Source organism: Platalea leucorodia, assembly GCF_965183815.1.
Source record: "Platalea leucorodia genome assembly, chromosome: 22".
Lineage (NCBI taxonomy): Eukaryota > Metazoa > Chordata > Aves > Pelecaniformes > Threskiornithidae > Platalea > Platalea leucorodia.
The window spans coordinates 2,821,493-2,957,687 of NC_138844.1; the positions used below are offsets into that span (position 1 = coordinate 2,821,493).

Genomic DNA, 136,195 nt, shown 5'->3' on the forward strand with positions numbered 1-136,195 from the left:
CAGGGCAGGGTGGGCGATGGGGATGCCAGGCTGCTGTGGCACCCCAGGCCATGCTGGAGGGGAGATGGGGAGGAGACCTGGCCCTGCTGTGCCTGGGCTCAGTTACCACGAATGCGCGGCTGTAGGGCACGGTCCATGATAGAGATAGAGCTAATCCTTTTTAAAAACCTTTCCCGCAGACTGAAAGCAGTGCAAAGTCCCCGCAGTGGTGGCACATCAGCCCTCCTGCACCCATGGTGGGCTCCTGGCTTTGCAGGCTCTGCCGTGCACTGGGAAGACCACAGGGTCGATGCCCAGCAAACGCCAGCGGGTCATTTGGGGTACAGGTTTAGCACCCAGAAAGACCCATTTGCAGCTGAAAATACATGCAAAACCTAGTGCTTTTCAAAGCTTTATGGCAACTGTGAGCATCTCCAGCCCTGGTCCAATCTGCTGCTGCCGTCTGCCTCACATCCGTGCCGAAACAGCATCTTCCTCACTAATGATGAAGAGAGATGTTTATTCACCTGTGGTCTCTTTGTGGCTGCAGGCAGGCATTTATTTGACAGCCACCATGCTCCTCTGGAGGTTTCCTGGCTGATGACGCAGGATGTTGCTGGCCCAGGGGGTTGTTTAACGGAACATCTTCCATCTCACCTCAAATCAAGTCTGTGGCTCTATTTCCCTCTCGATGCCTTTTTGTGAGACCAGACAGGATCTCTGGAGATCCTGCAGTCTGGAAAGGGGCCAACAGGAGGGTTTTATTTAAGGAAGGACATGTGGCTACAGAGAGAAATTACAACCCAGGAAGCGTGAGAAGGTCTGCCGAGATCGGGTGGCTCGCGTCTCGGGAACACGGTGCAGCCAGGAGAAGCCAGGAGGTTTGGGGAAAGGGCATTTGAGGCCTTTCTTGGTCCTGAAGCCAGTGTTTGCCAAGGCAGGAGCTCAGCCCACGGAGGATGAAGGATGCTCATGGGGGTGAACGGGGCCAGGCTGTGGCATGGTGGTAGCAGCTCCAACCTGGAGGGGACATGGCACCCCAGCACCTCTAGGAGAGCCTGTGATGCACCCACCTTGTGCTCTTCCTCGCCTTCCTCCTCCATCTCCTCTCCATGGCCGTGCCCAGAGCCTGGCTCCTTCACCAGGCAGAGAACAAGCAGATATTTCTCCCCCAGGGAATATTTCCAGGCATTACAGACATTGGCAGGGTTTCCACCCTCTAGCAAGCCTGGTACCAAGTTATCTGGGTTTGTAGAGCAAACCAAACCTCTGAAAAGCAATGCTGGATTTCAGAACAAGATTTTATTGGCAAAAACCTCACTAGTGCCAGGCAAACAAGTCCCCAGTAAAGATGGGTGAGGCCCCACTGCTTGCAAACCATCCTGTGCCTCTGGTGCAAAGCCCCTGGGAGAGCTGCAGAGCCTCTCCGAGCTGGCATGGCAAGGGTGATGGACCGTCTTCCCCGGCTCCGAGAGCAGCTGAAGCAACAGGCACAGGAGAAAGGCGAAACATTTTGGAAATCAGAGGAGGATCTGAGTCATGAGACCATTGGGGGTCTCATGTAGAGAGCTGTGGGTTTTTGTCTGTCTCTGTATTTGCTTCTCCCACTCCCTGAATGGCTCCTGGGGGCTGTGTCTAGGCATCTTCCCATAAGGGAAAAAATTTTGTAAACCAAGGAAGGAGGGGAAAATAACCAGCAGTAAATCCCTTCAGCATTGGGGCTGCTTCAGTTTTCATTCCAGTGCAAAACGAAAAATGCCAGATGTCCTTTGTGAAATGATATTTGTGTTTCCTACCCAATCCTGGGGCAGAAAAAATGGAGAAGCTCTCTTCCCTCTGCGTAAAACACTGATCAAACTGTGATGAGAGCTTTGGGCAGGCGAGGCACCATCACAGGGATCCATGAAAGCTGCCAGCACCTGAGCAGGCAGAGCCTTTCCCAATGGCTGTTCACACCACCCTCTGAGGATGCCAGACCCAGAACCTACAAAATCCTTTTTATTGTGTTTCTGGGACCGTAGCTGTGGAGCTGCACCACCACCACCACCCTCGAGGAGGTATTTTCCCCCGAACGCCGTCCTTGTCATGCTGTGAAGTCTTGGGTCACCAGGTTGAAGACGTTGCTCTCCATGGACAACTGCCACTTGCCCCAGTTCCTCTTGATCTCAGCCTGGACCTGAACCGACACCACGGACCGGTGCTGGCACCCAGGGGCACCCGCCAGCACCCGCTGGAGGGGCAGGAGCTGCACCCGGGGCTCAACAAGGGATCTGGGGTGCAAGAGGGTGGGGACCCCCATGCATGTCTGCATGCCCACATGTGAACACATGCACGGCTGTGCGCATGCAGTGCTCATCGGGGTGCATCCTTGGGGGTGTCTGCATGACCACGTGTGTGGCTGTGGTGCCCAGGGGATTGGTTTTGGGGGGGACACTCACCTCCCCATTCAGGAAACAGTACAGCAGAGCCACCAGGAACCCCTGGAAAGGACAGAAAGAGCAAATTTCACTTCATGTGACGCCTGCATGTAGCATCCTTCCACACCTCTTATCCCATCCCACAGGTGGTAGGTGCATGGAATCAGTACAAGTTCACAAGACCACAACCCCTGTGCTTTGTCCCTGGCATTTGAGGGATGTCTGGGACTATCCCAAAAGACTGCACATCCCAGAGTCTCCTGGTGTGATCTTGGGATGGGACAGGATGGGTACATGGGGATTTTGCCTACCCGTCTCCCCCAGTCTGTACCTGGTAGGAGCCAAGGACCAGCTCGAAGTACAGCCGGGCGTCCACACCGATGTGCTCAGGGAAGAGCGCGAACACCACGTAGTGCACCCCGAAGAGAGGGATGAGGAGCAGCGTGGACTTCGTCAGCCTCCTGCTGAGAGTGGTGGCATGAGCGGGGGCCTGGCTGCAGGCGATGGTCCTGCTGCCCTGAGAGACAATCCCTTCCCAAGAGCTTGGTCTTAACCCAAAATAGGTTTTCCATGAAAGACAGGTCTTGGAGGCTCCAAGGACGGTCCTCCTCTGTGCTCTGCCAGGGAAGGGTCCTTGCTGCCCTGGTGCCCCCCAGAAACTGGGGTGAGAGGAGCTCCCCCTTGCTCGAGCTAGCCCTTACATGTACTGCTGCTTGTAGTTTTTGCTGATGTCCGGGGACCGGATCTTCTGCGCTAACATCCTGGTGACATTGAGGAAGATGAGGAAGTTCACCTGCCACAAGAAACTGTGTCTCAGGCTCTGCACAGCCCCCCGGTTGGGTCCCCCTGTCCATATGGGACCCCCAGCTCTGGGGCTGGGATGCTCAGGGGACATACTCACAAATATGGCCAGCAGGATGGGAGCCTTGATCACCCACCAGTAGAGGCTGGTGTAGTCATCCCAGCACCTATGGGAGAGGAGAAATGGCTCTGCCACCTACTTGCACCCTTTTAGACCAGGTCTCACCCTGCCACCCCCAGACCCCTGCCCCATTTGCACAGCACCCCTTGCAACGGAGCCCTGGCGCAGCATGGGCCCCACCAGAAAATAGAAATAGCTTTAAAATAAAGTGCTGCCCCACTTTGCCCCTCCTGAGCCTCCCATGCAAGAGGTTCATCCCCCATGACTTGCAGGGGGGACGTGTGGCCGAGCTGGCCTGGAGGAAGAAGAGGGGTGGCTGCTCTTACCCATGGTCGTCGTACTGCAGCCTGGTGACCACCCAGATGCAGACTGTCAGCATGGGGACACCTGCAAGGACAGGACCCAGGCAGGGATACAGAGTCACCCCAGGGCTCTGGGGAGCCCCTGTACCTCCCCTCCATCCCGTGTCCCCAAAAACACATGTCTAGGTCAGGTCTGGGGCCCTGGAGGTGGCAGGAAGGTGACAGCCTTTCCCACTTCTCCAGGTTTTAAAAGGAGATGGTGCTCACTGATGGTAATGTGTCTGTGTGTCACCTCCTGGCCACCCTCCTGCCCTGCTCTGTGCTCTTACATCTAACCTGGGCAGCCGGGACGGGTGTTTCCAGCCCCATATGGATGTGGGAAGAAGGAAGGACCTGTCTCTGTCCCATTCTGACCATGTTCAGGATGGGTCAGTAGCAGATGCTGCTGCAAAGGCCCTTTGGTTGATGTTAGCAAGCATTTTCCCCTTTGAGTGATTTTGCACACATGCCACGAGGGCAAGGATCAGGCCATGCTGCCCGACCAGCTCCAGGGGCTGGCAGCAGCTGGTGGGTGCCTCACCGAGCACGAGGCCATGCAGAGAGATGCTGGGTGGGGGGACATGCTGAGAGCAGCCACGGGGAGCATCGTGCCTGTGGCCCTCTGGCCAAGTGTGTCTCAGAGCAGGCAATCCTTGAATCCTACCCCTGGTCTGTGTCAATGGGACCTTGCTGGAGGGGTTCATGTGCTGGGGGACCCCGCACTCACCCCAGCCGACGAGGATGTACCACCAGATGTACCTCTTGTCAGAGGTGAAGGTGAGCAGCAGCAGGGTCTGCAGGTACATGCCCTCCACCAGCAGCCAGTAGAAGTTGGCCAGGACTGAGTACTGGAAGAAGGCAATGGCTGCTTTGCAGTTCACCTGCGAGGATGAGGAGGGGGAAGGATCAGGAGAGCTGCCTGGCATCAGACCCTGTCCTGGGCACACAGGGGGTGGTCAGCCCTCCTGCCCATCCACTCAAGGAGACCTGTGATGGCCTTTCAGTGCAGCCCCAGGGACGCTGCGCCGGTCCCGCACGTCACCTGCAGCATTTTCTGCTCTGCCTGCGCAGCATGGGCAGATGACCGCAGGCTGTTATTGTAGGACCTTTAGAAACCTGTGTCTGTGGTGTCCACCGTGTTGTATCTGGGCTGCACACAGTGGTTTCTGTTTCTATTGACAACCCCAAGTCTGCATATCCAGCAGCGCAACGTCTGTTTGCATGTGCATGGTGCTGCTGGGGTTGTGCAGAGCTCTCAGACTCTGAGACCAGGAGAGCTTTGAGGGCAGAACATGTTCTCTGCAGACAGGCCCCATGCAGAGATGCTGTCATGAACCTCCTGAAGTCCACCCAAGCCAGCCTTTCCTCCCAGGTTCACAGCCTCTTTCTCTCTCCTCTTTGCTGTGCTAAATCCACTGCAAATCCACCTAGACCTCTCCAGATCAGCACATGGTGTCCTCTCCTGCACCATGCCTGGGTTGGGACTCGGCACCTTACCGTTGACATCGTGCAGTGGTCGACGGACTCATCCGAGAAGAGAACGGCATCCTTGATGAACACAGCAGCCCCGCGCAGTATGAAGGAGGTGAAGAAGTGGATGTGGATAGAGTTCCTGGTGCAATGCAGCTTCCTACGGGAGGAAGAGAGGTGCTGTGCCCAGGGAGTAGCAGAAAGATCAGACAGGCAGAGAAGCTTCTCTTTTGGGAGCCACTTCCCTGGCTGGACCCAAGCCCAGGGGACCATGTGTTGGTGGTGGTCAAGCACAAAGCCCTGGAGAAGGTTTTGCTGCTCTGAAACCATGAAGGACAGGGTTGTGCTATGCTCAAGGCTGCTGCCCAGGGACAAAGTTTGCTGGGGAAGATCCTCCAGCTGCCTCCGGAGAGCGTAATTCTGCAGCACAGTGAGGTCTGCAAAAACAAAGCTTGAAAGGGCAGCCTGAGGGTTTAAAGTCTGTGTCAGCAGGAAAGGACAGTGCTGCAGTTCATCTCATGCCTCCCTGGTTATCCGTGTTGGCAGGGATGGAGCCTGGCTGCTCTGGGAGGGGAGAGACTGAGAGCAGCCATCCCCTGCTGATGGTTTACCCAGCTTTCCTCCAGCTGCAGCCCACGGAGCAGCCAGCGCTGAGCCCTACCTGAAGCAGGAGAAGATGCCGATGGCCAAGAACAGGGCTGCCAGGGACGTGGAGTAGCCGCAGGTGTAAAGCACCTTCATGGTGACAAAATAGCCTTTCTGTAAGGGAAAGCGCCAGCAGAGTGAGGCAGCATGGGCTGGGAGGTGCTGGTCTGCGATGGGCAGGGAGGTGGCAGGGTGATGCCCCAGCCCCTGCCCAGGCCGTGCCCAGCCAAGCTCAGATCCCTCCAAAGAGCCCAGCAACAAGGATGAGGCCACCGATATCCCCGAGAGCATCTTCATGTTTCATCGCCCAACGGCATGGGTCAATGCAGGGTAGGGTGATGCTAGGGAGGGTGCCCATGGCCCCCGGGGGACCCACTTGCCTTGGCCTCGGTGTCGTTATTGCTGCCAATGGCCTCCAGCTCGCAGGCGTTGTAGTAGGGAGGGCTGGGGAAGCTCCATCCCGACTCGGTGCAATTCCTCCAGATCAGCGCTGCAGCGACAAGAAGGGACCTCACAAGAGCCACGGGCATCGCCTCTGCATCAGCACCCCCAAAACGTCCAGCCTGGGGATGGCACCCTGCTCTCCAGGACGGAACCTAAATCCCAGCACCAGCACCCCGGCTGTGACAGCAGCGTTACCCGAGTGGCCCGGCTGCCCCATCCCTCCCATCCAGACCACATCTCTGCCCTCCGGTGCTGTGCCTGCAGGTGCCAGGGCATCTTAGGGCAGGATATGAAAGCAAGCATGAATCCCCATGGTGGGAGGGAATTAAGGCAAAAAATGGGCTTTTTCATCCTGTGAGGGCTTCATCAAGCCTCTCCTGAGCTTTTTCTGCCCTAAAGCAAGCATTTACCAAACCTCCATCTCCTTTTCAATTATGCCCAGCTGAGGAAGCGCTCGGATGCTGCGGGGGCCGGTCGGGTGCTCTCCTTCACACTCCGCTGCCTCCAAGATGGATGGAGGCAGCATCTCCCCTGGCAGCAGTGCCCGCCCCGGGAGAGTGCCTGGCCTTGAAATAATCGTGATCTTACACTGTGTTTTTCATCTGCATGGCTTGGAGTGGTACTGAGCAGGTCAGGAGCATGAGGCGGATGTGTGGATGGGAAAAGGAGGGCACCAAGCAGCTAGGGGACTGTCCTGGTGTCACCCAGTTGGAGGATGAGGTCCCCAAGTGCTCTACCTACAGAGGATGCTTGGTACTAGGTGATGAAAGGGTCTGGGGACTTCCCTGGTGTGGCAGCACCCTGCATCTCTGCTTTTGCCCGTCCCCTGCTTGGATTGCAATATATGCCAAGCTTTTGGATGGGGAAGGAGCTGTGGGACCAGAGGGGAAGGGCTGGGGTGGCAGACGGATCCCAGGCAGGCAGGGGTGGGTGCAGCTCAGCCCTCGGTCCCTGGGGATAAGCGGTCCGGGCCGGATTCAGAGCACTGCACCTTTGGACTTCTTGAAGACGTGGAGGATGTCGGGACAAGCGACGGCTCGGGACTGGCCGACGGGTACGGCTGACCAGCAACTCACTCCATCCCACTCGGTCAGGCAGCCTGGGGAGGGACGGGATGGTTAGTGCTGCTGGGAAGGGATGTGCCGGGGACACACACAGTCCCTGGTCCCCCGGCACAGCCTGCAGCAGGCACGGCTGCATGGATGTAATGGGAGAGCGGCCAGCCGTCACCCGATCTACAGGGCCATGCCGTACCCCCTCAGGAATTAGGAGCATCCCGGCTTCAGTTCTGGGAACGACCTCCCCCAGCGCTGAGCTCTCCTTTTAGCCCTGCGGCGAGATGGGACCTGGTATTTCCTGGGGCTACATCAGACCCAGAGCTCCTGTGGGGAGACCCTGGGGGATGAGGGTGCAGGAAAGGCTGGGACTTTCCTGGTGGCATCTAAAATAATGCAGGTTTATGCTGGATTTCTGCACCCAGCAGCCGTGGTGGCTCAGCTTGGGACAGCTCTCCAGCCGAAAGGAGGACAGGAGAAAGCACCGCAAGACTTGCTGGAAAGCAATTAGCTTAAACATGTTTTGCTTCTCTCTCTAGCACTAAGTTCATCTTTAAATGACTGTCCAATTGCCTTGGAAACAAGCACGGCCGGGCAGACGTGAGCCCTTGAAGAATTAGTGCTGCAGCACACCAGGATGAGACACAGACATCACACTTCCAGGACAGCTCTCCTCCTTGCACATGTACGTTATTAACCTTGTAGATATACATTATTAAACTGGAGCCACATCTATTCCCAGCCAGGGAATGTGGACTCAGCCAAGTCTAATTAGTTTTCTCTGATTTCGGTCTGTAGGTATCTGGCCAGGCTTGGAGGGATTTGCAGGGCTGTCATTACAACGCCAAGGTACGTCTTAATTTTTGCTCTGGAGGACAGCTGAACTGAGCACAGCTATTGGGACTGGTGCTGAGAGCGGTTGCTTCATTTCTTGGGGTCTGAGCAAAATATCTGGATGTGTCCGTATGGCAGAGCCATCCTGCTGTATAAATGCATCTCTTACTGTATGGACAAGGTCTTCCAGCACGGTGAGTGCTGTGGGACCACCCGGCTGGGAGCCAGAGGAGCAGCCCGTGGCACAGGGATTGAGCTGGGATTCACGCAGCTCTGCAGTGCAATCCCAGGGAATAAAGTCATCCCTCCATTCGGATGGGGAGAAAAGGTTTAAGTCCCCCTTCCCACTCTGTTTCCCTCTCCTGGGTTGCTGCAGCATCTAAAAACCCCACATTTCTTAGAGCTGTGCAAAACTGGAACAACTCTCCCATGGAGAAGAGGTGATGGAGGCAACTTCTGGGGGGACAGGGCAAAAAAACATGAGCAAAGGAACTGGCACCGCGTGTCATTGCCCACCTTGCAGGCAGGAGCTATGCCTTCAGTGTCCCCGCACTGTCAGTCCCCAGGGGCCACCATGTCCTCTCACTGTCCCCTGTCCCTGGGCTCCCAGACGGTGTAGCCCAGCAGCCCAAGGTGTTTGGTTTGGATTGACCCAAAGCAACCTGCTTTATTCCAATTTTCCCAGTGGAGGGCTGAAACAACCCCGAGATCAACATTATCCTTGTGACGTTCTCCTTGACATGGCCAAAAAGAGCATTTTTTTCCATCAAAATGCAGTTGGATAGGGAGTTAGTGCTCAGCATTTCTACTGGTTAATTATACGCAGACCTGTCAGGGCTGCCTCCCTATTTCTTTCTGCTCTAACTGTATCTGGAGACCTCCAAAAGAGATCATTTGAACCTCACCAGCAGGTTATTTCTTCCCAGCTATTTCAGAGCAGTAAATGCTCTGAGCACCGGAGCAGACTTTGAAGTGACAGCACTGCAAACACGATCCCTAACCAGTTTTCAGGCCCCACGGTGGGTTCCCCAGCAGGATGCTGGGGTTCCCCAGCAGGATGCCGAGGCCTGAGGTCCCTGTCCTGTTCCTTCACGCTGTATTGCCACCACGTCCAGGGCATCTGAGCCTTGCCCCCATCGTCACTTCATGCCACGCTCTCTGCAGGACCCTCCCTGTGCTGGCACAAGCAAGCAAGGGGGAAGGGATAAATTCAGTTCAGGTGGGCAGCGGAGGCGGCAGTCAAGCAGGAAACTTGGGATTAAATACTGATTTTAATTATGCATTCATGCTTCTTGGTTCTTTTCCTACAGGGAGATTCCTTCCCCCTGGCTGGCACGATCTGGGCTGCAAGATGGACCTTTTCCAATCAACTTGGCGTTTCTCTGCTAAGCTGGATGATAAGTTACATCTCTGCACAGTTACTTAAACAATTATGCACCTCAACATGCATTTATTGAGATGCTTCATTTTTACATTTGTGTTAGATGAAACCCCTTGAATGACGCATTTCTTATTCACTAGGTGATAATTTTTACCCAGAATTTGAGCCAAGCTGCTTTTGCATGGAAATTGAAATGCAATTTTAAAAAAAATGTACAAAAGCAGCACTTTGAAACTGTTTTTCAATTAGTTAATTGGTTCAAGTCCCGGATATGTAAAAATTAAGTTGCTCAAAACATGTTTAGCATTAAAACTAACTGAATTAGGAAGGCAAGAAGGCATGAAGTGGTGACACACACCGTGTGACACTCGTGCTGATGGCCAGGGCTCTGCATCGCCCCTGCCTGCAGCCCTGCCTGGCCCCGGAGCATCGGTGCAGGGAGGACGGGAGCGGGGCAGGAGGCTCTGCTTGGGGCATGGACCACGTCGTCATTGCCCTATGCCATAAACCAGGGGGGACTCAGCCCCTGCGGTTGTGTGCATCCCTCATCCCGTACCCGCTGGCTGCACTCTCAGCCCCCCTCTCTCCCTGCAGCAGCATTTTTTGGGGATGCTCCTTAGGCTTTGCTTTGGCACTGCTCTCCATTTTCTTGGAAATACCTGCTTTTCTGCATCCATGTACGCTCTGCAACCCCCCTACCATGGATCATCCTCCAAAGACCCCCTCAGCCATCTCCCCCGAGGGAGATGAGCCCCGTGCACTGCAGGTGGCTTGCACTCACCGTGCTGCCCACGGGGTCCGGGAGGGGCTGGCGTTTGGCTTTCACTCCTGATAATCTCCAGACATTCAGCTTCTTGCTTTTGGAAATAGAGGACGACGGAGCAGTCGGGATGTGTCGCTCGCACCTTAGGAGGGGGAAAAGGGCAGACAGTAGGATGCCAGGCATTAAAAGACCTGAGCAGGCAGGGTACCAGCCAATATTCACTATTTCTGCTGCAGCCAGCTCCAGGAGAGCCTATCTATGTAACTGTGCTTTTGGACCCTGACATTTCCTTAGCTTTCTACTGTTTGCCTCGTAAACACCATAAAGAACCACCACAATTATTTCTAATTTCCTCCGAAAGCTTGCGATGCTTAAGGGCACTGCTCTGCCAAGACGCAAGTGCCATGCAGAGGAGCTGAGCTTAAAGACGGAGGGGCCAACCCCATCAGCAGGGCAGAGGCGAGCACGTTCAAAGCCTAAGCAAGGAAACCATGTAATTAGAGATTTTAAAAAAAACACCTACTCGGGCATGTCTAATCCTTCCCTTGCCAGCTGGGTTTTGCTCACGTGGGTTTTCTCACGTTCAGGCTGGTGTATTTTAATCGGAGGCATCGGCAACGACTGTTGGAGTTCACCCTTCTCCTGTTCCCTGGCTTTCTGGGGAGATGCTGCAAAACGGGCACGCCGACCTCCTTAAAGCTTTTGGGTTTACTGGCAGAAGTGTTGAGACACCGAGGAGCACACCCTGACCCCTCAGCTCCCCAAAATGCAAGGGATGTGGTGGCTCAGTGCCCTGGGGGAGAATCTGCCTGGGAGACCCCACTTCTGTCGTTCGCCCCCTTGGCTTTCAGATGGAGAGCCAGGAGATTGCGACTGAACTGAGAACAGCCCATAAATTTTCCCTACCCATTCCCAAGCATCCGTGCCCTTGGGGCTGCAGCATCCAGATACGTGACATGTCTGGGGCAGGGTTTTCAGCCCAAGACATGGGATTGGGTTGCTGATGGTTTTAGGTGTGCGGACAGAGATATAAAAGCTGGAGAAATAGAGGGATAAGGGTGGGCAAGTGGACCCAAGGACTGGAGGGAAGTGTGGGGTGTTAAAGCATCGCTTGGCTGAGTCCTGTCCTTCCCTGCCTTGTCCTGGCCACCATGCAGCCACTCCTCTGCGGTCCCTTCACCTTCCCCAGGAGATTTGGTTTCCTTTTCCCACAGAACACAAGATTTACAAGGAAATTTCCAGCCTGCAAAATGCATTTTGGTGATAGGTGCTGGGCATAGCACCGAGAAAGCACACTACTTCATAGTAGTGATGACAGACCTGGACCAGGCAGAGGTGCCGCAGCCCTTTTAGCTGCAAAGCTGCTGGTTTTTATTATTTATGGTAATGCAGCCTGGCTGCTGGAGCACTGGAGCAGGTAATGTGCAGTGCTCCCTTTAGAGCCTGCTTCAGGGCAGGCAACTCCTTGCTGTGCCTCAGTTTCCCCATGTGGGAAGGGGCCTGATGCCATTGCTCTCCTTAGAAAGCCCTCAAAGCCTCCAGTGCTCCCCTGGCCATGCTTGCTTTCCCTGCTCTTTCCCCTTTCCCTCTTCCTTCCTTCCTTTTTCTTCCTTTCTTTTTCTTTCTTTCTCTTTCTTTCTTTCTTTCTTTCTTTCTTTCTTTCTTTCTTTCTTTCTTTCTTTCTTTCTTTCTTTTCTTTCTTTCTTTCTTTCTTTCTTTCTTTCTTTCTTTCTTTCTTTCTTTCTTTCTTTCTTTCTTTCTTTCTTTCTTTCTTTCTTTCTTTCTTTCTTTCTTTCTTTCTTTCTTTCTTTCTTTCTTTTTTCTCTCTTTCTTTCTTTCTTTCTTTCTTTCTTTCTTTCTTTCTTTCTTTCTTTCTTTCTTTCTTTCTTTCTTTCTTTCTTTCTTTCTTTCTTTCTTTCTTTTTCTTTCCTTCTTTCCTTCTTTTTCTTTCTTTCCCCTTTCCTTTCCACTTTCCCTTCCCTTCCCTTCCCTTCCCTTCCCTTCCCTTCCCTTCCCTTCCCTTCCCTTCCCTTCCCTTCCGTTCATTTTCATTTTCTTTTTTTCCCTTCCTTTTTCCTTTCCTTTTTTCCCTTCCTTTTTCTCCCTTCCCTTTCTTTTCATTTTCTTTTCCTTTCCATTATTCAAAGCCTCCATGTTAGCTAAAGAACTTGTGGAGCGAAGAAGTACTGGGAGAAATCCCAAAGACTTTGCAGCGAAATGCCAACCCAAAACCCTCTCCACCTCCCGATGTTTGCTGCTGAAGCAATTTGACAAGTTCAGGGTGGGTTTGCCGGTGCGGCTGCCAGACTCACCACGCACTGGTCCGGCAGCACCACCACTCCGTGTCCCCCCCATTTCAGTGGGGGCTCGGTGCCAGCCATCCCCATGGGTCTGCCCGGGGGTGGGGAGCATCCCATGCATGGTCCTTGCCCCCTGCACCCTCCAGCCATCCCAACCTTCGCGTCCGCGGGTGCTCCCCCAGGCCCTTGGGGCTCCTTTGAGGCGCGTAGGACAATGTGAGCAAAGCCCCCACCAGGACCCACGTGAGGATGGAGGGGACCGTCCCCAAGGCAGGGCAGAGCGGGGTCACCCTCCCTGGGGATCTCCTGGAGCTGAACCCCGTGGGAGCATTGCCGGCTGCCCTGGCTGTCCCAGCCCCGGGGAGCGCAGTGGGGTCCCAGCATCACCCACCTCCCTCCCTGCCCGTCCCTGCACTGCATGTCAGCAAATTCTCTCCCAGAAGCTGTGTTGAAAGCACCTGAGTGGGTGCAGCGGTGCCGGCAGCTTGCAGGGCCGCGGCTTGGCATCACCCCTGGGTCGGGCACCACGAGGGACGGGCACAGGGACGGGGATGTGCTGGGGGAGACCTGACCCCTGACCAGGACAGCAAGCATGCTGCTCCCCTGGGCTGTCCGGACCACAAAGTGGCTGTGGAACCCGCGGTCACTGCCCACCCTCTCCCCGCCACAGTCCCGTCCTCCCCGGGGACACTTACCCAAAGCATCGGGAGTGCGAGCAGCAGGACCAGCAGCATGCAGGTGCCGGGTGACTGCCATGGGCCCCCCATAGCTGGAACTAACCCTGTGCTGCCTGTCCACGGCTGTCCTGGCTCAGTCCCCGAGGGGCTGAGGACAGCCCAGCTCCTCCTGCATGGCCCTGTGGGTGGGGGGCTGCATCAGGACCCCAGCTCCAAGGGGTGACCCAGCACCCTCCTTCCCCTAACCCCGCATCGTTACTCCTTCCCAGCCCTGTCCTGCTCCTGGCTCCCTCTGGGACCCTTTCCTGCAGTGGGTGCTCAGTCCCACTCAGGTGGCCCTGACCCACTCCCCGTGCCCACCCGGCTCTGGCTGTCTCCCCACTGCCTCGCTGTCCCTGCCCAGTGCCGATGGGCTCTGTCTCTCTTCGAGACTGAATGTTAAAGCTCCTGGATCTGGTAATATGGCAGGCTCCACCCTCCGCTCCCCCTCCCCACACAGAGGGCTGGATGCGAGGAGCAGCACGGGGGGGACACCCCAGTCTGGCACTGCCCAGCCTGGCCACCACCGGGCTCCCGGCACCCCCTTACCTCCTCCCGGCAGGGGCCTGGGATCCCCCAGCTGGGCCCAGGGGGATGCGCAGGAGGGGGCACGGAGCCCTCTTGCCTGCTCCTTTGATGCTGCTGAGCTGGAAAATTGCTGGCTAAAGGCTGTGGGAAGTGGGGGTGCCGCCAGGATGGGATGCAGGGGGCATGTCGAGGGTCACCACGCTCTCCGGCTGGCTGCACATGGGATCTGGGACTAGAGGAAGGTAGAGAGCTCAAAGGAGATGTCGTGATTCTTGGATTGTGCGCACACAAGTGTCCAAACACATGCCCTGGCATGTGTGTGCATGCCTGGACACATGCATGCACATGGGGTGGGGGCAGTGATGCTCCTTCAAGCCCTGCCTGCACAGGAGGCTCTGCTGGGCCCTGCACGGCAGGCAGCGCTGCCCATCCCCATCCCCAGCTGCGCCCTGCCTGCTCACCTCCTGCCTCTCCTGCCTGGGACACCCCAGACCCCCTTTCCAAAACACACCCTCTGCCCAGAAAGGCCCAGGATGGGCACTGGGTGTCTGGCAGAGAGTACACAGCTCTGCAAAATAACCTTAACTCTGCCCCAAGAAAGGTTTTTGGTCTCAGCTGAGCTCGTCGTTTTGGTGGTTTGGTGCTACCAGGACACCGGGTGCTGTAAGCTCGGTCCCAAACCAGAGCAGAGCAGAGTGGGTGCTGGTGGACCCCGGGAGCAGGAGCAACCCATGATGGACACACACCTCCCTGAGCACAAAACACCCAGCACAGCATCCCTCATGCCTGGGGACAGGGCTGCCCTCAGGGCCAGCTACGGCCCCCCAGACCCTCACCTGGCATCTTCTCCTTATATATATATATATATATATATATATATATAATTCTCCATGCTAGAAAGCCCTAGCCCCTTTAACAAGGGGAATTTTGACCCAAACTTCACCATTTTAATGCTTTTAGTAATGAAGCAGAGAGGGCAGGAGGGGTGAAGGAAGGAGGAGGAAACCCAGGAGTGCAGGGAAGGCAGCCGTGGTAATCTCTTGGGATTAAAGATCCAGCCTTGCACCCCTGGACCACCCAAAATCCTCCTCACCGAAACAACTCAGGTGTGGGCGATGGTGAAAGGAGGGACCGAAAACGGCCCCAAAGCCCCTTGCTGAAGGGTGGAGGGCTGGGGGGGCTGCACTGCACTTTGTACTGGGGTGGGAGGAGGGTGAACCATTTATGTTGCTAATTTTAGTAATCCTACGTCATTACCATTTCTTAACGAGGCAGCAGATCACATTAGCTGCTCCTTCTATAACTTCTCATAATGAGATACGAAGCCAATGAACGAACTGCTGCTGTTGCTCTGCCATTCAAAGACCTCAATAAGAATTGCTATGTAAATTAAATACCCCTAAAAAAATGCAAATGAAAGAACTAAGTCCTTAATATTTAAAAGCACTTGTTTGACATTATTAGGCGTGACCGACGCTGCTTTCAGAGGCGCAGACCGGCAAAGGCTGAGCCCGCGGTTATGTTGACACAAAAGGCTGCCGAGATCCGGCCAGACTCATTACCATCTAATAGTTTCCACTGAAATGCAAACACCCAATCTTAATCATTTAATTTTCCAACAGCATATAAACATGCAGTGGGAGGGTGCCTTATCAGACATTGCTAAAACCAAACAAAACAATACCCGATGCAAATAACCCTGTGCCGAGCCGGCTGCATCGCCCCACGGGCAGCGCAGGCAGCTCCGGCTGCTGGCGGCTGAGGTGGGGGGCAGAGGAACCCGGTGATGGGGGACACGGTCCGGTTTGGGGGTGGCAGTGGCCCTGAGCCACCCAACGTGACCCTGCAAGGCCGGTTTATTTGGTGCCATCTGGTGGCAAATTGACTGGAGGGTCCCGTCCCCAACTGGGAGCAGCCCAGTTTCGGTGGCTGGGGTCTGGTCCCTGCAGTGGGAAAGGCCAGATAAGGTTTGCAAAGCATCGCTGGAGGATGCGCATTGCTCTTCCCTTCCCCAGCAAGCACCCCACATGACGGGGGGTGCGATGGGGAGCAGTGGGGACCCCTCAGGAGAAGCCCAACCACCTCCACCTTCCTGAGCTGGTCCTGTCCTTCCTCCACCGAGGATGAGCTGGGACAGACGATGGTGGCTTGACCTCCTGCCTGGCGCTGGGTGATCTGCCCAGCCCTGCCGGCGTTAGGGCCATTGCTCTCTTTTGCAGCAGCAAGTGGAAAACAAATGAGGTCAAACTCACTGCATTGCAAATCCTGGCCAGCCTGGGACTCTCCAGCCCGCTCTGGGCTCCCTGCCTGGACCAGCATATGGGCATGCAATGGTGACAGTGATGGGGACAGTGGTGGCTGACTGGAGGGGACAGGACGGAAGGATTTGCCTCAGGCACATCGCTTTGGTGAGGCAGCACAGGCACGCACGGCCGTGGGCGGCGGGGAACAGTGACTGTGGGGCTCCGTGCGCATACCGAAGCCCTGGGGAAGCTCCCTGGAGGTTGCCCTCCAGCCACGGGCGCTCCCATTAATCCAATGCCAGCACTGGGATTGCTGCTGGTGCGTGTCGGTAACTACAAATGACTCAGCCGTTTCCAAAGCAAATGAAGTCACTCGCAGTAATCTTTTTGCAGGCAGCAAACGCTCATTTACCAAGAGCTGGAAATTACTGATTGTGTTAACTCCATCCCAGCAAAGAAGTGGGGTGTCCCCAGCCCTCGCCAACAACCTCTTGCTTAATTTTAGGCTCTGTGGAAGGAAATGGTCTGTGAAGGGTGATTCAGAGTAAGAGGAGACCACGGTGGCTGAATGACGACTTGGGGAAGACGGGGCTCAAAGCACCAGCAGCCTGAGACCTCCTGGAAGAGGAAAGTGGTATTTTTTTGTAATTAGCTTTCAAAATGAGGTCCTTTCATCCACTGACCTCCTGGACCCACAGAGCACCCCCAAGAGGCACGTGCCCGAGTGGCTGTGTGTGACAGCGTGATGGGGACAGTGGCTGCCGAGCTGCCACTCCATATCCTGGGTTTGCCTTCATGTGCTATGACAAACTGGTTTTTGGACTGGTTTTTATATTCCTTAGGAGCCAGCAGTGATTATGGGGGGATGTATTGCCTCAGTCGTGCTTACTTCATCTTCCACGGGTCTTAGGCAAGGTTGCTGCCTCCTGCCTGTGTTTCCACATTTTGGGTATCTCTCCGGCTCCAGATTGTCTCCGGGGAAGAGGGATGGCACAAGGGATGAGCCATCACCTCGTTGCCCTCCCCCAGTTATTGGAGGGCAGCTCAGTGAGTCATCGCTGCTGGGCCATACCAGAGCACAGCTCATCCGGGCTTGATGCATCACTGTCCCGGTGTTCCCGGTCTGACGGCTGGCCACCACGCCCCGGGTGTCCCTGCTCTGCTGCTCGGCTAATTTGCCAAAGCTTGTTGATGCTAAGCTTTTGTTGCTTGCATTGCAAGCAGAGACCCGTGCAGAGAGAGCGTTGCATGCCTCCGAGGGGCTGGATCACGTTGTTCCTGCTCCAGATGCCTGGTGCAGCAGCACCCTCTGCTCCCAGCTTGTGCTGTGGTGTCTGCTTGCACCTACGTGGTACAGATGTTGGGTTCATGTCCAAGGTGGTGGCAGAGGCTGCCTGTCCCTCCTGGTCCCCAGGGGACTGACCCTGTTTCAGGACCACTGCCTTGGTGCTGACCATGGCCCAAAGCAAAGCTTCTGGTGGAGCCTGCCTAAACAGAGGATGGGGCTAAGTTCCTGGCCTTGGGTTTGATTTAGGGTGAAGATGTAGGTGAGGGTTTCCAGAACAAGAAATCGCAGACTTACAGTAAGAGATGGACTCAAGAGCTTCCAAAGTGAGGGCTGCTAGTAAAATTATCTGCTGAGCATCCTCAGGGTGTCTCTTGGCACACATCTCGGGCTAGAGGTCGGGGTTTGGCAAGGTGGCTCTTACTGGGGACAGCGGGGTCCATCCCCACCAGAACTTCAGAATCCTCTGATCCCTCCTGAGCCCTGGTTTTCTATGATGCACATGTGGATGGCTTATGTGCCATCACCAAGCATGCCAAGATGGAGAGCATAAACTGGTCCTGGGCTGTCACCAGTGTAGGTGAGTCAGCTGATGGGGGTCCTCACCCCCCTCCTTGGTGAGAAGAGGTGGTATCTCCAGCCGGAGGGTCATTTCGCCCTGTGAAAGGTGTCTCTGGGCAGTGTCCTGCAGACAGCACAGCCACGGCTGTCTTTGTCCCCATCCCACATGCCTTGATGCTTGCATTTCCCTGTGCCCAGACCGTGCTTTCCTGGCCAGCGCTTATGATGCCGCTCAGCATCCATCCATCACCTGGCAGTCGATCCCCCCGCTCACCCACACGGCCATGAGTGGTCCTGCCCAAGGGTGCCTGGGAAGGGACTGTCCCTGCTCTGATATCTCCAGCCCTAATTCAATGACGCTGTGATTTAAAGAAGATTGAGAGCCGGGCTGGCATGCACGGGTGGGTACACAGTGTCCGTGTCTCCTGCTCCCTCTCCCCCACTGATGCTCAAACCTTCTCCCTGTGTCACAGACGTGCTGGGGCACTTAAAAAGGGACGTGCCACAGTGACAGGCTGCAGCCAAGCACAGCCCTGCCCATAGCTGAGCCCCCAGCCTGTGCCCTGTCCTGCAACGCTGCATGAGATGCATCGGGGCTGTGGGTTGCACTGGAGGGCAGCTAATAACAGCCCCAAAGGGGCTCAGGCTGCCATGGGGGGGTCTGAGGACGTTCAGAGCAGGTCCCCTGTCTCCCCTTATTGTCCCACCTCTAGCAGAAGGTTTCCTTATGCTGCTCAGCCCTTCGCCCTGGTGCTTGAATCCTTCTTATGGACAAGAACAATATTAGCACCAGTGAGATGGATACCCGGGCTCTGTTCAGAGCAAGCCAGGCTCTGCCAGAAGCAGGGGGTAATCAGCACAGTAATTAAGTGTGCAAATAATGGGAATTTGGGAGTTATAACAAAAGGCAGAGAAATAATCTGGAGGGGCTCGGAGAAATTAGGAACACAGAGCAAAATCTAATCAAGCAGAAAATAGCCCGACCGGAGCCAACGGCTGAAGGCTAAGGCAGCCAGCCTCGGAGAGCTCCTCCCCTGGCATCTGGGGGTGTCTCCAGTGCCATTTTGGGGCAGAACAAGAGTTTTGGAGAGATCTGTTCCCGCTTGGTGAACAGGGCTGGCTGCAGGCTGGGTTCCTGGGAAAAGTTCCCAGATCTGCGCTATCGGTGCATGGCAGATTTTGGATGTCATATCGATGGAAATAATCACCCAGAAGAGCAGTCTGGGGAAATGCAGCTGATGGAGGTGGAGGAAAGATACCTGAGGCCAGCGGGAAGTTGGGCTGGTTTGGGGGAGAAAGTGGTTTTTCATTGCAATGGGTTTGCTGGGGCTTAAATATTTTGCGCAGACGTACCATTCCCAGCCACGGTGTTTCCCTGGGATGAGCTTGGGCAAACAGAACTCTCTGGCCAGGGGGAGATAAATGGAAAACATGAGCTGGTTTTGGTCTGCTGGACACAAATCCCCTCGCGAGCATCCTGGGAGGGACTCGTGGCAGTGGAGAGCAGCGGGCTGGAGCCAGGCTCTGGTGCAATCGATTCGTGCTCGTGCTAAGCCTTGCCTGGCTTTCCATGGGGGATGCGGTGGCTGGTCATTGCATCCCTGGGGAAGTGGTCATGAGGCTGGGAGCCAGACCCAGGGGACTTGGTGCTGTGCCACGGGCACCCTGGGGACCAGACCTCAGGTGGCACCAGCAGGGCTGAGCGACATCCCCAGCCACTGTGCCTTGGTCATGTGTGGGTGGATGTTGTCTCTGAGGACCTGCAAGGGGACATCCCATGGGGTGGAAGGACCTTCTTCCTCCACCAACGGAGACTCCAAACCTGTGGTGCACAGGCAGGGAAGCCTCAGTCTGACGGCAGGCACCGCAAAGCCTTGTAGATGCGATCCCAGCCTGACATCCAAAGCTATCCCAGACTCTCACCCAGACCTGTCTCCCAATGCTCCCTGCAAAGGCACCTTGCCAGGTTTGCTCTGACGTCCCGGAGCCCTCCCCCAGGTGCAGGTGCCATGGCTCAGGACCTTTCAACAAGGCCCAATCAAAGAGGCGGCGTGGCGAGGAGCGAGTCGCTCTGATGGGAAAGCACATCCCACCAGCTCCCACCCCATCCTTATTTTCCCATTTCTCTGCCTTCCACCCCGGGGAGGCAACATGGCAGCGGGCTCAAAGCCAACGCAAGGCAACGGCCCTTGAACTGGAAAGAAAAGGCTGTTAAAGACGGGATCGCCTCTGGCTTTGGATGTTCCAGAGCCCAAGATTGCCAAAGCTCAGGGGAAGGTAGCAGGGAGCAGTCATCGCAGGTTTTCCCTCTTATCCTCCAGCTGAGCGACCTTTGCTCTGTCCTGGGGTGGCTGTGTTTGGGGTCTGTATCCCCAGATACCTCCCAGCTCAGAAATACAACCCTGGAGACTGGAAACTGAGGCACCAAGAACACAAGCCACAGGGCAGGAGCAGACCCATCTCCCACTGACTGCGATGGATGGGACCTGTGGAGACCACAGGGTCCCGGGACCTGCGATTTTAGGAACGCTCCCAAAGCCAAAGCTGTGAGATGCCAGTGGGGCTGAGCAGCCCCAGCACTGGGTCCAGGTCTCCCCTGCCACTGGGACCAGTAGCAGGGCTTGGAAAAACCTGCAGCCCCCTGCTTCCAGGACGCTTCTCTGCAGGGAAGGTTGTCCTGCAGGCTCAGAAATGCCATTGGGGGGCACAAGCCATCCCTGCCCCACAGCCTTTTGCAGTGGGGGGGTTATCCTGGGGCTACACTGCGGGGAAAACCAGCCCAGGGACGCTCCTCTGTCGGCCAAGCCTCCGGGGAGGGTTTGTTTAGCCCCAGCAGCTATAGCAACGAGTCCTGCTGCCTGCAGCAGCTCTGCTCATCCCATCGTCCGTGTGCCTGCCACAGCCATGGAGGTGGGGACAGCGGGGGACCCCCATGGGGTTTGGGGGGACACCCCAGCAGGGACATATGTCATCCCGCATGGGGTAAGCCCTGGAGAGCAGCTCTGTCTCTGGATTTATGGGATAATCAGGCTCATGAGGGTAGGGTGGGGAAAACGGGATGGGGTGGGAGAAGAGAGGGGATGGGGGTTGGGGTTTTGGGTGGGCACTGGGGCCTGGGACAGCAAAGCTGCTCTTTGCAAAATGCCTCCCTGCTCTCTGCAGACCCTGGGGCCCTGGGGAAGGCCACTTCTGCATGGGGACGCGTCCCCAGGGGTTGGGACTTGCCAGGCATGCAATTCATCCAGGCTTGCATGGCTGCACCCCTGGAAAGAGGGGGGTCAGTGCGAGCCACCCCTTCCTCTGAGGCTCTCATCCCTGCTCCCCGCGGGGCCAGCGTTGCTCTCCTCCCTGCCACCAGCTCCTCTCCCCTCTCCGCCCCACTGCTGCACTAACAGGGCACTAAATTAAAGCAAGAGTGGGAGATCCCTGGGGTTTTCCTTCCCCTCCTGCCTTTCAGCTCCGACCTGGGAGATCTGGTGGGGCCATGCCGGTGCCCCAGCAGCCAGTGATGATCCTCCAGCAGCTTCCCAGGACCGTGGCTGCCCTGGACGCCCCTGCCAGACCCCCGCATGTCCGGGGAGGTGCGTGACAGTAGATGTTGTAGAGGTCAGCGTTAAAACCAGCTTAACTTCATCTTCTTTTTTTTTTTCCAGCCTTTTCAGTATGAGATCCAGGTAGGGGGGCTGCACCCCCTCTCTGCAGCCTCCCAGGGATGGCCACACCATGCTTTGATGGCTGCTTTGCCCCATGAGATGCAATTTTTGGTGGTTTTACCAACCTTGAAGTCTGGGCTGGCTTTGGCCACACCAGGATGCTCCCAGGGAATGGTTTTGGGCTGTTTTTTGAAATCCACCTCTCTTTGTTCTCCAAAACCCCATTTCATGTGAGTGTAGGGAGCTTTGCCAGGGAAAGCCAGGGTGATATGGACTCCTTGGCCATGCTAGGTGGGACTGGAGGGAGACACGTGCCAGCCCCAGAGCCCGTGGGATGCAGCAGGCAGGAGCAAAGACCAACTGCCTTCACCCAACCTTGCACAACCCAGGATCCAGCAATCTGGGCTGGGGGAGCAGACAGCAGAGGCAGGGGGGTACTTGTGGTTCCCAGGACATGCTGTGGGCAAAGCCGTGGAGCCTTGTGGGGTGGGGAGAATGTTGAGCTGTCTCTAAAAATACACGGAGGACAGGGCATGCTCAAAATTGGTGTGGGAAGAAATGGAGACCCCAGCCCGGCCCCTCGCAGCCCTGTGGTGGGGGCTGGCTGGCTTTCCAGTGGGACGGGTGGGATCCATTAAGAGCCACCAGCCCTTCGTGTGCTTTCTCCTCCTGGTTCAATGCCTGGCTGCTGGCCCGCTCCCTCCTCGTGGCTCCGGCTCCGGCCACCTCCCGGGTTGTGCTGTAATGCTCCTCGCTGGAGGGTCGACTGCCTCATGGGTGCCCTGGGAGCCTGTCCCTGCAGCTGTGAAAGCATTTTGGGATCTGGCATGTGGGACATGGGGATGCCCAAACCCCTTTTTACCCATGGCTCCGGCTAACGGGGGCTCATGGCTCTCATGCACAAAGCCAGCGGGATCTCGGAGGCAGCCCCTTCGGCAGATTTACAGGCATTTTGCAGGGGAACTTCATGCCTGCAGCAAATGGGGATATTTTAATGGGGATGCAGAGCCAGACACCGCGCTTCCCCTGCAGCCGGATTGCCCTCAGCAGCTGCGCCGCAGCTTGGGGATCCAGCCAAGGGGACTGGGATGCTAACCTGTACGTGCACGGCTGCTCCGGGTCCCAGCTCCTCGTGCAGAGCCAGGCAGGGGCTGGGGAGGCACCGAGCATCCTTAGCCTGCCCCTCTCCTGGACCCAGCTCCGTAGGTGCTTGCCCCTGGGAATGGAGATGGGATCAGCCCCCATGGTCCAGCCCCAGCTCCTGCCTCCTTGGGGGGTTTCTGAGCTCCCCCATGCATGACGTGGTGCAAAGTGGAGCTGACCCTGGCATGCTCCCCATGTGGTGCCACCCCAGGGCACCAGCTCTGCTGCCTGGTGCCAAGGCAGAGGCTTGCCAAGCCGCTGAGCGCTGCCAGGACCGGAGCAATTCTCCTCCGAATGGGCGGAAAGTCTGATGCCTCCAGCACCACTAATCACCTTTTGTGAGCAGCCTTCAGCAAGCCAGACCAGATGTTTAATCACATTTGCAAATAAGAAAAGGCTGAAATATGGCTATTTTAAAGCTTTATCCAAGCAAAATAATTTTTAAGTGCCACATGGGCCTTCCAAATTGGGGTGGGGGGAGTTTGGCTTAGCTCCCTCCGCTTGGGCACAGGGACAAGCCTTGGTGCCGCCCCATCCCAGGCACTCATCCCATGGCCGTTTCTCGTGCCCTTGCTCTGATCTCTCTCTGACGCAGAGCCCCTTACTCTCCGGCAGATTTAATCGAGTTGATGATGATTCAAAACTCCCAAATGCACCAAGTGGTGATGAACAGCCTGGCTGTATCAGCACTGACATCCTTCGGGTTCAGGCCATCCCCAGCTGCCGCCCAGGTAAGGGTCAGGGATGCTGGATGGGCAAAGGGACCATAGGACTGAAGAGGACCAAAGGACCAAAAGGACCAAAGAGACAGGCAACAGGACCTTTCCAGAGCTGCTCAGGAGAGCGGGATGCCCACGTCTCACTTTGGCACAGCGTGGGACCCCTCTGGGCACAGAAGCTGGGTGGTCTCAGCCTGTCTCAGTCCAGGCTCTGCAGCCCCTTGGGATTTTGAGGCTCTTCGTGCCTGTTTGACCCCCAGCTCTGCCAGCACAGATCACATCCAGGCTGCTCAGAGGTGATTTAGCTCAGCTGGGAAGAGCCAGGACCCTCCCTGCATGCTGCAGCATGGGCAGGGTGCAGCGCTGGTCTGCGGTGGCTGAGCAGCGAGGCCGAGCACTATTCATTAGGCAGGATGGCTCTGCAAGGGCTTTCATTTAAAAGTCCATCTCAAACCATAATCATATTAAACATTTCATCCCCGTGGGGGGAAACAAATGCTGCTTTCTCAGCGGGGGCGGGGGCGAGAGCTGGGCTGAGGGCAGCTGCCTTGCTCGCTGCCAGCTGGCATCTCAAGGCATGCACCCTCCCATGCTGCCCGCCCAGCGCCCACCAGTTCACCACACTGGCCAAGACCGGACTCTGCCTGTCGCATCTCAGCGTCCGGATCAGACGGGCTCTTCCCAGCAGCGTTCTGAGGTCCCATCTGCGGGGCTGCCACCTCCCCATGTCCCCAGCAGCCGGATTCCCATGCCAGCTGACCGCGGGGCTTTATGTGGGATCGAGCCCACCCAGCCGGACCCTGGGAGAGCCACATCATGCCAGCGGCATCACAGCCAAGCGCGGCTCCGTGGGAGCTCTTTCACTGGTGCTTTGGGGAGTAGTGCCCCAGGGAGATGGCTGCTGAAAGGAGCCGGGCACAGCCCTGCCTTTTGTTCCTCCCTGCAGGCGATGGCGGTGCCTTTGCAGACCGGAGAGGAAGAGGAGGCTGTGGTTTTCCACCATCACTATGTCCCCTACCCTGGTCCTGTTCCTATCCTGGCGTGGCCGGTCCCGGTGTGGGATCAGGGGCCGGCGGCCACGCGGTACCTGGGCACAGGCTCATTAGCCGATGATGGCGAGGTGTGAGTAACGAGGGCACTGCTTTGTGCCACCCGGCGTGGGGCTGTGTGTGTGTCCCTGTGGCCCCTGGTGTAAGAGGACTTCCAGCTCGGGCTGGGACACAAGGTGCAACACCAGGCCAGCACTCACTCCTGTTCTTGCTCCTCCCCAGCAGTGCCGTGCCCCCGCCTCCACCCCCCAGCGCCACGGGGACTGTGGGAGCCAACGTCCCACCAGCATCGGGTAAGGACACGTTCTCCCCATGTCCCTCAATGAGGGACATCTTGCCCTCATGCGTGCATCAACTGGGCAGCCCCCGGTCAAAGGCTGAGCCCTCCCTCTTGCTTCCATCCATTGGATCCTGGGGGTGGCCCTTGCACATCCTCCAGGTCCCCTTTTCTCTCTGCAGAGTACTACGACGTGGTGGAGGAGAGGCTGTGAGCTCCCTGCTTCCCAAGATGGTTTCTCCCGCACGTCCCAGCCCTCAGCCCCAGAAGATCCTGCAGGTGCTGAGCATGGGTGCTCCATGATACCCATAGTTTCAGGGTAGCTCGCCAGGAAGAAGCCAATGTGCCCAGCAAAATGCATTTTCCTGGGCATGTTGGCTTCCTCCCAGCAAGCCACCCCGAGGCAGGGGGTGTCATGAAGCCTGTCCCCAAACCCAGGTGACAGCATGACACCAAACAGAAACAGGCTTTGTCTCCATGCTCTGCAGAGGGCTTTTCCCCAGCAGGTTAGTGGTGACATCCCAGTCCCGGCTGGACAACGTGTCTCTGCCAAGCCACGCAGACTCCGCAGCACGAGCTGTGCTGTGTCCCCGTGGGTGGGGGGGGGCGGGTGATGCCAGTCCAGGTGGTCCTGGTCTTCATTAGTCCCTTCAGATCTCAATGCAGCACATTGCCTGTAATTAATTTGCTTTGTTAAGAAAGCACCCTGCTGTCACTAATTAAGCATCTGTAATTACCCAGACTGCTGGCTTTGTGCCTGAGCGCAGGGCTCCCTCCAAGCTGGGGGGGTGCGTGAGCCTCTTGCACCCAGTAGCGGGGGGTGGGTAGCAGTGTCTGATGTGGGTGCTGGGGCAATACAGGGAGTTGCAGATGGTTGGTGCTGGGAAGCAGAGTGGGATGCTCCTGGCTGAGCACAGCATGGGGAGAGCTGGATCTGGATCGCAGCTTGTTCCTGGTGGGGATGTGGTCAGGGCAGCAGCCTGATAAATGGGATGCAGCATGGGTGAGTGTGGGGTTCCCTAGGATTCAGTGTCTCCCTGCTCACCAGGAAAAAAGGGGCAGATGCATTTTGGGTGCTGGAAGCTGTCCCCTGCCTCTGCTACCTCCCCATCCCTGCTTGGGGGTGACAGCCCTGCTCTGACCCCAGTGGGGTTACAGGCCAGTTATCAGGAGGCTTTGCCTTAAGAGCAGAGCTCCTAACAGGATACTTCAGGGCTGGAGGTCACCTGGAGCTCAGACCATGCAGAAGGATGGCACCCAGGCAGTTACACCTTAAATCCCCTCCTTCTGCCCCCATTGGGCATGAGGACTGCCCTGTCTCTCTCCTGGGGTCCCTATGGAAAGGAGGGCTCACCCTCCCCAAGCCCAGGACTGAGCTGTGCTCTGGCACAGGCAGATCTTCCCCTGCAGCAAAGCTCAGCCTGGCTCCTGCTGAAGCTGGAGAAGCAGCTCCTCAATATGGAGCAAAAGAGCCACGTTGGGTTGCAGCATGAAGTCACATCCCCAGCTGGGAGCACCCTGAGAGGCTGCGAGACTGGCCGGGCAGAGCAGCAAGAGCAGAACTGAAGGAGACCATCCAAAAGCTGAGCTGAGTTTGATGGGAAGCCATGCCGGTGTATCTGCATATACAGAAAGGGAAGAAGGAGGAGAGGAGTCGCCTGGGGATGGGGTGGACAGGAAGGGTGAGCTCAAGATATGGCCTAATCTTAGCTTGAATATGAGAATAATGGGAGGATGAAGCAATGGGGATTGCAACACCCGTGGTGGAAGCAACCCTTGGAGCCCTCTCTGGGTCACACTGGTTGAACCATGGCACCCTTCAGCTGGCGGCATGGAGCTCATCGCACAGCCAGGAGCCCAAAGGCATCTGCTCACACCCACGTCAGCAGGGACAGGGAGAAGGTGTGGGTGGAAAGAGCAGCCGTGGGCACAGAGGGGAAGGGAGCAGAGGAGATGCAGAGTGGTTTTGCTGAAGGTAGGCTGTGTCAGATGAGGGGCAGGGCTGCTGGGTTTGACCCAGGTGACATGATGCCTCTCCCCAGCACGGTATAATGGGACTGTTTGCCCCAGAGCCCTGGTGGGGTTGTTATGGGAAGGCATGAGCGGAGCTCTCTGCTCGCAGGCTCCTGCGCCAAGGGTCAGAGATGAATTGATGGGTCTGGGCAGCAGCATGCAGACGTTCCTGGCAGGGCCTGGGACATGGAACGGCCGGGCTGGGAGATGCTGCTGGTGGCTGAGACCAGGCCGGAGTTATCTCTGCAATGACAAGCCCTTGCTTTTTAAAAGCTAGATTAGAGGTTCCGCAGGGCAACCCAGAGTTAGCCTGGATCCTGCGTGCCCAGCGCAAAAGCAACAGAGCAGGAGGAGAGGCTAATTACAGCCCTGTGCATGCTAATTGCACCTATGTAAACATCTAACGCAATGCAGCCCCTGGCTGCAAACTGGGGCGAGGGCTGGCATCTCCTTCAGCCCAGGGTGGGAGCAGGGCGGGTGGCAGGGCTCAGACCCCTGCGGCATTGCTTGGACCTTGGTGGCAGATGCTGGGCCTTGGAAGAGGATGGGCAGAGGGGCTCCTGCAGCCCAGACTGGGGTGGAGCGGAGAGATGGGGAGCAGCGGCACCACGTGCCTGCTGCAGACCCAGGCAGGGGATGTTTTCCAATAATCTGATACTCTGTAGGGTGAGGTTTGGGGATTAGCCACGATGCCAACAGGGATCTGTGACAAGCCTTGCTGGGGTAATGGGCATGAACCCAAGTTCCTGCTGTCCCTACCAGCTGAGATCCCTCTTTCCCAGGGTTGGGGTCCCTATGGCCAGGAGAGATGCCCAGAGCATGGACGCTTCTGTGGGCAACAGATCTGATCGCATCAAGTCGAAGGCACTGCAATGGCTTTTAACAGCCCAGGAGGGCACTTATCAGCAGCGACACCTTGGGTGACCCAGGGTCCTTGGTGTCAACTCGCCACCACTCTCCACCCTTGGTGGGGTAGCCTGCCTCCCATCTCGGCCAGTCCATCCTCAAGCCTCTGTACAGGATGAGATACACACAGCACCTTCCTCTGGACCAGCCCCAAACGCCCACGCACTGCTCTGCTGATACACCTGATTCATTTGCCACGCTCCTCGGCATCCCCTGCTCCACTCGCCCTGCTCCCAGGGACGTGGGCTGAGCTGCCCAGCATCCTCCCACCGGGGCAGCATGATGGAGGTGGTCCTGCTCCAGGGGCTGCTGCTCTTCCTCCCCTTGGCAGCCCTGCTGCTTTACCGGAACAACGCCACCTTCCACTATTTCTGCAAGATGGCCTTCTTCAACTGCTGGATTGTGGCCATGGCCACCCTCCTGTCCCCCTTTGCGGCCTTTCGGGGACGCTCCGTGGAGAACATGAAGTGAGTACGGCCTGGGGATGTGCTTCTGATGTGGAAATGGCTGGGGCTTGGCTGTGATGGAGGAGCTCATGTGGTCTTGCGGACACACGCTCTCTCCTGCTTTGGGCATACCCACAGCTGCGCTACAGCTGGTGGTTGAGCCCTGGGGCCACAGCGAGGGCTGTGGTCATGTCCCTGTGGCAATGAAGGGTGCATCTGCGTCTTGTGGTGTGGTGAAGAAGTGCTGGCCATGCCCAGGGAGGGTTATGCCACGATGGAGGTGGCCAGCTGGGTCGGGACTAGTCATCCCTGGAAGATGAAGTAGTGTAAAAGGCCATCACAACATTGGGGTCATGAGTTGGGTGGGTGAGAGGGGGGCTTGGTAGAGGGTGGAGGGACACTCATTAGCAGGATGCAAATGCACACCCATCACCATCTGCCTGGCCGTGTAGCCAGGTCTTGCTCAGTGGGAACCCCGGGGATCGCGCTTTGGCAGAGGGATTTTGGGATGTCTCGGTGCCATCAGCTGTTGGGCACGGCTCAGTCACACCCCAGCGAGTCGTGTGCTGGTGCTGTCGGCTGTGCTCAAAGGTGGCAGCAGCTGAGATAACATCACTGTGCAACACAAGAGGATGGTCTGATTGTTTTCAAGCATGTTGCAATCTTGTTACTGGATTCCTAGGCATGATAGCATACCAGAAGGGATATAATTATGTCAGAGTGAAAAATGTCTGAGCTTATGGTATTTGCTGAGCTCCAGCCATCACGTATTTGCGCTGATGGATTTTGGGCCCTCAGCAGGAGCATGGTCAGAGGTTTGATGTTATCAGTCCATTGTGTATCCTCTCTCCCTTGTCCTTTCTGTGCAGAAATGCTGTGCACACATGCACGCACCCGGAGGTGCTCCGAGCCCTGGCACAAACGCTTCCGGCTTAGTAGAAATACCCGGCGTGACGCAGCACTGACTCACGCTGCCTTATCTTGTCCCACCGACACCTTGCAGCCATCCTCCACCGGAGCAGCATGCCCAGCACCATTTCCTCCTCAGCCTCCAAATACCAAAGCCTCCGGCTTGGAGCATGTTCCTGCCATTAGTCCTGGCTTTGGGGCATTGCCACAAGTGTTCTACTTCTCTGCAGACACAGGGATCTCTGAGCCTGCGTCTCCCAAGGGATGGGAGGTCTTCTGATACAACGGACCCTCTAAACATCATGCCTCCATCTGTGCCTGCGTCTACTCTCTCCTCCCAAACTTCTTCTCATCCCTCCCTGGTGCTGAGCTCTTGCTGACAGCCCTGACTCCTGCCCTGTGGGCTCCCTGGGACCACTACTGCCAGATGTGCAGACCCTGGCACGGCTGCTCTTCATGCCATGGGTTGGAGAGTGCACCATTTCAACACCAAAAGCATACCTGTTTTTTATCTCCACTGTGGGTGCTGCAATCCCCATTGCTCCATCCTCCCTCCATTACTCTTGTTATTCTCATACTGAGCGTCACCCTTCATCAGCACTGCTATCCTGGTGTTACCCTTCCTGTCCAGCCCTCCCTGGATGGTGACACCACTCTTCCATCCCTTCCGTCTGTACAGATGAAACCTCCATCTCTTCCCAACACCGCAGGTCCAGTGAAGCTATTCGTTGTGATTTCCTCTAATGAATGAAGCTGAGTTGGTTTTCCCTTCCCTGCTCTCTTCCCCCTCCACCTGCAGCACAAAGCTGGGTGCCTGCAGCGCTGCTCTGCAGGGACAGTCCCTGCAGACATCCACATCCCTGTAGATCTGTCTGTCTCAAGACTGTTCCTCTGCATGTCCGTCTTCAGTGCTCATCCCTCTACAGCTCAGCACCTCTCGGCTGCAATCCAGCTCCTCTGGCTTTAGGTATCTGCAGCGCAGGGTGCGAGCCTGGTGTCTGGGTTTCCAGCCCGCACACACAGATCAAGTTGTGCACCTGGGGCAACCTCAGGTGAGGCTCATCCGGCCAGAGACAGTTGGCCTCACTAGGATGTGATGATTTGCACCTTGGCTGCAGGCAGACATCCCCTCCCTTCTCTTCTTGCTTTCCCATTATCCCTGGACATCAAAAAGCCTTTTTTTTTCTCCCACCAGCTTGTGCTGGCTGCTCTTTTTCATCAGCAGCTCCAACATAGACCTTCTACTACTGAGACAGCAGCTGGTCCCACCTTGGGGATGGTTACAAGGTTAGCTCTGAGCTATGGAGCTACAAATGTGCTTAGAAAAGCAAAGCATCACTGAGACTGAACACAGATCCACCTTGGGACACACTGTTTGCTCTTGTAGACCAGATCTAGCCTGGTCCATCTTGCACCTCGCTCCCTGAGTGATTGTGAAGGGCTGGAAAAAAATCAAGCAGCCCCGCTCTGGGTCGATCTGCTCCCCACATGTGCTCCTCTGCCCTAGGCTCCTGTGTGCTGCGATCCTGCCACTCAAACACTTCTATGGCATCAAGATGCAGGTGCAGGGATCTGAGCGTCTGAACATCAAGGAGCCCTATGTGATAGTTTGCAACCACCAAGCTTCCCTTGATCTCATGGGTATGTGCAAGGGAAAGGAGGGGCTCATCACTGCATGGGCAGGCTTTGGGGTGCTGTAGGGGTGGACCAGGCTCACCCTGGGGTGTCCCGGTGAGGCTGGCACCAGGATTTGTACAGGGCAGTGTGGTAGCCATAGGCCAGAAGAGCTGATGGGACAGGAGCTCAGGGCTATGAGTATGCTGCAGAGAGAGGGTTGGGACAATGGAAGATGATGCCAGGTCGCTACAGCCACAGGGCTGGTTGGTTCTGGGTGCCATCAGGCAGGGACAGATCCTTTCCTCTCCCATCCATCCTCCAGGCATGGTGGAGGTCATGCCTGACCGCTGTGTGCCCATCGCCAAGAAGGAGCTCATGTACCTGGGCACCGTGGGGTGGGCCTGCTGGCTCAGTGGCATCATCTTCATCGACCGCCACAAAAGAGAAGATGCAATCGATGTCATCTCCCAGACGGCCAGGACCATACGGCGTGAAAACGTGAGGGGGGCTGGCAGCAGGGGGGAGTTGGGGAGCAAACACTGATGGGGCAAGGGGGTGTGGGGAGGACTGACATAGCAGGTCCCAGGGTGCTCTGGTTGGGGTCCATGCCCACGTCTCTCCCTGTCCTGTGCAGCTCCGAGTGTTGATTTTCCCTGAAGGCACCAGGAACCAGGACAAATCCATGCTGCCCTTCAAGCGCGGGGCTTTCCACTTGGCCGTGCAGGCTCAGGTAAGGCCATCCTTCCCCTCCACTTGCCCTTGACGGAGTGGGGTGGGTGTGCACCCTTGGGCAGCGGGATGGGGGACATTAGGGTCTTTTGGGGTCTGTGGTCGCCAGTAACAGGCACTCTGCTGTGCGGGGCCCAGGTTGGGGACAGGGACCTGCTGAAGCCCGGGGCACGGCAGGAGCTGGAGTCCCACCTGGGGAGGGGGTCTGTGTGGAGGACACCCCTGACCCTCCATCTCCTACAGGTTCCCATTTTCCCCATGGTGATCTCCCCATACCGGGACTTCTTCAGCTCCAAGGATAAGAAATTCACCTCTGGTAAGTGATGGACAAGAAGCCCCATTGCTGGAAGGCAGGGCTGGTGGTGGGGATGAGGCACGTGGGGCTTGGAGGTCTCTTTGTGGGACACTGAAGTGTGGGGAGGCAGCTGGTGGTGGAGAATGCTGGTCGGAAGACCTGGTTCCTGGTGGGTTCATCTAACAGCATCCCCGGCCTTTCCCTTCTCTCTCCAGGGACATGCACCATCCGAATCCTCCCCAAGGTAGAAACCCAGGGCCTGAGCCCAAAGGATGTCCCCAAACTGACAGAGACTGTCCGCCAGGCCATGGCTGATGCCCTTGCCGAGATGTCTGCAAATCACTGTGGGGACCAGCGCACTGAGCAGCCTCTGCTCCCGTCCTGCACCGGGGCTGGTGCTGGCAGGGGGACGGGCAGCCCGCAGTGCGAGGAGGACACAACCGGGACCAATAATTAGGCAGAGGGACCGAGCCCCTCGGGCACATAAGGGAGGTGGCACAGCCAGAGGCTGGGCCATGGTGTCCCCTTGTCCCCTGCGGATGCGTCCACCAGATCTGCCACCACCTGGCAGCCTGCGAGAGCAGGACGGTGCCCTGGTGCAAGGGGAAGCAGAGCAGTCCAGGATGGGGTCCAGGCAGCACCCCAAAACCAGTGTAAGGTGCCCCCAGAAACTCCTGGCTATGACTGTGCATCCCCTCCCCAGGGCATTGCCTGTCTCCCCCAAACCTGGCGCTGTGTCTGGCCCCGGGCAGCAAGCCCCGTCTGCCTGGTTGGCTCCTGCCTGCACCCGGGGTAGCGGGCAGAGATGTGCCAGGCAGGGCTGGGGGTTCCCCGCACCATTTTCCACCCCTGACGGTGTGACTTGCAGTGGGGTTCACCCATGGGCTTGCTGGGTTGCTTTTTCCAGAGGCTCCTGCAAGCTGGCAATGCTGTTCAGATGCAGCAGCTCTGGGGATGGGTCCAGAGTGCAGTGTGTGGCTTGGAGCGGGGCAGGAGGTCCAGGGGATATTGCCACGTGGGAAGAGCATCCTTAATGATGAACTATGAGACAAGGGTGCAAGATTAAACAGTCCATACCTGGTGGTGTGTGTGCACGGTGTCCTGCCTGCGTCTCGGGGAGTGTGGGGAGGGGGATCTGTGTCCTTACGGCCACGCTAGGGAGCATCTCTATGGACACCATAGCTTCTCCATGGGGTGCAGCACTGGACGATGTGAAGACCATGTGGCAGGGTGAGAGTTACAGTGGGCCAAGCAGTAAGTGCACAGGAAGAGCATCCATCATCTGAGGGCTCAGACCCTGAGAGGGCAGAGGTGCCTGGGTTATGCCCACCTAGAGCAGGAGGGACCTCCCCATGGCCTCTGGACCATGGCACAACCAGACCCATCCACCAGCTACCATCTCTCCTGGCCTGTTCCCCGCAACCAAGCAGGGTTTTGGGCATCTGCTGGCTCCTTCCTAGCTAAGCAGTGCCTGTCCCAGGCACCCCAGGGCAGGGAGAAACTCAGTGCATGGCTGTCCCCAGTGCTGGGAGCAGGATGGGCAGGCTTCACCACCCATTTTCAAATAAGATGTGCAAACCATGGCCAAACAAGGGCACAGCGCTTCAGCTTGGCAGTGTTCCCACTCTTGGGGAGCGGCTGGCTCATTATGGAGTAAATTCTGCAAAGCTGTGGCAATCATCTGCCCAGACAGATACCACTAGGCAAAAATATTAGCAACAGAAAAGAGGTTTCCCATGAGCAACAACTCACCAGATCAGGAACCGTCACATGCAGATGGTCAAGGGCAGCATGCACATGAAGGCTCTCATTTCCCAGAAAGCTCCTTTATTCCCTTCCTCCCCGCCAGGGCTCCCTACATGTGGCTTAGTCTGCCAGCTCTGAGCTGGCTCGGCGGTCCCACCGCCGTGGGTGTGGTTTGGCTGCCCAGGGCCTTGAACCCAGCAAAACTTGGGTCTGGTGGTTAAACATTGTCCTAGCTGGATGGCTGGGTCCCAGCCAGAGACCTTGCTGGCTTTTGCTTGCTGCCAGTGGAGAGGAAAAGAGGAAGAAATCTCAGTACGGGGACTCTGGGACCACCTTGCTTCCACTGGGCCTCCAAGCATGGGGTCTGCAGCCGCCCTGCCCTGCCTGCTGCTTTGCATCCTATACCTCACAGCTGGAGCATCTGCAAAGCCGTAAGCCCTCTCTGCATCTGCCTGTCCCTGCCTGGTGGGATGGTGGTTGGTCTCAGTGGTGTGACAATCCTTGCTGTGACTGTGGTCACTAGTCGGGGTGGAAATGCTTGGGGTGGTGGTTGTCCCCATAGAGGACTTTGCACCTGGGGTTGGTGTCTCCGGGCTGCTTTGGTGTAGTGCAGCCTCACACAAAAGCCAGTGGGTGAGCAGAGCCTTTTCCCCTCCGCAGATTGACCCCTCGGCTCTTTCCCAAGGTGTTTAGGCAAGGGGGGCTCTGCTCTGGTCTGTGCACTGGCCAGCCTCCCTGGGTAGACGGGGGGAAGGCTGGGTGGCATAGCCCTGCAGAGAGCATCCAGGGCTGGAAAAACCCAAATGCCCTCTGCCTTGAGAGTCTGGACTGGAGGGAAGCACTGGGATTTGGTGGGGGGTCTCTGCTCTCCTCCACTACCCAGGTGTTCCCTCCCCAGGCACTACATGGTGCTCTTCCCCTCCGTGCTCTACTACCCATACACGGGCAAAGTGCACATCCACCTCATGGACCTGGACGCGCCCGTGCGGGTGACCCTCCACCTGGCGAGCAGCCACAGCATCCCCAATGTCACCCTGGAGGAGCAGGGCAGCGATATCCTCCAGCTGAACTGGCCCCGCTTCTCCAATGTGAGTCACGGCCCCGCGGCAGGGCTGAGGACCTCAGGAAGGGGTATCCACCCCCTACCCACTGCCAGAGCCGGGCTGGGGGAACTGGGAGGGGACATGGGGTCCATCCTGGATGGGCAATGAATGAGGTGAAGAGTGAAGGGACACGGGGCATGTATGAAGACCTTGTGGGCTGTATCTGCATCATCTACCCATGCACACCAGTTCCCTGGTGCCTTCATCGGGCAACGGGGGGGTGACGATGGGAGACGGGTATGATGTCTCACTGGCATCCAACATAAAGGCTTTGCAACCCTATCTGCTATTTCCCTGGGGGCAGATTTCTACCCCTCCTGCAGAGATCTACGAGATCGCGCATCTTCACATCTCCATCCAGGGAGGCTCCCTGCAGGTCTCTGAGCAGAAGAAAGTACTGATGAAAACCCTGGAGCTGGGGACCTTGGTGCAGACAGACAAGGATGTCTACAAGCCTGGACAAACTGGTGAGGGGCAAGAGCTGCTGGAAGAGCTTGCACGCTCTTGGGATGGGATCTCCAGGTTTGGGTCCCAGGCCCTAGCACTCACTCCTGCTCCTGTCTTTGCTCTCTCCAGTGAAGTTTCGAATTGTCCGTGTGGATCAAAACCTCATTCCCAGCAACAGGGAGGTGAGACAGGGCTGGGGCGCGGGGGGGCACGGAGACAATAGGATCCCCACGCACCCAAGACGATCGGTCTCGGCAGCAGTGGCACAGCATCCAGTGTCCCCATGAACATGGAGGAGACGGGTGTGGGGAGGGAATCCCCCAAACACTGAAGGGATGTGGGATGTGAGAAGTGCTCTTCCCAGTGCTCCCAGCTTGAGTGCCCAGGGTACAGCCCCTTGCTTTTGGCACTGGCACAGGAGATGAATTATTCCCTTTACAGCATCCCTTTGCCTGGCTTCTCTCGTGTGTAGCTTTTATGCACCATTATAACGCCTGCTGGTTTTAGACTCCTGGTGTTATGTGGTGCTGGCAGGCCCAATTGCACAGCTGATGCTGTTTTCACAACGCAGCCTCGCTGTTTGCTTCCCACTGCTTGGAAAAGGCAGTGCAACGGCTGTGGATGTGGCAGTGGGAGCCGGGCAATGACAGCGGCTCTGAGCCCTGCTGAGGCCCCAGCCCAGCAACCAGCTCTGTAGGGGCAGAGCCAGATCCCACAGGCTCAGCCCCCGGCTCAGCTACAAGCTCAGCTCTCTGTGCTTTGATCATGCTAAATGCTGCTTCTCTCTTTCTTTGCAGCTTCCCTTGGTGGCCGTGCAGGTGAGTTGTCACCCTGTGCCAGCCTGTCAGCTCCCTCAGAGGAGCAAAGGGCCCCAGCACGTGTGTGATCCTGGGGACAAGGAGCAGGGACAGGGACATCCCCACTGCAGGTGCTGAGAGAAGTTACAAGGAGGTGGGAGAAGGGCTTGGGTTCCTCATCTGCATTTCCAGCCCACTCAGGGTCAGCTTGCTGTCTGCCCGCAAGACAGGGGGTCCTCTGGGGAGATGCTGCTAAGGGACAGGTTACATGGATGAAGATGGCAATGGCTATTGCCACAGAGACTTTGACCCAAACTGGAGAACCCCCTGAGTTCCCAGTCTAGGCTGGGGCATCCCCCTGCCAGCTCTGGCTGCTGTAGCCAGGCTGGAGCTCAGCTAACACAGCCCCTGGGGGGAAATTTTCCTTCTGGAGAGGTGATGCCCTCAGGGCTGCTCTGAGTGTGATGGCAGGGCAAAACCTCTGCTTCTTGCAAGGATACGCAGGGTGACTTTAGTCCTTGAGGTTGTCAACCCACCACCACCACCACGCACCCCATCTTCAGCCCCGTGAGTGAGGGCTGTCGCTGTGTGTCCCTGTGTGCAGGATCCCAGCGGGAACCGCGTGGCGGAGTGGCGGGAGGTGAGCCCGCGGCAGGGCATCGTGGACCTGTCCTTCCCACTGGCTGCAGAGGCGGCCCTGGGCACGTACACCATCGAGGTGGAGGGGAAGAGACACTCCTTCAGCGTGGAGGAATATGGTGTGTGGAGACGAAGGCTGGGCTTCCCACGGGGTGTTTGGGAGCCATCGCATGGGATGGCAAGAAACTCCTGAAGGAAGAAATGGGCACAATCCCATTCCCTGCTGATCTGCCCCCAGGGCTGTCCCACTTTGAAGTGCTGATCCGGCTGCCCCGCATTGTGACGGTGAAGGATGAGAAGATCCCGCTGGATGTCTGTGGGCGGTGAGTCGGACAGCAGCCCCAGCAGCTGCTCCTGGGGTGATGCTCCCCCAGCAGCCTCCCCATCTGCTCCCCTTCCTGCTCCCTCCTGACAGGTACCCGTCCGGGAAAACTTTCCAGGGAAGGGCTGAGGCCAGGCTGTGCCAGTTCCACAGATCTACTGTTTTCCCAAAGGGATCTACGAGGATCTGTGCTGAGTTTAGGGGCCAGGTGAGGGCAGCAGGAGAGGCAGAAGGCACGTGGGTGGTGGTCCTGGAAATGTTTCCTCATCTTGGGGTGCTTGGGCTGATGATGGGCGGGTGCATTATTCGGGCATCGCCAGGTGATCCAACTCTCATGTGAAAGGTGCTGCAAACCCAGAGTCATCCCAAAGAGGGCAGCGGAACCGAGCAGGGACTCTTGGGGTGGGCAGGAATGGGACAGCCAGCTGCATGGCAGGGAGTGGTACCAGCCCTGGGGGGGCAAGTTTGCAGGATCCGAGGGTTTCAGGACAGGGTGGAGGGAGGCAGCAGCAGTGGGGCGAGTGGCAGCTGGGAGCCCAAGGATGACAGCAGATGACACTCAAGGGCCCAGCCACAGGGCTGCTGCTAACACGGGTAACTCTCCCCTTCAGACGGGGAGGAACGGCTGCTTCTCCACCGAGGTGCTGGTGGCTTCCTTCAACCTGACCGGCTTCCACTACAGGAGTCGGCTCTATGCCAATGCATCGCTGCTGGAGGAGGGGACCGGTGAGCACAGCCATGCCGACAGCCACCCAGTGATGTCCTAGGGTGGTGGCACCTGGAGGACATGGCACAACTGCTCCGCTCGGGTGTCCCCAGGGTCTCTGTCCTTCCCATCCACAAGCATCAGCCGCTCTGTGCCCTTGCTTTGGTGTCATTTTTCCTCTACTCCTGACTGCTGGAGCAATCCCTTAGGTCCTGAAGGCTGATCAGGACGTTCTTCCCCTTCCAACATCCCACCCCCAGCTATTCCTCTGTCATCCACCTCTCCTTCCCCACGCTCTGCCTCCCTGAGACTAGTTAGTGTGCTTGATTAGTGCCTGGAGAACTATCAGGGTAATTATTTTTCTTATCGTGTCTTTCTGACTTTGAATCTAGTTATAAATAGTCGCTATCTGCCGGGGAGGGCTCGTTAGACACATCCTTAGGGTCAAGTAAAAAGCCCAATTTCAGCACAGTGCGCTACGAGTGGCCTCTTCTATTTGCTTGCAGCCATTAAGACGGGCATTTTGGGGTAAAGCTTGGTATTTCGGTAGCACACAGAACTAGGCTGAGTGTAGTCCCGCTCACACTACAGCTCCTGTCACACCTGAGGACCAGGTTTTGCATTTGTTGCCCAATGAGTGTGGTTTTGCACGGTGCAAACTTGCCCCTAACCACTGCCTGCATGAGGACAGCTTTGTTTCATATGGCCGCTTGCAAAGACAGCAGCAGGGAGCAAAACTGTAACGCTGCGTGTTTGAGACTCTCTGACCCATCTTTCCTGGGGGGAAACATCAGGACAAATTGCTGAGTGCCTCTCTCATCTCCCCCTTCTCTCCACAGGGATGTGGCATACAGCGACAAAAAGCTCTATGATTGTGTATGATACAGCTACAATCACCTTTGAAAACACCGATAAATTCTACAAGCCTGGGATTCCCTGCACTGGGACGGTAATGGGGGGGTCCCTGCACTCTGCAGGGCTCCCCTGCACCCTGCTGCACCCAATCCCGCTCCCTCTGACCCCCAACCCTGCTCCCGCACCCCTGCCCTCCGCCCCACGGCTGCAGCCCAGCCCGGGGCATCTCCCCTCCCCTCCTGGTGCAGGTGCTGCTGAAGGGAGCCGACGGCTCTGCCCTGAAGGAGAAGGAGCTCCTGCTTGTCATTAACGGGAGAGAAGAAACGCAAAGGAAAACCCTGCTCACGGACGGATCGGGGAGAGCTTCCTTCGAGCTGGACACCTCTGGTTGGAATTACAAGGTCACCCTGCATGTAAGTGACCTGTGTCCCACACCTCTCAGGCACCCTGGATTCAGTACAGAACACGGAGGTTTTCTTACGCAAAATCTTCCAGCCTCCCCTTGACCCCATTTGGTCTTTTTGCACCCACAGCACCCTATGGTAAAGTGTTTATTAGCCCTGTTTAATAGCTTACTGCCTGTCGGACCCTAGAGACCCCGGCACCCTTCGTGCTCCTCTGCGCTGGGAAAAGGGGCTACTCTCACTTTTGATGCATTCTGCAAGTTCTTCCTCTAATTCCTTCTCTCTGCCATACGGTTTTCATATTTCACTGCTGAATTTTGGGTTCCTTTCTACCTTCACCATCTGGGCACAAGATGAGTGATGTTATGGGATGCTGTTTCAGTTCCTACCATCTGCCCACATGTGCTGCTTAGCCATGCCTGCCTCCTCTTGCCATCCGCTGGCTACCCCTTTGAGTGTCCTTTGGACAAGCCCCGTGATGGCACGCAGCTCTATTTTTTGGGTGCTGAGCGCAGCTGGATTGCATTTCTTGGCATGCTCCTGTGGGGATGTCACAGCAAAGCACGTGGCACTTGCAGCTGCAGAGCGGCTTTCCACCCCTGCCGTGCTCTGCTGCTGAGCTGATCTTTGCCATTGAGAGCCTCGATTTCCACCCCTCAGGGTGAGCTCAAGGATGACCCTCCAGCCTCGGAGCGTGAAGGCAAGGAGCATCTCAGCTACAGAACTGTCACTCGCTACCTGTATCCCTACTCTTTGGACAGCAAAAGTTTCCTGAAGATCCACAGGGTAGAAAAGAAGCTGCCCTGTGGCCAGCCCCAGCAGCTCAGGGTGGATTACATGTTTGATGAGAAGACCGTGGGGATTGATCTGCAGAGCCTGGATGTGGTCTTCCTGGTGAGCCTCCACCTGGGGAGAGATGGGAGACTGCATGAAGGGCAGAGCTCAGGGGAGGAGAATGAGGCTGTCCAGGGTGTGGGGTTACGCCTTCCCCTCCAGCAGAAGCCATTTCCAGCCAGCTTTGGCAGTTACTCTTGGGTTCAGGACTCAGGGATGGACCCTGGAGCTGTCAGGTCTTGGGGCACCATTTCCATCCCTCTTGCAGGATGCGGCTCTAATAGTCTCTCTCTGAGCATCCTCCATGGCCTCCCCTCATCTGCTTGTGCTGGTTCCCTGCTCAGCATTGGTTTTGTTGTTCCCATCTCCTCCTCTGTAGGTTCTGGCCAAGGGGACCATTGCCTCCGTCCTCAGGAAAGAGCTGCCTGCAGAGGCTGGTAGGTCCTGAGGCATGGACGGGCTGTGCAGGGCTCTGCTCTCCATGCCTGGTCCTCATCTCCCCTCCTTTCCCACGGCCCAGGGCTGAGAGGGTCCTTCTCCCTGGAGCTGCCTGTTGGCCCCGAGCTGGCGCCCACAGCCAAGGTGCTGGGCTACGCGGTGCTGCCCGACAGCGAGATGGTGGCTGACAGCACCGAGCTCAAGGTGGCCAAGTGCTTCCCCAACAAGGTGAGCGGAGGCTGCCGGACTTGGGGGAGTTGCTGCCGGGCTTGGTGGGGGGATGTGGGCACTGAGCCTCGCTCTTCAGCAGAGCCTTTCCTCATCCCCTGCAACTGGATGGTCCCAGACTCTCCTTTCAGGGAGGGTTTTCCTTCCTCTCCCATTCCTGTTGCTGCTGCAAACCATCTCCTGGCTTTGATCACAGTCCTCACTCTCCATCCTTCGCTGGCGTTTGGGGTCAGGCTGGGGCACAGACGTCCTTCCTGGGACCAGCTCCCCTCTCCCCTAACCCAAAGGCTTCCCCTCTCTCCAGGTAAATCTGTCCTTCTCGGAGCAGAGGGCTCTGGTGGGCTCATGGCTCCGCCTGAAGGTGCAGGCTGCCCCGGGGTCACTGTGTGCCGTCTACGCCATGGATCAACGCACGCGGTCCTCCGGTCCCAAGGGCAAGCTCAACCCCAGAATGGTGAGTCTGGAGTAACCTCAGTGCTGGGCTGGTCCTGGGCTGGGCTGGACTCGCTGCTGGGGCATGGGGACAGCAGTTTCTTTCTGCTGTCACTCATTTTAGGGGAGGACGGTAGGGACCTTGGGGGAGCTGCCCCTGCAGGATGAATGCTGGGGGTCTGGGAGCCCCCAGCGAGCCCCTGCCACCACCCACGGACTTTGGGGCTTTGCAGGGGAGATTGTGCTTTGCTGACCAGGGGCACTGAGCTACAGAATTGCTCTGAGGTGTCTCCTGGGGTGGAAATCTTGAAAACAGGGTGCACATGGTGGGAAGCATCCCCTGCTCTTGGGGAGAAGAGAGATGGGGCAGTGACAGGCCTCAGTGGAGGGGCTGGGACGGGCGGCAGGGCAGCATCACTGCGATGACCAGGGAGGTGCAGAAGCTACGGGGCGATGCCAGGGGCATAAGGGGTTGGAGCTTGGCCAGGAGCATTTAATGTCTTTCTCACCCAAAGTTCACGTGTTCAGTTTAGGTCTATAACTTACTCCCAACGTTTTCTGAAGACAGTTATTTTTTTGAAGAACCTGATCCACCTCACTGTTGGCCAGATGGAATCAGAGACATCGCAGCAGCCCTTCCACCCATTAACTGTTTTGATGTGCCAGGGAATAGCTGGCAAGATTGCCACCGCAGGCTGTGGCGCAGGGAGGCACCAGCATCCGACATCCAGACAGGCTCCTACAGCCTGGTTAAGGTATGAGCCCTCCAGCCCTACCTCACACTCCTCTTCCACCTAGGAAGATTACTCAGACTGCTGGGGGCACCCGGTCCCTCACCCAGCCCACGTCTGCACTCATGAACCACGCTCTTACATCACCCAAATAACGTGCCCTGCCCCTCGCTTCACCAGCCGGGGACAGACATGTGAAATGCATCTGTCAGTCCAGGCACAGCGGCATTTCACAGGGACAGGGCTAAGCTCTGCTCTTCCCATCACAAATCTGGGCTTGGAGTAAACAGCATAGATTAGCCTGGCATTCCCCTGCTTTTTTGGGGGTGCGTGTCTCCCACTGGCAGCAATCTCAGGGGTCGGGGCTATTTGGGAATGGAGCGGGTAGAGCAGATCCACCAAACCTTTCCCAACTGTCCCTGGTGCAGCAGCTTCCCCTGGCACAGGTATTCCTCTCCTGCACTCCCGTTGCAGCATGGCGGGGGGGGTCCTTTGGGAGCTCTGTTCTGGCACGGAGCTTTAAGTGGATGTCAATTCCTTGCTTCAGAGAGGGATGGAAAGGCGTTTCGGTATCTCTGGGCTTCAGTGTGGTGCTATTCTCTCTCATGTGTCATGTTTCAGGATGCCGGTTTGAAAACTGTCACCAACGCTCAGCTGGGCTGTGCATCAAGCATGTACTTCCAAAGCTACCAAAGCCCTTTATACCCTCAAGGCGAGTGGAGAGAATCTGTAACAGCCTCCGTGCTGGCTGCAGAAGGACAGGCGGGGACACCCGACATCTTTCCATCCTTTCTGGCAGCACATTCACGTCGTACCTCTGTTTGCAGGAGCAAGACTGGAGGATGAGCAGGCGGGTGTCATGCAGCACGCAGGGATGCAGACGGATTTCTTGGGGACGTGGCTGTGGGAGCTGGTCCCTGTGGGGTGAGTGAGGAGCCCCAGCAGACCTCAAGCCAGGGGACTGCCCTTATTCCATCAGCTTCACCTCTGGGTGCAGCGCCCAGACCTCCGGTTCACTGTCCGTGTATCCAGGAGTGACACTGAGACATGTCCAGCCCCTTCCCTTGAACCTCAGCACCAACGCTGGGAGAGACCGGAGCAGTTTGTCCTGTAGGCAGGGGATGCTGTAAGAGATAAGAGCACTGATGGTACCTCTGCCCATCTCCAAGCGTGTGATGGCCACCAGCGGTACCCAGGACCTAGAGGAAGGGGGTTGGCATGCTCCTTATGCTGGCTCTGCCCATCAGACCCAGCCTGCAAGGTCCATCCATCTTCTACCGCCCTGCAGGGAGGGGGGCTCTGCGGAGGTGACGGTGCCGGTGCCTGATGTCATCACCGAGTGGGAAGCCGGGATGTTCTGCACGGCCCCGTTGGGCTTGGGGCTGGCTCCTGCCACCACCCTCACGGCCTTCAAGCCCTTCTTCGTGGAGCTGGCACTGCCCTACGCCGTGGTCCGCCATGAGGCCTTCACCCTCGTGGCCACCGTCTTCAACTACTTGCGGCAGTGCCTGCAGGTGAGCGGGGCTCGGGGGGGAGCCCTGGGTCTGGGGTCCGGCGGGGGCTGATGGAGCCGTGGCCATGGTCTGGCAGGTTCAGGTGACGCTGGTGGAGTCAGCGGAGCTGGAGGTGTCGGCGAGCGTGGACGGGGCGTACGGTGGTTGCATCTGCGCAGATGAAGAGAAGACCTTCCAGTGGAGCGTGCGAGTCACCAGCCTGGGTACGGAGGGGACAGCAAAGGGCTGGGGAGGGGGAGGAGAGCCCAGCAGTGAGACTCCTTGCAAAACTCCTCTTTGTCACTGCTTTTCTGATCCTTTCCTCCCTCTCCCAGCTCCCTCTCCCCTCCCCTCTCTCCCCTTTCCCTTCTCCACTCTCCAGCCTCTTCCCTCCATTTCCCGGTCCCATTGCACCCGTTGTTGCACCCATTGCACCCTCCTCCTTCCCCGGCTTCCTGGAATGGCTCTGAGATGGAGCCAGGCCCTGAGGCAGTGTCACAGCCATGCCCCCATCTGCCTCTGCAGGGAAGGTGAACGTCACCGTCATCGCCAAGGCCCTGCACTCGGAGAAGCTCTGTGGCACCGAGATGCCTGTGGTGCCAGCCCAGGGGCACATGGTCACCGAGACAAAACTCCTGACGGTGCAGGTGAGCAGAGTGAGGCGGTGGGCTTGCACCGTCCTCTTGCCAGGAGCAGAGCTGCACCCAAAGCACTCGACCCCGGAGCAGAGCAGAGCATCTCCCCATCCCTCGGCCAGGCTGGACGGTGCCTGAGGGCGCTGCAAGGTGCAGAAAGAGCACCAGCACCCAAAGCAAGGGGAGGGTCTGCGCCCATCAGTGGAATGGTGCCTCCCCTTCCCTTTTGGGGTGAGATTGGTAGATTTGAGGCCGCTGGCTGTGTGATGTTCAGTTGGCTCCCCTCATCACCCTGTGCATGGGGCTGCTCCAAGGACAGCCTGGCTTGGCGCAGGTGGCCCTCAGCTCTCCTGGCCCATCAGAGCCGATGGGCTGCTGGTGGGGACGGGTTCCAGGCAGGGCGTTTGTCAGAGACGGGGAGGCATTTCTGGGACAGAGAAGGGCAGGCTGACTCTGATCCTGGTCTCATACATGCCGTATTCCTGGTTTTAAAGCCTCCAAGACCCATGTGAAGGAAAATTGCAGCTGCCTGGCTGTCCCTCTGCTCCCGACCCCATCGTACCCCACCGGAAAGCCACGGTCTCGAGGGCTGGCAGCCTTTTCCCATCCCTTCATCCCCTTTGCCTGACCTGGCAGAAGCCTGGAGCAACATGGTTGAGATGAGGACTCCGAAACCCAGCCCCGCTCCCCAGCAGCCCTGCCATCCTGAGGGGGTCGGGGGCTGCCCAGGGAGCAGCCGCTTTGCTGCCCACCGCGGAGTCGTGGTTTCCCTTGAGCTGATGCCAGTGCAATCCCTTGGACAGGAGACCAGAGCAACTGAGCTGACCCTGGGCTGACAAAAAGCCTTTGGAGGTCAGTGCAAGCCTGATGGCTGGGCACGGAGAGGATGCTCAAGGCTGCCCTGAGTGCAGCCCTGTCCTGTTCCTGCTCAGCCAGGCTGAAAAATGAAGAAAAATGCAAGTGGGATAAGGGAAGTGGAAGCAGCAAAATGTTTTTCTTGCAAGAAAGCTCCCTTTCTTCAGGCTCTTTCCCACCATCCCTGACCAAAGCCAGCCCTGTGTCCCAAAACACACTTTGTGTTAGGGGCTCAGCGCTCCTGTCCGCCTTAATGATGTGTAAGAGGGGCCGTACCTTCACTTTGCTTTGCTGAATAAAAAGCTGAGACCAAACCAGAGAGAGCATTCATTGCACAGGCAACAAGGCAGCAGAAGAAACAGCAGAACGTGGGGCCAGTGGTGCCTGGTCAGGAGAGGCTGGGGGACAGCACACTCTGGCTCCTGCTCCGAAGTCACCAGCAGCATCGAATGCCAAATCCTCCAGGCAATATTTCCCCTCAGCAGCCCCACAGGCACCGACTGGAGAGGCAAAGACCCGCCCTTCTCCCGAATCGATCTCCCCTTGGCCACACTGCTCATGGCCCCCACTGCATCCCGCCCCATGCTCTGAAGGGGCCGATGGCCCTGAGCTCCTTGTCACGTTGAACCGTCGCCAGGATGCCTGTCAGGGCACTGACCCGTGCCCACATCCCAGGGTGGCAGGATGGGCTCGGAGCCATGCTCCCACCTCCCGTCCACGGGGGTGGTGGGGACCAGCCTCCTCCAGCCACTGACATGGTGTGGGGCTGCTCCCGAAGGGCAGGGAGGTGAGCGCAGGGCTGGATCCAGCAATACTCAAGCAGGGCAGGCATGGGGACAGCCATGGTCATCCGAGAGCCCGTGAGAAAGAGGTCAGCCCCACGCATGGCTTCCCTCAGCGCTGCCTCTGCCTCTCCCCACATCCCCAAAGGGAAGGGGACTGCAAAATCCTGGAGCAGGGGATGCACTCAGGACACCGTATGGCTGTAATGGAGCTGCCTCAACTTTCCTAAATTCCCACCAGGACAGAAAGAGGCAGCTCAGCCCAGGCCCTGGCTGAAGTCCGGCTCCCAGGCGTGGTGCACAGAGGAATGAGAGCGGGTGGAGCTGGCACAACAGCCCAACACCGTCCTGCTCCTGTGCCCGTAACTGATTTGATGAAATTGGAGGAAACTGGGCAAAAAGACAGCCTGAGACGTGCTATGAGCCCAAACAGCCACTGTTTGGCTAAATTTGAAATACTTGGAAACAAGCCCTTCTGAGAAATTGCCACCAACTCACAGACTGTTCTCATGATGTGCTGCCTACTTTAATGTGGGGAACTCGTTCCCGCTCCCTCCTGCCATCATTTCCCAGCAAACCAGTGTGTAGGTGGGTCCTGCCCCCTGATTTTGAACCTCTATAGCCTATGGGAACCTCTCCTCAAATTACAAAAATCTGTCGGAGCCTTGAACCCAGGAGGCTGTGGGCAGATGGTAAACATTGCCTTGGCTATATCTGCAGGTCCACGCTGGATCCCTCTGCCAGCCCTTGCTTGCTCACTCGCTGGATGGAAAGCAAAGATCTCATTTCAGAGCCTGCAGCAGAGCAGACGCAGGGCTACAGCAATCCAACACCTGGAGAAGGAGCCTCCCCGATATCCGCTTGCAGCTGGAGACATGAGGTCCCCAGCTGCCCTGCCCGTCCTGCTGCTCCTCATCCTGCACCTCACAGCTGGGGCATCTGCAGCTCTGTAAGCCCTCTCTGTGTCTGTCTGTCCGTGCCTGGTGGGAGGGCATTTAACTTGGCTCCTTGGCAGTGCGTAGTGGGAGCTAATCCTTCCCGTGCATGTGATTGCTGGCCATGGTGGAAATGTTGTCCCTGCCCATGAGCATTGAGGACTTGGCACCCAGGGGCTGCTGGGGCTGGTGGCTCTGGGATGGTTTGTTGTAGGTGCTGCCTCACTTGCAGCCGATGTGTGAGCAGAGCCTTTGCTTTGCTGAGCTGAGGAGTCAGGGGGAGCCCAGAAGCAGAGTGGGGAGGCTGCGGGAACTGGTCCTGCACTCCAGTACAGGTTTCTGTGCACCCAGGAGCTCTTCAAGACCTCCGTTGGGTCTGTACTGGGATGTGCCTCATCCCCACGCCTCTCATGTCATCACTTCTCTTTGCCAGGAGTTATGTGGTCACGTCCCCAGCTGTGATGTACCACCCCCACACAGCGATGCTGTGGGTCCATCTCAGTGGCCTCCACGAGCCCGTCCAGGTGACCATCCAGCTGCAGAAAGCAGATGGGGCCCATAACATCACTCTGCTGGAGAGGAAGGTCCAGGAGCCTCATCTGTACCAGAACATCACCTTCCCTGTGAGTGTCACCCCACACACAACCGTAAGCATGGAGGGGGATGCCCTGGACACCCAGTTCCCAGAGCAGAGCAGTTCCCACCAGCTCCCCTGAGCGCGGGGCTGTGGTCCCCTGTGGGGCTGGGAGCAGGCATGACTTCCCCATCTTTTGCTAGTCTCATCCCCGGTGCAGGCAAAATGACTCTAGGCTCAGCCCAGTTATTCGGTGGCTGAAATAATCCCTCGGTAGCAGACCTGCAGACTAGGGCAGGGTGTCGGGGGGACATTTCTTCCCAGCCCCTGGCTTGGGGAAGGTGTCCCTGTGGGTGAGGAATGCTCTGGGTCACTCGGAGTGAGCAGAGCATATCCATGGCATATCCCTTGTCCTTACCCAGTGCCTGGTGTTTTCCCTGGCAGGCTCCAGCCCCCACCACAGGGAAGGAAGAAATCGTAGACCTGCACATCTCAATCCAGGGAGAGTCCCTGGATGTCTTCAAGAAGAAAAAGGTGATGCTGAGAGCCCTGGAGCCTGGGATCTTCATACAGACAGACAAGCCTGTCTACAAGCCTGGACAGCAAGGTGAGGGGGGCAGGATGGACCACGCTGCTCTGGGCTGAAGGACCTGGTGGGAGAAGGGTGCAGGCGGTTCAGCCTTGCTCCTACGCTGCATGGAAACAGGACTCATCCTGGGATGCACTGGGACCTCCAGCACTGGCCTAGGGCAATGCCAGGACATGCTGGCAGTGCTGGAGGCTGTGGTGCTTGGGGGGCAGTGCCCCACTGCAGGGCTCAGGGTGGATTTCCATCCACCTTCCCCATGGGGAACCCCCCTCCCTGCAGATGCACTCACCCCTGCATTCCCGTTTGCTCTTTCCAGTGAAGTTTCGAATTGTCTCTTTGGATAAAGACTTCACTCCCAGCAGTAAGAAGGTGAGAGCAGGGCTGGGGAAGAGGGGAGGCAACAGGGAGGCAACAGGGCTTCTCCTACAGCCTCGGCAAGCCATGAGAGAGGTGTGGGAGTCAGCCAGCGCCTTTCCCCTTAGGAATCCTGCCCCAGCCAGCTCTGCCTGGCTGGCTGCACTCCCCAGGGGCAGGGATGCCCTGTGCTGTTCGCACAGACTTCAGCGGGCTAAGGAAAGAGAAAGCAGAATTGCACGTGTGACATGGGAACATACCCACTTAAACTTTCGGTTAGGGATGTAGCGATGGTGAGTGGCACGTAGGGAACGTGCTATTGATGATAGCCATCAAGTCATCAGATGCCAGGATTGCAGGCAGTCTCTGGCACCCCAAAGCAATCATCTGGGTCTCTGGAAGTGACAGGAGGTTCCTAGATGAAATGGTTGCTGGCTTCTTGCGAAGGCACTAGAAGATGCCACCTCCCCATGCCATGCTGGCAGTGCCCTCAGCTCATCCCAGCTAGAGCTGCCCACAGGCTCAAAATTAATCCCAAAGCAAATTGAAGGGTTGGAAGTTTACAGTGTCCCACAAATAACCCTCCCTCTACTCCATCCATGGCTTCATAGATGTCCCCACCCTAGTGAGACCCCAAGGAAGGCTTTGAATTTCTCCACTAACCATCTTCTCTTTGCCTTGCAGCTGCCCCTTGTGTTCCTGAAGGTCAGTCTGAGAGATGGAGGGAGGCTCCTGGGCAGTGTGGGCTTGGGAAGGCAGCATGGCTGGGAGAGGAGAAGCATAACGCAGCCATGGGCTGCTTTATCATGGGGTGCTGGGGTTCCCAGGGTGCTGACGCCGTGTGTCCCTGTGTGCAGGATCCCAGCGGGAACCGCATCGCGCAGTGGCGGGAGGTGAGCCCGCGGCAGGGCATCGTGGACCTGTCCCTCCCGCTGGCTGCAGAGCCAGCCCTGGGCACGTACACCATCGAGGTGGAGGGGAAGAGACGCTCCTTCAGCGTGGAGGAATATGGTGTGTGGAGACTGGGAGGTGCATGGGGGGTGGGAGCCCCACCTCGGCATGTCCCTGTGGGCAGCATGTCTGTGTCCCCCGGCCACCCAGGCACTGTTGTCCTTGTCCTGGGAGCGACAACCCTCTCTCCTTTTGCTTTGCCATCAGTGCTGCCCAAATTTGAGATGACCATTGATCTCCCTGCCGTGGTGCTGGAGAAGGACAAGAAGTTCCAGATGGAGATTTGTGGACGGTGAGCCCAAAACAGTCTGTGCCGGGAAGAGGGATGGGATGCGGGCATCTGACATGATGTGGCCCATCAGGCACACCTTCACCACCCTCCACCCAACAGGTACACCTACGGGAAGCCCGTCCAGGGGAAGGTCCAGGCCAGCTTGTGCCAGCCCTTCAGGAACACCAGGATCCTGCATAGACTTGACCAGAAAGAGATGAACTGCATCGAGGTTGGCGGGCAGGTGAGCACTGCCGGGGAGTGTGGGTACCACTGGGACAGCCCCTTCCTGGGACTGCTGCTAACGGGGTTGACTCTGCTCCTCCAGACTGAGAAGAACGGCTGCTTTTCAACAGAGGTTTTGTTGAGTGCCTTCAACCTGACCAGCTCCATGTATCAGAAACAATTCCAAGTCCAGGCATCGCTGGTGGAGGATGGGACAGGTGGGGATGGCGGTGTTCTCCTGCTTGGGAATGGGCATTGCCACTGGTGCATAGTTTTGCATTCATCCCTGTGTGCACCCAAATGCACGTGGCATGGGGTATTGGTCTTCTCCGGGGAAGCCCAAAAGCAATGCTGTGATTTAGAGGTGCACGTGTCCAGGGACCGGTTCCAGGTGGGGATATGAGCCAGGTCAGCCAGGCAATACTTCTAATTCTGACCAGAGAAATGGTTGGGGGGCAAAAACAGCTTTCCAAGACCCAACAACTCTCCTGATGCTATGGCTAGCAGCGAGTTGAGTCCTTGCAACACAAAGCAGTGGTTTCACCCAGGCCGGTGGCATGGCTTTGTTCTTCGAGATAATCCACCTCACCCACCACCTCGGTCTCACCAGAAATGACTGCCAGTGGCTTGGCTTCAGAACAAAAGGAGAAGACCAGGGGTTGTCCCAGGCCCATCGGCACTGAGGTGGCCCTGCGTCACGGTGCTTTGGTGAAGTACCTTTTGTGAAGTCTCTGCAGCCAGCTGTACCTTGGCTTTAGGTCTAAAACATGCCGTAGAGGTTTTCCTCCTCTTGTAGGAGGTGCAAACTGTGCTTGAAGCTGCCGGCTGCAGAGGGAAAGCCTAAAATATCCAGGGACCTTTTCTGCACCATGATGGGGGATCTGGCAGCAGCTAACCTGTGCCCTGTGTCCCTACAACACCCTCAGCTCTCCACTCCCTCTCCACAGGGCTGGAGCTGAAAAACACCAAAAGCTGCAAGATTTTACCTGAAATCCTCACTGTCACCTTTGAAAACACTGATGATTTCTACAAGCCCGGCATCCCCTACACTGGGACGGTAATGGGGGGGTCCTTGCACCCAGCAGGGCTCCCCTGCACCCAATCCTGGTCCCACTGACCCCCAAACCCCGCTCTCCTACCCCTGCCCTCTGCCCCACGGCTGCAGCCCAACCTGGGGCATCTCCCCTCCCCTCCCGGTGCAGATGCTGCTGAAGGGAGCCGACGGCACCGTGCTGCCGCAGAAGCAGCTCTTGCTCATCGTTAGCCAGCAAGGAAAAGATACGAGACAGACCTTCCTGACAGACAGATCGGGGAGAGCTTCCTTCGAGCTGGAGACCTCTGGTTGGAGTGACATGGTCTCCCTGCGTGTAAGTGACCCGTCCCCCACCCCTCAGGGGTCCCTGTGCTGCTTTCTCCAGCAGTATGGGGCTGGGCACCTCTCCGAGCCAAGAACCTGCATCAGTGGTGCCTGGCGATGGGACCAGCATCTCGTGGATTCTGGACAGCTTCACCACCTTGATTTTTACCTCCATCACTCAGGGTCAAGTCAACAAGGCAGCTCAAACCCAGAACGACAGCTCGACGCTCATCTACCAAAATGCCTATGCGTACGTCAGCCCCTTCTTTTCGGCAAGTAAGAGCTTCCTGCGGATTCACCGGCTGGAGAGCGAGCTGCCCTGCGGTCAGCCCCAGCAGCTCTGGGTGGATTACATCTTCAGCAAGAAGGCCTTGGGGACCGAGCTGGAGAGCCTGGATGTGGTCTTCCTGGTGAGCCCCGGCCCGGGGACGGCGGGCAGCAGGCGTTGGGGAGGTTGTGTGCAAAGGTCCATATCTACACACATGTTCATGGTTGTGTCCCTGAGGACAAGACAATGAGCCATCTGTCCTGGCTAAACAGAGGGACCTACGCTACGCTGTTAGTAGAGGTGTCTGCTGGCACTGTTGGACCTGCATGCCAATGGGAGATGTTGGGGGGGCTGGAGACAGGGCAAGGTCAAAAACCATCCCGGACCCAACCCTTGGGTCCCTCCTCCATCAGGGCATTTTGGTTCCCTGCTCAGCATTGGTTTTGTTGTTCCCATCTCCTCCTCTGTAGGTTCTGGCCAAGGGGACCATTGCCTCCGTCCTCAGGAAAGAGCTGCCTGCAGAGGCTGGTAGGTCCTGAGGCATGGACAGGCTGTGCGGGTCTCTGCTCTCCATGCCTGGTCCTCATCTCCCCTCCTTCTCCACGGCCCAGGGCTGAGAGGGTCCTTCTCCCTGGAGCTGCCTGTTGGCCCCGAGCTGGCGCCCACAGCCAAGGTGCTGGGCTACACGGTGCTGCCCGACAGCGAGATGGTGGCTGACAGCACCGAGCTCAAGGTGGCCAAGTGCTTCTCTAACAAGGTGAGCAGAGGCTGCTGGAGATGGGGGAATCGCTCCATGGCTTGTCCATAGCTGCATGCCCTGAGGTCCGCCCTGAGGTCCACCCTTCTCCAGATGTAGCACAGCATCACAGTCTCTTTAATCCATGCCCTGATCCCCAGACCCTTGAGCCCGATTTTATTGTTGTCTAGAAGAGACCTCCATGTACGTGGCTTGGTCTTGCTCCTCCGTGGGAGGTGGCTCCCCCTCCTGTCCTTGCCCCCTGATGCCTCTGTCCCTCCCCAGGTGAAGATGGCTTTTTCGGAGGACAGGGCTCTGCCTGGCTCGGTGCTGCAGCTGGAGCTGGAGGCTGCCCCAGGCTCCCTGTGCGCCATCCGTGCCGTGGACCGCAGCGTGCTGCTCTTGAAGCCCGAGGCTGAGCTCAACACGGAGGCGGTTAGTGGTGGCACTGCCCAGGACCCCTTCTGCAGCCCCAGGGACCAGCCAGGGATGGGGGGGAAGAGACGACACTGGCGTGGGCCTCCCCTATGGGGACTCGGTGCCACGGTGGCTCCTGGGCAGTCCTGCTCCTGGGCAGGGGGTAGGTGCCTCGGTGGTTTTGTACCTAGCACACATGTTTATTCCCAGGTCTACAAAGTACTCCCTGAATTCGACTACCCTGGAAGCATCCAGGACCCGCCACCCTGTTCAGCGTTTTCCTGGAACTATCCCCCGGACTTTGACATTCCCATCACCCCATTTGTACCGAGACGACGAGACTTCTTTCGCCCTCCAAGGAGGCATCTCTTACCTTTACCATTTTGGAGGAATTCCGAGATGAACACCTACAAGTTATTTCAGGTAAAGGCCCTGCCCACCTGTGCCTTCTGGTTCCTCTTCATCCAGGAGCCGGCTGTGGTTTGCTCAGGCTGCCGAGAAACCACAGAAACATCCTGTGAAAGCCACACTCATGGCAAAGGTCTTTCCCTTTCCCACGGACTCCAGGCTCCAGTCCTTCTCCACTTGTCTTCTTCTGCAACCCTGTGACTATTTGCTGCTGGGATGGGGATATTCCTCCTGCTGGGTTTTGGAGATGGACAACCTCTTTTCTTTTTCACAGAACGCAGCACTGAAACTTTTCACCAATGCCAAGACCAGCGATGTTTGCAAGGAGAGGTCCGGCTTCTATGGGATGGCAGGTCCCCAAGGTCCCAGAGGTCAGCAGAGCCCTCGGCTTGCTTGCTCCACTGAACCCCCTCGGGAGAAAAGAGCAAAGAGCTGGTGCCCAGGCCTGGCTCCCGTGTCCTCAGGGGGACTTGGAGCCATCCTGGAAATACACTCAGCATCAAAGGGACTGAAGAGGATTGAAAAGGATTTTGGCCACCTTTGGGCTGCCTGCAGGCGAGGTCCAGCTGCGATGCAGAGACCTGTGGACCCTAATTTCTGCTCTGCTTTTTCCAGGTGGCTTTGATTCCAACATCAAGTATTTAATGAGAGAAACGAATGTCCCAGAACTAATGACCCATGCTGTCTCAAAACTAACAAACCATGGTATCCCAGTCGGTGCTGTCCAGGAAGAGCCACCAGCACCCCGGACATATTTCCCAGAGACGTGGCTGTGGGACGTCGTCCCTGTGGGGTGAGTGAGGACAGTCCCCATGGGGCTGGTCCTCTTCCCATGTCCCCTCCTGCGTGGAGGGAGGTTGGGGACCTCAGGACAGCTCCTTCTTCCACAGGGAGGGAGCCAGCCCAGCTGGGGATGACACCAGCTGTGGGTGAACATGGTGGGATGGCCTCATGATGTTCTCCATCCCACAGGGAGGGGGGCTCCGCAGAGGTGACGGTGACGGTGCCCGATGCCATCACCGAGTGGGAAGCCGGGATGTTCTGCACGGCCCCGTTGGGCTTGGGGCTGGCTCCTGCCGCCACCCTCACGGCCTTCAAGCCCTTCTTCGTGGAGCTGGCACTGCCCTACGCCGTGGTCCGCCATGAGGCCTTCACCCTCGTGGCCACCGTCTTCAACTACTTGCGGCAGTGCCTGCAGGTGAGCGGGGCTCGGGGGGGAGCCCTGGGTCTGGGGTCCGGCAGGGGCTGATGGAGCCGTGGCCATGGTCTGGCAGGTTCAGGTGACGCTGGCAGAGTCGGCAGAGCTGGAGGTGTCGGCGAGCGTGGACGGGGCGTATGGTGGTTGCATCTGCGCAGACGAAGCGAGGACCTTCCGATGGGCTGTGCGAGCCACCAGCCTGGGTACGGGACACTGGGGCCACAGCAGGACCCCCCTTGCCCTGCTGCTTGGGGACCCCCTCGGAGGATGGGGTGGGCAGGGAGGATGGGAACAAATGCAACGTCACCTGGGAAGCTCTCCTCCACTCCACTCTCACCCTCCCCATTGCCTCCCAGCGCTGCTCCTCAACCTGGTGACCCCCATCCCAATCCAGCCAGCTCCACACAAAGCCCCAGGGCTGATGCAAGCCCATGGGGCTGCAGTGCGGGCTGGGGGGAGGCTCCGTGGGGACTGAGTGCCCCACTTGCATCTGCAGGGGAGGTGAACATCACTGTCAGCACTGAGGCCATCAGCTCCCAGGAGCTCTGCGGCAACGAGATGCCCGTGGTGCCAGCCCAGGGGCGCGTGGACACCGTGATAAAGCCCTTGCTGGTGCAGGTCAGACAGATTATGGCAGAGGAAAGTGGGACGGGTTTGGGGACAGGGTCTGAGCAGCCCTCAGGGTGCAGCAGGAGGACTGGGAGTGGGACAGCACCCAGCCCCGAGCCCGGGCTGCAGGCATGACCCTGGGGAACATGGCTGGTCCCTTCTGATCGACTCTGATGCTGCTTCCCCACAGCCCGGGGGGATCCTGGTGGAGAAGGCGCACAACTCCCTGCTCTGCCAGGAAGGTAGGACCGGCCGGGGGTGTCCAGCAATGCCGTGGGGAAGTGGAGCAGGGACGCTTGGCCACTGGTAGCAAGGGCCACCAGGCGCAGAGGAGCCAAGGACCAGGGTCCATAGACGCTCTTGGCTGAGATGCCCCAACCCAGCCTTGAGCCTACAGAGGGTCAGAGCAGGAAGGGGCTGGGCGAGGGTGCCAGGGGGCCGGGCAGGGAGGAGCTGAGCATCCCCACTGTCATTGCCCTCTGTCCCCCCAGTCACTGAAGAAGTCTCCCTGGAGGTTCCTGCAAACATCTTGGAGGGCTCCCAGCGAGCCCACATCACCGTGATGGGTAAGGGACAGGCGGGGGACGGGGGACCACCCGGGGCAGGGAGGGTGCGGAACTCCATGGCCCAAGCTCAGCAGGAGGTGAGACTGCCCAAAGCTGAGACGGGAGAGGATACGGGGTGCTGGTGGCAGGGGCCACAGCCAGTGACGGTGCTCCCCATGTCCCCCCGGGACAGGCGACATCATGGGCAATGCTCTGCAGAACCTGGACCGTCTCTTGGCCATGCCCTACGGCTGCGGGGAGCAGAACATGGTCCGCTTTGCCCCCAACATCTACATCCAGCAGTACCTGGAGAAGAGCGGGCAGCTGCACCCCGATATCCGCGCCAAGGCGCAGGGCTTCCTGCAGAGCGGTGAGCGTCCCCGGTCCCCTCCTCTCCCTGTCCCACCCTGCCTTGCTGGCAAGGGACACCACCGCCATTTATCCCCCCTCCCCATTTTCTGCCTACGCCCTGGGGTGGGTCTGGGCTCCAGGCTGCCTCTGGGGTCCCCTGGGGTGTAAGGACCACTGTGCAAAGACTCGCCCCCATCTCGTCCCTGCAGGGTACCAGCGAGAGCTGCTCTACAAACACAATGATGGCTCCTACAGCGCCTTTGGGAAGAGCGATCCCGGGGGCAATACCTGGTGAGGGACAGCATGGGGCTCGGGCAGGCTGTGCAGCGGCATCCTGCCGGGGACCGGCCAACCTGGGGCTCCTCCTGCCGCCAAGCGTACCCTAGCCACGGTCTCCCATCCCTCTGACATCTCTCTGGCTCGTAGGCTGACAGCGTTCGTCCTCAAGTCCTTTGGGCAAGCTAGAGCCTACGTGGCCATCGAGGAGCGGCACATCACGGATGCGCTGCGCTGGCTGCAGGAGAAGCAGCAGAAGACCGGCTGCTTCCGCAGCGTGGGGAAGCTTTTCAACAACGCCCTGCAGGTGGGTCAGTGGGGTGGGACATGGGGACATGCGGCCAGAGCTGGGTTGGCGCCGGCACATCCCTGGTGTGCAGTCTAGGCAGCGGGGGAGTCCCTGTGCCGGTGACGCGGCAGGGCCGGACCCATCTCCCACTGTCCCCTTTGCAGGGTGGCGTCTCGGACGAGCTCTCGCTGTCGGCTTATGTCACGGCTGCGATGCTGGAGCTGGGGCTGTCCCCAACGGTGAGGATGACCCCATCTTTCCTAGAGGGGCTGGTGGGGTGGGGATGGGTGCTGGGGCAGGGAGTCTGGCTGTTCCAGGCCACCTCCTAGCCCAACCTCGGTGCCAGCTGGTCTCACTGGGCAGAACCGGGGTCTCTGAGTGATGCCCACACCCAGGGACTGGCTCCTGACTCTGTTCCCGTGCCAGGACCCGAAGGTGAGCTCAGCCCTGCAGTGCCTGGAGGCTTCGGCCACGGACGACCCCTACACGCAGGCGCTGCTCGCCTACGTCTTTGGGCTGGCGGGGCGCAGGGAGCAGCAGCAGACCCAGCTGCAGAGCCTGGCCCGGCACAGCGTCAGCGCAGGTACCACCCGGCACGAGCAGCGGCACCTCCAGGCAGGGCCACCCTCTCTGCCTGGGTCACCCCATCCCACCCCCGGTCTCCCGGGACCCCCGGAGCAGGGGTCTGAGCTCCCAACTCCCTTCTCTCCCAGACGGGCAGCTCTACTGGCAGAGGAAGGGGAAGGCTCTGCCCCCCTCGCAGCCCTCCTGGGCGGCCGCCGCGCCGGCGGAGGTGGAGATGACCGCCTACGTCCTCCTGGCCTACCTCTCCCAGCCGCAGCTCTCCTCTGCTGACCTGGCGACTGCTTCCCAAATCGTCCGCTGGCTTAGCAAACAGCAAAACCCCTACGGGGGCTTTGCCTCCACACAGGTACTGGCACCAGGGTCCATGGGGCTGCTCGAAAGCGTCCCCTCCCTCTATCTGCAGGCAGGGGTGACCCTGGCTCGGTGCTTTCTCCACGCCCAGGACACCGTGGTGGCCCTGCAAGCCCTGGCCAAGTATGCCGCCTTGACATACGGCAGCAATGGGGACTTCATGGTGACGGTGACGTCCCCGACGGGCACCGCACAGGACTTTGTGCTGCACAACAGCAACCGGCTGGTGCTGCAGCGGGCAGCTCTGCACGAGCTGCCGGGCACGTACAGGGTGCGAGCCCACGGGCAGGGCTGTGCCCTGGTGCAGGTGGGTACGGCCCAGGGTCCCCGTCCCCGTGCAGTGCCCGCTCGGTGGCTCTAACCCTCCTGCGTCACCCCAGGTGACCCTGCGCTATAACGTGCCACCCCCTCCGAGCACGGGGACATTCGACCTCCGCGTGGAGACGGAGCCCGGGGAGTGCACGGGGGATGCCAGCGCCCGCTTCCGCCTCCTCCTCCGGGCACGGTAGGGGCTGGGGCTGCCCCCCGGCTTTGGGGGGGCCTGGAGCAGCCAAGGAGGGAGGGCAGACCCCAACCCCACCCCGGGGCTCTGCCCTTGCAGGTACACCGGGGAGCGTCCCGCCACCAACATGGTTGTCATCGAGGCCAAGCTGCCATCTGGCTACATCCCGGACAAGAGCTCCGTGGTGGAGGTGAGGAGCCCCCGCCGCTCCCAGGACCCCCTCTGGGACACCCACCCTGCCACTGAGTCCCCGCCCCTCGGGGGCAGCAGGACATGGAAGGGCACCCACTCGGGGTGCTGGCCCTGGCTGGGGCACCCACGAGCAGCTGATGCCCATCCTGAGCCGTGTCCCTCCAGCTGAAGAGGCAGAAGCTGGTGAAGAAGGTGGAGGTGCAGCCCGACCAGGTGACGATTTACCTGGACCAGGTGAGATGGGGCATGGGGACAGGAGCAGGACCCCGCGCGCTGGGGTGTGGGGATGCTTCCCCATCGTGGATGGTTGCGCCTCACCCTTGGGCCATCTCCGCAGCTGACGAAGGAGGAGGAGAGCTTCGCCTTCACCGCCACGCAGGACTTCCCGGTGAGGAACCTCCAGCCGGCCACCGTGACGCTCTACGACTACTATGAGACGGGTGAGCCCTGCCAGGGACGTGGCCCCGGCGTGCCTGGCCCCGCTGCCACCCCTTTGCAACCCCAATGGCTCAGACGGGGTCTGGCTGAGCTTTCAGTTCCCATGGATGAGCTTTGGCTCGTTAACGGGAGCAGCTCACCCTGAGCCCGCTGGTCACCATCCCTCCCGTTGCAGGTGACCGGACGGATGCTGCCTACAGCGCACCTTGCAGCGCAGGTACGGCTGAGCCTGACAGGGCTGAGGGGTCACCCCACCATCGGGACCCTGACGGGGACCTGCCGACCCTGAAGGGCCAACCTGGGCTGCGCTGAGCCCCTGGACTCAGGGGAAGGAGGGCAGCGAGGGGGGATGGAGGAGCCCAGCCTGCAGCCCTGGATTGATCGATGGGGACTTGCTGGCCAGAGCCTGGCGGGGCTAGAGGCCAGGCAGGACCCAGGTGTCCAGGGTGTGGGGTGCAGAGAGGAGCTGTGCTTCTTTAAGGGGGCTCAGACCCCCACCAGCCCTGGCCTTCCTCCTGTGCACCTTATGGAGCTCCCCACCCCTGGGTTCGGGGTCACAGAGGGGATGAGACACTGAGCTGGCAGGGATGGGGCAGCCCAGGGTGGCCGCAGGGGCAGAGGAGCTCTCCTCTCACAGCACCCACCCTTTCATTTTGAAGAGGCTGACGGTCAGGATCAGGAAAACTTCTAGCACAGCCTGAAGCCTGGCAGCTGCTCCCCTCCACTCGCCCCAACTCCCTCAGCCACTGAGGGCCAGGACGGCTGACGGTCTGCTCCCACCCTGGCCACAGCCCCGACCCTCCACGGGGGCAGAACATGGCCCAGGGACGCTCACAGCACCGCTGGCACCCAGCACGGCACGGCTCGCTCTGGACTCGGCCACTTCTCCCTGTAGCGCAGCTCCCACCCCACCAGGACCCAACACAGCCACAGCCGAGGGGCTGACGCAGACCCACGGGCAGACGCCTTGCAAGCCCCTGCCACCGGTATTTGACTGGTTGAGCAGCCAAGCGGTGGCTTTACAGGGACACCAGATCTGGGCTCCCCGCGGCACCTGAACGGGACCAAGACCTCCTCCCTCCTGCCAGCCCAACTGTCCCTTCCCCAGCAGGTCCCCACTGCCACTCACCCCGCCGCGCTCTCCCTGGGAGTCACGGCGCTACCCCGGCACTAACGCGGTGCCACTGTCACCAAGAGGGACCTGGGGACACCTCCGCAATCCGGTCAAAACAGATTGAGGCACTCGTCAACAGAGAGAAGCCGCAGTCCCCCCAGCCCCTGCCCTGGATCTAAATAAATACATTTGCTCAAGTGCGTGTTTTCTCTTGGTCTTTCTTTTCTTAACCTTGCAGGGTCCCCCAGCAGGAGGGGGGGGACGGAGGGGCGGTGGGGATGGGGTGGCTGCTGCGGTCGGGGCAGGGAGGGTGGATGTCAGGCACGCCAGCTGCTGTTCAGCTGCTTTGCCAGAGATAAAACGAGGCGGGCCGAGGCGGTGGGCTCCCCGAGGCGTTAGCAGAGGGGCGCAGACCCCATCCACACTACGCTCCTCTCTACCAACCAGCGCATGAAGGGAGAGGGCAGCTCGCAGCGCAGGCCCCTCACCTCATCAAGACGCAGGCCACATCCTGGGGCATCCTCAGACCAGGGTTTAATTCTGCTGTAACCGAGGAGCCGCTCTGTGCAGACCACAGACACCTGCCTGCCTCAGGGCTCAGCACCCACCGTCCTGCGACTTCGGTGACAAATATGGCCCAGGGAGGCGTCCCCCTGAGCCACAACCTCTGGGGACAGCTGGCGTGGATGCTCATGCCACCTCCGCAGTGCAACAGTCTCCCACAAGAGCCGGCAACGGTGAGAGACCTGGAGATGCGGCCACAGAGTGAGCATGAGAAGGGGGTCGATGCTACAGCGCTGAGGCCAAATAAACCCTCCCTGCCCCACCGGGGGACAGGAGGCAACGTCACATCAAGGCACTAAGAGCAACATGTGGCTAAGTCACAGCTCTGTCCCCACAATGAGGGAGAGCGGCAGGGTGAGCCGGCTGCTCCCAAGGCCGCGGTGGGAGGACAGGAGCCAGTCGTGCCCCAAGCCGAGTCCCTCGCCGAGGACGGAGCCGGTCCCACATCACTTATGGCGTTTTTTCTTCTGTTCTTTGCGCTTCTGAGCCCTCACGTCCTTCTTCAGGCGGCTGTCAACAACCTTGAACTGGCCCTTGACGCCAGGAGGACGGCGCACCCGGCGTCCTACGCCTTTCTTAGCCACCAAGTAGGTGACCTGCCGCTTCTCCTTGGCCAGCCCAGCCTTCTTGTAGATGCTGCGGGAGAACGGCAAAAGATGAGACCGAGACCCCAGCACCCCAGCCCAGCTCCAGCAGTTTGGCTTTGGGACGCATCCAAAGACCAATACTGGGTCCCACCGCTCCTCTGGGGCTCTGTGCCCCAAGATGGGGCTCCCTTGCTTGCTCTCCCACCCCTCAGCCTACACCTGGGTCTAGCCCAGCCCTCTCCAGCCCTGCTGGGTGATGTGCAGGAGCTGTGCCCACAATCGAGCCCAGCACGACATGAAAGATCTGGATCCCAGCTTCACCACTCACCGCCGCAGCTGGGCCACCTTCTCCCTCTCCGAGATATCCACTGTGCTCACCACGGCCTCTGCTTTCTTCTTCATCTGCTCCATCTTCTTCAGCATCTGTGGGGACAGCGAGGGTGAGGGACAAGGGGGATCGGAGGAGGGACAGAGCACCTGGGAGGGGGAACAGAGCACCCGTCCAGGGCCACAGCCCCACTCACCCGCCGCTTCTTGCGGGCCTTGGCTTCCGCCACTTTCTTGATGGGGCGGGCGTTGATTTCACGCCAGCGCTGCCGATACGCCTCAACCGTCTGCCGGTCCACGGGAATCTGCTTGCGCCGGTGCTGCTTCTCCTCCTCTGTGAACCACTCCGGCAGCTCTCCCTCATCCTCATTGAAGGAATACCTGCGGGGGGACAGACTCGGGTGAGCTGTGAGCGGGACACGGGGTCCCCACACCCACACATCTGCCACCCCCGCGGACTGTCTCCTGTTGGGAGACCAAACGCTGCTCCCCCTCCAGCAACCACAGCTGCACGTACCTGTTGAAGGAGTCATCAATCAGGTCCCGCCTGGCCTTTTTGGAGGTGGCGATGACGGAGCCGAGCGCCAGGCCCTCTGCGTCCAGGACACGGGCTCTTTTCACTGCAGGATATGGAGAGATTAAAGCTTGGCCTAATCTGCAAGCAGCCCTGCCAGTGCAGAAAAGCACGGTCCGACCCTGCCTACTGTCCATAGAGGGACACAGGGTATCATCGGATGCACGTGGGTCGAGACAGCACCTCCCACTCACCTGGGTTCTCAATGGGCACCACCTCGAAGCCACACGGCTCGACACGGCCCCGCTTCCTCCCCGCCGGTATCAGTGGCCTGCGGAGAGGAGAGCGGTCAGGGCTGGGGTCCTCACCTCCCCGCTCTCCAGGAGTGTGGAGCTGGGGGAGAACATCCAGACCGCCCCCATCTCAGCCCTCACCTCTCCTCATCGCTGCTGCTGTCATCATCACTGCTCTGCTCATCTTGCGCTTTACCAGCATTGGGCCCCGTGTCTGCAGCAGGCGGGGGCTCAGCTGCAGCTTCCTCCTGGGGGGCCGCCGCCTTCTGCCCTTTCCTTGTCGCTTTGTCTGGGGAAGAGGAACCACTGGCTGAGAAAGGGTTGAGGCAGACCCCGTTGCAGACCATTCCTTTAGAGACCCAGCTCGTTAATGCTACACTAATGCCAGCTCGTTATCTGTGTAATGATACAGGCTGGAAGCAACCTCTGGAGATCTCCATTCCTGCTCAGAGCAGCGTCCACATGGTGGCTTGATCCAGTGCCCCAGACCGGGCCACAGGGCTGTCCCTCTGCGCCCCCCGCCAGCGACGCAGCCCCCCACGAACCTCTCTGAGACTCGCGCTGTCTCTCAGCCAACATCTGCGACTGCCCCAGCTCCAGGTCCTCATCCGCATCATCCTCGATGCCGGCAAAGGCGTCCTGGGGGTGGGGAGCAGAGGGTCAGGGGACGCAGGGCAGACCTGGGGAGCTGCTGGGGCCGAGGCTGCCCTGTTGTTTCTGGCCCAGTAGGACTCACCTTCCCAAACCACAGGCTGGTCTGCCGTTCTTCCAGCACCGACTTCTCCTCCAGGGGTACCAGCAGGGGATTCTCCTCTTCCTCCCCTTCCTCCTCTTCTTCCTTCTGCTTAAACTTCACCCTGTGACAGACAGCAGCAGGACCAGTGCTCCCCAGCCAGGAAGGGGTGCGCCCACTGCCAGATACTGGAGCTGCTCCAAAGGAAGCCCCTGCCCCAGGGAGGCCTCTCCCAGCCCTCACCTTTTTGCACCCTGCTCTCGCCTTTCCCGCTCCAGCCGGCGCTGACGGGCCTCTATCTCAACCAGCTCCTCCGGGTCCAGATCGCTGGCCAGAGACACGTCATCCTCTTCCTCATGATCCGAGATGCAAATGTCATCGTCCCCTGGTCCTATCTCCAGGAGGGCATCTGCTGATGCCATGTCCCCCCGGGTCACCTCGTTCAGCAGCTGCAATACAAGCAAGACTGGAGTCACAAGCTACAGCGCGTCAGCCACGTGCCTGCCACTGCCCTGGCCCCGATGGCTCTGGGAGCCTGGCCTCCCCCTGCCCCACGCACCGGAGTCCTCTGGATAGTCCGGAGGGAGAACATGCTGGTGTCGCCATCATCGGCGATGGAGACACCAGGGAGGTCCATCTTCAGCTCCACACGCTCACGCTGCTTCCGCTGTTCCTTCAGGATCTTCTTCTTCTTTCTAGGAAAGGAGGCAAAGGAATGAGGCCACACTGTCTCCCTCCCCGCACACACGGATCCCAGTGGCTCATCCACTGCCACATCGGTGCCAGATCTCCCCCAGGACTGGGGACCCAGCAGCACTGCCATCCCTCTGTGAGGGGTCCCCAACCCTGGGGCAGAGGGGGCCCACGCCAGCTTGGAACAGCCGCTTCACCTGCCCGGAGCAGCAGACAACCCCGAGGACCCCAGACCCACAAACCCCACCCGCTGTCGACAGAGGGGCAGGCTCTGACCCAGCCACCCTCTGTCCCCATCGCTAGAGCCCCCCTGTGCTCCGCTGGCCCTGTACTCCCCCATCTCTCCTCATCTGAGCTCTTTTTACCTCTTTAACTCTGCCAGCTCCTCGGCCTTCATCTCTGCCAATGCCTGCTCTACCTCCTCCTCTTCCTCTTTCACCACCTCACCGGCTGCATCTTTTGGCAATGTCTTCTTCTCCTTCTTCTCCTCCTCTTTGCCTTCTTCCTCTTCACCGGAGCTCAGGCTGCCAAAAGGAAGGAGCTCAGACCCCCTCTCCTGGTGGTGAGCCCAGCCCACCGCGTTGGCGCTCTGGGGAAGCCCTGTTGTTCCTACTTGATATCCAGCTCCTTTGCCTGTTCTTTCAGCTTTTTGGCCAAAAAACGCCGCAACTTCGTCCTCCAGTTCAGCAGGGCTCTGTGCGGGAAGGCAGGCTGTTAGAGACACCCACCGGGCCCAACATAACGGCCTGTCCCAGTCCCCCCCAGTACCTGAGCTCTTTTCGTCCCAGCACGCGGATATCCTTGCAGCACTGACGCAGCTCCTCCGTGGTGGAACTGTGATTCTCCAGCTCACCGTCCCCCAGCGTGATCTGGAGAGAGGAGAGGGAAAGGGCTGTTACGCCTGGGCCGCAGCTCCTGCCCTGCCTCCCCTCCGCAAGAACAGGAAGGGGGCCATTGCTGGGGCACCCGGCTCCCTCTTTTCATCGCTCTGTACTCCTGGGGACGTCTCAGGGGCCACCACAGTCTCCCTCGCTTCAGGCACTCACCTCGTTGGCCTTGGAGAGGAAGTCCACAGGGTTGGGAGCCTTGAGGAAGTCCATCAAGGTGAATCGGTGGTAGAGGGTCGTGTCTCCATCTGCGTAGCCTTCTGCCTAGGGAGGAAGGAGCTGTGTGAGCCAGAGCAGGGCACATACAAGCAGCTTCAACCACGCCTAAAGGGTGAATGATGTCACGTAACCCGTGTCTTGCTGCAGCATCCACCTAAACGTGCCCACAGGCCTTACGGACGAGGGCAAGTTACCAGCCCCAACCTGCCAGCTCCACGGTGTCCCCCAGTCCCACCTCGGACTCAGAAAGGTGACAACGAGAGAGGTTTGTGTCAGCTCCATGCCCAGCTGAGGCCACTTGACACGGCCTTTACTGTCTCGTGTCCTAAAGACACCTCACAGAGACACAAACCCAGCCACCAACTGTTGCAGGAAGGGTTTTACCGATCCATCCCCAGCCTCGCAACTTGTTCACCGCCTCCCCATCACCACACCGCCTTCTAAGGCTGTAAACCTCCCCAAAACTGGCTCTTCCACCACTTTGCATCCCCAGACCTTTCATTTTCCTGAGCAACTTGGCTTATTACAACCTCTTTGGCCCCAACCCCCAACCCCGTTAAGTGTGTGTTTGGTCTCGCTGCCCAGCGAAGCAAGCTCATACCTTTGGCTTCTTTTTGCTGACCAACTCGCTAACAGACTTAGTCTGAACCTCCACCTCCTTGAAGGCGTATTTTGGGTCAAAAAACTTGCTGTCGATTTTGTCCGGAGCCTGATATCCTGGGATGGAAAAATCGGAGACATCAGCAGGTTTTTCCCAGCCCCATCGTAGTGGCTGCAGGTCTCCCCCGGCTGCTCACCCTGGCACACCACAAAGATCTCAGCGGACTCGTTGCGGGATGCTTGGGGCTTGGTGGCCTGGACCTTGCTGAAGAACTGCTGGAAGATCCAGAGAAGCGGTTGGTAGTCTCGGGAACGAAAAACCTTGGTGATGAACCAGCCGCCTTTGCAGAGGAATTCGCAGGCCAGTTTCAGGGCCATGAGGGTCAGGTTGGCTGGAGCAGGAGAGAAAGGCAGTCAGCAGTCGTCACCGTCCCCACCACCCAGCTCCCCGTCCCGCAGCGCACATCGCTGCCGCCCTGCCCTGCTGGGGTATGAGATGTGCCTGCCCTCGTGCCCCCCCAGACGGCACCAGGCCCCACGCCAGCCCCGTGCGGGCCCCACCTTGGGAGTAGGCATCGTGCACCCAGCTGGCTCCCACGTTGGGCGCTCCGTCGTTCAGCACCACGTCCACCTTCCACGTCTGCAGCTCCTTGCGCAGGGCCTGAGGGATGGGGACACGCGTTTGTCCCACTGACCCCTCTGCAAGAACCAATAGGCAGCACCCCCATCCGTGTCAGCTCCGCTCAGCCCCCTGCCACGGTTCTACCGGACCGGCGCGTGACGCTCGGGGCAGGGCAGACGGGTTCGTACCTGGCGGCACTTCTCAGTGGTGATGTCTTCCTGCAGCGTCACCACGTTGGGAATGGGCTTGATAGGGACCAAATCCACCCCTGGCATAAGGAAGAGATGTGAACACCACAACCTCTCAAGAGCGGACTCCAGCCCGCCCCATGCGGCTTCCCACCCGCCCTCTCCTCCTACCAGGATCCCCAAATCCAGGATTCCCAAATCCAGGATTCCCTTCCTTTGGCCTCATCCAGGGACTGCGGTGGAGATCCCTGCCCCCAGCCCACCCTCACCCATCACTCACCAACGATCAAGCTGGAAACCGGCATGAATTTGGAAGCCACCTGCAGCCTGGAAACAACAGAAAGGATCAAAGCTACAGCAGGATCCCAGGAAATCCCCCAGCCTTGAACCGTGCTGCCTGGATGTTTGGGATCAGCTTTGGCATCGAGGACAGAGACCGAGAGGAGCCAGCACAACAAAGATCACAAAAGCCACTTCACAGCGAGGTCCCAGGGCAGCTGGCAGCACTGGGCTGTGACCTGGGGCCCTGACACCACTCACCACCCGCCGGGGGCCGCGCACAGGTCCAGCAGCGCCCGGGCCTTCTGCAGGAACTGGAACTTCCTATTGAGCTGGAGAAGCTTGAAGGAGGAGCGGGAGCGAAAGCCTGCAGGGGGAAGAGCCGCGGGTTACGGATTACCGGGGTGACCGGGGCCGCAGCCCCCTGCCCCGCAGCGAGCGGGCAGGCCCCTCACCGGTCTCCTTGGCCAGGTGGTAGAACTTGTCCCTCCGGCTCTTGCCCAATTTGCTTTTCTTGCCCATGGCGGCGCCGGGTGCGGCCCTCCGCGGGGTCGGGCCCTGCTGTCAGCCGCCGGCACGGACCTGGGGGAAGCGGAGGGGCTGAGCTCGGGGCGAAGGGGAGGGACGGCCCGGCGTCCCCCCGCCACCTCCCCAGGCGAACCCCAGCGTCCCCTCAGCGCCCCCCCGCTGCCCCCACCTGCCCCGTGTCCCCCCGGGGACCACCCGCACCCCGCCGCCCCCCGGGGCCTACCCCGGCCCGGGGCCCCCTCCGCCCCGGCACCCGGTGTCCCCTTCCCCCGCCCAGGCGGCTGCCGCTACCGCTGCCCCCAGCGCACACACACACACACACACATACACACACACACACACATACATACATATACATACATACGCACACATACGCACACATACGTACACATACACACGCACACACGATCCTGCCGCGGCCGCGTGCCCCCGCCGTCTTCCCGGAGTGCCTCCCGCGAGCCACTCGACTTCCGCTTCCGCTCGCCCTCGGCGCCATCTTGGGAGTGGCGCGTCCCTGCCGGCGGGTCCGGGCGGGTTGCCGCGGGCGGAAGAAGGGGAAACGATAACGAGTCCGCTCGGAGGCGCGGCTGCGGGCTGCCCTCGCGCCTCCGGTACCTCGCGATACGGAGAAATCACCTTTGACCGTACCAAGATGGCAGCAGGGCCACGACCAGAGCGAGCCACTCGTGCGCATGCGCACTTCACCCCACCGTTGCCGCACGGCGCATGCGCCCTCCACGGCTCGGGGCGGGAGGGCGCTCGGTGCCGGAGAGAGGAAGTGACGCCATGACGCCCGGCGGGCAGCGGAAGGAGGGCGGCGGCCATCTTTAGTGCCGGCAGGAGCGGCGCCGGCGTCCCGATGCCGGCGGAGAAGATGGCGGTGGACGGGCCCGAGCAGGCACGGCCGGGCCGGAGCGGGCTGGAGCGGGGCGCGGCCGCCGGCCGGGGGGTGCTCGGGTCGCGCCGTGCTGCCGCGGGGCTCTGCTGGCACCGGATCGGGTCGGGGCCTGGCGGGCGCCGTGACTCGGCGGGTCCCCGAGGAGGCGGGGGCCGACCGGGGCCTGGGTCAGGCCTTGGGGAGTGCGGGGCGAGGCTCCGGGAGGGCCGAGGGAGGAGGGGAAGGGGCGTGCGGGTGGGAACGGTGAGACCCGGGGGGGAAGAGGCGCTTTGGGGCTGCTGGGCACCGGGCCGGGGAGGCAGAAGGTGGGTGGGAGAGAAAGCGGGGACTCGGGACCTGGCCCGGGGGGGTCGGAGGGGGAAATGGGGACCGGAGGGTCGGCGCAGAGACCGCCCGGGAGGAGAGATGGTTTTCGAGGTCCTGGGTGGAACGGGAGGCCCTTGGTGGGGCTAAGGCCGGTGCTGCTGAGCTCTGCTCTCTCACAGATGGAGATGGACGATGGGAAAGGCGGCACGGGGCTCCGGCAGTACTACCTGTCCAAGATCGAGGAGCTGCAGGTGAGCCAGTCTGCGCTGCACAGCAGCCTGCCCCAGAACGGCATCGCTGCGGTTCCAGCTGGGACGGCATGGCCGCGTCCCTACGCCTGCGCTTGCCTCGAGAGCACCCACGGCCTTTGCCGTGCTGCGGGGGCCCCGTTCTGGGGCGCGAGGAGGAAGCGGTGCCCCAGGCTGGTATCTACAAGCAGGACCCAGCTTTTGAGTGGTGCAGGCGTATGAGATGAGCCTCAGTCCTGCGAGCTGACGGCGCTGCTGTGTGCCTGTGAGGTGTTGCCAGCCCTCGGCAGTGGGGTTTGGCTGGCCGCGTCCTGCTGGGAGGGGCTGTACCCTCCCGGTGCCTGTCCCAAGACAGAGGCCGTTGTGCTGGTGCCCACACTCGGATGATGTGAGCGCTGCCCGGGATGTGGAGGACTCAGCAAAGCTTTTCTCCCAACAGCTCATCGTGAATGAGAAGAGCCAGAATCTGCGGCGCCTGCAAGCGCAGAGAAATGAGTTGAATGCTAAAGGTACGGCTCGGCTCCTCTCATCTTCCTCGCCCAGGGCTCTGTGGCTGGTCCTACCTGCGGGGCTGGTGGCTCCTGGCCTGGCTACTGGCCACCGTGGCGAGTGCTGCCCCTCCATCGTGGGCAGGGGGTCTGGGCGTGGGTGCCTGTGGCCGGTGCTGACGTCTCCCTCTCTGCAGTGCGCCTGCTGCGGGAGGAGCTGCAGCTGCTGCAGGAGCAGGGTTCCTACGTGGGAGAGGTGGTGAGAGCCATGGACAAGAAGAAAGTGCTCGTCAAGGTACGAGGCTGAGCTGTCCCGAGGGCAGCCGGGGCTGGGGGGAGCGGGGTGGGTCTGACAGAGCCTCCCTTTGACCCCACGGGGGTTGGAGCGAGCGTGAGCATGAGCTCTGGGGGGATGTAACAACCAAAAGAAGTGAAGGGAGAGCTCTTTCTCCAGAGGAGCACATTGCAGCGGCTCTCCTGAGCCCAAACCTTCCCAGGGCGGTGGGAGGCAGCTGCCTTAGGGCTTCCTGGGGGCAGGAAGGGGCTGCAGGGAGTTTGGCGGTGGCTGAGCTCTCTGGCTCCTTCCTCCCGCTCCGAGCAGCCGGTGCGGATATCGGGTGCATGACGGGACTTTTTGGAAAAACAACTCTCACGGTGGCAACTGCCGCCTTCCAGGTGCACCCGGAGGGGAAGTTTGTGGTGGACGTGGACAAGAACATCGACATTAACGACGTGAGTGTCCTGGGGACGCGACCGCTCCCTCCGGGCAGCCTGGCGCTGCCTGCCCCCTCCCCTGCCGCGGGGATGCCGAGCTCCGCTCTGCTCTCGCCGCAGGTGACCCCGAACTGCCGCGTGGCCCTGCGCAACGACAGCTACACGCTGCACAAGATCCTGCCCAACAAAGTGGACCCTCTCGTCTCCCTGATGATGGTGGAGAAGGTTCCGGATTCCACTTACGAGATGATCGGGGGCTTGGACAAACAGATAAAGGAGATCAAGGAAGTGATCGAGCTGCCAGTCAAGCACCCTGAGCTTTTTGAGGCGCTGGGGATCGCCCAGCCCAAGGCAAGTGCTGCTGCTGTGGGCCTGGGGTGGGGGGCAGCGTTGCCACAGCCTTTGTCACCCTTTGGGACGTCCCCGTGCCTCCTGCCGGGGTGCGGCTGCCCGTGCGGGCACGGAGAGCGGTGCTGAGGTCCCCGCGCGGCCGTTGCAGGGCGTGCTGCTCTACGGACCCCCCGGCACCGGCAAGACCTTGCTGGCCAGGGCTGTGGCCCACCACACCGACTGCACCTTCATCCGCGTCTCGGGCTCCGAGCTGGTGCAGAAGTTCATCGGCGAAGGTAAAAGGGCGCCAGGGGAGGCGGCTGCTTGTGCCGGAGCCCCAGCGATGCTGGGTGGCCTCGGGACAGACGGAAGCGCTGCGGCTGTGCGGAGCTGTGCGCGGTGCCAGCGCTCGGCCCTCTCTGCTCCCCGCAGGCGCCCGCATGGTGCGGGAGCTGTTTGTGATGGCCCGGGAACACGCGCCCTCCATCATCTTCATGGACGAGATCGACTCCATCGGCTCCTCCCGCCTGGAGGGGGGCTCCGGCGGGGACAGCGAGGTGCAGCGCACGATGCTGGAGCTCCTCAACCAGCTCGATGGCTTTGAGGCCACCAAGAACATCAAGGTAGGAGGGTGCCACCCTGCCTGGGCCCTGCGGTGGCAGCGGGGTGCCCGGAGCGGTGACAGTTGCTCGCCCCATCCAGGTGATCATGGCCACGAACCGGATCGACATCCTGGACTCGGCTCTGCTGCGCCCTGGCCGCATCGACAGGAAGATCGAGTTCCCCCCTCCCAACGAGGAGGTAGGCGGGGGGCCCCCTCGGCGCGCCCTGGCTCTCCCTTGCTGTCCCCAGCCCTCCCCGGGCGCGATTCCCGTGGCTCCAACCCTGCCTTTGCTGCCGCTCTCCTCCAGGCCCGCCTCGACATCCTCAAAATCCACTCTCGGAAAATGAACCTGACGCGAGGCATCAACCTGCGGAAGATCGCCGAGCTGATGCCGGGGGCGTCGGGCGCGGAAGTGAAGGTGAGCCGGGGGCGTCGGCGGCGGGGCTGGCGGAGGGGGAGCGGCGGGTGACGTCCCTGTCCCTCGCAGGGGGTGTGCACAGAAGCTGGCATGTACGCGCTGAGGGAGAGGCGGGTGCACGTCACGCAAGAAGACTTTGAAATGGCTGTCGCCAAGGTAAGCGCCGCGGGGGAGGCGAAGGGGGGGCTGCTGGCGGGTTTCTCCCAGAATGGGGAGCTCTGGGGACAAAGAACGGTGTCAAGGGGGATGTCCCCAAGTTCTTACGCTGCGGGTGACATGGAAGAGGCGGTGGAGACGCCTCCCGGGGCTGCGGTGCGCAGCCAGAGCCTGGCTGGAGCTGGAGGCTGCAGTGCCTTCCCCGTGCATCGGTATTGGGGTGCTTTTGGGGGTTATTAGCACCCAAATTGGGGAGCAGGAGGGGGCCTGGAACCAAGCGTCTCCCCCTCCCTGCCCAGGTGATGCAGAAGGACAGCGAGAAGAACATGTCCATCAAGAAGCTGTGGAAGTAACGGTGAGGCTGGGGCGGCTCCCGGGGCCGCGTTGTCTCAATAAAGTGCTGCTATGGCCACGCCTGCGCGCTGATTTGGGGTAAGGGGGGTGGAGGACTTCAGCACACGCACACAGAGCTGCTGCTAACTGGTTTTATTAGAAAATATCCAAAATAGACAAAAAATGGTTACACAAGAGGCAGAGCAGGCACCCCTGAGCCGTACACCCTGGGAATACGTAAACGCCCCCCTCCCCTCTGCCTGCGACCGCCCGGAGGAGGCAGAGCCGCTCCGGCCACGCCGCGGGGAGCCGGCGGGGTTAAGGCACTTCAGTGGCTGCGGCGGGTGGTGGCAGCCTCCCCTCAGCCCAGCGCTGTGGTCCCCTGGCTCCCCAGCAGCTCCAGTTCTCCCAGTGCCCCCGCTGCCCGCAGGCTCCCCGGGGGCAGAGCTGCCCCCTCTGCCCCCGAGACCTCCTATCGTGTACAGGACAAGTCGCTAATTAACGTAGAACAGCGGGGGGGTGTGGTATAATCAACTGATTGTCAAAAACTTAACGCTAAAAAACTTGGTTACGTATAAAAAGAAGAGCTTGGGCCGCGCCAGCCCTCCGAGAACACCACGAACCACTGCATAGATTGAGGCAATGAGTGCAGTAAGAGGAACTCAATATATTAATCAAATACAAACCCACTGTACAAAACGCTGCTTTTTTTTTTTTTTTCTTTTTTTTTTTTTATAAAACCTGTTCACAAAAATAGTGCAAAACGTCGGGCACCAGCGCCGGGGGGAGAGCTGGCGTTTGGAATGACAAAACTTTGGTTGAAGAGGGGCCGGGCTCAGGGAGGGCTGGCAGGGCGGGCAGCGCCTCCCGGTCGGCACAGGCAGCTTTTCCCTGCTGGGCAGCGACTCCAGGAGGGTTTTTGGCCAGAGGAGGGGAGCGAGGAGGAGGAGGGCTGCGTTCAGTGCTACGGGGAAGAGGCGAACGGCACGATGCGAAAGCGGGAGGCGTTAATGCAGCAGAAGGGCTGCAGCGGGACTTCGGGGGGAACCGGGGGACCCTCCGCTGTGCTCTGCCTGGGGCTAGAGCTTCCCGGCCGAGGGGAGCCCAGGGGTGCGCGTGGCTCCGAATCCCTCCAGGCACGTAGGCGTTGTGCAAGTGCTGTATTTGATTCCAGTAAGAAGTACCGTCAGGCTCAGGCAGCAGGGAGAGGAGAAGGAGCTCCCGAGCCCCCACCAGCCCCTTAGGTGAGGCGGATCCCGAGCACTTGTTCCAGTTCCTGCCGACGCTGCTGGACCTGGAGGAGAGGAGGGCGGTCAGGCAGGGAGAGGGGCTGCCCCAGGGAACCCCCCGCCGCCATCCCGGCCCGCCGCAGCACCCCGCCGGCCCGCCACGCAGCCCACCTTGGCGAAGATGTGTCTGCCCACAGCCTCCTGCGCCCAGGGCTGCTGGTAGAACTCGGCTCGCCGCTCCTCCTCGGGGTTCCCGATCACGTCCGTTATGATCTGAGCAAAACACGGGGTGAGCGCCAGGGCCAGACCCCCCAGCCCCTCGCCCTGCCTTGCCCCAGGGCTTTACCTTGAGGTCCCGCCTCTGGGATTTGATCCATTCCTGGATGAAATCCTGCGGGTTGTTGCTGAAGCTCAGCATGAAATCGCGTTGCGTCTTCAGCTGGTTGATGGATTCGATGGTCTCGTGAATCTGGGGAGATGACAGGGGGTGAGAGGCAGCTGTGTCCCCCCAGAACAGGACACCGAGCTCCCCCCAGCCCCCCTGCGGCCACCCCGTCCCCGCACCTTGGCATCCAGGGAGGCGATCTCCTGCTGGTTGGTGGTGGAAGCCAGGAAATTGCTCATCTGAGCTTTCAGGGGATCGTCCACCTCCACGTCGATGTCGTAGCAGGCCGTCTTCTTCTGGTCATTGGGGTCCACGCTGGGAGGAAACGGGGTGCAGGGGTGGATCAAGTCCCATGACAGCAACACCCGTACCCCCCTGACTGCCCCAAAAAGCCACCATGTTTGGCCGATTCTTCCCCTCCCAAGTGACTTGTGCTCACTGCCGCTTTGGGCTGGAGACGTCGTAGCCCCCGCAGGGGCTGCGCTCCCCTCCTGCACCCCGGCGGGGAGGTACCCTGCCCCTCCACCCCCCAGAGCCCCTACCTGATGGTGTGGTTGATGATGATGGGATCTGGGTGCTGCAGGAGCCCCGCCAGCTTCATGGGGATCTCCGAGAAGCGCATGCGGATGCAGTTAAAGATCTGGAGGGGCAAAGCAGAGCGTTTGTTGCCCATGGCAGGGGCTCCTTCCACCCGCCACAGAAAGGGCCAGGCAGGAGGAGGGGGCTTGCCCAGCCCTGGTTTGTGCACGGCAAGCTGGTGGGTGCAAACCCCTGGGGAAGGGGCATGAACTGAGGCTGGGCAGTCTGGAGCGTCTGTTTTGAGCCAGAAAAGATGCTTTTTGTGGCCTTGCTGGAGGCGGGAAGGGTGCTCTCCTCCCAGCGAAGCGTGCTGGTGCCGCGGGGCGAGGGCTGACCTGGCGGAAGTAGCGGTTGCAGTTGATGTACTCCTTCTCGTGACTGTCCTGCAGCTTGTTGTGCTTGATGTAAAGCCAGAGTGCCTGCATGATGCTGGCGCGGGTCTGGGTGTGCACCCCGAGCAGGCGAGCCAGGCGAGGGTCCAGTTTGTACTGTGGTGGCTGCAGGGACAGGCAGGATGAAGGGGGTCTGGCACTTGGAGGGGCCCCGCCTGCGGGCATGCTGCCCCACACAGCCCTTGTGTCACACACGTGTGTCACCGCAGGCTGCAAGGTCTGTGCCTGGGGCTCTCTGTGCTCTTTTCCATCCCCACAGCCCCCCAACAGCCTCATAGTAAGGCTCTGCCCCAGCCCAGGCCTGTTTGCCCCCACCGGACCTCCCCGCACAGACGAGGTGCTGGAGGAAGGGCGGCAGGGCACGGCCAGCACCCGCGAAGCCCCGGGGCCCCTACCTGGTGATCCAGCATGAGCAGCAGAGTGCATTTCACATTGACGTCGCCGGGACGCTTCACTTGGAAGCCATCAGTCTCCTGGGTTGTGGGCAGACGGTGCCACTATGAGACCAAGGGGACATCGGTCAACTCCAGGACCACGACAAGCCACCCGCTAACAGGCTTTGCGTCTGCAGCCAGGAGCAGAGAGCGCCGGTGCTCAGGCTCTGCGCAGGGGTTCAGCAGAGGCAGACAGCCTGGATCCCACCCCTGCCAAATCTGGGAGTTGGACCGCAGCGGGCTTCAGCCAAGAGCCCACCCGGTCCAACAGATACAGCTTGATGCGCTCCAGCCCGGAGGCAGATGGGAGTTTGGATGGGCTGGGGGAGTTACAGCCCTGAGCGCCTGACGTCAAGGGCTCAAACAGCTCCTGGAGTCAAGGCGGGATCAATCCTGCCTCAGCCTGCGTAGGGGCTGGGCATCAGAGCTGCGCTCACAAATCACCCCCCGTGTGAAGGGGATTTACCACCACAGAAACAAGCATTTCGCAGGGCAAAAAGTGTGAGCTGGGTGCAGGGAAAGCCTGCTCCACACAGGAGCGCCCCAAAAAAGGTCTGATCCCACTCATAGGCAAGGCTTAATCTCCCCGAGGACCTTCCAGCCAGGCAGTGGGCTGGGAGGCAACAGGGAGGACCCTTCTCCCCGCTTGGCACTGGGATGCACAGATGAGCCTTTCTGTGGCATCACCGCCTGTGTTGGGCCTTGTATTTGCAAATCTGTGGGGCCCAGAGCTGCCCAAGCCACCTCTCAGAGCCATGGCCTCGCTGCAGCCCCACACCTCGCGGCTCTAGCTGCATACTTGCAGGCGTGAGGGGGTTAAGAGCCGAGGGGACAGCGGTTGCTGCCAGGAGCTGTCACCGCTGGCCACCAGCCAGCACCAGGGAGGAAAACACAGCTCTAAACTTGAGCCTGGAAAGCTCGGCACTGAGCCCTGGCACCCAAAAGCACCTTGCTCAACCCCCTCTTGCAGTGGGACAGGCGCTGGGCTGGGGAGCTGAGGGCCTGCAGGGTGAGCGGCAGGACCACGTCCCACCGCCCGCTGGGGATCACAGCTCTCCCCGCCCTGCCCGGGGTGCGGAGCCAGCCCCGCAGCACGGCCGGGAGCCTCCCACCTCACCTCCACCAGATGGTTGTCTGGCCCGTACAGCTCTTTGTCCAGCTCAATGACGAGGCTCTTGAAAAAGGAGGAGAACTTCCTCTTCTGCTTGCTCGGCTGCAAAACAGAGCGGGAGAGGCTTGGCCTGACACCACCAGCCACGGAGGGCCCCAGCCCAAACACTGCCTCCAGCACCCAGCGAGCAGAGAGCTGTGTCCACCCCCGCCAAGCTCTCAGAGCACCAGTGCTCCTCCCACAACCAGTTCATCCCTGCCCACATCCTTACGTCCTCCAGCAGTTTGCCCTCCACGCGTAGCTCCCAGGAAGCCACACGCTCACCACCCTCCCCTTCTTCTTTGGCTGGGGTGAAAGTGTTGGAGATGTAAATCCTCAGCTTCCGCTTTTGCTGTGGAATAGGAAAACAGAGAGGGGGGATGCTTGGAGTGAGAGGGTGGCTGGCAGCAGCCACAGCAGCACCCACCTCATATGCACCCACCCCACCCAGCTGCTCGCCCTCCCAGCCAGCCAGGGCTGCCACGCACCGTCAGCGGTTTCTTAATGGCCTCCTGAATCTCCATCCTCTTCCGAGCGATGGTTTGGTCCAGCTTGCGCTCAAAGGCGAGGAGGTCCATGTAGGCCTGGGATTCTGGGACCAGTTCCCGGATCTGTCAAACAGAAACAATCAGTCCCTTGCGTGCTGGGATGGGGTTGTGTCCCCGACGCCAGCCCCAGCAATGCTACCAGTGCTGGGCTGACACGCCAAGGAGTCACCCAGTGACAGATCCAGCACAACAGCACCAATTCCTCATTTTAAATGAAGACTACAGCCCTGCAATGCTCTCCCCAAATCACAGAGCTGGACTGTAGACCCCAGTTTGAAGCCTGTCAGTGTGCCCAGCAGCCTGCCTGGTGTCACAGGCAGGTAATGGATTGTTAAGAGGGACCACCAGGAGAGGCTTAGGGTCCTCCTGGGGTCTCCACCCCAAGTCACTGCTGCTCCTTGCTTGCCCAAAGTCCTGCTTGCCCAATTTGGGCACACCCCAAACCTCTCCTGCTGCCCCACAGGAAGAGACAGAAATCCTCCAGGTCGGTTTGGGACCAAGCAGAAATGGCCAGTGGGCAGGAGGCAGCTCAGCGAGATCCTCCTCCTCCTGGGGACCTCATCACCCCGGCTGCCCTGGGAAGGCAGCGCGGATGCACCACCTCCCTCCAGCAGCTCAGCTCCTTCCGCACGCACCGAGGCGGCACTCACCCTCTGTGGCAGGACCTTGTCAGCCATCTTCCTCCTTTTCACCCTGTAAAAAGCACAGACAGGCAAAAAGAAAAATATCACACTGCAAGCTCTTGCAGGACACCTTGTTGCCTGCCTGGTGGGAAGCTGCTGCCTGTCCCGTGCTCGGGCAGCAGTGGGTCTCAGGGGACAACACCGAGCTCTGCTTGTACGCCAGGAGCCCCGTGGCTCTTTTGGCCCTATCCAGGCCACGACTGGGGCCAGGCTCTGGGGAGGGGAGTCACAGCGGCAGTGCCAGCTGCGTGCCACACGGACGGCTCACTCTGAGCCAGGTGTCAAGGCTCCCACTGCAGTGAAGAGGTCTGCGGGAGCAGGTCCCCTTTCGGGGCTGCTCCGTGTGACAGGGACTTTGGACTTGCAGGAGGGGAGCAAAGAAAGGCTGTAAGAGCATCTCGAGCACAAGCCCGTGGATTAGTGCTAGGAAAGCAAATGAGTAAGAAATTACAACCCTGTGGGCAAGCCAAGATGACTCCGGGGGGAAGGTGTTGGACATCTAGAGCCTGTCACCAGGGAAGGAAATCCAGTCCCTGGTTTCAGTTTGCTTTGCTGCTGCTGCCTGCTGAAGGTGCTGCAGGACAGGAGCAAGAAGGCTCTGAGCTGCGGCTGCAGGCACGCTCCCGTCTGCAGGACGGCATTCCCGAGTTTCCTCTCTGGAAGTGGCAGTCACATTCTCCCAATGCTACAAACCAAAGCCCAGTTCCAGGAGCTCACTTAAAAACAGCTTAAAACAAATCAACCTTGCCAAGGCAGGGCCAAAATCGTTGTGGGTAGAGGACGCAGAGTGGCCTCTAGAGCCACAGCAGGGCTGCAGCCTTGCTCAGAGCCATTTTAGCTCTCTCCAAGCTTGTAGTACCCTGTCAGACCACAGGGCCCGGGGCTCTCCTCCCCTCCCACATGCTGCAGGCTCCTGGCCCCCGTCAGCCTGAGCCCACCCCGATGCCCCGTTAAATTCATGCTCAATGCCTGGATACTCGGGGAAACGCTCTCCTCCCATTCTGCTGCACATGTGGGGAAGAGATGGGGCAGAGTCCAGCAGGCAAAGGGAAGTCCCTTTCCCTTGGCAGCACGTGAAGCAGCAGAGCAGCAAACGTGGGCGCTCGTGCTGCCGTCACGAGGTGTCCAAGGTATGCGGGCTGCCCCACGGCCGCTCGTGCAGGAGGACATGTTGGGAGGGCAGCCCTAGCTAAGAGGGGGGTCAGAGCACTTCTTTGAGCTCTTCTTGCTGCATTAAATGCTTCCTGCCCTGCAGGGTTTGGCCACCCTATGAGCAGCTGGCAGGTCCTGATCCCCTGATCCGCAGCCGGCCGGGAGCGAGGATGCTCAACCAGCCGAGCATGGCTGATCCCACGCAACAAGCCCCCGGGAACGGAGCCGCAGCCTTATCTGGCTGCTGACGTCCTTGCAAGCTGCCCCTTGTCCTTAATCCCCAGCTTGGTCTGCAGCACCAAAGGGATGCGCAGGCGCTCTGCAGAGGCTGCGACTCCCTGCGGAGGGATCACAGAGCCAACCAAGCTGTCGGCCACCAGCCCTGCTGCACAGCCAGGGCAGGGAATAGGACCTGAGTATCCGTTAGGACCAAGGGAACCTGCCCTGAGAAACAGCCTCCAGTAATCAAGAAGCCCTCATGGAAAACAGAAACAGAGCAAAGGAATTAGCAGCACTGTAAACAAGCGGGGAGCTGCTGGCAGAGCCTTGCCTGTGACTTGCTGAGAGCAGCCCTAATGAACAGTCCTACCAAGACCGCAGCTCTGGGGAGCGTCTCTGCAACCTGCCACCCCTGTCCCCCGTTTCCACCTATGTCTGTGCCTGCCAGAGCCAGCACGAACCCCTGTGAGAAGGGGAAAGACCCTGAGGAGCCGGTGCTGGGGCCTCTGGCAAGCAAAAACACATGCAGTGAGGCTTTTCAGTTACTGGCGTGGAGATCAGAGCACGGGGAAGCTGCAAGCTGAGTGATCTCTGTCCCCATCGCTGCCCCCCCGTCATCGCAAAACATGCCAGCCTCGAGCTCTGGCAGGTTTCCCACTGCCGGCGGTGCCAGCGGGGGGGAGTCTGCAGGCAAGCCGTGCCAGCTCCCGCCCCGCTGCGGGCAGCTCGCCCCTCTGCAGCAGGGTGGGGAGCTGCGGGTTTCTGCAGTGAAGTGCAACTGGGACCCAGCGGGTGAAACCAACCCCCTCCAGCCTGCTGCGGGTGTCTGTCCTGGAGCGGGAGGGTGCCAACCCCTTACCCTCTCCTCTGGGTGGCCAGTGGCGGCTGTGCCTGGGGGGTCAGCAGGCGCTTCCTGAAGGGGTCCATCATCGACTGCGGCAGGCCGGGTCTCATCGGGGAGGCTGCTCCGTAGGGGGGAGCTCCCGGTGGTCCCACCTGCAGCCCTGCCATGGGCATCCGGCTGCCCGGCGGCATCCCAGGGCGCTAGCAGGGAAGAGAAGAGAGGAAGAGTGTGCGTTAAACACTGCCCTGTGAGGGGGCCTGACCTTTGCCGGGGACCAGCGGATGCCGTCTGCCCTCTCACTTCTTCCCTGGGAGAGATGTCTAAGGCCGTTCTCTGCTCCGAGGTACAGGCGAGGGACAGGCCAGGGAGGAGGGAAGGACATCAGGAGCTGCGGCATTCCTTGCAGGAAGAGTGATGGGAAAGCAGAACCGGGAGGAGCAGAAGCCACTGACTGCAGGGGAAGCCTGGCCTGCCAGGCGGGACGGAGCCGAAGCTGTGCGTGGCCCCGAGCCACCGCCATGCAGCAGGAGACATCAGACCTGGAGCTGTGTGAGACCCCCTCACGAGGGTCATTATGTGCAAAGCCTTCACCCCGGGGACATCAGGGCCTGTGGCGCGAGTTGTGCCATGGGTTCCTCTCCGGGAAGCGGCACTGCTGGCAGATGCAATGCCCGGGAGGGGAGCGGGGCAATCCCACTTCCTCACGGCACTGGTCATGAGGCCGGCAGGCAGGAAGGAAGCCAAGCTCCTGGGGATGGAGGCAAGAGCTCACCCCCCGCCAGCACGCCAGCTCCAGCCACCACGCCAGCTCCAGCCACCATCCTTCCCCCTCCAGGGACCCAGAAAGGGCATTTACGAGCCACGACACGATACCTAACCATTCCTGCAAGGGATCCCCAGCCAGGGCAGCACTCACAGCCCCTCCCCATCCCCTGGAGCAGAGCAGCTTGGCAAGCCAGCACCTGCACTGCGGCTCGCAGGTGCCACCAGGTCTACACCCCACGCATCCCCCCAGGGCCATCGACAAACAGTCACAGCACCCCACGAGCCACCGGCCGCCCCTACGTGCTCCAGCCTGCTTCACCAGCAGTCCAAGGCAACAGCCTCCCAGGATCCTTTGATCCTCAAGCTCCCCCCTGCCAAGATGCAAGGCTGGGAGAGCCACCAAGCCAGCAGAGCAGTATTCCTCTCCTGCCGCAGGCTCCTCAACGTGCCAGGACATCCCCCACGGCTCCCCTCCCACCGCCAGGCCGGGGCACACGGCCATGGTGTGGAAGAGAGCAAACGAAGCCACCTCGCTATCCCAAAGGAGCCCAGCAATGCAACACCACGAGCTGACGAGCTTATCTGCACACAGGCATTAACTTCAGCGCAAACCCCAGGTGCAGGAGGGTTGGGAGCACAAGACCACGGCCGGCAGCCTGCCTGTCCTCCGCAGCTTTTACAGGCAGGCTCAGATCTGCAGTAGGGAGGTTGGTTTGATGGTGGCTGGAGCCAAAACCCACTCACCTCCTCCCCGAAGAGGTGGTAAACACAAAACCAAGAGCTCGAGTTGCTCCTGCTGCAGAGCCCGAGGCCGCGGGTGTCTCTGCAAGCAGGAGATCCCGAAAATATACCAACCGCCGCATTGAGAAGCGTATTGCTGCTGGGAAGTCAAGCAGCAGCAGGCCACGGGATTAGTGCTGCACATGGAAGTTCAAAAACACGCACATGAAGCGCAGGCAGAGCCCGTTACACAACCAAAGGCTGCCTCCACCTTTGCTCAGCCTTCCTTTAAAGCAGGACCTTCAGAGCCTGGGCTTGCTAACCTGCCCCTGCTACAGGGCAGGAGCCTGTTTCTTCCTCCCAACAGCCCCCAAACGTTTCTCTCCTTTTGATCGGCCACATTTGCACAACTCCTTGTGACAACTGGGACTGCACCAGCATTGCCAAGAGCCGACCGCAGCCAGCAGCACCTCCTCTTTTGTCAAAAATCACAAGGCAAGAACCCAGTTTCTCCAGGTTTATCAAGAAATCCTCTGTGCCCAGGCTGGGGGGAGAGGCAGCACTGAGATCCACACCCTTCGCAAAATTAAAAAAACACAGGCAGTGGGTAAACACTGTTTGCCAGTGCAGCGTAGCTACAGGAAGACCGCGCTCCCATAACCATGCTGACTCACCTGTGAGGGCTTCTGGAGGACAGATAAACCATGAGAAGAGGCTGTGAAAATTGTCATCAGAAATCTGAGAGCCCCAAGCAAAGTTGCATAGCGCCAAGGCTGCCTGCAGTCACCTGCAGCTCCCTAGAGCCACCAGAAACATGGAGAAGACGGATGGTTTTTGAAGAAAACCTCGGCCTGGGTGTTTCTCAAGCCCATGCAGGACATTGTCATCGGTGCCATGGGGAAACCAGTCTGAGGGCAGGCAGGTTCCCTGTGCGACAACATACAACACCACAACCCCTTCCCAAAGCACGTGGACGGGAGAATGCATCAGCAGCTTGCTTGGACTAAGAGGCAACGTGGCCACGACGAGCTCCTGTCCTTCGGCCAGCGCAGCTCTCACCACCATGGCCCCTCTGCCACTCCATGGGACACGTTTCTGATCTATCCCTGAAATGAGAGATTCGGAGGCTGGCTGAGTTGGCTGAGAGGGTCTTTGACAGCTCCACATCTTGTGCAAGGTCTCCTGTGTGTCCATCTGCTCTTCAGAGGGCCAGAGACTGCTCAGTTACAAGAGGAGACACCTCTGTCAGCAGAGAGAGATTCAGCGCAAGGATGAAGGGATCTGTCATATTTAAAGACTTCAACGTCACCTCCACAAACATCTGAGAACCATCAGCCACAGTTAAGCTGCTGGGGGAGCGAGCTCCAGCCCACCAGGGACCCGCGTTTGATCACTTGGATGAGCAAAAAAGGGAAGGCAGAATCCTCCACACGGATGTTTTTTTCTCTGTTTACCATCAAGATTTGCAAATTGCTAACGGAGAAGCCTCTTGGCAAAGCAGGGCCAGCCTCTGCCTCGTGTTCAATCAGTGACCGCATCCCTGTGCAGGGAAAACTCAGCTCCCTGAAGGCTGCAGGCTCCTAAGACTCAACTCATGCAAGAACGGCACAGCCTTAAATCTCCAGCTAAGCCACGAAGCAGCGTTACAGCCCCGGTGGGGTGAAGCCAGCCTCCAGCCCCCTTCGGAAACCCTGGAAATTAGCAGGATGCAAAGGGGCTTAAAGTCAGGAAATTTTATTAGACTGGCTCAAACCAAGACCTTCTTTAGCTCCCTCCTGGCTACCAGAACCCCTCGTCCCTCCATCCACCCCTCGTCACCCAGGGCAGTGTTGCTGCCCCATCCCCTCCGGGTACTGCCTCGTCCTCCCCTCCCTGCCCCACCGCCCCTGCCAGTGGGGCGGACAAAGGGCAAACCTCGCGAGCTCAGCTCTGAGGAACGAGCTGGACAGCATCCAGCCTTCCCTGCAGAGAGCGAGCGGAGCCGTTTGGAAACGGGACAGAAAACAGCTTGTTTCTGTTCCCTGCCAAAGCCGAAGGAACGAATGGGGCTGGCTGCGGTTTAGTGGTTCATCCCAGGTCAATGCACAGGCCGCTTGCGTTTGGGGAGCTCTGTTGAGAGTCAGCTTCAGTTGAATCCAACGGGATGTTGGAAGGCTTCCCGATGGACGTTCATTGGCATGACAGGAGCCTCCCCGCCTGCCAAAGGACCCTTTTTGAGGAAGGGCAGGCCAGAAATCGGAGGCTGGTAGCAGAAAGGAGAAACAAGGGGAGCAATAAATTGCAGGATGGATCTGCAAGAAGCAGCCAGGCTGGGGAGCGAGCTTGAAGAAAAGCAGCATTTCAGAAAACAGCTTGCGAGCCTCTTCATCTTCCTTCCAAGACCGCAGCTCTTTTCCTGCAGCTCCCAACAAGGGGGGAAAGGCAATTCCCAACGCACGTCCAGTTTTGCTCCGTCCAGAAAGGTACGACCCAGCTTTGTATGCACTAACAGTCAGGGAGCGAGAGCCCACATGCATCCTCACCTGGGGCTTTGGGAGCAGAGCCCTGGACGGACGCCAGGCAACAACAGCTCTTCCTGCAAGTTCCTCCCCGCGAGCCCGGATGGCAGCGCTTCCCATTAGGACAGAAGCAAAAGCAAACCCTGCTCAAACAGGATTTGAGCTCCATGCCAGACTGGTCTCAAGGAGAGCTCGGTTGCCACTGCTCAACCCGGGGCTTCAGGTGGATCTGAACCAACCGAGTCACCCCCAGCACACCCCAAAACAGTGTTTTTCCCCTCTTTGTTCCTTCTTATCTGTGAGCAAATCCCTCTTGGGAGGGTGCCAGGAAGAGCCTGGGTTCGTGCTGGCAGAGATCTTCATCCGGGAGGTGGTGTTATCGAGATGCCAGTGTATGCTGCAAGCTCTTGAGCAGCACCTTGCTCCCACAAGCTACCCCAACACAGCTCGTCACGCTTGGAAGGGCTGCCCTGTTTTGATACAGGAGAAGCTCCAAGAGTCAGATCGCTTCTCAGCTAAAAACCATAGATAAGGAAGTAGTAAATTAAAGAGAGAAGGGCAAAGCAACAGACAAAGACACCGAGCAGATTCAGGACACGTGCTGGCAACGTTTCAAGCAACAGTGGAGATGTCTGGGTCCAGACAAACCTGCCCATCTGCGGCCTCACATCTACAGGTCAGAGAAAGGAAAAGTCACGGGGATTCAAATCATAACACGGGCGCTAATGCAAGCAGGAACAAGGAACAAGGGTGTTGGGTTCCTGCTTGAAAGAGAAACTCTGGCAGCCTCTAATGCAGCGTGGAGGCATGCACAGGAAGAACAGAGATAGGTGCCAGGTATAAAACACTGCCTTTGGTGGTGCTGCAGTGCTAAACTGCCCAGAGAATGGCTCTGAGAGCTCCTGAGAAGGTCCTGTGGAGGAAGATGGAGCGAGAGCCTTCAACAGCAAGGTCTGGAGATGTTTTCCACCTAAGCAGAACCTCACTGTCATGTTTCCCCAGGAGAAACAAAGGGTGCCGTGGTCTCCGTTGTTGCCTTCCTCCCTCTTGCTCCAAGAGGACAGCGTTCATCTGCTTTGTATCGTCACTTAAACTAACTCGAGGCTCGGTCTATGACGAAACCTGCCTTGGAAACCATCTCCCTTGGGAAGGGTGGGGTCACCCAGCCCGAGCAGCATCGCAGCTTTCTGGTGCAGCTCCAGCCCTGGCTCATGTCCCCAGGCCCCCTTCAAACCAATCCCAATCACCCAATGAGCAGGAACAGTTTTCCTCGGCTCCCAAGAAGAGAGGGTGGATCTCTCCCGTGCCGCACTACGCCCTCTCCAACATGTCCAGGCCACGCCATCTTTCACCTGGCTCCATACCAGCAACCCACACTTCTCCGGCTCCTCCGTCCCAGCTGCCTGCACAGGTTTCTCCACGAAGCATGACTCTGCTTTCCTTCACACTGCCGCCTGCCCAGGGACGGGATCACCGAGCCGCAGCTGCTTTCAGGGTTAGGAGTTGCTCGGACTGCAGCAGCCCTCCTGTCTCACGGAAAACAGGCTCTTTCTCACCAGCAAGTGCCAATGAAACCCTTTTAACGGAGCACCTAACGAACACTGCTTTTGGCCACCTCTGTGCACCAGCAAAGCATCAGCGCGGGGTAACTTCGAGGCTGGAGCACTGCCTTGCACAGTCCCACCTCCACCACAGGGAGCCAAGCCCGCTCCCTGCCACGGCGTGAATCTGATAACTCGGGAAAAGCCTCTGCTAAGCCCCAAACTAGCACCTGAATAAACAGAAGAAAGGCTCCTTGCTAAATTTACACTGGCCAGCACAACCTGGATGCCGGGGGCTGGGACTCAGCCTTGGCATCCATGCTGCCACCAGCACAGGGACTGGGACGGGGGCTCTGCCCACAGACCCACCACCAAGCAGCCCGACAGCTCAGCTGATCACCCTGCTTCTGGAAAAAGCCCTCTCCTTCCTGCTCTGGGCACAGCACTGGCACCTGGCTGCTCTGGAAACATCAGCTCCCACAAGGGTCCCAGATCGGTCCCAAAAGGGATTCCCAAAGGGAGTCATCTTCTTGAATTCCCTGCTTGAGCTGCCAGTAAATAACCAGGAGGCATGCAAGGATGTCAAAAGGACGAACATATGTTTAATAATCCAGTGATTAAAGAGTCCCTAAGCACTTGCTGGCATGGATGAGGGCTGTTGTGTCTCCTAGTGCCCAAATAATGAAGTTCTACATTAAGCCAGAGCATAACGGAGCAGAGAAGTCCTCTGGGTACGGCAGGGGTGGCCGCTGGGAGGGGAGGGGCTGCCTTCCTCAGCTTGGGAATTGCAAAACAAAGGGCAGACCCTCTGGATCATACCCGCTCTCCCCTCCCGTGCGCAGGCAGCCCTGCCAGCGAGCTGCCAGCCAGATGCAGCCCGCGGCCAGATGCGAGGCACGGCACTCACCGCCAGCCCCGGGGCTCAACTGGCCCCGCCGACGCAGCCAGCTCCTGCACCGGCTTGCCGGTGCCAGATACCGCGGTGACATACACTCGGTGTACATCACCCTACGCCAGCCGCGCACTCCCAACACCTGCTACCTGCTGTTATGGCCAGCAACAGGGGGGAAAAGCAAGCATATGTTAGCCTGTTTACCCACAGCAGTGAGCGGCTCCTGGCTGCTCCAGTCAGGCTCCAGCTTCCCAGCTGGATTTTGCAACCTGCCGCATGGAAGGTCAGGGCAAACGATCGAGCGCCCACTCGGCCCGAAACGCCTCCGAGTCGAGTTACCGTCAATTCATGCTCAGACTGGCCTTGGCCACGCCATCTCACTTTTCAGTGCTGGTCTTTTTGGCGTTTTTAAGGCTACAGGGGGAAGTCGGTTCCTCATCTTGTATTAACGAAGCTTAGAAGCTGGAAATTCCCTCGGCTTGATTTATTTCTTAAGTTTTAATTCATGCAAATAAGGCAGCAGCTCTGGAGGAGGCTATCAGCAGCGGATGAGAACGTGTTGCACAACTGGGCTCCTCCATTTCAAGCCTGCCTGGAATATTGTGCTTTACACCAGAAACCTAATAACCACAATAATCACCGTGTACCTAAGAGCAAACCGACCAGCTGCAAGGGGGAGGTGGAAACTTGAGTGTATGTCAGAATACACTTCTTATAGAGATGTTCAGGCTGGAAAATGAGTGATTTCTTTTGCTTTTTGAGGAGTGCTCCCTGTTCAGATTTACTTTGCCCCAATGTTAGCAAGCGCCTGCTCTCCTCGTCCACCACTCAACCATCTCCCGAGCTTCCTCCTGGAGAGATCCACCCGCAACGCCGAACGGTTACCTCCACCTTTGCCAAAGACGCAGATAAACAGGTTTCCAGGCGGCTCCGTGCTATGGGAAATGGCTGCGGAGCCGGGCACGGGGCTCGGGCTCCCTCCGCTCCGGGCCGCGGCGGGACCTCACCGGGTCACGGGGCCGGGCACGGCGGCCGCTGCCGGGCGCTCACCGGCCCTGGCTGCGGCGGCGGCGGGGAGGAGCTCGGCGACGCTCCCGTCACTTTTACCGGTTTTGGTTTGGTTTTTTTTTTTGAGAAGGTGGAAAGCGAGAGCACGGCAAGACAGAGCGTGGGGAGGTCCCCTAACTAAAAACGGCAGGAAGAGAACATTACCCGGGACTCAGGCCGTGGGCCCCGGTGGAGGCTGGGCCCCCGGGTGAGGCACACGGCGGGAGCTGTGGAGGCCCGGCGGCCGCTGCCCCGGCCCGCCGCGGGCCCTGAGGCGCAGGGAAGGCCCCAACGGCCGGCCCGGCTCCCTCCGCCGCCGGCCCGGACGGCGGGGCCCCGAGGGGGCCTCCGCGCCCCCCCATCCCCTCACGCCGCGCCCCCCCCCCCCCCCCCCCGAGGCCGCCTCACCTGGTACTGCGCGGCGGCCGGGCCCATGGGGCGGTAGCCCGGAGCGGCGGCGGCGGCGGTGGCCGGAGGCGGGTTGGGACCGCGCAGGATGGCGGGGCCGGGCCCCGGGGGCGGCGGGGCGGCGGCGGGGGGCAGCGGGCTGAGCGGGAAGGCGCCGCGGCCGGCCATGGCGGGGGGGCGGCCCCCGCCCGCGCTGTTTACTCGGAAGCGGCGGCAGCGGCGGCGCCCGGAGACGGAGTCAGCGCGCGGCGCCCGCTGGCCCCTCCCCCGGCACGCCCCGCCCCCGAGCCGTGCCCCCGCCCCCGTAAAGCCACGCCCCGACAGTGGGCCCGCCCCCAGGCGCGGCCCCGCCTCGCCGGGGCGCTGCGCACGTGTGTGCGCGCGCGCGCGCGCCTGTACCTGGGGGGGAGGGGTGTGCAAGGGCGCGTGCTTGCGCGTGCAATGGGTGCGGGCGCGCTGGCGCGCGCGTGAGGAGGCGCTTATGGAGGCGGGCGGGGTGCAGGCGCGTGGGATTGAACGCGCGGGCGTTCGTGTGCGCGGGCGTGCAGGCGCGAGGGTGGGCGTGTCCGTGCGTCTGCGCGGGCGTGCGTGCACACGGGGCTGGATGCACGCGTGGGTAGCTTGCAGGCGCGTGGGTGTGCAGACGGGGGGGTGTGAAGGTGTGCGTGGGTGTGAAGGCACGCGTGTTTACAGACATGAGTGTGAAAGCACGCGTGTGCGTGCATGCAGGCGTGCGGGGGTGCACGTCAGGTGTCTGCGTTTGCACGAGCAGCACGTGCGCGTGCAGACGTGGGTGCAACGGCACACAGGTGCACGGCCACGCAGGGGTTAGGGCGTGCACGTCCGCACGTGAAGCGTGTCCGCGCGTGTGCGGTGGGTGGGTGGGTGTGAGGGCCCGGGCGGCCCGTGCCCGTGGGAGGGGGGGTGCGCAGGCGCGGGGGGCGCTGGCACACGCGTGTGCAAGCGAGCGCGCCCGTGGGCGGCGGGGGGGAGGCAGGACCCGGGGGAGCCCCGCGGGGGGCAGCGCCGGCTCCGCGGCGCGGCCGCCAGGGGGCGCCGCAGTGCTGGGCCCCGCCGCCCGCTCGCTCCGCCCGGCGCCGGCGGCGCCTCCTGAGGCGGGGGAGTCCGGGGGGGCCCGGGGGGGCCCGGGGGAGCGGGGCCCACGCAGAGCTGGTGCGGGGCAGGGCCTGGAGCGGGGCAGCGAGGGTCGGGGTGGAGCAGCCCGCTGCGGGATGCACCGGTTTGAACCACAGTCCCTTCCCTTGCAGGCGCAGGGAGGCCGGGAGCGGGGCCCTGCAAGCCCCACAGCTACGAGTCCGTCATCTCCCTGGATGAGGGCCCCACGGCGGTGGCACCGGCCGGGCTTTGGCCCCACAGCCCTGCCCGTCCGGCTGGAGCTCCTCGAGCAAAGGGCCCTGTTGCGCCGCTGCGCTTTCAGACCGTGGCAGTGGCTGTCACATCCCCTCTTGGGCCTTCGGGCAGGGCGGGGGTGCAAACCCCGCTCCTCGTCACCGCCACCCCCAGTCCTGCGGGGCCAGGTCGGCCCCGCCACCGCCACTGCGGGCCAGCGCCTTCCTGCCAGGGAGAGTGGCGGGGGCCAGCCTCAGCGTGTGTCATAGAGTCACGGAATCGTTTAGGTTGGAAAAGAACTTTTAAGATCATCAAGTCCAACCGTTAACCCAGCACTGCCAAGGCCACCACTAACCCATGTCCCTCAGCACCACATCCACCCGGCTTTTAAATCCCCCCAGGGATGGGGACTCAGCCCCTGCCCTGGGCAGCCTGGGCCAGGGCCTGGCAGCCCTTTGGGGGAAGAAGTTTTTCCCAATACCCAACCCAACCCTGCCCTGGCGCAGCTTGAGGCCGTTCCCTCTCGTCCCATCGCTTGTTCCTGGGGAGCAGAGACCGACCCCCCCGGCTCCAGCCTCCTTTCAGGCCGTTGCAGAGAGCGATGAGGGCTCCCCTCAGCCTCCTCTTCTCCAGGCTGAGCCCCCCCAGCTCCCCCAGCCGCTCCTCCCCAGCCTTGTGCTCCAGCCCCTGCCCCAGCCTCGCTGCCCTGCTCTGGCCACGCTCCAGCCCCTCCATGGCCGCCTTGGGGTGCGGGGCCCAGCGCTGAGCACAGCATTCGAGGGGCGGCCTCAACAGTGCCCAGCGCAGGGGGACCATCCCTGCCCTGCTCCTGCTGGCCACACTATTCCTGATACAAGCCAGGATGGCATTGGCCTTCTTGGCCACCTGGGCCCACTCACAGATAGGTGTCACCTTTGAGGAGCCAGAACGAGATGCTCAGAGAAATGTACCCATAGCTGGGGATCGTCTTGGGGTTTTGCAGGGACTGCTGCCAGCTCGAGGAGGGCGCTGGTCTCGCACTGAAGCAGAGGAGGAGGCTCCCATGGAGGTTTCATCTTTGGTGTCCTGCTTCCTTTCACGGGCGTGTAGCTGGGGAGGAGAAATATTTGTAACTTCTGTGTGTGTTTCTAATCCCTGCTCTGTTTTCTGCTAGCAGAAGAGCTGGCCATCAGCTGGCCTTGGATAGCTGCCCTGGCCGAGCCCCCAGGTGCTGAAGCTTGCTGCACGGTGAGTTGGCCGGCAGAAGGGATGCGATGGCAGTTATTATCCCGTTTTGTGCCTGTTCTCGGCCTCTCAAGGCCATTTCAGAGGACAGCACTGCCATTTTCACAGCCCAAAGCAGCCTGGGTGCCTTAGCTTTGCCCCTCACACAGAGCTGGGGCAAGTTAATAAATCTCTGCCCAAACTCATCTCTGTTGTGCCCAGCAGAGATGCGTTATGCCATGCTCGGGGAACGACAGCCTCTGCCCCGTCCCGAGCTGCCTCTGCAGCTCCTGGGGCTCATGGTGGGGATGAGCAAGGAAAAATCTTTCTCTCTTTGCTGTCAGATGTCTTGTGCCGGTACCATGGTCCTGTTGTCACTGGCGTGCTCTGAGTCTGGTGGTCTCGGAGCCGCTGGTGGCTGAGGACGGGAGGTGACCCACCTGGGGACCAGCAGGAGCTCTGTGTTAGCATCTCTCTCCCAGCTTCATCACCTCTGTTGCTTTGCAGATGCAGACACGGAGCCTCCCTGGGGGCAGCCGGAGCCACCACAGGGTCTGGCAACAACCCCCTCGTGCCTGGGGCCATCTCTGCTGACACTGCTCACACTGACCGGGGGCATGGCCTGGAGCTGGGTGGCACGGCCCTGGACCTGTCACCGTCCCCGTCCCCCCTGCCTCGGGTGGTCCCCCAGCCCTTGCAGCCTTGAGTGCCACCACTCAGCCCCAGGGCCTTTCTCTGCCCCTAACTGGTGAGGTAGAGCCCATCTAAGGTGGGACAAGGTTTGCCACCCTTCTGGGGCTCGGCTCAGCCCCTCTCTTTTCTTTTCTCCCCAGCTCTGGCTCCAAGACCCTTAGCTGCAGCTGACCCATTCTGTTTTCTTGCTCTTTGCATCCTTTTTCTCTCCTTTTTTCCCCTCTTCCCCCGTGCTGCTCCATTTCCATCACCAGAATAGTCTTCTTGTGGCCACTGACCCTCTTGACCAGGCAGATGCATCCCCCCTTCCCTCTTTGCCACCACCACTTTTTGGCCAGGCAGGACACAAGCACTCAGCCCCGTTCCCCAGTGACCTGCCCCAGCCAGCCCTGGGGTGGCAGGGTGCCTGCTTGCACCCAGTTCAACCAGTCTGGCTGCCCATGTGGGGACCAGGACAAGAGCAGAGCTCTGCCTGCTTTCTCCCAGCAAGCTGCTTGCAGAAAATGTATGGAGCTGTGGGGTGCTCCTGTCCCCCCCATGCATGTTGGGTGCCAGACCGGGGCTGGACCATGGAGCATCCCTGCGTCTTGCCATCTGAGTTCATTTTTTGGGAGCAAGAAGTGGTGGAGGACGTGCTGTGATGGGGAAGGTGATGCCCACAGCGTCCTGCAGATGGGGATGCAAAGGAGACTCTTTATCTTCTGGCATTCAATTAAGAGTAATAAAGTAGAAGTTTCGTGGATCTTCAGCTGAAGTCGCAAGTGAAAATGGGCATCCCAAGGGGGATGGGGTCTTCCTGCAGCTCCCAGCCCCACTGCGGTGTGGGGGACCCCATGGCTGATCACGGGGTGGCCTAAAAATCCCGCAGCCCCTTGGTGTAGGGGGGCTGCACCCACAGGAGATCAGACCCAGAGGTCTGGGGCAGAGCTACCTGGGGCATCACTCGGCATGGGGATGCGGGTGCTGGCTCTGAACTGGGGTGCACGGGGCTCTCTGGAGGAGCCCACTGCATCCCCAAACAACTGTGTCTTGCCGGCTTGCCCTCCACAGCTGCTGATCCCCCATGCTGGGGATGTAGCGCTGAATTGGCATGCCTGGGCTTATTTTTGGTTTATTATTCATCCCGTGGGGCTGGGAGCCAGGTCATTCCTCCCCAGAGGCTGGGACAAGCCAGGGCTGCTCCCCACAGAGAGCAGGGGGGCACAGTGCCGGGGGAGAAGATCTATGAGACGAGGTGGGGGCAGGTTCCCAAAAGGGCTCCCAAAGGTATCACCAATCCCCGTGTCACCTTCGAGCCTCACTCTGTCGTCACTAGATGGAGTGAAGCACCAAAAAAGTGAATTTTCCCATTAAATTACATCTCCTACATCCCTGTTGTTTGACTCAGTCCCAGTGGTGGATCCCCATGCCTGGATGAAATGGGGATGAAATGAGGTTTTGGGGCAGTTGGTGCCGGGAATTGCCCTAACCCGGGTTTCCAAACCGTCCGTCTCTCCCTCCCCACCTGCGTGCTTCCACTGCAGCCTTAAACCATCGTTAAAACATGTATCTTCCCTTCAGAAGCACTGACACTTCATTAAGCAGAACACGAAACCCTGCTCTGGTGGCGATTACAGAGCTGCTAACAACCCTTAATGAAAGCCCACGAAAGGCTGAAATACTGCTCCAGCGCGGGAGGATCTCGGTGGTGGCACAGGGCAGCAAGCAGCGCTCGGGGACCACGCTCCCTGCCGGGAGTTGTTGACCTGATGAGTCGGTCTCTGGGCTGGCATCATAACCTTGCTGCAGATCTAGTTGCTGTCTGCCATCTCAGCAAGTCTGCCAGTGGTTTTGGGGAGGTTTCTAGGGTTTTGGGGGCAATCTGGGTACTGGATAGTCCCTGTCTGTTTGCTGAAGGCACCAGAAGGGGCAGTAAAAGTGATGATGTCTTTCCCCTCCGGTGGCTTCACCGGAGTGCCCCAGGCACCAGGCACAGGCAAAGCCCATCTGAAGGTGATGGTGAAGCCTCTTTGCATCGCGGTGGTCACTGAGGACCTTCCCCTGAGCAGACGTCCTACATATAAATGGGTCAGAAAAGTCTCCTTTCAGTCCTTTCCCTCTCAGAGGGCTTAAGTCCTCAGTGGGACTTTGTCCCAGTCTCGTTCCTGGTGGCTTCTCAGCTCAATGGGACGGCAGCAATGGTGGGTGCTCATTCCTGTGGAGGAACACGCGGCTCTGCTGTTCATCCATGCAATCGCTGAGATGATTTTCCTGCTTTGTTTCAGACTGGGCTGTGCTGGGCACCAGTTCTTTTTCCATAGGAAAACCATTCTCCAGCGTGCAGAGCTGCTTTTCCTCCTCATAGATAGGAATGAAATCTAAACCAGAGAATCCTCACCACTTTTTTTTTTTTTTTTTTTCATTTTGCTGAAATGTGAGAGATGCTCCTAAACCCAAATGAACTTCTGAAAATAAGGTAGATAAACAAAAGGCTTAAGATGAAGAAATGCCAGCACAACAGCAATTTAATTTGCCTGCATGTGTGCTCTGCAATGCAGTCGGTAGGTACGAGGCATCCTGCTGCGATGCCGCAGGGCCCTTGCAGAAGCAATGGGCTTTCGGGGAAAGAAGGCAAGGATTGTGAGGATTAGGGCTTTATTGCTTTTCCAGCCCCGTTTTTGTTTCTGTCATCTTACCGTGAGCGCACAGAAATCCCCAGGGCTTGTGGACAAGCACGGGCCAGCAGCCAGGACGCCGGGTCCTCCTCCCGTCCCTGGTTTGCTGAATGACCTTCAGCAAGTTGCTTCCCTTCCCTTCTCCCCAATTTCCCCGCCCCTGTTGCAGAGGCAAATCCTCCATCCCAACCCGCCTGGTCCCGCTGCTGCTGGCAGGAGATTTCCCTGCACGGGGCAGGGTGGCCAATAAATCCCAGCACCGGTTTCCCAGGAGGAAAGCAGAGCCAGGCTGTGCGGGAACATCTCCCTGGCTAGTTCCAGTCCTTAGTGGGCACAGCTTTGCAATCATTTCATTGCCTGAGAACTTTGGCAGCCTTAGCAGTACCTCTCTGCTTCAGTCCATCTCCGGGGATCAGCGGGCGCTTGGGAAAAATCCTACTTTCCTTTTTCCCTTAATGCAGAAAGTCTGGGGCTCCCAGGAGCGCTAGGCACCATACCATCTCCACTTACTCAGATGCTGTTTTTAATCTCCTCTTGTGACATTTTCAGTGGTGTGGAGACCCCAACAATTACTTTGCTGGAGTTCCTCTTAAAATTTTGAACTTTTCCAGCATCCCACCGGGTGCCAGATCATTAGCACGGGGGTCAAAGCCCAGAGGATGCTGATTAAAGGACCTTCTCTTTGTCAGCTAGGAGCAAACGTGATTACTCTGGCTTCCTTTCCTATTATGTGGCACAGGCTGATGCCTAATTAGCGAGACCCTGTCCTCAACGTAGGTGAGGCTCGGTGCCTCACTGGAAAGGCTGCCTGTTCTCAGCTCTTTGCACAGACCAGGGGGAACTTCCTCTCTGGATGAAAAGTCAGGAGCATCCTTTGCATATTTTTCAATTAAACCTCCCTTTCTGGAGGTCAGTGCAGTCCCTGAGGGCAGATACAATTAACATATAAATTGCAAATCCATGCTGGTGGCCAATTCATACTTTGGGGATGGAAGGGAGATATTTAGCTTATCACAGTAACGCTCCTGGCAGATGGAAAAATCTCCCAGATGGACAGTCACGGATGACGGAGGAAGGCAGCAGGGACCAATATTGTTTGATGAGCAGCCTAGACCATGTCAAGGAAAGGCACAGAGCCCCTGGGCCAAGACGGCTGCAGAGATCTCCAAAAAAAGCTGTGCTCCTGAGGAAGGACTGAGGGGAACCATTAGAGAACCACCAACCAAAATCTGGATTTTGCAAATTCCACCATTGTTAGGTTTTATTTCTTGGGGGATTGAAGTAGTTGGTCTGGTGGAAGCCGTGGACGTAATCTCTGTGTGTTAAACTTCTTCCCAGGCACCAGCGGCTACCAAGAGCCCAGCAGAGTGTTAAAGCAACAAGTTATTGGAGATATTGGGATGGAGATGGCTTTGGTTCATGACTGGTGCAGAAGCCTGGGTGGTAGGGACATTTCACAGCGGAGAGCTCGCTATATCAAGCCCACTCCCACCACTCATGGGACCGCACCACCACCAGATATGACCCTGCAGTGCTTCATCCCACCAACAGCCTCCAGCTGTGACCACGTTGCATCTTGCAGATGTGTTGGATGTGAGCCCGCTCTGCCTCTCGGCCATCCATCACCCCATTGCTTCCAGGACAGCTGCAGCCTCAGCCCATGAATCCACGGACAGCCCCTGGATTTCCCTTGCTGGCAGGGTGACATTGCTAGGGATGATTTCCCATCCCGGCTGTAGGACCACTGGCTTCATGGTGACCCTCAACATCTCAGGGCTCCATAGCTTGAGCTGATTGCTAGTGGAAGTCTCACAGTGGTGTGGACGCTGGTCCTGAGGCAAGAAGATGCCAATCCCAGAGGACATCACTCCCTTCACCTGATGTGTTTCTCATTTTGGAAGGACAGTCACTGATTTTTATGTGATCTTTAGACTGGCTGCTGCAAACTCTTCATCCAACCATGAGTTTTTGCAAGCTCACGCCTACCCCAGTCCATTCCCACTCCATCTGGGTCCAACCCATGACACAGCTCTGCCTGACACCTCACATAAGGCACACGATTAAGCTTTGAGTTATCAGCCAGATAACTCAGGTTTTAAATTATTTACCTGTGCAGGGAAGGTTTCCCTGTCAGGAGGAGTTAAAGCGATGCTGGGAAGACGGCTGCTGTTTAACCTTCTCTGAGCTGTAATGAGATTGAGTTTGTCATCTCACCGCACTGTTGTTGTTCGGCGGCTGTAAGCTTTCAGGCTGGCTCTGGAGCCTGTCAAACTCCATCTACCGCTAAAAGGTTGTGCGATGGGCTCGGGATGGGTTGTGTTGCCTGGAGGCTGGTGACAACCCCTCTCGGTCCCCTCCATCCCCATGGGTCAGGTGGCAACAGCTGGGCTTGGAGGGCGGATGACTTGTGTGGCATTTGGTACCATGGGACAGAGCTGAGACAAATCCTGGTTTTTTCAGCTGAGCTAAGATGCTTTGAGGGGGAAGGGAGCAGTGGAATAATCAGCTTAAGGCAGCCTGTTAATGCTGAACGAAAATCCCGGATACACCGTGCCAGGAAGCTGCACCCACGCTGGCGGGGGAGCCGGGTCTCCCGGCAGATCCCCAGCATCGTTTCCAGCCCTATTGCTTCCTCCTGTGCCTCTCTGGCAGCGATGGGCTGCCCCACCATGCCATCTTCACAGGGAGGCACCCCAAGTCCCCCCTGCCTTCCCGGCTATGGGCGACCTCCCTCGCAATTCAAGGCACCTGGTATTTAAAAGCATTAAGACTAATTTTTGTGCGGTTTTATCCCTTCATGGGTGTCAGGCGTTAGGTCAGGATCATGCTAAGGGGGTTGATCCCGGTGGAAAACCTTCTCCCCTCTTCCCAAAACCACTGGGGAGACTTTCGCATCAGCATCTCTCCAGGCTCAGCCCCTCCATAAACGCTCTGTGCTTGGGCACAAGAGGGCACTGAAACACCACCGCCATCGGCCCGTTCCTGAGCGCAGACGGAGCTGCTGGAGCCATGAAGTCCCTTCTGCACCTTCCCCCTGGCTCGGTAGGGTCACTACACACGGAGGGGCGAGCAGACACATCCAGAGGATGCTCCTGCCCTACACCATGGCATGCATGTCCATGCTGTGCCTTTCCCACTGAGTTACATCATCTTAAATGAGGGGAGCAAGAGCCAAGCGGAGCCAGCACCTCCTCCTGCATGAGCAGAGCTGTTATTTCAGGGGCTGGGACCAGCAAGAGCAACAAAATCCCTTGAGTTTTGTGCTTGCTGAGGTCAAACACCCACCTGTTGCCTGCAAAAAACCCAGCCCCTTCACCTACTTGGGTTAAAGCAGGTGGAAATTATGAGTCGGCTGCGCTCTGCAAACCTGGGAGCGCTTAATAGATATTAATCTCATCAATGCAAATCATATTAGCTCTCCTAGAAACACTGGGCCTTTACCAATAGCAACGCTGACTCTTCCATATAAATCAAATTTACCAGCCTATAAACATTAGTACATCCCACAGACATATTCACCCTCGTAAAAAACATCAATTGCTGCCTGACTATATTAGTGGAAATAAATTACAGAACTTTATCTCTCTGCCATGATTATGGACAAAACCACATAAAAGAGACACTTGGAAGACGCTTTTGTGTCGATTGTTGCAGAAGTTGCCGATGCTGTTCGGCTTCTTCAGACCGCTATGAATTGCATATAATTAAGGGATTTGAAAACCTTCAATGGCTAAATGATAAAAATGTCCCTTTTGCAAACCCTGAGACACTTGTGTGAGCAATTTTTGTGCAGGTGAGTGAACAAAACCTTCGGCTGGGGCTGCACGGCTAGAAGGCGCATCCCCTGGGTGCTGGATAGGGGATCCCTCTCTGGAGGGTGCACCGGATAAATTGAAGAAGGTGCCGCGAACCAACGCAGCCTAAGGGAAGGCCACCCTGACAGAAAAACCACTGGCCCTCCAAGTCATGGGGGTTGGGCAGGAGGCCAACTACCTCCTCCCGGGAAAAAAAAATAAAAAGTTGCAGAAACGACGAGCATCAACTCGGAGATGGAGAAAATCAGTAATGAATTGAGGAGGAGGAGATGGAACTGGATCAGTCATGTCTTGAGGAAAAAACCAACAGAAGACTGCGCTGTGGCCCTTGGGGCTCCAGAGCACGCAGCCGCAGACCGATCGAAGTGGAAGAACGATGTTCGCGCCTTGTGTGCCTCCTGGCACTGAGAGAATTCAGATTCAGATTCAGAGTGAACAAAATCAACTTATTAAGCCTTGCACTTTGGGAGGGGGTGCAGGATAGGCCCTTTTACACCGTTTTTTTTTGGTGATGGGTGAACAGAAGAAAGTGTCTGATAGGGGAAAAAAGAGTTTGTGCTATTCAGCTCCTCACAAAGAAGATTGGGAGGTGGCTTTATTGAGTGTGATCATCTCTGGAAGAGCAAAGCATCCAGTGGAATAAAGGTATAGAAGGGAAGTGGTGGCTGGGAGGGAACTGGATGAGAAATGAGGCTCGTGCTTCCAGCAGGCAGGGTGATTAACTGTGTGAGCAAACCTCTTAGGGAAGAGGTGGGTTCTCCTGTGGAGACTGGATGGTTTGAGAGATGCTTCTTTCCCCCAGGAGTTATTGGGGAACTGGGGGAGATGAAGTGCCCTGTGGTGCCGAGAAGGTTGGTCTCGATGACTGAACATTGGATGTGCCTGTGAATCTGTGGCAGGAGGAATGAGGAGTAAGGTGGGGAATAGGAGACATCAAAGCCATGGGATGTGTCTGCAGGTGTCCCCGTGCCAAGGACAAGCCTTGTCTTCCCCTGACCCTCCAGGGTACCCATGGGTCTCAAACCGTCCTTCCCCCACCACACCATTGCCTTATCCTTCTTCCCTGCCCTGGACATGATGCCCAGGTTAGTTTAATGTGCTCTGCAGTAGATGAGCTTGGGGGCATCATCTTCTTAAGTGCTGGCCAACCTGTTGGCTTTCCTGCTGGTTTCCCACTCAGTGAAGTCACACTGGGGTGCTGAAGGTGCTCCTGCGTCCGTCTGTCCCTCCTGAGCGGGAAAGAGGCTCCCAGCAGAGCTGATCTGCCTCTCCCATCTCATCTGATTTATCTCTTCTTGAGTGTCCTCACTCATCAGCCTGGGTGATGGCATGGTGCCTGCTCCCAGCTGGCAAGGGTTAGAATAAGTCTCCCATTCTTCTGCACGTCTCTGCTCTTTTTATCGAGGCCTTCTCCTCCAGGTCTGTCTCAGGTACGTGCTACTCCTGTTACCATAGTAATATGTCTCACCATCTCACAGTCTCCAGTGTACTCATCCTTGTAATGTCCCTGTGCTGGAGAGGAGCACTACTGTCCCCACAATACTTGCGGTAGAGGGAGGCATTAGGATGAAAAGCTCAAGTGAGGTGGGGACCAAAAAGGCCCTGAAAGCCTCAAAGGCTTGGTGTGGTCACTCAGGTGGTGGACAAATGTCCAGGGCAGAGGTGACCATCACTGGTTGCTCATCTTCACCCCTGCAGAGCCCCATAGCAGGGTTTCTTGTCTGGCTCCACCACTGATGCTTGCAACCTCATCCCTTCTCTCTGTGCTTGGTGACAAGAATGATTAAGGGGTTTAATAATTTGGGTTAATTCTTTGCTTCTGTCTGAGGCTGTTCAAAGAACAATAAAGTGACTCCAGCGTGATTATGGCTTAGTACAAGCGTCCAGGGATGCTTCTCTTGGCAGCACGGCTGTTGGTGTGATAATATCTGCGAGGGCAGGATGCATCCCCATGTCTTTAGGTACCCAGGACGGGCTCATCTTGGGCATGTGTAAAACCTTCACGGTGGTTTGCGGTGAATTTTGGATTTTCCTTTGAGCGAAGTCAAATGCAAAAGAGATGCATGTGCCTGACAGCTGGGCTATGGAGCCTTTCGTACCTCGTAGGTTATTCATTGACAGGGTTTGTGTTTAATGCGGGAGCCTGGCTCCAGCCCAGCCTTCTGGGGCCTCCTGTGATGTCTTAATGCTGTGTCTGCCCTTTGGCAAGGAAAGCGTGGAAAGAAAAGTGTGGAAACCTGCACTGCCGCAGAGCATGCGGAGGGGAAGGGAGGCTGGGGGGGCTGGAGGGCAGCGGCCTTCCCTCTGGGGTGATGGGGAGCTCAGCTTTCCAGCAAAAATGAGAGTCCAGCGCTCATAACCAGGGGAAAAACCCCTCCGTGGCAATGGGATACGAAGACAGCCGCATGATACTGCAGAGGGGCTGAGATTACAGCTCAGGGAAGGGTCTCAAAGAGATGCGAGCACCGTGTTACAGTGCCACATTGCACCACCTTCTATCAGCCCAGATTTGCCTGGATCTGCACCCAAATGTGTTGTCAGCCTGCAAAAGCTGGCTTCTCCCTCAGCTGAATCCAGCTTTTTCCAGGATGAGACAAATCCTCCCCTAAAGTGTAGCTGGGGCAAATGCTGGTGTAGATGTGCTCTGGCAGCGTGCCCTGGGCTCCTGCCTATGGGTGGTCCACCAGATCACCCCAGGCAAGCCCCGCTCAGTAAGCTGATGGAAATGGGATGCTGCTGGGTCCTTTATCCCTATGCCAACACTCCCCCAGAGCACCCAGGGCCCCGCCACATGCTTTAGTCTAACACTGACTAATTACCGGAGCAGTTGCCAGCTTGGGTAGCTGGACACAACCTAAATCCTTCTGTTGAATCTGGGCTTTATGGGCAGATTGGAAAAAGCAGGAGGTAGCCACCACCGGGGGGTCCGACCCCCCTGTCAGCTCCCCTCTGTGGCTGGGCACTGGTTTCAATATCACATCAACTCTGATTGACTTATTGCTGCTCTTTGCAAATCGCCCTCTTAATGATAGTTACAACTACAGTGTGCAAATTACCCTGCTAATGACACTTACAGATGTACTAAATGCCTTTGCTTATTCCTATAGCCAGGCAGGAAATCTTGTAAAGCCGAAAGGTCAGGAGCGAGAGTGGGATGGGAGAGCATCGTCTCCTTGGCAACTGCTCGGCTGGACCCCTTCTCCGAGGGGCTGTCCCCAGCATCCCACCAGCTGCTGCTCCGTCCTGCTGCTCCTTCTCACTGGCCTCGGATGCAGGACGCGCTCTCCCCATGGAGAGGGAGCAAAGCACGGACTTTCCTCCCGGGGAGTCCTGGCACAGGGATGTTCCTTGGAGCAACACGTGGAGGGGATGAGCCCGTTTTCTGCAGTGTGATAATTGCAAAGCTGAAATAGAAACCAAGGAGAGGGAATTTGATCTCTACCGATTTAGTATTTTGCCAGGAAGGGGCTGTGGTAGGGCAGGATGCTTTCTGAGCCATCTGCGTTTCTGGTGGAGCCGAGACCCTTTGCATCCTCTCCCAGCCCCGTCGCAGCAGCCAGTGCCCCACGCCACGTCCTGCCCACCAGCAATGCAGCGGCTGCGTGTGGAGCTCCCAGGCTGGGGGAGGTAAATGGCTTTCGTGCCTCAGAAAAGGCTAATGACTCTTTAATTGGACCCCTCCATATTACCTGCGTCCTAGCGGCTGGTTTGGCTTGTGACCAGAAGAAAGGCCAACGTGGGCTCATCGAAGCTGCTATTTCCATGCGAGATCTGAGTGAAATCACTTTTCTGGATGACTCTGGTGCTTTGAGGACTTGGGTTTGTCACCTACCAAAATTAATCACCTTTTAGAGCTGCAGCAGATGAGGCGATAAGCAAATAATAACTCGGCCGTGGCAGCTTAAAAAAGCACCATCTTTGCTGGCATGCCAGCATTTTGGTAGCCCTTGGGACGTGGGGGCACAAGGACAGCAGTGTCTCGTCTCTGTCCACAGCATGGTCTGAGGGCTGATGGAGATCCTACAGCTTTTGTGGAGATCGTTGGTTGAATAGAGAAAGACCCAAATTAATGCCTTGTCCAAGAGGGAGGCGGGCAGCACTTGGCCATTAGCTGGTGAGTTTGGCTGGCCAGCCAGCAAGGTGGTGGTCTCCTCTTCCTCTGGAGGACATGGGGAGGAGCTGACGTTACTGTGGGGTGCACATTTAAGGGACTGAGCACACTAATGCATGAGAAATCAGGCTCTCTTATTTCCACTGTTCACAGAATGTCTTGGTTCTCTTTTTTTTCTTTGATATACCTCTGGATTTTCTTATTATCTGCATAAAACGGTGATCCCTTTTTAAACGCTGCCGGATGATATATGATGGCAATGAGTTTCAGAGGCCAAGTGTGTCATGCCGTTATGAGTTTCTCTAGTGTATTTTATTTAGCCGTTTCAATCCCTCGCTCCTGCTATGGAGCTTCAGAAGAGCACGATCCTTCCTACGGTGTGGGAAGAAGTGCAGTGATGGGGTTGCCCATCGGGAAGTCATGCTCAAGGTGGTCTTGAGCACTTCTTCATCCATTGACACGTCTCCAGCTACATCCAGCCTCAGCTTTAAAACATCCATAATTAATGCCTCCGCTAAAGACAAACAGTGTTCAGGAAGATTTATAATTTCTTCTCTTGTAATTACCTGTCAAAATTAAAATAATGGCCTTTTAGAAGGAATGGAGGGTTTTTTTCTTTAATTAATTAAGTATGCAGCTTGTCATGCAAAATCAAGGTCATCAAGACTGAGATGAAGATGACTGCCCCACTAGCGCTGCTCTTTTCACAGCCCAGCACGTACCCTTGGGGGAAGAGCAGGGAGAGAGATTTGAGGAGAGTGGAGAGGGTTTATTCAAGCATCTAGCTCCTAGTGGACTTTAATGAGCTAAAACTATATTTTATGTATACATTATTCCCCGTGCTGGAGGCCCATCAGCCCGTGCACCCTGGACAAGGATGCTTAGAGGAATCTGTCATGGACCGGTCTGTGCAGACACAGACCAAGACAAGGTCTGCTGCCCCCGAAATGTGGCCAAGGCCTGCTGGCTTTGGAGCTCCTCTCCTGCCAGTCTGCAAGAAGTGTTGTGGGACCTGGTGTCACCATCCAGCAGTCAAGTCCTCCCTTATAGGTGAGGAGCATTGACCTTCTGCCAGGAACAGGCAGCCAGGCAGTGTCTCACATTTCAGATGTCCTAAATGTCCCCGGAACCACCTGGCACTGTGTCCTAGTTCAACTGGTCTGAACATCCCTTGTCCCTGCTGCATGAGGGCTAGCTCCTCTTGGAGAAACAGGTAGCAAGCTCTGGGTAAAACTGGGGTGTCACGGAGGCACGAAACAATCTCCAAATGCAGATACTCCCAACTGAGCCCCATGGGGCACAAGGGAAGAGGCACGGTACCGTTAGCACGGGAAGGATGGGGATCTTGCCCCGTTTTCCTCCATCTCCATCCCTGCACCTGGTGGGAGGTGGACATCCCTGCTCCGCCTCCCAGTCCCATCATCTTTGCTTTTTGGGTGTATCCCAAAAGCAGGTCTGCATTTTTAGCAGCCTGTTGCTTTTTGATCAAGCCCTCTGTACTTTAAGATGCTCTTCTCTGGGGAGCCGGCGAGCTGGCTGTGCAGGCTTATTTCCCTCTGATAACAGACTCTATTAGCATGAAGTATTGCTTTCAGTGCTCCAGTGAAAAATGTTAGCTTTCTTTCTGAGAGGTATCTATTGGGTTAGGATTACACTGCCCATAAATAACAGAGACAGGCTCAATTCCAGGCGCTTTCCCAGCCCATAATTGGAACACCATTATAAATTGTAAACATCTACTTTGTGCTATAAATGCACCTTTAAATGCATCAGAGTGGGGAACGGCACAAAGTGGCTGCCAGGAGGAGAGCAGGGAGCAGGGAGTCCTCTGTCACCGGCTCCAGGTGATGGGGAAGGGAGCTGTGGCCCAGCTCTGTGGGGGTTTTGGGGCAGATCATCAAAATGTGTGAATTTTGCTCTTTTCACGGAGAAGCTTACAGAGATGGATGCTCTTGGTTTTTTGGTGCAGAGAAGTAATCCTGCTCCTGCATCTTGTCCTTGAAGCTTGGCTGTGGGCTTTGTCCCCTGCTTAGCTGCAGCCAGTGTCACCCACTGCCTCTAGGCTTGGTCTCAGCACCCCCCTCCCCATCAGGCTGGGCACATCTGAAGCCTCTGACAAGCACCAGGCTGGACCTGGAGGGTCTCTGCAGAAAATGTGGATTTTTAACAGGAAAAGAAAATGAAAGAACTTCTGAGAAACCAAGACCTTCTGTAATTTGTTGTTAGATTTTTTTTTTTTTTGCTTTGTTTTCTGTGCGTGTTTTCATCCTGCTGCATTGCCAACTTTCCATCCAAAAAAAAAAAAAAAGCCATTTGATTTAAATTTTCCAGCCATCCCTGTCTTTCTTTTAAACTCTTCTCTGGAGGTATTTAAAGGGTGTGATAGGAGTCATACAGAGGTGATGGGGGCAAACGGCTTGTTTCATCTCCCATCACAATACGCAGTGACCTAACACTGACATTTATTTTAATGTATTATTGAGCTAATGATTTGTATAGACAAGAGCCTTTTAGCCATCAATGTGTTTGATTTCTCCAGAAATACATCTCTAAAGGAGCCAGTGACGTTCTGCTGGCTGCTGCAGCTCTGAAGATGCTCAAGGAGCCTTTTTTTGCATGGCAGCAGATGGAGGGACCGTACGTTACGGGCATGCAATGGTGCAGGAGAAGACCCGGGAGCCCAGGGTATGGGATCACATCCCCGTGTGGGATATGGGACAGAAAACAGACGCACATCCGTAGGAAACCAGCTTCCATGGCGCACTTCCTAGAAGTGCTTGGGGCAAAGGCTGTTTGATGTCTCAAAAAAAGAGGCTCTGAAATAATTTCATTGTGGTGCTTCATTATCTTCACAGGGAAAACACAAGCATTAAGGGGTGAGAAGAGCAGGGCAGGCAATGCTCATGGTCTCAACAAGAGATGCTATATCAGAGCAGGAGGTGCGGAGGACAAGGCTACCCGATGTGATGGTGTGGAGGTAGCTGGTGGCTTGGGAAGTCCTCAAAGAAGTGACAGCCACAGGGTGAGAGATGGAGTCAGGAGGAAGATTGCTGGGGACATCCTCCTTCTCCTCTTCCCCAGGTAACGTCTGCTGCCACGGACCAAGGGACGCGGGGGCTTTGGTCTGAGGCACGAAAGCAGCTCTGATGTCCTCTGACTCTTCATCCCTTCTTGGCCCGAGGACCATGTCAGAGCCTCCCTGCCTGCATCCACATGGCTGTGCCGGGGAGCTGATGTCCGCTCCCGCAGAGGGGAGCGGTGGCAGAATTAATTAGCTAGCGAAGTCTGAGCGCTGGGCACTGCTCATTTGCTTCTACTTGTGTATTAGTATTCTACATTAATTAGATAATATATACAAGTTTATATGAATCTCATTTCAAATCCCAGCAAATTTGCTGCGCAAATATTAATAGCTATAAACAACAAGAGGATAGCAGAACTGCGAGCGGCTCGGGTTTATTAAGAACAAATCATGCTAGACAAACTTAATTACATTTTTGATAGAATTGCTAAATTAGGGGATGAAGCGAAGGCAGTAGACGTTCATATATCTTGATTTTTAGTAAAGCATTCAACTCAGACGAATGCGAATCGCTAGAAAACATCATATAAACTGGCAAGGAGTTGACTATTGTCATGGAAAGAGTGGGATCACTGCAGGACCATGCTGATGAAAGGCGATGGGTGCATTGCAGCCCACTGGCAGCTGCTTGTTTGTCCTGGTGCTGAGACGCCTGGGTGAGCTGGGCTGTCCCATGCGGTGGTGGCTTCTCTTTCGACCCACAAGTGGGTCACAAGCCCCCAGAGGTGGTGTACCGGTGGGTGTGGGGCTGGTTGCATGGAGGAGAGGATGCTGGGCACGGTGATGCTGGAGTGAGACAGAGCTGGAGGAGGGCAAAGCCATCCCAGCAGCTCCATCCTCTGCCACCCTAATTTGCCCTATAACTGCAGAGCCTGAACATGGGTCCTGTCCCTAAGAGGGCCACAAGCTGCATTTCCATTCCTGCCAGGAATTCCTTCCAATACTGCCAGGGCTGTATTGCAGCTTGGTGGATTTGATGGCCGCAAGGCTTGGTAGCTCCAGGACCTGCTGCAGCTCTCCGGACTTTATCTTCCTCAGGCACCATCAGTTGCAAGCAGGGGAGGATCTGGGTGGATATTAATAAGGATGTAGTGCCTTGTTGGCAGCAGACTTGTTTTTCTCCTCACCCCATGCATGGGCAGCTTGCTGCAGTCGGAGATCAGCACGTGGTCGAGCCCACCATCCGCAGGAGAGATTTTCACTTAATAGAGCCACTGGGACTGCTAATGCTGCTATGGGGGATAATGCTGTAATGCTAATATTGGCATAACTCCGTAAGAGCTCCACCAGCGCGACTGTTACAAAGAGAATAAGAGATACTGCAATAAGCGCTCGCCCTTATTAAGACCGTAATCCCAGCTCTGTTTTTTTTTTTCTTTCTCCCCAGTAATCAATTTGAACACTGATGGAAGAAATCATCAGCTTTATGTCGATTTTCCACTGCTTCAAGCTCGTCTCAGGTCGCTTATGTTGGAGCGAAGCAGAAAACAGGACACTGGGAGGGTTCATGGCGGCGGGGTCGCATAGGCAAGTTGGGATGATATCAGAGGGGGTTCTTCTCAGTCAGATGGTAAAATTTGGGCTCTCCCATCTCCTGCCCACCTCCCTCACCACTTCCTACCTACATCGAAGTACCCTTGTCCTTGCTTTGGTGTTGTATACCCAGGTGGGACTTAACAGAGCAGCAGATGGGGACAAACCACGAAATCTGCACCATGGGAGCAAGAGCAGCATCCTTCCGCAGCACCATACTTTTGCGATATTTCCATGCCAGCAAAAGTCTTGCAAAAGACATCATTGCTTTGCATGGCCTGGGTCAGATAAAAATGGGAAAAGCTGTTTCCCTGCAGTCGGACCGTGCTTTGGGAAGAAGAACATTGCCACCAGCTTCACCAAGAGCATGGTGACAGCAACGTCCCTTCCTTATTTCAGCAGCTACTCCAAGATGCTGCAAGCTTGGGAACCATCCTTGGGGCTTGTTGAAAGCTTCTTGATGTGCCCTCGCTGTTTCATCATAGGCACATCAGCTTCATTAGAAAGCTGCCATCTGCACTTGCCTTGTTCAGCGTGATTTGCTTTGTTCCCGGCCAGGAGACTCATTTGATCACCTGGAGTGGCGGTTCCCCGCGTTCGATAGACGTGCGTGCTTTAGCAGCGCTTTCCTTAAAAAGACAGATGGGTTTGAGAGGGAATGAAAGCTTTGCATGCTGCATGGGGAGGCTTTTCCTGGGATTTGTGTGTTTATGCTGTATTCCTGAGGCCATGAGCTGGCCGCCTTTGAAAAAAAGTTTAATTCCCAGGAATGGAAATGCAGTCATTGATTTTTATTTTTTTTTCCTTCTATGCCGAGAGGGGGGAATAGCGTTGGTGCTTGGGGACGAGCGTAGTCCCCATCCACTGTGGGCTGCAGGACCAGCTCCATCCTGGCTCTCTTGGGGTTGCTCTGCTCCCACAGTCCTTGAGTCCACGGCCACGCAGAGGTCGCGAGCCCAGGCCCCCGGATCAGGACACGTACTTGAAAAACATGAGATTTTCAAAAGGGGATGTCGGGTCTCTTTTATTCCTTCATTAGACCTAAGTCTTTGAGTGCTGTTTCAAGGGTTTTTTTTCTGACTCCAGGAAAGCTGGGAACCTGCTTAAAGTAAAAATGAGTGCTGATGTTCCCGTGAAATGATGCGATCCTGGGAACTGGGGTTGCAAGAAACAGCCTTGTTTCCTGAGACTGGTGTCAAAGCTGGGAACCAGCAGCCCCATGGGAGGGATGGGTTCAGCTCCAGTGCCAGGCCAGATGTTCGGTGGGGTTTCTTCTTCTTAGTGGCACAATTAAATACAATTACTACCATGGGGTTTTCCAAAACGGGTCGCTGCTCTCCTCCCATTATCACCAGCATCCCAAGAAAGTAATGGGTGCCCTGGAAAGGTGGCAAAATCACAAGCTTTTGGTGCAACCTCATACAGGTTTTTCCTTCCCTTTCTCCTCCAGAATACCTTGGGTTTATCCATCATTATGATGATTTTGTCCATCCTCAAACATGGTCATGCCTAAACATCTTCAGCTCACCTTTGCTCTTGCCTTTTATATCTTAGGATACATGAATTGATTTATTTATGCTTTACCTTTGGGTGTTATTAGTCCTCTGCTGTTCACAGGGTTGAACTCTGGGTTAAGGGACAGGTCAAACATGCAAAAGGCACAGGCTCTTCCCAGCTCAGCGCGCTCCGGCCAAAGCCACCAACACCTCTCGTGCTGTCCTGGAAGAAGCAACCTCACCTTGCATGGCTGGATTTACACTAGCAACCAGTGCTACACCAAAGAGGGAAAAAATCTTTGCAAAACAGAGGTTTAAGCCTCTAAACAGCTGAGAGCATCTGCTTGCAGAATAAATGGGTATAAAGCAGGACGTGAGATACCTGCACCTTTGAGGGGAAAAAAGCATTTATGGTGAGGGGCTTTGCGATGTGATGGCAGGGAGCGGGGTGGATCTGTGCCACCTACCTGTGCAGCAGTTAGATTTCACTCTGCTGCTCCTTTTTTTGTAGCTGAATGTAACCCAGGTAAAATTGATTCACTGCCTGGAGCTTTATAACGAAAATTAATGTCTTTGGTGCATAGCTGTTGTCTTCAGGGTGCATGCAAACAAACAACCAAAAAATGTAGCGTGGTGTAAAATCAGGGTAATATATGCTTTGAATGCTAATGTTTTTTAAATTGTCTTGATTTATGAAGTGTTTCTTTACTGAATATCCCTGACGTTCATCATGATTACTGCAACTTTGCTGGAAATCTAGATGAAGTTAATCCAAAAAATGAGACATATAGCTGGACATCGCTTTTTTGCACACCAAGATATCGTGGGTCAGTCACAGCATGGCTTTGCAGAGATGGGATCACGGAGATGGGATCACAGCTCTATCTTCTGATGGTTTCATGCACGTCCTTCAGGGATGGACATTTCTCTCCCCAGAGATATAAGAAGGAAATTTTATTACATTATCTAACAGCTTTTGGATCTACCACCTGATCAGGGGCAGGTGAAGACCATAACCTCTGTGTCTTCAGTAGCATCAGCCAGAGCATCACATCTGGCCACAGCTGGAGTCAGCACATCACAGTTCAGGTATTCCCGCTGAGGAAACACCGTCCGCGCAGAGAACCGCAGCGGTGGCAGGAAGGAAAGCTGAAGGCACCATCGGAGATGCCTCTGTGACCGGAGGAGCATCCCCGGGATGCAGAATGCCTTCAGAGTAGCTCGGTCAAACAGCAGTTTGATTGCCTTGGGCCAACTAAGGAAAGGATTTTGCAAAGCGTTTTAGGACCATTTGGGCTCGAAAGGCGTTATATAAATGAAAATGAATTGCTAATCCCCTGAAGGCCTCCAAAGGGCTTTCATAAGTGCTGGCAGATTTGTATAGATCCAGCTGGAGAAGTTTAACCTCAGGAGTCAGTTTACGCAGCAAAATTGATTAATTTCTCAGAAAAACCAGTTAATTGCATGAAAACTCCCCAGTGACTGTTTGAGTTTCCATCCACAGTAAACCCTATTTGATAAAATGCATAATAACGAAGCTAATCTGTGACCTGAGGCAGCTCTTCTGAGGAATTCGTGCCTCACATGAGGATATGAAGATACTCACTGGGATGAGAAAACAATAAAAAATGAACTGACCTTTAGCACAGAGGGCTGGTAGGTAGGTCATAACAGAAAAGTAACAATTTCTTTTGGAAGACAACAGAAAATAATTAAACTTTGGATTACTAGAACACAGAGCTACTCCTATTAAGCTGGCACTAAATTGCTATAGGAGCAGGGTTTGTCCTCAAACTGCAGATCTTCAGGACCATTGCTGCCCTTCAAAGGTTTCCCTGGGGAAACCTGGGTTTACCTGCTCCCTGTTGCAGCAGGTTAAGAGCCTGGGCTTGGTTTTCTCTTCCTCTTGTCTCTGTGCTGAGGTGCAATCCATGGCTAAAACCTGTCCACGAATGAGGACAGTCTCTTATGGTGACCGGTCCCTAGAGGTGGCCATTAGCTGGCTCTTCAAGAGGGAACACAACAAGCAATAACAGCCAAGACTTTGCTATTGCTCTGGATTTCCCAATAGCCTTATTGAGCGGGCTTTCCAGAGGATCAAACCTGCCCATTGTGGTGAATTTATCACGACAGGGGTGGAGAGGTGCCTAATTCCCCTCGGGGTACCACACAGCAGGCTGGGGGTGATGCATCTGCCCCTGGGTTTCCTGCTGATGGTGCTGCCTGTGCTTGTGGGGGTAACAGGGTATGGCTGTTTTGGGGCTGGCTGGGGCAGGCAGAGCAGAAGGAGAGCAGGAAAAGAAGAAAGAAAGAAGGGCAGCGAGGCTGGGGCAGGGGCTGGAGCACAAGGCTGGGGAGGGGCGGCTGGGGGAGCTGGGGGGGCTCAGCCTGGAGAAGAGGAGGCTGAGGGGAGCCCTCATCGCTCTCTGCAACGGCCTGAAAGGAGGCTGGAGCCGGGGGGGTCGGTCTCTGCTCCCCAGGAACAAGCGATGGGACGAGAGGGAACGGCCTCAAGCTGCGCCAGGGCAGGTTTGGGCTGGATATTAGGAAAAATTTCTTCACTGAAATGGTAGTCAGGCCCTGGCCCAGGCTGCCCAGGGCAGGGGCTGAGTCCCCATCCCTGGGGGTGTTTAAAAGCCGTGTAGCTGTGGTGCTTAGGGACATGGGTTAGTGGTGGGCTTGGCAGTGCTGGGTTAACTTGATGATCTTAAAGTTCTTTTCCAACCTTAACAATTCTATGATTCTGTGATTCTATGAAAAGCTGGTCCTGCTCCAGGGAAGAGCAGGGGACAGTAATAATTTGTTAATTGGTGGGGGCTAAAGGGAGAAAACCTATGAAACAGCCCTTCACACATCCGTGCTGAACCAGGCATGGACCAGCTCAGCCTTCAAAGCCAGAAGGGATCCAGTCCGCAAGCTGGGGAGACTGGGTGGGGGGAGGTTTGAGCATTTATTTCTCTACATTTATTATAATCAGTTGGGAAAACATTTCACAGGGTCTCTCCTGTCCTTCACACTTCCTCAGCCAAGTCCCCTTAAAGCTAACAAGCTCCCCACCACGGCAGCAAGGTGAAAACAGCAGGGAGAGGGGGTGGTTGAGCACATCAATATTATTCCTCCATCCCTGCCATGAAGGTCGGGATGGGAGCGATGGGGATGCCGGCAGAGGGTTTGTCACTGCACAGGAACCAGCTGCTCTCCTCCTCTTGCTTATGAGTGTCCTAACCTCACCAGCGGGGACCAGCGCCCTGCAGGAAAGGACAGCCGAAACATCAGTCACAGCCTGCTGGGAGCAGGGCAGGATTGTGCCCTCTCCTGTCTCTGCTGCTGGAGATAAAGAGACAGCGGAGAGCTGCCGCGAGCATCCTTACAGCAGGGGAGGGAAGGTGGCGTTAATGGTGCGAGGGCGTCAGGCTGCTGAGAGGCTGCACAGCCGCGGTCAGCTGGGCTGCAATTTAAAGATGTTTACACTGAGTAAAGTGCTCCAAAGAAACATTTCTCCTTTATCACATGCATACACACATGTGCATGCATTTCTTTCTACTTTCCCTACGTTGGCCAGCCCTGCACGCTGTAGGTGAGGTTCATCTAACCCACCTTTTGTCCCTACGCTGCGGATTTGGGGGCTGAGCTCATGCCAAGCTAAGTTGACCGAGCAAAACTTTAGGATGCTGGTGGCCTCTTGGAGATGTGCCTGTGGCCATGAGGACAGACTGAGTGCAGGAGCGTGCAGAGACAGGGAACAAGGCATAGTCCATCCTCTCTTTTCCTTGTTCTGCCTTTCTAAATCCCATCCCACTGAGCTACCAAGGCATCTCTGGCTCCCACCCATGTCCTCATTGCTTGGGAAGTCTTGGCTCCTGGCTGCTCTCGCTTTACAACTGACATTATGAACTTTCCAATTGTCTTTTTCCCTTGTTCCTGGCCACAAAAGTGCCATCGCTCCTTCTGCTAGGCATCACTTAAATTGCACTGGGAATAGTCCTTAATATTTCCCTTGGCTACGTGAATCTTGCAGATGATCCTTATTAAATATAATGGAAGTTTTTCAGACACCCTTTTCTTGAGTTTTTGGAATTAAAAATAGTTCCAGGTGACTGGGTGGATGTTCTCAGGGGTTTGAGGGAGGCAGGCTGAGCAGAGGCAATGCCTCGTGGGGGCTGAGTGTGGTGGGAGAAGGACAGGGCTCGCTCTACCCAGGCACTGCAGGTGCAGAAGGGCCCCACAGAGCCCTCCAGATCCAAGCTGCCCTTTCCCCCTGCAATACCCAACTGCTCGCTCAGCCCAATTTGCTCCTCTTTAAGGACTTTTCTTAAATAACTCAGAGACTTGTTCAAATGCCCCCATGCAATTCATCGGCACAGAGCCACGAGCGTGGTGCTTTCTATGGGAAGGCCTGAGGAAGCAGAAACTTCCCTGCCAAGCTCCCATTTCCCTTCTCCTTGGGGATCCTGGTGGGATGGATCCACCTACACTTACACTATGGATCCAAGTAGCTGCTTGAAGATTTTATTACAGTAGTTTTAAGAGTCTGGGCTTTGCCAGTCCACTGAACATCTCTGTACCACCATGTCCCAGCTTCCCAGCTTGGTCATGCCCAGATGAACTTTGTCAAGGTTCATCTATCAGTGAAGAAGGTCACTGAAGCTTTCAGCTTACCCTGCCAACAGCACAATATGGCCAAGGAGATCTCTAAGAAAGGTTGGTCCACCTCCCTGTGGACCATGCTCCCGTGCAGCCTGGCTTTGGTAATTGCCATCTCTTTCAGGGAAGGGTGGTGGTGGTCACCCTGGCTGGCTTGCAGTGTTTTTCTTGGTATCAGGCTGCATCTGTTGCCTCCTTCCGGCTCTGCACTTCGTGAGTATGAAGCTATAGGTGGGATTATCCCAGGGCCCATCAGGAGCATCTGTTCCTATCTAAGTCCCCGTATCTCTGCTGGGCCCCTCCCAAACTTTTTGGACAACTCCAGAAGTAAAGATGTCTTGTCTTTATTACATCGTTTAGGGTCTCCTGAGGATCACAGGCTCTTGCAAACAAGGAAATTAACCAAAATTTCAAGTCTTTTCACGTGCTCACAGCTCTCTTAAAAATGAGAGCCTTAAGACACAGACTTGCGTAGCAAATTCTGATGCGTTATCTGCAGCGCTGCGTCAGCCCTGTGGGCAGGTGGGATGAGAGCTTCATGGGGAACTCACCGCTTGTATTTTCCTGTACTTCTTTCTTTCTATTAAAGTGCCAAATCGTTAGTGCCATGCTAATGAAATCCATTCGCTTCATCTGAACTGTCCCCTAGTTGCTTGATAAATCACTTGATAGAGGAGTAAATGAACCTGGCTGGCGATCAATTGATACCCAGCATCAATGCAGCCGGTCAGCAGCACTTCTCTTCCCCGGGGTTACTGGCTGAGACGAACGGAGCTGCCTCCACCTCTGCTCACTCCTAAAATCCCCCAAAAAGCAGGAAACAAAGGAGTCTGTGAGGGTGAGCATCCCCCATGGGGCAAGGGTCTCATGCTCGGTCTCAGGATGTGGGTGAGTGGCGTCTGCAGGGATATATGTGCTGCTTTCCACCTGGCAGCATGCTTTGGGAGCAAAACTGCTGGCTGGCCACGCACAGAGAGGGCCCGGGAGGGTGGGAGATGGCTGCTGGGCTGGTCTGATGGATGCTTTATGCACAGTGGAGTAGCAGGATCCTCCCCATCCCACGAGGAGGAGGGCATAAGTTGTTACTCTCCAAAAAGGGTCCAATAGTTTCGTTATTGTGATGGAGTAACAAAGGGTTGGGCAGACAGGAAAAATGCCTGAATCAAACTTAAATATTACAGTTTGAGTCTGAAGCGGCACCCAATATCTCTGCTGGACCATGCATTAGGTGAATTCTGCATATTTAGCAGAAGTCTAAGACTTCTTCTTAGACTTTGTCTTCTCGTGGCGATGGAGATCGGTATCAAGGTCTGCACTTCCCAAAGGACTTCAGAGCACAAGTGAAACACTGCTAATTAAAAAGAAACCTGTAACAAACCCAATCTTTACCTTATTCTGGAGATGGCTTTAATAAAGCATGATATATCTACATTGCTCCTCCATTTCTTGCAGACAGACAGCAATCCCTGCATTTCCACACCAGTGCCAGGGACTCTCCATATCGATAATGGGATAAATCTATGAATTGTTTTTATCCTGCTTGTCTGTTCTCCCCTTGCTCATCTCTCCAGGCTTTCAGGTACCTTGAAGGGAGTCTTACACTCTGTTCACCAGGTTTTTCTCCCACCTGTGCCCTGAAATGTGTTTGTGCATCACTGTTCTTGGTGGAGCTGACTTGTGTCATTGATGATGAAACCGAAATCTTGGACTTTCTAATCCCTTGGACTTTCTAGTCCCCTGAAGGGAGAGCTGGTCTCCCTTTCTCTTTGAGGGGAAAAGTCATGTTCCCCCAGAAGGTGCCCATCTCTCTCCTGTGAATTCAGAGAGGGTTTAAGCTTCTTGAGCACACCGAGGTGCCCAGCTCCTCTTGGCTTCAAGAGGAAACCTGTCTTGGATGTATGGCTAAAACTGATTTTTTCACTTCTTTGTGTGGCCACAAACTCCTGTGTTCCCACTTCCCTTGCTCCTTCATATTCATGCCCATCCTCCTACCACTTTTCTACTGCTTCTCATCGCTCCCTGGCAGTTTGTGTCTTTACCCGAGGCTCAGTGGTACCGGACAGACCACATCTAAGCCATCAGGGTGCATTTTGGTTACGCAATCTCTGCAGCTTCCACAAAGCCATTCCTGAATTGAGAAACAGCCCTTCCACGCCACTCAAAGATGTTTCCTGCTCTTAATATAAGCACTGTCGGCTTTTCCTCACAATGCTTGGCGAGAGCGTTCTGAATATTCGCCTGAAAGCCGGGCACCTGCTGACTTGATGCTGCCATCCCGCAACGCTTTTTTTCTGTCGCCCCCCTCCCTTGGTCCCTTAGCTCTGCCGTTCCCCCTTGCCGGCTCGGCAGGGCTGGAAGCCATAAACAATTACATTGTTCTGCAAGAACAATTGCTTTTCTAACTAAAATATCTGGGAAGAATCTCTGGTTGAATCTGAATGAGGATGCATTTGTTTATTTTTCCCTCACCGAAAGGAATTAATTATTTTGGGTAGAAGAGAAACTTTTCAGTTTCCATTTGGGAGCCAGGAGATGCAAGGTCCTGCAGAAGGTCTGAGTTCAAGCACAGTCGTGGCACAGCCAGAGCAAAGGATTCACCTAAAACTTGCCCACTGCCTTTGGGCTATGGGGTCTGGAGTGGGGAGATGCTCTCAGGCTGTGTAAGGACCAGCACTGATCAATCCCATGTGTTTCCAATGAGCCCAGTCCTTTTTGGTCACTCCCTAAAGGATACATAAGCCTTGGGCTGGGTGTTCTCTGCTTGGTTGGGTTGGTTTTTGGGCTTTTGTTGGGTGGAGGGGTTTGTTTAAGTGGATCTCCTTGGTCCAATGCAGACAAGAGGGGTGAGAAACAGCGTGTGTGATTGCGAGGCAGCTCCCTGGGGAGTCAGGGCAAGGATTGCTCTCTGTTCGAGTGGATGTGTAAATGCTTTTTGCAAAGTGGAGCAGCAGCAGCAAAGAGAGCACATCTCCTGCCAGCCCTGAAATACCCTTTCCAGAGAAGAGCCCTACGGGCTTGACCCCTGCCTGGTGGAGGAAGAGGGCCCGTGCCAATGTTGGAGGTAGGTGCCTGGATGATGAAGCAGGCTGTGGTGGGGGGGTGTCCAGGGGTGCCCCAAACTCTGCCCTGGGTTTCCTCTTCAGGGTGTAGGCAACTGCAAGTGCCCAATGTCTGAATTCATAGCTGGGGATGGATGAACCAAAACTCTGCTTCTTTTCAGTTCATAAACTAGCCCTGGGTCTTTCTCTGAGGCTTTTATTTGTCTTTCTGGGATTTTTAGCCCTTGGCATATACACATTACTTTTCCTGGCACCATAACCATCTCCCCAAGAAACTGCTTGAAGGTTGTGTGGCTTTTTCTTACTGTTACATCTCAAGGCATTCTGGTCTTTAATAGAGGGCGTTGGAAAATCTGTATTCACAGGTCTGCCTGTCTTTTAAATCTTTTTCAAACACTTTTTCTGTTTCTCCCTCACTCTGTTCTCTTCCATGACAAGTAAAACTTAAGGAACCATCCTCAAATACTTTAATTATTTCTCCAGATCTTTCTTCCCCTCCCCAGAAGCTTTGGATGTACCCATTGCACTTGTGTCTGTCCCTGCAAAGAGCAGAGCCATCATTGCCCTGTCCTGTTCCTGTGCCCCTGGGGTTCCTCCGTCACGGACTGCCATGCAAACCCTTCTTCTGGGCTGGTGGGGGATTTATCTGCCGCTGCACTGGTTTCTCCCATAGTCGTTTAATGTCACAGCTCCCAATAAGTTTTCCAGTGCTCTGTACCCTGACTTCAGCAACTCTGTTAAGCAAGATTGATTGCAAGAGAAGCCTGTTATTAAGAGCTGAATTGGTGGGTGAAAGTGAGGTAAAACATTTCCGAAGGTTCAGCTGCATCCCATGAACACAGACTGCCCTTTGGTCCTTCCTTTTGTTCTTCTGCACCGAAACACGCGGTGGCCTTAAGCAGAGCATGTGCTCAGGAGTAAGTAGGGAGCGGCTGAATTTCCTGGAATAATTTGCTTTGTAGCATGTGTTGGAGGCATAACTTTGGGGCTTGAAGCACTTTGACAGTCTGGGCATGGGATTGACAGTGGAAGTGCAAATGTTGCTTGCCCTGTGTTGTAGGATCTTTGAATGGAGCAGATGCTTTTTTCTTCTTTCTCATGAAAAAGAGAAAATGGAGCAGATTTTTTAAAATAACGCTGTTCTGTTTGAGGTTTTTCTGTCTGGGGACTCTGTGTGCAACGCTCCAATCTTTGCATTTCTTGCTCATACTATGATTTAAAGAAAAAAAACCTACTTTGTCATGTTCATCTTCCTTTTGTCTTGGACAAATTTCTCCTGACTGAACCCAAGGCAGGCTGCTGGCAGGTTGTCTGGCTCTTGGGGTTAGCTTGATTAAAGATGTAGTGATACAAATGTATAGACTGAATGTCTTATTTGGTAGTAACAAATAATACAACTCAGCTGTCTATTTTTTCCTACCATGCAAATAAAAAGAAGGAAAATAAAGGGATAGAAATATTATGAAAGGAGCCTTTTCTGAGTTCCTGGAGGTAAGTAAAAATTCATCAGGTATTTACAGCGCTTTCACCTAATGGCTGAAATAACCTCCTTTGTGGAGGAGGCAGTAATGAAATGTGTGTTGGTATGGTATTACAGATACAGGTCTCGCAGTGAATCTTTTCAAAAGGGAGGATTTGCCTGGGCATGGGTTTTCAGTTGAAACTCATGTTAACCGATTGCCAGTTAAAGCAGGCAGAACTTCCACTGAACACTTCTTAATGAAAAGCCATGATCTTCCATTAAATATTTTTTTTCTCCTACAAAGTATCTGTTTGTGTTGCTGGAAAATTGAAAAGTCCCATACTACTAGAACGTCAGCAGCTGGTTCTTTATATGACTTGTCATAACTGGAAGTGTAAATCCAGGTGCTTCTCTTTATATTGAGGGGCAGTAAATTCACCCGATATCGTGGATTCAGCTGTAGCACCTCAGTAACTTTTTCCAAGGCTTCCTGAATAATGCAGATGGTTCCAGCAAGGCCAGCTCACTGATGCTTTTTTTTTCCTAGGCCTTTGAGGAGAAACCTTGGACTTTAGGCCATTCATTTGTTGCAGGGTGCTGACTTTATGAAAATCCAATATTTATTTGTGCAGTGAATGATGAAAGATGGACCAGAAAATTCAGGTTTTTATAGCACAAGGAGATGGTAAGACCTTTCTGAAAAAGGTTGATGTTTTATGCAGCTATTGATTATTGGTCATGGCAACAATAGGTTAGGCAAGATGACATCTTATCTGGCTCAGGAAAGACTGGGTTTATTTGGCACTTGGAGTAGAGAAAACCAACTCTGTGGAGCTTCTGATTATCTTTTTTTTTTTTTTTCCCCCCCCCGGAAAACCTGGCTTTCTGCAGAAGATCTTGACTTTTTGAGGAAAAAAAAGTGTGTGTAAAATCTCTACCTGAATTTTCCTGATTATCTTTAAAAGTTAATAGAGGTGCAAAACCATGACAACCTCCCAGGAATGGGCACCATGCAGGGCTGGTGGGCTTTCATGGGTGGAAGCATTTCCCAAGGGGTTCAGGTGCTACTCCAAGCAAGGCAATATTTCATGCTGATTTGTAGCTCAGATGTGGTGCCCTATGTGGGCAGGGGACAGCAGTCATGATGCTCTCCCAGAGCAATTCCTCAAGGGCTGGAGGAGGGTTTCTGAGCACTGGTGTGAAGGACATGGACCTAAGGGTGCTTGCGCAGTGTCCTGCTGTTTCTTGCTTGCACAGAGGTGCATCTGTTTGCACCTGTGAGCACAGAGCTCCAAGCACTTAACCCACAGGTTCCCACCACACAACAGATGGGAGAGTGTTACAGAGCAAATGAAATATGTATATTTGTCAATAAACAGATGAAGATTAATCCAAGGCAGGGGGTGCGTGCTCCAGGCAGGGCTGGCTCTGCATCAGGGTACCAGTGTAGCTGCAAATGAGATAAGAGGCTTTATTTGTGTTGCCATAAAGCAAAGAAACACTGCAGATGATAACAATAACAACAGGCACAGCACCGCTGCCTTAGGGTCTTGCTTGGGTGGGCTTAAAGTTTGGGCTGCAGTGTGCAAGCAGGGGGTGAAAAATGCAATAAAGCTATAAATCCGGGCATGGTGCAGGTGAGGCTTGGAGAAAAGTGGGGTGTTAAGGGGGGGTGGTTATGTAGGGAGGAGGTGATGAGGTGGGTGACCATCACTGTTTGGCTGGGGGGTGGAGGTGGCCTCAATGAACAGACCAGGGTCCCCATGGGGAAGTGAGGGGGAATGGGGCAGTGACTTGGGGAAAGGGTGGGATTTCTAATGGCGAAGGGATTTTGGTGATGGGAGCAGCTGCTTCTATCACGCATGCAAGCAGAGGAAGGTGGTCACAGGCCCGAGAGCCTCCAAAGTCCCGAGGAGCTGTTCCTCTGCAGCAACAATTCTTTTTTCTTTTCGCCCTTCCCTGGCAAAGAGCAGTTTTCCCCAGAGTGCTGCATGCTGCTGGCCCAATATTTGGGAATAAACACAATCCTGGTTGTAGCCTCCTGCTTGCAAAAGCTTGCCTGACTTTGGAGTGTGCCCTGCCTGCCTTGCTTTGGCTGCTGCTGGGTTTTTTTGTAGCTAGCCCCAGGTGGCCTGTGGCATCTGTGCCGTAATTAGGGCTGTTTGCTAATGGCTCTCTGCAGATGGCGGTACACCTGTAAGATCATTAGCAGAGATGTGGTGTGAGAAAGATGGTCCCACCAGAAGGATGAGGCTGAGCCAACCTGTAGTGGTGAAAGTGGCCATAAAGGCAAAGAGGGAGAGCCCAAGTGAAGGGTTTTGGGGTCTTGGTGGGTCAGAAGTGGATTTGCATAGTGCATGTTGCAACCTGAGAACAAGGTCATGGCCATGGGGAGCAAAACCCCATTTCACCTGGATGTTTCCAACAATAAAATGCTGGAGTTGTGGCTCCTGGGACACAGGGTTTTTCCTGCCCATCCTCTGCTTGGTGCAACCCAGCCCTGCTCATCACCACCCATGCCCCAAGTGTTTGAGATCTCATCCATCAAACTGGAGTGGTTTTTGAGTGAGTTTCTGATTAAACCTTCCCCTGATGGGACTCCAGCAGAGGTGAGGCGCAGGTGAGCTCCTGCAGAAATGCCTGCAGCTTTTTGTTGATTCATCTCAACCTGTTTCAGTGGAGAAAAGTTTTCCCTGAAGGTGCTTCTCCAGCATTTTTACTGGCATCACATAAGTGAAGGTGAGAAATGTTTAAGGTAATAAAAAATAAGGGGAAAAAGGACTGTTAGGCAGATCGGAGCTGAAGATGAGGCTTCATTTAAGCAAGAACACAGGTGAAATGAAACTTAAGCTGTGTTTTATGGGCAAAGCAGTAGCGAATAAACTCTGCAGATCATCTTATTTCATTTACTGCTTCCCCTGTAAATTGTGCTGACTGTCAATGTGTCAGGTAGAAGTGGGAAACCAGCAGGGTTTTATAACTTCAGGAAAACTGGTGGATTTTTAGTGGGTTTTAGCCCTGGGAAGAGCAGCTCCTCTCCCCTTTGGGGCACAGGGAATCCTCTTGGTTCTTGCTGGCTCTTTGCAGCATCACCTCTTCTGGCTGGGAGTCCACAGCAAAGACTTCCCAGACCAGCAGAGAGAACTTCATCAGCCTACTGAGGTAATTATATTTATAAACAAGAGCCATTGATTTCTATCCCTGTGGGAACAGCGGCTTTTGAATTCCACACAACCTGTGGAGTCAGTGTGACACGAGGGGACCCTGCGGAGGGAGGTGACGCAGCTGGGGGCAAACACCGCTTGCCCACACTTCCCTATTGCTGAATTGCCAGCGATGGACGCAGATTGCATTTGAAGCGTGATATACAATAATGCTGTTGGCAGAATTACAGTGATCCATTAGCTCCCAAGCTGCTTTGAGCTTCCTCCATCACATGCAGGTCATGGTGAGCAAGTGCCACTGCATGCTAATGCAACCTGCTGTCATCGCTGGGTGATAAAGTTTGCCCGTTATTGGCTTGTTTGGCATTAGCCTCTTTGAACACGGAGTCATTTTGCAGCTCGTGTTGTTGGACTATTTGGGGACAGGAGATTCATATCTGTTTGTGTGGGAAACAAAGCGCTCCATCCTTAACCAGATGAAAATAGAAGCAAGCAGTGGCTTTTTCCATCATTTGAGGAGCACGTGTATGGGTTCCCCCCCTCCTTTTTTTGTTTGGCTGCGTTTCAGTGCTGGGCAGAGGGTTGTACATGGGATGAAGTGCAGATTTGTAAAGCACTGTTGGACCCATTTGGGTGTGACACGGCACATAAATGCGAGATCATTATAAGAACTGATTGCTTGGAGGTAGAGGGGAATAAACAAACATCCAACATGTTTCTGAGAAACGAGTTCACTAAAAATTCTAGGTAATAAGTTATGCTATGGAAAGAAAAAAAAATCCAGCCTATACAACACTTAGCATCATACTCCAGGCACTTGGAGAGAAGTGATGGATCTTTCCTTTTCTTTAATTGTGCTCAGTCATTAGTTCTGGGAAAGGAGGAGGTAACTTTGCTGTAGCAGCAGGAAAAGTCAGTGCATCTGTGCTGCCTGGAATAAGTGGATTTCTTAGCAATTTCTTGTCCCTCAAGGCTTCCTGAAATACCAGTTTGTCAAAGATCTGGTCTGCTGTGCACATGTGGTGTTGCACCCTGGGCTTGGCAGCCCCTTGCAGGCCCCTAACGAAACAGTCCATCGGGAGAACGGTGCCCTGCGCTGGATCCGTGCGTGGACCAGAGCAGCCGCCTGTGCTCTCAGCCTGCTGTGGGACCAGAGCTTGTGGGTCCACGTGGCCCAGCCCCTGTGGGCAGGCTCAGCGCCCTGCCATGGCCATGCTTGCGCCGTATCAGGTCTCAGTGGGTCAAGTTCAGGGGGTTTGGGTGCTTTTGCATCATGCTGCGTGCAAGCCCTGGTCTGGGTTATGGGGGCTCCCTACCATCACCTACTGCTAAAAAATCAGAGGCTGAGGTGTCTCCTTATTCTTCCTGCTTTGATTTTCTCTTCCTCCCTGGGCCCAGTTGCCCACACTGACCCTCCTTGGGATCACAACTGCATTTGAGATGCCCTTTAGCAGAGCAGCCTCATTTGAGCTGCTTGTCATGACAGCCCCAATCCCCTTGGTGTTAGATCTTCTGTTTAAATGGCACTTCCAAATGTTGATACTCTTACTTTTAGCAAATTACCATGTAGCCACTAATATGATATGAAGCAGCATAAACATTTTTATGGCCAGCAATAGTCATGGATAACAACTTCATATTTAAACTTCCCAGCCCATTAGATCTTCTTAAATATTTAATGTTATATCGTCATTAAGCCTGTTTGGCATTGCTTTGAGGTGATTATGGTCTGTAACAAACCTCCTCTGGGAGTGGTAGTGTTAACACAAGTTACTGGTTTAATACAGGTGATTGCAAATGCTGTGATGCTGCCTTGGGGTTAGGAGGGGTGAAGTTTATTATCCATGGCTGGGTTATGTAGTAGGGGTCTGATCAAGCCAAGATGCTGTGCTGGGATGGATGAGGAGGTGATGTGGGGCTGGAGTGGGGAGCTGAGGCCACTGGTGCCTGGCTTGGCAGAGCTGTGCCCGTGCCATGGGTGCCACTGATGACACCTGGATGCAGAGACTGTGGGCTGAGATGCTCTATTAGATGTTTGCAGAGGGGCTTTTTCTTGCCCCACTGCAGATCTGTGATGCACGCAGCCAGCACAGAGCAGCCTCCCTGGCCCCAGGAGCAGGGCTGGGATCCTGAACGGGGATCTCCCCTCATGGAGAGAAGGCAATCGCAGTGTACCCCAACTGTGCATCTGCTCTGGGGCCCATGGGGCTCCTAAGCAAAGCTCAGGAGGGTTTTTTGGTCCCAGCAGGTCCAATAAACCAGCTCCACTAAGTGATGGAGGCTGATTGTCTACATGGTGCCTCTCTCCTCCCTGATGCTCTCGGTTGGCACCAGCATTAGTTTTCCTTTGCAGCCCTGTCCCGATCTGCCCTCATGTTTAATGGATGAAACCCTTTCCCTCCTCTGCCACAGATAGCAAATGGAGAGCTCTGCTCTGACAGCAAATTCCTCCCAAGACAGACGGAAATCTTGTTGGAGTCATAAAGTTGTCTTGGCGGTGTCAAGTTGGCCATAGAAAACTGAAATATTGACCTGTTCTTCCCCACAAAGCATGACTAATTAGCTACACTGAGTGCAACAACAGAGGGTGGCTGATGTTTCCATAAGATCTCATCTAGCTGCTGGAAAGGCACTTACTCTGCTGATGAGAATTTCTTTGGGTTGTCCAGGTGGAAGATGGGTTTAGGAGATAGCAAAGCCGCTCAAGGCTGGATGTTCCCATGTTGGGTCCTCAACTTGTTCACCTTAGATGAGCCCTTGAAAACATGATGCTTTTGCTCTTTGGGAACCTGGTACTTGAAGTGCCTGTTTTAATATGGTTTTATCCCAGTTTTCTAAATTGCTTGTCTCTGTGTAGAGGGCTCCAGGATGGCTTTGGTTATGATAAATAACATAGATGACACTGGGACTCAAGGCATGTAGAAATCTGCTTATTTGTCCCTAACCTGAGCAGTCATAAAACTAACGCCCCATGCTCACGAGGGACCTTGGCACTCTCTATCCTGATGATCACCCACGGGAGGAGTCCACCGCTGCTCTTCCCCTCCCTGGAGAGGCCCAGCAGGATTCAAAGCCCTATCTTGAGCCCAATCCTGCTCCGCCAGCTGCAGCATCCCAGGCAAATAACCAAGGTGGGTGATCCGTTTGCATAGGCGGAGGGAGGTTTGCCTCGCTGAAGCAGCACGCATTGCAGCGAGGTATGTACAGTTAACACCCACACACCTCCAACAGCAGTTCGAGTGTGAGTTACAGCTCCATTTCATTCGTTTCAGGTAGAGGCACCCACAGGAAAGCTCCTCTGACAGCCCCCATTTGCGCTCAGGTTTCCTTGGGAGCTGTCAATTTTCCTTCCCCTTCTGTAGTTTCCTGAGTTTGGTCAGTGAACAGCAGTGAGAAAAATAGATTATTTTGTTATGAACTTTGGTTTTTTTTGTGTTATTTTTAAAGCTTTGGGTAAAACAAGCAATTGGGGAGCTCTGCTGTGCCTGGAGTTGGGGAGCAGGTTCCCCAGGCGGCTGCTGCTGTGGCTGAGCTGTTCCTCTGCCCATGCTGCACCTCCCATGGTATCATTGCCATCCACCACCCTGTGGCAGATGCAGCCTTGTCTGACCCCAAGAAGGACTTCAGATTGACAGCAGCTCTTGTGCAAGATTTCCTACACAAAGCTTTGTGCCGAGGGCTTGCCACATGGTTGTATCTCTTACAGTAAAAATCAATACCTCCCATGGGGAGCAGAAACCTCTGTGTGTGAAACATGTCTCTGGCTCAAAACACATTTTTTTTTTTTTTTTCCCTGGGGAAACTTTCAGCATGTGACTTCAGAGTTTTTGTGAAATTTGGACTGTGAAGCATTTTACTGGGGATTTCCCAAAGGGGCTAGAGCTGATCCCAGCAAGCAGCTTTGCTGCGTGGGGAGACCAAGCTCTTGGGTGCTTTAACCTGGGTGACCAGCTCCAGAGACCTTGGATATGTCCTGGCTGATGACAAATCTCCCCCATTGCCCAGGAATTTGGGCAAATCACCCCAAAAACCCTTCCAGTCCTTGGAGCGGAGTGTGTGAGTGGCATTGCTGCTGTCCATGGGAAGGAGGTTGAGCAAAGTTTTTTGGACAACAGAGGACTGAGCTCCTGAGCTGCCCCGAGAGCTTTGGGATTTAATTTTGCTTTGCTGCAGGGCTCGGAGCCCCTCACCCGTGGAAAGGAGGGGAAGAGCTAAACTGATTAAAAGATTTAGCAAGATGCTCTCTCTAGGGCCAAATCTCTCTCATAGCAAACAATGAGGATGCGTGGTCCATCCTCACCCTTCCCAGGCTGTAACCTTTTCTCTTCTCCCTGAGTCATCAGTGACCAGGAATATTAGTCCAAAGCTTGAGATGAGAAATCAGATTTAATTGCAGAGTTTCCCCTTTTCCCATGCATAAATCTTCCCATGTAGGGCTGTTTTGCTTTATAACATCCCTGGTGTTTTCCTGACCTCTGGCAAGGGTGGCTTTTGAGGGGCTCCAACAAACACTTGCTTTATAATAAGCTGTGTATCAACATTGAGTTCGCAGTTTGCCCTGAGCCCAGCAGCAGTGCCCGGGCGGCTCTGCACTGCATTGGGAGTCTCTGAGATGGACGCCTGCAGAGATGGGGTGTGATGTGTTAAACCTGTTCGTTTTTATTGCACAGGAGTGCTGCCCGAGGAAGCCTGCGTCTGCAGCTGGGCTTGTGTCTGATGAACAATGAAGGCAGAGTTTTGCCAAGACCGGGCTGGCAATTCTCAAAGGTCAGGCTGTGATGGCAGCAAGTTTTGTGCCACTGATGATCTAAAGCGTGTCCAAAGAAGGGCAACGAATGTGGTGAAAGGTCTAGAGCACAAGGCTGGGGAGGAGCAGCTGGGGGAGCTGGGGGGGCTCAGCCTGGAGGCTGAGGGGAGCCCTCATCGCTCTCTGCAACGGCCTGAAAGGAGGCTGGGGCCGGGGGGGTCGGTCTCTTCTCCAAGGAACAAGTGATAGGATAAGGGGAAACGGCCTCAAGTTGTGTCAGGGCAGGTTTGGGCTGGATATTAGGAAAAATTTCTTCACCAAAAGGGCTGTCAGGCCCTGGCCCAGGCTGCCCAGGGCAGGGGTTGAGTCCCCATCCCTGGAGGTGTTTAAAAGATGGGTAGCTGTGGTGCTTAGGGACATGGGTTAGTGGTGGGCTTGGCAGTGCTGGGTTAATGGTTGGACTCGATGACGTTACGGGTCTTTTCCAACCTTAACGATTCTATGATGGTTACATCAACACTTTCCTCCCTGGCCCCTTCCTTGGAGGCTTGTAGCTCAGATGGAGCAGCCTGGCTGCAGATGTGTGGGGCTGTCTGCAGTGGGAAGCAGCAGGATTTAGTTTTCCACCCAATCTCCAGCTCTGCTTGGGCTCCAGGAGGGGCATGGGGATGTGAGGAGAGGAGCATTAGGCAAAAGCTGCAGTTCCTTGTCCTGAATGTCTTTGCTGTATGACTGAAGCTGTTCAAATGGAGGATCTACGGTGAAGGCGCATATTTTGGCCTCCGGGTGAGGATGGGGCTGGGGACTAGGAGCCAGAGCTCTGGGTCTGGAGATCCAACCTGAGGACTGGGACCAAGAGCCCACAACCCCTCTGCTCCAAGTACCCATCCACCATGTCCCTTCAGCTGGTCCCCACCAGCCAGGACACGCTCCTGTCCCATCACAATCCTGGCTATCGGTCACTCTGCAAGCATCTAGGGTAGCTCTGCAGCAGGGCTATGTCCTCTTTTAAAAAAAAAAAATAATAATCTGGGGATAGAAGTAAGGTGGTAGACGAGCAATATCAACATGGAGAAGTGGAGGAGCCCTCGTGGCATGTTCCTGCAGCATCCCACCGCTTCCCCGGGTGGGGACCTGCCACAACGCGCTCGTCTGCCTTCACCCCTGTGCCGTGAGTCCCTGGGCACGGTGGGGATGCCAGGTCTTTCATTTCAGCTTTGGGAGGAGAATGTCTCTAACCCAAAGGAGGGGATTGTACAGCCAGGGTTTAGTCACTAGAGGGAGGGATGCCCGCATGCACTGGTGGCTTTCCAGGCAGAGCGGGCAGCATTTTGGGGGTACGTGTTTTTTTTTTTGCTCACCAATAATATGCTTCACACCCTTTTTGTAACAAAGCTTAAAACTATTTTTCCCCCAAGTGACAGGTCGTATGTGTGATGGTTCGTCTCTGGGAGACTAGCGGCAAAGCTGAAAATGCACAAAAAGCTTCTTAATTTGGGGCTCAACAAGGTATTGCCGAGTGCTGCTGGCATTTTTTGCCCCATCGCAAAAGAAAGGACCGGTGGTACTTCCCATGCCAAAACTCCCAAGAAACCTTCTCCATCCCCAAACCAGACATGAACCCCACTTTAGGGGTTAAACAGCTGAATCGGTTGTGCTGCGTACCTGAATAATAGTGATGGTATCTAAGGTCTTTTAAGGATTTCAGTCCAGGCCAGTTACAGGTTTTATCCTCCATCTCTGCCCAGTTTAACCAGTAAGACAGAGCAGAAAGCTGTGATCAGTGCCTTGCACAAGCACTGTGACCTGCAAGAACAGGATTGCACGGAAACACCCAGTTCCTGTTTGCGTGAAACTTCATTGAATCAGAAAACGTTGCAACATGTTCTTGATCCTCCGCTGCTGCTGCTGCATTAACCAACGACCTGTTCACGTCCCAGCATCTACAAGTGCTGCTGACACCGTCCAGCGAGGAAAGGGAGAGGACTGAAAGCCTGAGGTGAAAAGCAACAAGCTCCCAGGCACCAGAAAGGTGTGAAAATCACAAAAACTTCTGATCTTGCAGATTTAGCAAAAGCACATAAATTCTTTCAAGTCATTGCTTTTATTCCCATGCAATTGGAAAACAGCAAGATGAAGGGGAAAGTAGTTTTGCTGCTTGGAGGACTTCGCTTCTCCTGGGCTTGGCTGTATCAGGAAGAAAGGATGTAGAGTTGAGACAGAAAAAGAGTAAGTGAGGATGAGAAGCAGGAGAGTGCTTCAAGTTTCCTCCGACGTAAGTCCCCGAAGCTGCGAAATAGCTGGTATAGTGCACAATCCTTGTTATTACAGACAAATGGGGAAAATTTTCCCCCAATTTTCCCCTAGAAATGGAGCACAATTTTTGCAATTTGGCCAACTTTTCCCCAATTTTCCATTGACCCGGGATGCTGCCTTGTGATCCTCTCTCAGCCTGATAGCGGTGTGTACATCTGCAGTTAATGATTTGAAATTGCATGGTGCAAGGCAGCTGCCATCCATTTACTCAACTAAAAATGCCTTTGGAAAGTAAACAGCCCCGTCCATGCCGCAATGCTGATGGCCAAGCCCAAGCATGTCCAAACAAGCCGGGTGGCTCTTGACAGGTAAATTGTTCAGGATTACTCCAAATGTCATCGCTAACAGCTCTTGGGCCTGGGGTATTTATTTACTAATCAAAATAAGAGAAGAGAAAATGCACTCTGGCTGGTTTTAAAAGCAAGCCAAACTTTAAATAAAGCTTTAATGGTGTAATTGCTAATTGATGGTAAGCACAGAGGACTGGAAAAGCCAGACTTCTGGCCACTCGTAAAATGTGCTGCTCCACATTGGAGAAAACGGTTTGTTTTTTTTTTTTTTTCCACAAGGTTTTATTTATTTTAGACTTTTGTCATAGAGGAGAGAAATAACGTGGAGATGTGGAGCTTGTGGGCATTCTCGGGGTGAAATCTCACCTTTGGGTACTGGTGACCAGTCCATGCTTATTCAGTTGGCAGTGTCTCTTCATGCTTGACCCTTATAAAAATGAAAAATCACTGGAACAGGATTTTGGACCCTTCCTTTCCAGCTGTGGGCTGTAACCACAGGGCTGGCAGCTTTTGGGGACCTTCCTCTCCGGCTCTGACTTGCAGCTCGACATCAGCTCCCAGGTCTTTTTCCTGACCTGAGATTTCTGTGCCCTTGCAAAAAGCTTGATTTCAAGGAAGTGACCTTTTCTATAAAATTTTCAGACAAAAAAGCCTTTCCCTTGAAGCCCCTGGACTTCAGCAGACATCGCTGGGGGAACTGAAGGGCACCTGAAGCCAGGGGACCGCAGGGCCATGCTTTGCCCACCATGCTGTCTCCATCTCCTCTATCCAGCTCCATAGGAGACCTACAAGGTGCAGGGGCTCTGGGTGCCTCTGCCATGCACAGGGACCTCAGTGCAGCCCCAGGGTCCACAAGAAGGACATCAGCCCCAGGTGTGGGTGAGTAACACCGGGCTGCTGGCACCTCGGTGGCCCCCAGACAGAGAGCGGTCTGTTCTCGGTGCTGGGAGCAGGTCCCTGTGCCAGGGAGTCTATAGCTGGGCTTGGCACAGTGGAGATGGATTAATATATTTGTCTGTCTTCAGCTCCAGGGGAGCAGAGATATGTGCAGGTTAAATCCTGGATTAAATGAAGGCATATAATGATGGTATTTAACTGAGGAGCTGAGCTGCTACAGGTCCCGATGGATACAGGCACTTCCCAAGGGCAAGATGGGTGCTTGCAGGAGCTGCGTTGTGCTCGCTGATGGCTGGAGCAAATGCTGGCTGAGAAGTGAAGGAGCATGTGGGTTGTCTGCTGCTGGCTGTGAGTATTTTCAGGCTTTGGGAGAGCTGCAGCTTGGGGCAATGTGGTGCTGGAAGTGGAGACCTCTTGGTGCTACCAGTGCCTTGCATGACCCAGTGCAAAGCTGTGGTCAAGCAGTCACGATGCTCCCTTCATTTTAGCACAGCAAAGGCTCGCTGCTGGTCTCACTCTGGCAAAGCCTGTCATCCAGAGACCTGGAGCTGCAAAGTGTTATGGTAAAGGGGAAAAAAGTCCTCCTCTAGCTCCCATGGAGAGCCGGGCAGTGGGTCGGCTTGCTTGGAAGTCATTGCTGCCGGGACAGGGGAGCTGGGAGGAGAGGCAGAGCTGGGCTTGCCACATGCTCTCTTTACAAGAAGGTTTCTCTCGCTGGTGCTGTTGGGTGCCCAGGAAGCATTCCAAGAAGTTAATTAATTTTCTCTCATCAGCAGCCACAGCGCCAGCAAACACAGTCTGAGAGAGGAGAGCATTGCCATTTCGCAGCAGCAGCTCCCCCCTAAGTTACAGCGATAGTTACTTTGTCTTAGCAAAAATGAAATGTCAAGTGGCGACAGAGAAAAATATTCTTTTAATGCTGAGCAGTAACTGGGTTTCCAAAGTGCTGGGCTCTGGAAGTAATGGGGAAAGCTGGGACCGAGGCAGCTGGGACCACACAAGATTAATTCACACTCCAAATGAGGCTTCATACATGATGTGTTGCACCATACATCACTGTCACGCGGACAGCAGTAGATTCGGCTCAGAGCTCACTTGCTTGCTCCTGGACCCGCTTCATCCCCGCGTGTGCTGCCGGATGCAGTGGTGGGGTGTCACGGGTGTCTGCTGCCCACCCTCCCTGTATTTTGGGTAGGAAACTCAGGAGGTGAAGGATACAGGGAGCAAAGTGCAGAGCTGAAGCAAATTCTGCCCAAATGGACCCAGGACAGCATGGCTTAGTGGGAGACAACCCTGAGGGGGACCACAGCCACTGCATATTGCCCCATATTGTCCTATCTGAGGCCATCAGATCGTGACACACAAAGCCTGGTGTAGTAAATACTGAGCAAATACTCACAGGTAACCTGCCTCTTCCCAGAAGCTGGGCTCAGAGGCTGGGCTCATCAGTAATTTTCAGATAAATAAGGACTCCACTTCCTAGATGACTTATTTGCAAGGGATAATTCAGACAGCCCTGGCCTTGCTGGTTTTTTTCCCTTTTGAATCATCAGGCTGGCATTGTAAGTGCCATACTTTTATTAAAGTTTAATTTCCCTGAAGAGTGAAATATTAATGAGAATAGGCTTAATACTGTCAATAGGAAACAGACCCAAACAGATAATTTGCTAATATAATGACTTGGGATTTTATCTATTTCGAGCTTTACGACTGCTCTTCTGCTATGATCTTGTGCAGGTAATAACCATTGTCGCTGCTGTTCAATGAGAAAACTTAATGAGTTCAGAGCTAAATCACCATTTTGCACATTCACATCCCGGCGTACCCATGCTAATTCCACAGCCCCTGCTCTCCGTGTGCTTCATCTTGCACCCTAGGGTGGTGGGGGGACACCAGCCCTGCTCTTAATCAGGTTGGAGAGAAGCTGAAACAAATTTGGGGCTGAGATCCAGGACTTTGGATCCACTCCAGCATCTCCCTCAATGACTTACCTGTGACCAGGATCCCCAAATACCCTTGAGGATCCACACCCTGGAGACTCCCACCTTCATGGTCATGGTTGGGTGCTGTGCAAACCTCTGGGACCCCAAAATCCTCTCCCTTTCCTTAGCACTGAGGTAGCATCTGCTCTGTCATGCTCCACCATTTGCTTTTAACTCAAATTAAACACATTTAAAGAGCCGCCCTCTTTAATCTCAGCTGCTTAAGGAAACAGAAGGCAGTGAATTACCTGGAGCGGTTCCTTGGCTGTTAACTGAGAGGTTCTACAAGAAGGTACATGAGAAAATGGATGGGGCAAGGGGCTGGGATGTGACCTAGGGACAGCCTGAGCTGCTCAGCCCACGCAGACATCTGGACCAGTTTGGGCATCTTCCCAACATTTTGGGAAGCGTATGAGAATTGGAGAGCAAGCTGTGATGCTCTCCCAAAATGCTTTCCCAGCCCCACCAGTTTGTAGTGCAGGTGCTTTCCAGGACAGCCCTATTTGCTTTGCATTTGATCTTTTTAAAATGTTTTTTCTCTTGAATTTTTTCATCGCTTCTTGAAGTTGCACATCTTGCAGCAAGGGACACCACAGGCATGGTATGAAAGCTACCTTGTTGTCTGCAGCAAGCCTGGCTTTTGCTAGTTCCCTTGTTTCCCACATTTTTGCCTTGGAACAGACCGTGAACAATTATTTTCTGTTCCCTTTTTCTACGCCATTTAGGGGTTGATGTACCATATCTTCTTTTTGGTAATCTTTTCATTTTGGACTGGCTTTGTCTGCTTGACCGCTCCTCATCCAGAAGCTGTGCCAAGCCTCTGCTCCCCCCCGTTACCATGCACCGAACCTTTTCCAGTCCTGCTCTACTCCAAGATGGGAGACCCAAGCCACACTCAGAATTCAAAATAGGCACATGGATTTATACAGTGATTGGAGCTGTTTTGGAGACAGATTTTATTCCTGTGGAGGTAAGTCCCATCATTTCTCAGTACAGTCCTGCTGTGGCCAGGGAGGGCATCGTGAATGGATCCTGTGCTCAAGAGCTGCATGTTTTCTCGAGCTCCATTAGCAGGTCTCATAGAGGATGCTCTCCCTCCCTGCAAACCATGGTGTTTCCCTCTCTCCTGTTTGTCTTATCAGCTAAACGAAGACTATCTGGTGCACTGGCTTTCATTCCTGATGTGTTTGCCAGCACCTGGGGCATCCAGCCACTCCAGTAAGATTACTAATAGTAGCAGTAACAGAGTCGTTTCCAGACCATGTTTCCCCTTGGAGGCCAGGACGAGTATTTACACCCATCTCCAACAGGTCTGTGCATTCAAAGCATTGAAATTTCCCCGTTATGGAGCTTTCCTGAGTAGCTTCACCAGCTGTCCCTAGTAAATAAAACACTGTGGTTTTGCTATTTGGAAATAAATGCAGATCTAGCTGGTTTTGGAGTTGAGCATATGGGCTGTGTTTGAGTGCTGGGAATGTGTTTGCTTGTGATTTAATAATACTGCGAGTCATGACTGTACCTTCCTCCCAATTACTACCCTTGCATCTCTTTGTTGAGTGGATGTTCTGGAAACTCTGTTTTCCTTGTAAAATCAATTATGTTCCACCCTTTATTATCTGCCAGGTCTCATGCTGTCCCTGCTTGCCAAGAAAACCGCCACAACAGCTCGGGTGTGAACTGCGGCAGTGATGCTGAAGGCAGCCCAGCCAGGAGGTGGGTCCTGGGGCCAGGCCTGGGCTGGGAGCTCCAGGCTCTTGCAAAGCTCATTCCCTACTCCACGTTGCTTGGCTGGAGCAATCCCTGGAGTAAGGGATGCTCCGCAGCTCTGATTTCTGCACACCTCTCTGACCCAGAGGACTGGCAAACCCTGTTTACACATAAACCGTATTAGCTACAGATTTTTCATTACAGGAGAACATGACTCTTTCTAAAATGAAGTTGGACCCTCCGAGACTTCAGGAAACCTTTAAAAGTGTTTAATTAAAAAAGCATAAAGCCTGGGAGGATCAATGACCTGCAATGGTGCTGTGTGTAGCTTGTTCTTATTGACCTGCAAAGCAGCAAGGAACAACTGTGCACCCTGAGGTCTGTAAATCAGCCTTGCTGGGGCTGTCCCAGCCTGCAGGGGAAACGGGAGCTGCCTGCTTTTAATTGCATCCAGACAGCTCCTGATTAAAATTCAGGTAGCACTTGAGAACGGCTGGTTTTGGAGGCCACAAGAGGTGTGGGGCTGTCAGTAAGTGGCCAGCTGGCTTCCCCCCAGCAGCGTATCTGGGTGGAGAACTTGGAAATCTGGAGGCTGCGTGTGAGAAAGGGCTCCTCTTGCTTTGGAAAAATCAACTGAGCGCAGGAAAGCATAAAACCAAAGTTTTAGGACAGGGAAGTTTCTTTCATTTTTAAATCAAAAGTTTGATGCAAGACAAACAAAGCGAAATACTTCAAAACCTTGCAGCTACGGGATAGAGAAGGGCTGGGGAAGGCGATAGCTGCTGTCACCAAACATCTCCGCAAATAGCCATGACACCTTTCTCGGAGGAATGTGTTTTAAAAGACAAGAAAGTGGAGAAGAAAAAATTCCTTTTATTTCCCTCCAAGTCCATCCCTTTGGTCTCGAGTTAGTAAAAACATATTTTTGTGTCCAGAAAGATGTGAGAAACGTTTGTGGATGTGTGTGTCAGAAGAAAAACCCTTCAACCCTTCCAGCGGGGAGGAAAAGGAGACTGGTACGACACTGGACCCTGAAGAGACGGAGGGAGATGGGGGCGAGGGCAGAGCTGCCATTTTAGATGGAATCCTTCAACAAAATGGAAGGGAAGGACGTTTTCTACCCAGAGCAGCAGAAGGGGAAATGAGAATGTTTTTCTCAGAGTGAGTGATCAAATGTGTCAGAGAAAAGCAGATGTTTTGGGCAGACATTTGCATGTAATCAAACCCTCCGTTTTTTGATTGAAAAAATTGGCAGTGGCAGATTTCCAGCCAACACCCTGCAATCAAAGAAGAAAAAAGCTCGTCAATGAGGAAAGTGGATAAAAGAGCTTGGGAGAGACCTGGCCACGTCTCCCCACCCCGACTTGCATCAGGCTCATTAACCTGGGCCTTCCCAAGCTGGGCTTTGGGGTGCACTTGCACTGGGCATGTCCCCTCCTCTGGGCACCTTGTGGTTGTGGACCCTTGAGACCTCGGTGATGGTGCGTTTCCCATCCCTCCAGCAGCTATGCAAGGCCATGCTGCCTACGGCAAGGCTCATGCAAAATGTCGTTAGGATGTGGGGAGCCAGTGTGTGACCCATAACCACCCAGAATATGTATTTTTTAAAGCTACATGCTGCATCTTTCTGGTGTCTCTGCATGGCTGACCTGCCCCTTTCACCTCGCGTGCTCTCAGGGAAGGGCATCGCACCGGGACTGGTGGGTCCCCAGGGAGATGGGGGTTTGGCTGGGGCAGAGGGAATTTTCTGCGTCTCTCCTGGGGAGCTCACTTTGCACCACGGGGACGTTTTGCTCCGCAGCCTGCCTCAGGGATCACGCTGCTTTTGGCTGACTTACGCTGTGTTTTATTGGACTTGCAGCAGCCTCCGAGCCAGAGATAAAACACGTCCTTCCTGTCTGTAAGAGGGTAAATTATTGACATACTTAATAAGCATAACTTATTATTAGCCATAATTCATGCTGGTGACGGAGATACAGCTGTTCCTGGAAAGCAGAGTGGCTCTGAATTTTAGATTTCTGCAGGCCAGGCTCCTGCTGCAGCTCCGGAGCAGCGACACAGATGTCACCGCACCATCGTCCCTTGCCCTGGTGATTGCCATCCCAGGGCTTTGCACAACGTTCAAGCTCTGTCTGTGCTGGGAGGAAGGGGAGGTTGGACACCATGTGCCTCTCCCAAGTCCAGGGATTGGTAATGCAATTAAATGAGTAGTTCTTGCAGAGCTGGAAGGGAACATAATGTCCCTGGAGGCATCCAGCTTGCAGCCGTGTGGGGCCAAAAAGCCCTGGTCGAGGACAAGGTCTCTTGCTTCTCACTGGAGTGCCTAAATCCTGGCAGAATGGCTGCAGCCAGTACAACTTTTTTCTCCTTTAATTTCTCTCCCATGTTCACCCTGGTTCCTAATGTGATAGGAGTGGGGAGGGGATGTTCCCGCAACCTACATTGCTTGCAAATGAAGAACAGCTAATCATTTGTAGGGATGGAGAAAGCCCTGAGCCACTTGCCAGAAGTTTTCAGGGCACCTGTGGAGGAAGAGGAGAGACTGAAGCCTCCCACGCTGGGGACAGCGCACAAGGTCTGGGGCTCTTGCAAGCAGTGGGTGAAGTTTGATCGCTAGGCATGGGAAACCGTGCAGGGTGGCTGTGTCATCGATGGGGCAGGCAGGTAAGATGGGGCCTGGGGGTCCGGTGTTCACTGCTGTCTGATGGATGGGTCCCAGCTGATCTCTATTCTCTGGTCAGACCGGTTGCTCCCAGCTTCCTTCCTGCCCCTGGAAGGAGAGGAGATTCCTGGTCCTCATCTCCCAAGTAAGACCTAAGGAGGCTGCTCAAGGTAGGTGCACACCGGGGAGGATTTGGGGCGTTATTTCCCACACTCATCCAACCCTTCTTCCAAGCTGCTTGCAAAAATTTGAGCTCTGGTCTGGGCCCTAGAGAGCGACGTACCCCCACGTGGGAGCTCACCCCTCACTGGTGTGGTGCACCAAGACAAGCAGGTGATGGAGGTGTGCGAGGGTGGAGAGCAGGGGAGACTATGTGTGAACCTGTGTACGCCACAAAGTGACAACGCGCCCTCTGAATAACCAGCAAATTCCCAAAGCTTCAAGGTGCCTTTCAGTAAAAGTATCCTCTGCTCTCTGCACCCGGGAACTCAGCCCTGGGTGTCAGCCTGGCTGTTGGACACCTCTCCTGGGGATCTTGGCATGTTGGACGTCTGCAGTGAAGTGCTTGTGAACACCTGAGCATCAGCGCCGGCTGATTCCAAATAAAGAATCAGTTGGGGAAATACCGCTTTTTTTCCCAGGCAATTTGCAAGAATTGAAGGCAGTGGAAATCCATCAAGCGACGGCTGCAACGTTGTACATTTGATTTGCTTGATGGCTTGAAGACATCAGCATGTTTTACAGTGACACTGATTTTCAAACCATCCCTCTGGCTCGGCGGCTGTGGGAGCAGGTAAGGCAGACACGGGGCTGTCTGAGCACGCCGAACGTGCCTCGCAGCATGATTTCCCCACTGCCCCAGGGAGACACATGAATTGCATGCTCCCACGACCAAGGATGCTTGCTTGAGGCCCATAGTGCTTTAATGGAGCCAGCAGTCAATGCAGGACATTTCTCCTTCTCCTCTCATCTCCCTTTCTCAGTGGTGCAAGCATTGCTTGCTGTTGGCTCTCTCAGCGAGGAGAGACTCTTGCTGGATCTCAGAGGATGCTGGATGTTTCAAAACAGTTTATAAAACAACTTTTTCCCAGAGGTGTTAGCCCTGAAGCAGCTGGAGGAGCCAGGTACGCATGGCTGCAGTCTTAGAGAGAGGGAGACAAGAGAAAGGGCTTGGGCAGCCCATGCTCTGCCCATCGCGCCCAGCACGTCCTTGGCCGTGCAGGGACCTGCGTGCATGTGCACGGCCTGGACCGTGCCCTGATGGACGGGCAGGCCGCGTGGGACTCTGCTTTTATGAACAGCTCACTTGAGCAGAGGACAGGCTGGTAGCCCCTGTTCTCCATCATCCCATGGTCCTGCCATACCAAAACCTGCCTCAAAGATGCTACAACGTGCTCTAAGGTGGCCACATCTAGATGGACTGCACCAGCCCCAGGGGCTCCTCCGAAGGGCTCTGTGGAGGATGTCCCGCAGCAAGTTCACGTGCTCTGCAGCAACCAGCCCTTGAGCAGTCCCGTGCTTTCAGGGGGAAACGGAGATGGGCCAACACAAACTGGAAAGCTCTGGAGGTGATGAGCTGCTTGCATGGGTGTGGGGGAGCAGGAAGGTGGGGGTCTGTCTTGGTCCATGGCTCAGGCTGTGAGTCCCCCTCACTGCCAACACAAGGCTAAGAGTGTCTCTTCTCCAAGTGCATGAAATATCACTTTCTTTGGGGGGAAAAAATTAGAGAGCCACTTACAGCATCTCCAATCTGCATGGCTGGTGAAGTGCTGTTGCTTGAGATCAGTAAGGGGGTATTAGTCACGCCTTATTGCCTTTAAATCCTACAGTAGCAGAAGCGCCTTCCATTTGCTATTTTAAATAAGAATCAGCCTGATGGAGTGTTCCCAGCACAGTCTATCGGCTTCCCTGTTACCCAGGCAGCCTTTAAAGGATTAAGCTTTCATCTTGCCTCTTTCCCTGCGGTTTGTAAAGAGCAGCTCTGCCTCCCACATCCCCTGTTTATAAAGTGCTGTTTGCATGAAGGGGCCCCTGCAGAAAGGTGAAGAGGTGAGAGCAAGGCCAGGCTTCCCCCTCCCTGCGTCCCCTCTTCCTCTTGTACACGCAAGGAAGGCTCTGAGGATGGCGCAGCCTTGGTGCCATGCCTGGAGACCTTGCACCAGGGTTTGCTCTGCAGTCCCTCCTCTGTCATCTCGGTTGTGCGTGGGCCGGGTGATGCACAGGCAAGGGATGGGGTTGGGGGGCGCGGAGGAAGATCTCTGATCCCAGGCTCTGCAAGGAAAGGGGGAGAAGAAAATAGGAAATGATGGCAGAGCTGGATGACCAGATACTGCCAGGACAGTTTCATCTGCCTTTTGTGCAGAAAAAGCATTTGGCCTCTGGGCCTGTCCCATCCCCTTAATTGGGACTGGGATGTGGTGGCATCCAGTGCTGTGACCCCCAAGCATCTTCCCAGCTTGTAGGCTCTCCAGCACCAAGGAAACCTTCACTTTGGCCTTTCTGTGTCTTGTCTCGGCATTGAGTCTGGTGGGGCTTTTGCATGCTCAAATGCAGTGCTGTCGTTCCTGTTTCCCTGCTTAAATTACTGATGGAGATCTACAACCTCCGTTCCAGCTTAACAACTCCTTTTTGCTGGGCTTTATTACCAGGATCAATCAAATCAAACCCTGATGGCTTAAAAATGTGCTTCCTTCTCCCTCTTATTGTTATTTGCTTGTTTATTATTAGGAAAGACAAGTTTTGGCTCCGGGAGATTTTGCTAGCAGTAAACAATGTCATTAAAAACAAATCAGAAGTGCCCGCTTTGCACAGAGCCGACCTCCAAGAGTGCCCTGCGCTCGGGTCCCTGCTTGCCGCCAACGCGGTGGCCAAGGCATGGGGATGGGTTCACGGCCAGGCACAACCAGGTGTTGTCCTACAATCGCTCCCCTGTGGATTCACAGGTTTTTGCCCAGATTCATGTCTCTGACTCCCGTCCTTGCTGCTGTAGTGGGGGCTCCTGCACCCTGGATGTGGGGGGCTGCGGGGTCAGGAGGTGGCTCATGATTTGGGGAGGTTGGTGTCACCCAGGTCTTTTGAGGCTTTTGGACCCGTCCTTCTCCTGCTTGCCAAGGGACTGAGCTTCCTGCATTTTGGGGATCTGGGCGCTTGCCTCGGGGTTCATCCCTCCCTCCCCACAAGGAGCAATAGCAGGGCTGACCTTGGGAGGTGGTGAGGCATCACTCATTTGTGTTTACAGGGGCATTCATGGTGATTTCAGGACTAAAGGGGCTGAGGGTGGGTGTGAAGTGTTGCAAGTTTGTAAAACACCATCTCTTCACCCCCAGGTCATTCCCAAAGAGCCACTCCGCCCTGCACCCTGTGCTTCTCATCCCACTGTCAACACCCTGCTCCCAGCCCTTTCCCCGGGTCCAGCCCACGCAGGAGCCGCGCTGGCCATCTCCCCTGCTGAGCATCGTCTCGGGGAGCTGCTTCTCTCCCTAGATCAGACTTGGGCTTTGCAGCACTGTGGTTGCACAAACACACATCCCCCAAAAAACCAGCAAAGCCCAGGTGGAGCGGGCCAGGAGGAGGTCTGCCTGCCGGCGGGATGCGGCTGCCTGTTCCTGAACCTGGGCCGCTGCGGTGGAAGGGGTTTTGCATGGCCAAGGAGCTGGGAGAACCGTGGTGCTTTTCATAACTGCCAGCCCAG

The 136,195-nt window shown here is 56.3% G+C and overlaps 8 protein-coding genes across 14 annotated transcripts; 5 read left to right on the forward strand and 3 right to left on the reverse strand.

Annotated features, from left to right (window-relative positions):
- Positions 1-2,062: 2,062 nt before the first annotated feature.
- On the reverse strand, positions 2,063-17,975 carry LOC309600112 (vasoactive intestinal polypeptide receptor 1-like; the record flags this gene model as incomplete). The annotated part of the gene is made up of 14 exons (XM_082332174.1): positions 2,063-2,155; positions 2,418-2,459; positions 2,728-2,857; positions 3,098-3,189; positions 3,298-3,364; positions 3,645-3,705; positions 4,387-4,540; positions 5,157-5,289; positions 5,791-5,888; positions 6,155-6,264; positions 7,210-7,317; positions 10,270-10,393; positions 13,247-13,407; positions 17,930-17,975. The coding sequence occupies 14 exons, from the start codon at positions 17,973-17,975 to the stop codon at positions 2,063-2,065; spliced, it is 1,419 nt and encodes a 472-aa protein (XP_082188300.1).
- A 5,328-nt stretch (positions 17,976-23,303) lies between these two features.
- PRR29 (proline rich 29) lies at positions 23,304-24,939 on the forward strand (the record flags this gene model as incomplete). The annotated part of the gene is made up of 4 exons (XM_082332175.1): positions 23,304-23,411; positions 24,346-24,521; positions 24,671-24,741; positions 24,908-24,939. The coding sequence occupies exons 1-4, from the start codon at positions 23,310-23,312 to the stop codon at positions 24,937-24,939; spliced, it is 381 nt and encodes a 126-aa protein (XP_082188301.1). The 5' UTR covers positions 23,304-23,309.
- A 2,987-nt stretch (positions 24,940-27,926) lies between these two features.
- Positions 27,927-32,097, forward strand: LOC309600114 (1-acyl-sn-glycerol-3-phosphate acyltransferase alpha-like; the record flags this gene model as incomplete). The annotated part of the gene is made up of 6 exons (XM_082332176.1): positions 27,927-28,111; positions 30,507-30,640; positions 30,939-31,114; positions 31,251-31,346; positions 31,589-31,661; positions 31,856-32,097. 6 exons carry the CDS (start codon positions 27,927-27,929, stop codon positions 32,095-32,097), a joined length of 906 nt encoding a protein of 301 aa, XP_082188302.1.
- A 1,526-nt stretch (positions 32,098-33,623) lies between these two features.
- Positions 33,624-43,962, forward strand: LOC309600116 (alpha-2-macroglobulin-like protein 1; the record flags this gene model as incomplete). Its single annotated transcript, XM_082332181.1, has 22 exons — positions 33,624-33,817; positions 34,285-34,474; positions 34,794-34,956; positions 35,066-35,118; positions 35,734-35,754; positions 36,338-36,491; positions 36,611-36,695; positions 36,788-36,902; positions 37,306-37,420; positions 38,240-38,349; positions 38,504-38,668; positions 39,320-39,553; positions 39,873-39,930; positions 40,014-40,159; positions 40,464-40,613; positions 41,125-41,346; positions 41,944-42,051; positions 42,164-42,246; positions 42,611-42,836; positions 42,913-43,039; positions 43,341-43,462; positions 43,945-43,962. 22 exons carry the CDS (start codon positions 33,624-33,626, stop codon positions 43,960-43,962), a joined length of 2,859 nt encoding a protein of 952 aa, XP_082188307.1.
- Positions 43,963-45,962: 2,000 nt separating this feature from the next.
- Positions 45,963-58,682, forward strand: LOC309600117 (alpha-2-macroglobulin-like protein 1; the record flags this gene model as incomplete). The annotated part of the gene is made up of 36 exons (XM_082332182.1): positions 45,963-46,036; positions 46,456-46,645; positions 47,041-47,203; positions 47,502-47,554; positions 48,224-48,244; positions 48,397-48,550; positions 48,698-48,782; positions 48,882-49,005; positions 49,090-49,204; positions 49,934-50,043; positions 50,189-50,353; positions 50,526-50,753; positions 51,082-51,139; positions 51,223-51,368; positions 51,633-51,782; positions 51,975-52,187; positions 52,447-52,543; positions 52,788-52,965; positions 53,145-53,370; positions 53,447-53,573; positions 53,867-53,988; positions 54,170-54,221; positions 54,471-54,545; positions 54,718-54,894; positions 55,085-55,166; positions 55,302-55,458; positions 55,605-55,679; positions 55,867-56,023; positions 56,154-56,371; positions 56,468-56,683; positions 56,757-56,881; positions 56,978-57,068; positions 57,236-57,304; positions 57,408-57,510; positions 57,684-57,725; positions 58,534-58,682. 36 exons carry the CDS (start codon positions 45,963-45,965, stop codon positions 58,680-58,682), a joined length of 4,587 nt encoding a protein of 1,528 aa, XP_082188308.1.
- A 190-nt stretch (positions 58,683-58,872) lies between these two features.
- On the reverse strand, positions 58,873-66,377 carry FTSJ3 (FtsJ RNA 2'-O-methyltransferase 3). 5 transcript variants are annotated; one of them, XM_082331778.1, is made up of 22 exons: positions 66,305-66,377; positions 65,584-65,710; positions 65,390-65,495; positions 65,130-65,176; positions 64,850-64,929; positions 64,601-64,700; positions 64,237-64,431; positions 64,041-64,156; positions 63,380-63,484; positions 63,102-63,202; positions 62,947-63,027; positions 62,699-62,857; positions 62,200-62,335; positions 61,884-62,089; positions 61,644-61,764; positions 61,453-61,546; positions 61,049-61,196; positions 60,869-60,945; positions 60,618-60,720; positions 60,298-60,481; positions 60,102-60,196; positions 58,873-59,822 (listed from the first exon to the last, which is right to left on the reverse strand). In XM_082331778.1, exons 2-22 carry the CDS (start codon positions 65,648-65,650, stop codon positions 59,633-59,635), a joined length of 2,511 nt encoding a protein of 836 aa, XP_082187904.1. In that variant the 5' UTR covers positions 65,651-65,710; positions 66,305-66,377; the 3' UTR covers positions 58,873-59,632. The 5 variants fall into 5 exon arrangements, with proteins under 5 accessions (XP_082187904.1, XP_082187905.1, XP_082187902.1 ...); XM_082331779.1 differs by having other exon boundaries at positions 66,293-66,311; XM_082331776.1 differs by lacking the exon at positions 66,305-66,377 and adding an exon at positions 66,059-66,269.
- A 75-nt stretch (positions 66,378-66,452) lies between these two features.
- On the forward strand, positions 66,453-70,230 carry PSMC5 (proteasome 26S subunit, ATPase 5). Of its 3 annotated transcripts, none has more exons than XM_082331782.1 (12): positions 66,453-66,554; positions 67,040-67,111; positions 67,548-67,617; positions 67,794-67,891; positions 68,272-68,328; positions 68,431-68,661; positions 68,810-68,936; positions 69,073-69,263; positions 69,343-69,441; positions 69,552-69,662; positions 69,732-69,818; positions 70,118-70,230. In XM_082331782.1, exons 1-12 carry the CDS (start codon positions 66,516-66,518, stop codon positions 70,169-70,171), a joined length of 1,236 nt encoding a protein of 411 aa, XP_082187908.1. In that variant the 5' UTR covers positions 66,453-66,515; the 3' UTR covers positions 70,172-70,230. The 3 variants fall into 3 exon arrangements, with proteins under 3 accessions (XP_082187908.1, XP_082187907.1, XP_082187909.1); XM_082331783.1 differs by lacking the exon at positions 66,453-66,554 and adding an exon at positions 66,578-66,721; XM_082331781.1 differs by having other exon boundaries at positions 68,272-68,661.
- Positions 70,231-70,267: 37 nt separating this feature from the next.
- Positions 70,268-85,856, reverse strand: SMARCD2 (SWI/SNF related BAF chromatin remodeling complex subunit D2). The gene is made up of 13 exons (XM_082331780.1): positions 85,638-85,856; positions 77,782-77,966; positions 75,519-75,561; positions 74,809-74,931; positions 74,553-74,672; positions 74,288-74,383; positions 73,132-73,233; positions 72,680-72,841; positions 72,308-72,405; positions 71,945-72,080; positions 71,727-71,849; positions 71,552-71,653; positions 70,268-71,445 (listed from the first exon to the last, which is right to left on the reverse strand). The coding sequence occupies exons 1-13, from the start codon at positions 85,803-85,805 to the stop codon at positions 71,392-71,394; spliced, it is 1,512 nt and encodes a 503-aa protein (XP_082187906.1). The 5' UTR covers positions 85,806-85,856; the 3' UTR covers positions 70,268-71,391.
- Positions 85,857-136,195: the final 50,339 nt, after the last annotated feature.

Bases quoted from the DNA above. Each gene is read 5' to 3' on its own strand.
- FTSJ3 (XM_082331778.1), bottom strand. From the start codon at position 65,650: ATGGGCAAGAAAAGCAAATTGGGCAAGAGCCGGAGGGACAAGTTCTAC. The intron at 64,701-64,849 runs GTACGAACCCGT...CCCATCCCTCAG, and splicing joins CCACTGAGAAGTGCCGCCAG to GCCCTGCGCAAGGAGCTGCA. The intron at 60,197-60,297 runs GTGAGTGGGGCT...CTGTCCCCACAG, and splicing joins AGGCCCGCAAGAAGCGGCGG to ATGCTGAAGAAGATGGAGCA.
- PSMC5 (XM_082331781.1), top strand. From the start codon at position 66,516: ATGCCGGCGGAGAAGATGGCGGTGGACGGGCCCGAGCAG. The intron at 68,662-68,809 runs GCAAGTGCTGCT...CGGCCGTTGCAG, and splicing joins TGGGGATCGCCCAGCCCAAG to GGCGTGCTGCTCTACGGACC. The intron at 68,937-69,072 runs GTAAAAGGGCGC...TGCTCCCCGCAG, and splicing joins GCAGAAGTTCATCGGCGAAG to GCGCCCGCATGGTGCGGGAG.
- SMARCD2 (XM_082331780.1), bottom strand. From the start codon at position 85,805: ATGGCCGGCCGCGGCGCCTTCCCGCTCAGCCCGCTGCCCCCCGCCGCC. The intron at 77,967-85,637 runs GTGAGGCGGCCT...CTTCCCTGCTAG, and splicing joins CGGCCGCCGCGCAGTACCAG to CGCCCTGGGATGCCGCCGGG. The intron at 72,406-72,679 runs GTCAGCCCTCGC...TTGCCCCTCCAG, and splicing joins GCAACCGCTACTTCCGCCAG to ATCTTTAACTGCATCCGCAT.